This window comes from Cardiocondyla obscurior, linkage group LG02 (genome assembly GCF_019399895.1).
Source record: "Cardiocondyla obscurior isolate alpha-2009 linkage group LG02, Cobs3.1, whole genome shotgun sequence".
NCBI classification, from domain to species: Eukaryota; Metazoa; Arthropoda; class Insecta; order Hymenoptera; family Formicidae; genus Cardiocondyla; species Cardiocondyla obscurior.
Window position 1 is genome coordinate 5,260,960 of NC_091865.1, and position 144,179 is coordinate 5,405,138.

A 144,179-nucleotide genomic window follows, 5' to 3' on the forward strand; every position below is an offset into this window, starting at 1 on the left:
AGGTCTACGTTTGAATGATAACATATGGTATCGTATGGTATGGTATCGTTACGGGGCGAACCTAGATTTACGTTTATACGGTTCCACATGGGTTTGTATTGTTTAAATTTTTCTAGTTTCTTTAGGTTCTTGGCGCAATTATTTGATCTCAATTTTTTTATAGAGAGTATTTTATATTAAAATACACATTTTATGTTTTATTTTGGAGAGAGAGAAGAGGATGTGGAAGAAGACATAGATAGAGAAGAATTTGAGAACGTAATAAGAAAATTGAAAAAAAAAAAAAGCAGCAGGGAGTGATGGAATTGAAAATGAGATCTGGAAATGGGGAGGGGGAGAAGTACAAGAAAAGTTATGGGAAATGTGCAAAAGGGTATAGAGGGGGGAGGGGATGCCGGAGGAATGGAGAGAAGGAGTGGTGATCCCGGTGTTAAAAAAAGGGATGGGGAAAAGGTAGAATAACAACAAAGTATAGAGGAATAACACTGACACAGACAGCGTACAAGGTGTACGCATCTGTGCTAGCAGAAAGACTAAGGAAGGATATAGAAGAGAAAGGAATATTACCACGGAATCAGGCCGGTTTTAGAAGAGACATGGGGACAGTGGACCAGATATATGTGTTAAACTATTTGATAAACAAGAAGATAGAAGAAAAGGAAGGGAAAATGGTGATTACATTCATTGATATGAGAGCGGCCTTTGACTCAGTGGATAGAAAAAAATTGGTGGAAGCAATGAAGAAAAAAGGAGTAAGGGAAGGTTTGATAAGAAGGTGTGAAGAAGTTTTGGAGGAAACAGTGAATAAAGTCAAAGTAAAGGAAAAAAAAGGAAAAAGGTTTTGGACGAAAAAGGGAGTAAGACAGGGTTGTCCGCTTAGCCCTAGCTTGTTTACTCTCTTATTGGCAGATATAGATGAAGAATTAGAAAAGGGAGGATGGGGAGAGATAAGGATAAAGGATAAGAGATTCTACTCGCTGGCGTACGCGGATGACATTGCTCTGTTGGCAGAAAATGAGGTAGGAATGAAAGGAATGATTAAAAATATGGAAGAATATGTAAAGGAAAAGGGATTGCAAGTGAATGTAAAGAAAACAAAGATAATGAGGTGTAGAAAGGGGGGAGGGAGATGGAAGAAGGTAAAGTGGGTTTAAAAAGGAGAGGAAATAGAGGAAGTAAAAAGTTTTAAATATTTGAGATATATGATCAAAAAAACGGGAAACAGAGGGAGCATGTAAAAGACAGGGTGGAAAGAGTGGCAAGAATAATGGGGCAGGTATGGAGTATAGGCAAAAGAAGGTTCGGAAAAGATTGAAGTAGAAGACTGGCTATTTGACAAACTGATATGGTAGGTTGTTAATTTTAATGTGAAAATATAGGGGTGGGAAGAAAGGGAGAAGGTAGAGATACTGCAGGAAAGATATCTGAGATGGGTGCTGGGGGTGAAAAGATACGTACCAGGATATATGGTGAGAGAGGAGTTACAGAGGGATATACTGAAGGGAAGAGCAGGGATGAGAGCATGGAAGTATGAAAAACGGCTAGAAGAAGGGAAAGGCGGAGAACTAGCTAAATGGAGCTGGGAAGAGATGAAGGAAAGAGCGAAGGAGGAAAAAAGTAAAGGAAAGTGGGAAAAAGAGAGAGAGGAATTCTTCGAAAAATTTGGATGGTCCGGAAAAGAAGTGGAAGATTTAAGAGAAAAAGGGGAAATAAAGGGAGAGTATTTGATAAAAAAAGACAAAGAATGGCAAAGAGAAGAAAGATGGGAAAAAAATAAGAGGGTCAAGATTCAATAAACATTATAAAAAAGTGAAAGAGGAAGGGATACCAGGATACTTGAAATTGGGATGGAAGGAAGAAAAATGGCAAAGAATGGCAAAATTTAGATTAGGGGAGGAAATGAGAGGAAATAAATATTGGAAGGGGGAGGAAACAAGAAAATGTAGAATATGTATAGAGAAGTGTTATATCTCGAGCCCTTAGCAACAGAGGCTCGGGAATAACGTCGGAATGTCGCACGCGCGCGACCATTTAGCTTGATCGGCAGAATACCGCCGATCAAGGTAACCCGGCATTTCCGGCCGGGACGCGAAGTCCGAGGACAGTCGCGGTTGCCACCCGCGATTCCGCTGATTGCTATGATTTTTGGCATAGCAACAGTAGGAGATATATAGGGGCAGCCGCGGCCCGGACAGGCAGTCGCTAACTAGTATCTCGCGTGGAATCTTTAATTGAACGACAAGTGTAAAAAGGAAGAAAGAAATAAAGAAGTGAACAAGGATAAACGAAGAGGCGACTTTATTTCCCAAATATTACAAGTCTCCCCGGAGAACGAATCCCACGGCACCCTTGCGGTGCAACAGAAGGAAGAAACGTGGGAACATATATGGGAGGAATGTATAGACTGGGGAAACGAGGATAGTTGGGAGGAGATGGTGAAGGAAATTCTGGAAGGGGAAGGAAGGGGGGTTGACTGGTTAGAAACTTTAGAAAGAACAAGGGTAAAAAATAGGAGTGAATGAAAGTATGCAAGAGGTTAAAAAAAAAAAAATAGAGAAATAAAATAAAGAGCGTCGGAAGCGGGGGTCCAAAGATAGAATTTAAGGTAAAATAAGGCGGAATAAGTGAAGGTATGAATGAAAGTGTGATCTCTCTTTCTCTCGGCGCGTAAGCAATAGGGTAGAGGCGTAAAATGGCGTAAAATATAAGTTTTATTTTCAGGAATTGGATGTAAGCATACAGAAGATTATAAAAGTAGAAATAAGACATGTTGTAGCACGATGATATGTAAGGGGATAATGGTTGCGAGAAGGAAAAATGTAAAAGAAAAGGAGGAATTTGTTAAAGAGAAGGAAAAGGATATAGAAAGGAAAGAAAAAGTGGCGGAAAGTGTTTTGTTATAAAATGTATTAAGTTTGTAGATATTGTTTATGAAAAAATGTAATGTAAATTTGTGGGATGCGGAAGTCCCGGTGTACCTCTAAGGAGACAAATAAACACCTTATATATGTTTTATTTTGGGAGAGTCTAATTTTTTGGATTTTTTTTTTGAGAATTTTTTTTGATGGAGTCTTGGTTTTACTTAAAAACTTTTTAAAGAACGCTTAACACGCACCTGTACTTGGCGCTTTTTTATACCTTTTATTAAAAAGGTAATTTTGGGTTTTATAATTACCTGCGTGACTTCCAAGTGGGTTATTAACTTCCAAATCATCAAAATTTAGAATTAACGGTAAAATTACCTTATTAATATTTTTGATTTTATGCATTGCCACAAAGAGTCTTGTGCCATATTTGTATAATGTGAATGATTTATCTCCACACTTTTTTCATACTCCAAAATAGTTTGTAAAATATTAGGAAGTTCTAAAAACTCCTGCAACTGTTTTTTAATGGAAACATACGAGCAAGTTCTGTTTTTAATTGTAAGCGAAACTTTATTTTGTCATCTCGATTCATCAGCTGAAGTGCCAACAACAATCTGTGATGGCCTAATATAATATTTCGACTTTTCAAAAAATGATTCTCTTTTATATTCTGTATTGAAATTATTAAAGTACTCTGAAATTACTTTAAAAGAACTTTGTTTTTCGAGGACTGTTCTCTGCCTCAGCGTGTCGTCGCACTGTGCTATTAGTGGCAGAGTAATACGCACTGTGATATTTGTTATACGGCAAAATGAAGTATACAAATTCCGAATACCTCGATATGATTATTTGTTACGGTATCGCGGGGGAATCTGCAGATCGTGCGGTGCGAGTATATTCCCAACGATTTCCTAATCGTAATCGACCCACGGCAAATGTGATTTTAAGGTGCATCCAACGTGCGAGACGATCGGGATGTTTAGGTCGGGATCGTCTAAATAGATTAAATTATGATTGTGGAGTGCGTCGCAACGTAAGACGGGAAGAAGCAGTTTTACGCGCGTTTGAAAACAATGCATCAACCAGTATACGCAGAGTTGCAAACGCTGTTGGTATCCCGAGAAGCACAGTGCAAAAAATTCTCAAACAAGATGGGTTGCACGGCTATCATTTGCAACGCGTGCAACAACTTTTACCGCGTGACAAAATTCAGCGTACAATTTTCTGCCAAGGTACGTATTTTCCATTCTGTTATTTCTTTAAAATAAAAAATTTACTTTAAGTAATTATTATTAAAACACCCATAGGCTTTCTCGCGCAATGTCGGCGAGATAATACATTTCCCGACCACATATTATGGACCGACGAAGCGATCTTTACGCCAAATGGCGTATTTAATTCTAAGAATTTTATACTTTGGAAGCACAATAACCCGCGAGCAGTTCGAACTTGTGCGTTTCAGTACAGGTGGAAAATAAATGTGTGGGCCGGAATTGTCGGAAACTTAATAGCAAGTATTCTTATTACATAATAACTCATTTCATAAGAAGCAAAATAAAATTTGTAATATCATTATTGTTAAATTTCAGATAGGACCGTACTTTCTCCCTCCGAATTTAAACGGAGAAATTTATACAAATTTTTTAGAAAATGAGTTGCCCGTCTTGTTGGAAGATGTTCCGCTTAACATTCGTCAAGCCTTAATTTTCCAACAAGACGGTGCACCGCCACATTTTTCTCGGCGCGCGCGGGATACTTTAAATAATTTATTTGTAGATAGATGGATGGGGCGGGGGGGTCCGATTGAGTGGCCAGCACGTTCCCCGGATATGAACGTGCTGGATTATTTTGTTTGGGGCCACATTAAAGCCCACATAGAAAATGTGCGAGATCGTACCGTTGAGGAGGTTCGCGACGCAATCATAGCGGCCTTTGGCACGATTACGCCCGATATGGCATACAGGGCAACGCAACAAATTGTTCGAAGAGCCGAACTTTGTTTACAACAACAAGGACGGCACTTCGAACAATTGTTGCATTGAACTGATGCCGGTGGATTAGGCCTACTGGGGATACCACGTTAAAAAAAACGCACCAAGCAATCTACCTCAAAGGTGGTGCGGAAATGATTGCATTTTACACATAATAATTTTACATTTGGAACTTAGCCTCACTCGCGCGTTGTCGCATCGTTTCGCTCGCGCGTCGTCGCATCGTCTCGCTCGCGTGTTGTCGATCGCCTCTTCGCGCGCGTTGTCGCATCGTTTCGCTCGCGCGTCGTCGCATCGTCTCGCTCGCGCGTCATCGGTCGCCTCTTCGCGCGCATTGTCGCATCGTTTCGCTCGCGCGTCGTCGCATCGTCTCGCTCGCGCGTTATCGGCCGCCTCTCCGCACGCGTTGTCGCATCGTTTCGCTCGCGCGTTGTCGCATTGTCTCGCTCGTACATTGCCCAATCCTTGAGTCGAGTGGGAAGGACTTATACTTTTGAGGCGAAGCCGCTTCTGACCGTGCGCTCCTATTTGCCCTACAAGTTTAATTTTTAAAAATTCCTATCTCCGTCATTCGTGCAAATAATGCAAAATTACATGGGACTTTTATACTTGTCTTTAGGAGATCTACCCACCCACCAAGTATCCTTCGTTATGTCAGGGACACCCTGTATAGGGGCAGCCGCGGCCCGGACAGTCAGTCGCTATTAGAAGATGTAATTAAGTGAATCGCGTGAAGTGGCCGGCTGTAAATTACAAAAAAGGAATAAAAGAAAATAAAACAGTTTGTAACACGGTAATTTCGCGTTCGGAGAGCTCGTCGGAAGCCAGAGTGCGAGTGTAAAGAACCGAGACTTGGTTAATCGTAACATAAAAGATTTATTAAGAAAAGAAATAATGTAGAGTCAAAATAATACACTTAATCTAAGAATAAATGAAACAAAGGAATAAACAATGTAATAATCTAAAGATGAATTGAACAAAACGGCCATCCGCCGTGAGCTGGATTCCAGGTGAACGCTAGTTCGGGTCGCTTTGGGACGTATCCTATGTAACGGGCCGTATCGGTCGTACAGGCTCCGCGGTTGCGAGTCGGCGACGCGAGTTACCGGACGGGCCGCTCGGGCCGTGTCGGTCGTACAGGCTCCGCGGTCGCGAGTCGGCGGCGCGGATTACAAGCCAGGCCGTTCGGGCCGTATCGGTCGTACAGGCTTCGCGTTCGCGAGTCGGCGGCGCGGATTACAAACCAGGCCGTTCGGGCCGTATCAGTCGTACAGGCGTCGCGTTCGCGAGTCGGCGGCGCGGATTACAAGCCAGGCCGTTCGGGCCGTATCGGTCGTACAGGCTCCGCGTTCGCGAGCCGGCGGCGCGAGTTACAGGATGGGCCGCTCGGACCGGGTCGGTCGTACAGGCTCCGCGGTCGCGAGTCGGCGGTGCGGACTACAAGCCAGGCCGTTCGGGCCGTATCGGTCGTACAGGCTTCGCGTTCGCGAGTCGGCGGCGCCGCGACTTAATTTGCCTATGAGACGGAATGCTAGGGCCGTGTCGGCGAGAGAGAGAGAGAGTCGGGAGCGCCCGAGTCTCGGGGATGTCGGTGTCGAGGACGGCCGGGAGCGCCCGGTCGAAGGAAGGCTCGGGAGCGCCCGAGTCTCGGAGATGTCGGTGTCGAGGATGGCCGGGAGCGCCCGAACGAAGGAAGGCTCGGAAGCGCCCGAGTCTCGGAGATGTCGGTGTCGAGGACGGCCGGGAGCGCCCGGACGAAGGAAGGCTCGGGAGAGCGAAATCGGTTTCGGAGGCCGGGTGAGCCCGGTCGAGGAAGACTTGGGAGCGCCCAAGTCCTGGAGGATCGGATGCTGGGGTGCTCCCCAGCGCGGAAAAGGTGCCTCGTCTGCGCTCGAGGCGGCTTATATACCCGTGGGCCCGGGAGTGGGGGCCCCCACTCCCGAGCGGTCGGGTGGCGGTGCGCGGTGTGGGCGGTTGGGCGGCCCATGTTCCCTGTTGCGTAGATCCGCGCTACTCGCCGCGGGCGGCTGGTCGGCCTGCGCGTAACTTAAAATATGTTCGGGGCCGCGCGATTGTTTCGGGCGAACGGTGGTGGTCGCGGCGCGGGGTCTGAAAGTTCCCGTAGTGGCTTTTAGCCACAAGTTTAACAAAAAGGGTCTTTATTTCGAGCCCGGTTCCTGACCCATGATACTCTCATCTTTCCGGAGAACGGACCCCACGGCACCTTCCCGGTGCAACAGCGTCCATGACTTAAAATATGTTTTTTGAAACTGTCCTTTCTATAAAATGTTCTCAAACATTTATCAATATGACAAATAAAACTATTTGTTTTATGAATGTACTTTAAATAAAAAATATATTTATCAATATCTTTAAAATAATTATTACAAAGAAAACAGTTTATTTTGTAAATCTTAAAATTTTTTGGCTGTTAATTACGTTTTTATAATGTTAAATTTTATATCTTATCTTATACCTATATTTAATATATATACATATATATATTTAAATAAATAAACTTAATGTATATAAACTTAAAATCTTTTAATAATCTTGTAATGAATTAATCAATCTTAATTTTATTTATAATATCTTGGACATGAGAATAATTCTTTAATCTTAGTTTTTTACTTTTAAAAATCGCGACTTCTATCATTTCATAAATATGTTCGTTTTGTGGAGAATATTTAATATTCATAACATGAATTTTGATCGGAAAAATTTACACGTAGATAAAAAACCAATCGAAAAATCTACGTACAATTGTTTTAATCAAGAATCGTGATAACAAAATTTTCTAAAGCAGTTACTAGTCATTCAGTATTCGCGGTGTGACAATCTGTTAAAATGGCAAGTTATACTCCACAAGAATATACAGATATGATAATAGCTTATGGGCTAGCCGGTGAAAACGCCACTCGTGCTGCCGAACTGTACATAGAACGGTTTCCCGGGCGAGCACACTATCCGTGCAACCGGACAATTTTCCGCGTAGTGCAGAGATTACGCGAGACGGAATGTCTCGTGCATAATCAAAATAATGCACCTGCGCGACATCAAGTGCAAAATGAAGAACGAGTGCTCGATTTATTTTCTGATCAGTCGAGAATGAGTTTACGTCGTGCGGCACATCATCTTAATTTATTAACATACGCGGTGCACAATACTCTCTAAGAAAATATGCTACACCTGTACCACGACCAACGAGTACAGCAGCTTTTACCGAGGGATTTTGGATCGCGGCTCCGGTTTTGCAAAGGTATTTTTATTAATAATTTATATTCGTTTTAGTTTTAAAGAGAATAATAATTGTTAAAAAAATCATTTATTTTACAGAGTTCTTTGCAAAATGTCGGCGAAACAAATCGTTTCCCGATATTTTTTTATGGACCGACGAGTCTACATTTACACCGAACGGTGTTTTTAATTCGAGAAACCATTTGTATTGGTCGGACGAAAATCCGCATATGGTACGACAAGGAGCATTTCAGTATCAATGGACCGTGAATGTATGGGCGGGAGTCATCGGTAATCAAGTGGTAAGTATAAACAGATAACAAATTATTTCATTAAACATTTTGTAACGCATATTTTCTTTTATTCAATTCAGATCGGTCTACATTTCCTTCCTCCACGATTAACCGGAGAAAGTTACCAACATTTTAAAAAAAATGTGCTACCGGGGTTATTAGAAGACGTGCCTCTGGGAACAAGGAGGCGAATAATTTATCAGCACGACGGAGAACCGGCTCATTCCTGCCTGGCAGTGCGCGAAGTTTTGAATGCGCATTTCGGCGATAGATGGATGGGTCGTGGTGGCCCAATGTCCTGGCCGGCACGGTCACCAGATTTGACCGTACTAGATTTTTTTTTATGGGGTCATATTAAAAATCTAGTCGAGCCCAGCGAAATAGGACTGCAAATGACGTACGCGAAGCTATCGTTGCGGCGTTTGCAACTATTTTGCCAGAAATGGTGCACCGTGCGACGCGCGATGTTGTTCGAAGGGCCGAACTCTGCTTACAGCAGAGGGGAGGGCACTTCGAACAACTTTTACATTAAGCGCTAAAAGTGGAATAGGCCTACCGGGGATACCACTATAAAAAAAACGCACCATGCTATCTACCGCAAGGTGGTGAGGAAATGATAGCACATTATTTCCTTCTCATTAAGAGTGCGTTAGGCTTAACGTCGTTTGCAATATTTTTATTTTACGTTTAATTACTGAGAACGTTGTGAACAATAAATAAAATGCGACCTTAAAGTATCGGTGTGAATGATATCGATCATGCGAACGCGTTTGTTTGTCTTCGTCGCGAAGACTCGCCGCGACTCTCTTATTGCCGCTCGGTTTACTATCATTCTTAAAAATACTAGCCGTCGTCTGTCGCGCTCAATCCGCGTGTTCTCTTTGTCACTCTTACGCTAACATATTTTAGTTTTTTTCTCAAAAACGATAAAGAATTTTAAAAAATTGTACAGGACTTTTTTTCTTAAAATTTAATTCTCTATCTAAATTTTTCGGGCGTGACACCTCGAATCAAACACCCTGTATGTAATTAAAACGTCGCAATAAATATTTTATTTAAATAAATTAATTTGTAGTATTTAATAAAAAAATAATTATTATATACATATATGTTTAATCATACTTTTAATTCATGAAAAATAAAATACTTTATATTACAATATATTATATTTTATTAAAATAATATATATGTGGGTGCAGATTTGCCTGCACCCCGGCAGATGACGGGACCGGTATCACCTGTGACCGGCCGTCGTCGCAAGCAATTGTTAGTGCCGCGCACTGTCTTCCCCATTGTCTCCTTTGCCTAGCAACAGCCCGGCTTGGCAACGGGAGCTCTTTCGTCAGCTTCCGCTGACGCAGCGTTGCATCATCTCCTGGATGATGCACCGAGAAGTCCCGTTTTAAAGACAAAGGGCTGATAAGCCACAAAGGAATTTTCTTCGTACTTCTCTGCTGGCGATGCGTCGAAGCGTCAGTCCAGCACCAGAAGTCGTACCTCGCGCACACGACTAGTTTTATATCGAATCTTACCGTTCTTTGTTACCTTGTAATTTTCTTTTATCGAGTTTAGAATTATATTTCATTAATTTTTATTCTTGGGTATTTTACTGTGTTCCCTGCGCGCTTCCTAACCCGCGAACCTGTGAGATCCCAAATATATATTAATCGCTGTGTGTGTGTGTGTGTGTGTCGACTATTTCAGTACATGTATCGCTCAGTGTACATACTTGTGGGTGATATATATCGTAAAAACATTTAAAACATAAAACAATATTACACCACGAACATTTTATAAATGCTGCTTCTTTGCACGCACATGGTTTATTTAACGAGGCTACAAAAAAGCAATCTTCATGTATGTTTAAAAATATACATGTTATATGAGTTATTATTATATGATAGACCGTTGTAAGTAATCCGAGCTCGGATGTATCAGAGATGTTATGCGTCATTTATTCGAAAAAAGAAAACATGTAGCAAAGAATCTTGTAATAAAGTCAGTCAGCAGTCACTAACCAGAAACCTCTCTGTGTTCAATTCATTATTATTTCCTCTCCTTACGCATACCTAACACAAAGGGAAATTTTTTCCTGCAGACCGGTTTTCAACAATAGATTGCCAGACCGTTGGTAGAACCCTATTTTAAAATTGTAACCGTTAGTTTACTTGGGACAAATTTTTACCATTATTGTCAGTCTAGTGACGACTGCCGTGTAGAAAGAAAGTTTTTAAAAGTGAAAATGGAGTATGCAACGAGTTCCAGTGCAGAGGAAGATGTTCCTCAATCGTCGGAATCAGATGTGGAACAATCAAAAAATAAAAAAAATCTGGCGCATGCATTAATTTATTGTAAAAAATTATTGCAAGAGGCAGATTTAATTAGTGATTCTTCACCAAAAGAAATATCAGCAGCTTCTATTGCACTTGGAGAAGAATTTTTTAAAACAATAATTGACATGTTAGCGGATAGAAAAATTATTATTGATGAAGATTTAATTGCATTCAATGAAACTGATGAAGAACAAGAATATAAAGAGGCATGTTTTATTCCGTTTCTATCAATATTTTTGCTATTTTTATTATTGATGCTAGTTTTTTTTAACAATTTATTTTCTTATTAATTAATAGTACACAAATGAGAGTGATGACAGTTCGGAATATTCGGAATATGAGCCAGAGGAGCCATCAACGTCATTTGAATATATTCCATTATCTTATAAACAAAAAACAGTTGCTTTGGCAGCAGCACATCCAAAATGGAATTTGAAAACTCTTCAACGACATGGTTGTGCTCGCTTGCAAAGTATGAAGAGGCTTCGGGAATGAGAAGATGACGTAAAAAAAGGAGGAACATCTTTCGACAAATAGAAACATATTGAATCCGAAACATTTAACCATTTTATTGAAGCAAGAGAATTTTAGAACAAGTAAGCAAATAAATAAATAAGTAACATATAAATAGAAATAGAAACGTAATATTTTAATTATTTAAATATTTCTATATAACAATGTACAGGTAACAACAAGAACTGTACAACAATGGGCGATGGCTGCTGCAATTTCAATGTTATCGCAAGATTTCAACTTTAAAGCAAGCATGCCTTGGATAAGCAGGTTCAAGAGCAAACATAGAATCAAACAACGTTCAATAACACGCTTTGTTAGTTCCAAAGATTGTGCGACATTGGAGGAAACGATGCAAGCAGTACAAAAATTTCAACATCAAATAAATGTAATCATTCCCGATTTTGATCCAAGTTACATTATAAATACCAACTAAACGGGATGTCAATATCAAATGGTGTACAATAGAACGCTAGCGGAAAAAGGAGTAAAGAATATTTTGGTCAAAAAAAGTCATTTTAATCGAATGACACATTCATATACGGCGCAATACTCATTAACAGCATCCGGAAAACTTTTACCGCAAGTATTTTTATGTATGCAAGAACCCACAGGGAAATTTGGTCCATCGAATTTAAAAATATATATGTAACTTGCTCAAAATCGGGAAAGCTTACAAAAGAAATTTATAAAGAAGATTTTTTAACACATGTTTATCTACCATATGTTGAACATAATAAATTTCTCTTTATTATTGATTCTTGGGGAGGGCAAACAGATATGACGGTTTATAATGAAATTTTTGTTGACGAAATGGGAAAAACAACTTGTACATCGAAAACAATTCCGCCGAAATGTACTCCTATTTGTCAACCGTGCGACGTATATTTTTATCGTCAAGTAAAAAATATTATTAAACGTTTTGTTGTAACCCGACAGCGCACGCTGGTCATTGACCACCACGCGCGACACATTTTTATACACAACTCAGCAGATTGCCAAACTGTTGGAATCTGCTGAGCTCAAGAATCCGTCTTGTCAGCCTTTCGACATCGCGCGCTATCAGCAGAAGGCAGTAGGGCACGCGGCCACTTCCTTCTGCTATTTCGCTGACAAGACCAAAAAATAATAATATATAATGCACGAGCTCCGAAGCTCGTGCAAGTCAGTTCGGGAGTTCGAGGTAGCGACTCGTAACTCTATCACCGAAACATCAAGGAGAAATAAACTCAAATATATACTTTATACGACTAAAAATATATTTATTTGTATAAAACTCCGTGACACCTCCTACACTAGAAAGTGTAATATTCGGAGAACAGACTCCGTGCACCGCTTTGGTGCAACAAATTGGTGGCAACGGTGGGATCCGCCCCCCCGAAGAAAAAGCAAAAAAAAAAAAAAAAATTTTTCGCCCTTACACCGCCCGGTGTTGCTGGTAGTACACGGCTGAAACAAAAAGATAAAACAAGGTGAGGACAACGTCAACGAGAAAGACAGCCAAGCAGCTCACGTTACGGTACCCGCCAAATACACAAGCATAAGCAAAAGGAGAGAACCAGCAGAAGACAGCATGCGTTCTATACTACTACTGTAAGTTAACGAAAAAATCTTTCTTACAAAAAACCAAACGACTGACTTCCTGTTTTGGCAGACGCTATAAACAAACGCAACCGCGAAATTTGCAGAGACGAAAATTCAAAAAGTAAAATGTCGCGAAAGCACGCTGCGAAACCTACTGCCACATGGCATACGGACGTTTTTAATGATTCGAGTGACGAATTTAACCACGATCCGACAGCAACGTACGAAAACATTGAGAGACCCTACAGACAAATGCGCCCCTCCGCACAAACGACTATCCGCACAGCCAACGGAAAAAATTTCATGCTGACAATCACTGACGAAGGACATGAAACTGAAATTCCGGGACCTTCGGGAAGTGAAAATCCGCCTAAAGAAAATACAGAGGAAGAAGAGCAATCCGAGCACGCTCATTCCTCTCCTATTACGAACTCGAAACCCGAGATCTCACAAAACGACACCACTCTCATGCTACTAGAAGCAATGCAAGAGATAAACAAGAGGATGGATCGAATGGAAGCCGGGCTTAACGCGGTAAAACCCGAGTTACAGCTCACGCGAATGATAGATCAAATACCAGAAGAGAACGACGACGAGGACGCGAGACTTACACTCGATCAGTCGGATGAATTTATATCATTAAAAGAGGCAGTAAAGATAGTCCCGACTTTTTACGGAGACGCAAGAGAGGTCCGCGACTTCACACGATCCTGCGAATTCGCCGCGCGCAGAATCAAACCAACGCAAGTAAAGTTATTACTAGCCGAGGTATTATATACAAAATTAAGGGGACGCGCCCTAATGCGATTTGAAACAAAGAAAATAACTAATTTCCGGCAATTTATAAAGGCCATAGAAGAAGCATATTTACAAAAGGAAGGAGTCGTACACCTACAAATCGATTTCCTTAAATTAAAACAGCGAGCAGGCGAAAGCGCTCAAGCATTCGGAGCAAGAGCAGACCGACTAACGACGGATTTATACGACGCATTGAGTGACGATGCCGCATACTCGCACGAACAAAAATTAGGTATTTGGAACGCTCTACAAAAACAAGTACTGGTCGTATATCAAAACGGATTGCACAAGCATCTCCAAATGATTAACCGTTCCCGCAATTACACGACCCTCTCTGAGGTAGTCACAGGAGCCACAATTGAAGAACGACAACAGGGAACCCCCGCGCGGGTTTACTCGGAAAACGAAAAATCATACCCGCCAGTAATTTCACGGAGCAGCATAAATTGCCAAAAATGCGGAAAACAAGGACATACGGGACGCGACTGTAAAAATAGCCGTCACGCAAAACGATTCTCGTTATCGCGAGCCGACGCAAACGAAAAAGTAAATGCGACCTCGAAGTATTGCACGCATTGCAATATCAACGGGTATATACGCGAAGAGTGCTGGAAGATCCACGGGCGACCAACAACCTCGCGTAACCCGACCCGCGCCACGCGCGAAGCGTCAAATAACCGTAGAAAACGCGAGGTGAATACCACGACACGAGCGTACGCACAAGACGCCGATAGCAGCGACGAAGAAAGACACTCGACAACGTGGGCCACGCAAACGGTAAGGAAGCATCAAGTATCGCAAATGATGACACAGGAAAAAGCACGCAGGCTAAAATTAATCACCCTGCCAGTAAAGGAAGCGAAGCAAGGGAAAATAACTTTCCTGTTAGACTCAGGTGCAACTATAACTATAATAAAAGTGGGAAAATTGAAGGGACGCACTCCCTTAAATGACCACAAATTAACATTAACAGGCGTAACCGGACATAAGGCAATCACGCTAGGACGAATCAAAGCCACAATTAATCTAGGCCGCACAGAAATAATACATAAAGCACACATAGTAAAAGATAATTTCCCCGTGGACTATGAGGGAATACTAGGAATGGACTTCCTGGAAAAACAAGGAGCAGTATGCGATTTAAAAAGAAGCACCCTTACAATGGATAACACCGTATTTAAATTAATGCCGTACGAACAGATCCTTTTGCCACCTCGCAGCGAGACAATCTGCCGAGCCATCACCAATACCGACCACATCGGGATCATTCAGGCGAAAGTATGCAAACCCGGAGTATTTATGGGAAGCTGCCTGGTTGAACCCATAAATAATATCTGTCCGGTAAGTATATTAAATATTTCGGACAACGAAATTGTCCTTAGCACGCCGAACGTCGATATAAAAAGAATTAAAACCGCTGACGCAGAAGAAATACTCGTGTTGCGCGGAACGCGTGACTCGGAGCCCGTACAGTCACGACAAAAAAGATTGAGAGACACCTTACGCACCGAACATTTAAACGAGGAAGAAAAGAAGTCCCTATTAGAAATGTGTGACAACTTTTGTGACACATTCTACTTAGACGGAGATACCTTAACATGTACTAACGCGGTAGCACATGAAATCTCCATGGATGAAAAAGCAAAACCAATAAATAGTAGACCATACAGACTGCCTGAACGATATAAAACGGAAATAAACAATCAAATACAAAAAATGCTACAAGAAAAAATAATACGGGAAAGTACCAGCCAATGGAATGCACCCATTCTGGTAGTACCGAAAAAAGCTGACGAAAATGGAAATCCCAGAGTTCGGATTGTGGTGGATTTTCGGAAATTAAATGAGATCACAATTGGAGACTCATTTCCGATTCCTAACATCAACTAAGACAAGCAAAGTACTTTTCCACGTTAGATTTAGCATCAGGATATCATCAGATCCCGATGCATGAGATGGATCGGAACAAAACCGCCTTCTCAACAACCCTGAGGCATTACGAATTTCATCTTATGCCGTTCGGACTAAAAAATGCACCAGCCACGTTTCAACGGCTGATGAATGCAGTCTTATCTAGTTTACAAGGCATCAAGTGTCTGGTATACCTTGATGATATAGTAATATACGGCCCTACTCTCCACGAGCATAATGAACGACTAAAAGAAGTTTTTAAAAGGTTAAGAAAACACAATTTAAAATTACAACCAGGGAAATGCGAATTTCTACGAAAAGAAGTCCTATACTTGGGACATATAATAGCAGAAGACGGATAACGGCCCGACCCGTCTAAAATATCTGTCGTAAGAAATTATTCGACTCCGAAAAGAATCAAGGATATTCAATCTTTTATCGGATTGTCCGGATACTACAGAAAATTCATCGCTAACTTCTCAAAAATAGCAAAACCATTAACGAATCTAACTAGAAAAGGCCAAGAATTTAAGTGGGAGATAGAGCAGCAGCAAGCATTTGAAATGCTCAAGGAAAAATTAACTACCGCGCCGGTATTAAATTACCCAGATTTTGCGAAAAAATTTTTAATTACAACGGACGCCTCCGACCAAGCAATCGGAGCCATACTTTCGCAAGGTGAAATCGGAGAAGACAGGCCGATCTCTTATGCAAGCCGCATATTGAATAAAGCGGAGAAGAATTACACAACAACTGAAAAATAATTACTAGCCATAGTCTGGGCCGTCAAACATTTTAGGCCATACATCTACGGAACAAAATTCACCATCATTACGGATCATAAACCACTAACCTGGCTTTTTAATGTAAATGACCCAGGGTCGCGATTAATCCGATGGCGATTAAAATTAGAAGAATATACATACGAAATTCTACACAAGGCAGGAAAGAAAAATACGAACGCAGACGCGCTCAGTAGAAACCCGCCGCTCAAAAAAACTGTCAGCATAAATACGACCGCTGAAACGCGAGACTATACGACGGAAGAAAAAGAAAAAATTTTAAAAGAATATCACGACTCTCCACTGGGAGGACACCAGGGAGTATGACGAACAATAAATCGATTGAGATTAAAACATAACTGGCACGGACTAACAAAGGATGTCGAAAAATACATAAAGAGATGTGAAACATTCTAGAAAAATAAATTAAGTAGGCAAACAAAAATGCCACTAACGATCACGGATACGCCTAAACGACCTTTTGAGAAATGCGCCCTGGATATTGTCGGGCCACTCCCTGTGTCAAACGAAGGGAACAAATATATATTAACGTTCCAAGACGCCTTAACGAAATTTAGTAAGGCGATATCGATTACCAACCAAGAAGCGCTGACAGTGGCAAAAGCATTTATAACGAAGATCGTATTCGAGCATGGAATACCAGAGAAACTACTCACGGATCAAGGAACGAATTTTACAAGCAAAATGTTTAAACAAATCTGCAAGCTACTAAAAATTGAAAAAATACAAACAACCGCCTACCACTCTGAAACAAATGGCGCATTGGAAAGATCGCACAGAACACTCGCCGAATATCTAAGACATTATCTAAACGAGGAACAAACAGATTGGGACGAATGGTTACCGTATGCTATGTTCACGTATAATACCACGCCACACACAGCTACGGGTTTCACACCATTCGAGCTCATCTATGGACACCAAGCTTTGCTGCCTACAGCAGTGTCAGGCACACCAAAGCAAACGTATTCGTACGGAGATTACGTACAAGAACTCCGAGAACGGCTACGAGCATCGAATTTCTTAGCGCGAGAACACGCTAAGGAGGAAAAATTAAAAGCAAAAATAAACTTCGACATACGAACAAACCCTAAATCATTCAAAGTCGGAGATTCCGTACTATTACACGACGAAGCAGTACGGCGAGGGCGATCAAAGATACTCGACGCGCAATGGGTGGGACCATACGTAATAATAGAAAAACACGGCGAAATAAATTATACGATAAAAAAGGGAAGGAAAACCATTCGCGTTCACGCTAACCGGTTAAAACTATTTATCGAACATTAAAAGGAAAAGGAGATGGTGAGTCGGTAAAACAGAAAGAGAGAGAAGAAGCAAAAGAAGAGTCATGCCACAGAGCAAACAGAAAATTGATACCCAGGAGCATTGGATGAGGGGACTGGACGACGGATCAACAGCAGGAAGGAACAGAGTTCAAAGCCCAAAAGCGGCAAATAAAAAAAAATCACTCACCAGATTGCAGGACATCGACGGTGCGAGACCCATTCTCGGCGAGCCGCATACACAGGTCCCGGTCCTCCACCCGGGTGATGACTTCCCGCAGACCATAAGGAGACGCCGGCGATGACCCTGGGTCCGGGGCCGCAGACACCCCCGAACGATAGGCCACCAAAGAATACGGTGGCGGCGGCGATTCGGGGGGCAGCGACCGATAAGGAGGATCCAGGGCCGGAGGATCAGTATCCGGCGTCCTCGGCTCCACCGGTGACGACATCCGCGAAGATGCCTCCGATGGCAGGGGGCTTAATGGTTGATCCTCCGGAGAGAAGGGGGGAAGATGAGAAAACTCAGGTATCTTCTCCACCACGATCCCCCCGGTAGTAAGCTCACTGCAGACCATCGGAGGGAATCCACCGATGGGCGGCATGTACAAAGGGGGCGGCAGCCCCACGGGTGCCCCCCCGGTCAAAGTCGACGAGCCTGCCGAGTGCTCCGGCACCGTTGTCGCCGTAGAACTAGGCGACGAAGCAGCCACGGAGCACTCCTCGCAGTACCGAGGAGCATAGGTGCTCCGGCACCGCGGGCAAAAATGGAGGCAAGCCCGCGACATACTATGCCCCAAACACAGGGGGGCAAATCGGGGCTCATCACACCGACAGCATTCAGACGACACGTTCTCACTCACTGGAAACAAGAGGAAGTTATAAAAAACCGACCACCACACATCACATATATGTATATATATCAAAAAAAAAAAAAAAAAAAAAACACAATAAATAAAAAATTTTTACTTTTTTTTTTGAAAAAAGAACACGCAAAAACGGACTCGTTAACGATAGACTGCTCAAGACAGACTAAAGAGTCTCTGAAATTAGAAGGCAGCAGTGAAGGAAAAAAGAACTTGAGCCGTGCAAAAAATAAAAAGTTTAGATAAGTGAAATTTTAATCGTAATATGCACTCACCTCATCAAAAAGACGTTCCCACTGTAGACGTTGGACACCACGACACTGACAGACACTTCCACATAAAAATATAAAATCAAAACTAACACACAGTAAGAAAGGCTACTCATTTTTCAGACTTGCGTTCACGATAACGCAAGCCAGGAACTTAGAAGAAAACACGGATACACGCTCACCACCGTATTCTCTCGCCCGGTTTACACACACCCCCGGATTATATTATGAGAGCTAGGGATTTCTGCAAATGGCAACGTCTACATGGAAGTTCGTAATTATGACAGATGTCTCAACCATCTAAGAGCGATACAAGAAAATACAAAATTACACGGAAAAAGCAGAAAAACTGCAATTACTTCCATGAGGCACATGAAGAAAACATAGGTGGCAAGTGCAACGAGCTATTATATACAACGCTTGCCGAATACGACAAACTAACAACCGCAATAAACCGGCTGCAAGTTATATATGGGTCCGCAACACAAAAGAGAAGTCTAATTGATTTCGTCGGGAAAGCGGGAGAAGCATTATTTGGCCTAATGGACGTAGACGACGAGAAACAAATTGCGGAACAACTAGAAATACTACACTCGCAACAACAAACTTTGCAACATATCGCAAAAAATCAGATAAAAATTCTGAACACAACGATAGGTCACATCCAAAAAACAGAAAGTAAGATGGACCAACATATTAAAAATCTAGCTAACGCGATAGCGGCAGTGAGCTGGAAACTCGACCAGATAACACGCCGACTGTACGCATTAGATTTCGTGTCTATCGTAAGAACATTGATCACAGACACATTAAATGATGTGCACGACATTACGGATTTCTTGACACATTCAAAATCCGACATGCTGAATCTGCGGTTATTTCCGTTAGAAAAAATACTAGCGAAGCTAAAAAAAGCCGCAGGAAAATTAAGAAGGGGAAATCACTTCCCATTTTGTATCAACGAACAAAGTTGGTACAATATCCATGATTACGCAGAGATCAGCGCGTATTACAAAGGAAATGCAATAATAACAATTATAAAAATCCCGATAGTGGGATATGAAAATTTTGAAGTAATGCGAGTCACGGCAATTCCCGTGTATAGTGGTGAAAACATATTCAACGTCATAAATAACGACAATGAAATAATCGCTTTTGACAAAGAAAATAATAACTACCTAAAATTAACCGCGACCGAGTTAGAAAAATGCAAACGCAGCGACAAACAGTACGTGTGCACTCAGAGCCATCCAATATACCACGCGAAGGCAAATGCCCCGTGCGAAATACAAGCACTCACGAGACCGGATCGACAACCGACGCAGTGCAAAACCCGACACCTCCTATCAAGAGCGACCATATGGATCTCCCTACACGAAGCTCAATCATGGATATTCTCAACTACGGAAGAACAGGAGATCCAGATATTTTGCTTAAACCACCCGAGGAATATTATTAACATCAAGAACACCGGTAAACTTACTATTTTCGGCGAATGTCAGGTAATAACAGCTGACATATCAATACGAACCAAAAGCGTGCATGAATCACATATCATGGCACGTTTACTTGCATACAACCTGACACTCGACCGAAAAAACATTATATTAAGAAATCTCAAATTAAAGCAGAATGAGTTACAAGGCGAAACAATTATATCTAACCCGCGAGAACTACAACAATTAACAAATAGCCTCGACGAGTTAGACGACGAAGTAGACAAGGCAAACGAGATACCTATACATAAAATACTTGTGTACTCTACCAGCGGCGGTACATTCCTCATAACAATAACCATCATTGTAATTATAACCATCACAATAGTTAAAAAATGTAATAGAAATAAAACTCCTGCCCTTCCGCCGCGAACGCTAAAACCAAAGGTAAAATACTCCGCTGCGACGGAGAACGAAGAAGCATAAAAATATATAATATAATAATTATGAATTGTAAAAAGAAAAAGATTGAGATACTCAGTCTTTTTCTTTTCCTCTAGGGGGGAGGGATGCTGTAACCCGACAGCGCACGTTGGTCTTTGACCACCACGCGCGACACATTTTTTATACACAACTCAGCAGATTGCCAAACTGTTGGAATCTGCTGAGCTCAAGAATCCGTCTTGTCAGCCTTTCGACATCGCGCGCTATCAGCAGAAGGCAGTAGAGCACGCGGCCACTTCTTTCTGCTATTTCGCTGACAAGATCAAAAAATAATAATATATAATGCACGAGCTCCGAAGCTCGTGCAAGTCAGTTCAAGAGTTCGAGGTAGCGACTCGTAACTCTATCACCGAAACATCAAGGAGAAATAAACTCAAATATATACTTTATACGACTAAAAATATATTTATTTGTATAAAACTCCATGACACCTCCTACACTAGAAAGTGTAATATTCGGAGGACGGACCCCGTGCACCACTCTGGTGCAACAGTTTACAGAATGCTACAATTTTGTTAAAAGAAAAGCGTGAAATTTCTACTAGAGAAGATGCACTAAAAATTTATTCTTTTGTGCATTATCTGTTAAGCGCACCAATATTTACTTCGATGATAAAATATGCGTGGTACGCATCAAAATTAATTTCACTACCAGAAAAACCGATCTTTTTAAATGTAAATGAAGTTTGCTTCTCCGTAGCCTCGTTAAATAAACCATGTGCGTGCAAAGAAGCAGCATTTATAAAATGTTCGTGGTGTAATATTGTTTTATGTTTTAAATGTTTTTACGATATATATCACCCACAAGTATGTACACCGAGCGATACATGTACTGAAATAGTCGACATACACATACACACACAGCGATTAATATATACAGGGTGTCCCAGTTGATATAAAAAAGTTCTTAGCTGTAGGTTGGGCTTCGAAAAATAAGTAGAAAAGTCCTATACGGTTTTGTAAGTTAGGCGTAAATAACCGAGAAAATAACATGTAAAGATTTGACGCCCCCCGTGCGAGTAAGAACGCGCCGCTGAAAGCTACCGAGACGCTGGAAGTACGGCCCATCCCACGCGACTTTACAAAAATCATAGATTAAGCGGTTCGGTTCTTAGGCGAGTCGGAGGACGGTGCGCGGGTAAGGGAAGCGACGACGCATGGTGAGGGAAGAGGTTTGGCCGTCCGAAATCACAGCTTACGCTATTATCGCGTTAATGTATATTATCTATTCAAGCATCGAGCAATGCGCGAAGGAAATTGTAGGGTTTATTTTCTATTCGTGTTCGCGATTATTTACTTGATTTAATGTCTTTATTATTATAACTTTAATAGATAAGCAACCTGATGAATAAAGTATTATTTTTTAATTGTTTTGACTATGGAAATTCTATTATTGCGGTATGAAAACGCTATCGTTTCCACACCACCTCGCGAGGTAGATAGCTTGGCGCGTTTTTTTAGTGGTGTCCCCAATAGGCCTAATCCACTGTTAAAAATTAGTGCATTAGCTGCTCAAAATGGTTGCCCTGTTGTTGAATGCATAATCGTGCTCTTTGAATAATTTGACGAGTAGCGCGATGTGCTACGTTCGGCGTAATTGTATTGAAGGCCGCTATGATGTTTTCGCGTACCTCTTCTACATTACGATCGCGCACATTCTCCACTCGATTTTATGTATCCCCACAAAATAATCGAGGACGTTAAGATCTGGAGATCTTGCTGGCCACGAAATTGGACCATTTTGGCCTATCCACCGATCCGGAAAGTGTCGATCCAAGACCATTCGCGCGCGACGTGAATAATGCGGTGGTGCTCCGTCGTGCTGGAAAATCATCGTTTGCCGCATTTGTAGAAAAAGCTCCTCTAACAAAATTGGAAGATGATTTTCCAAAAATTGCGCGTATCTTTCCCCATCGAGGCGCGGAGGCAAAAAGTACGGATCAATCTGCAAATTAATAATACAAGTATTTAAAATTTGGTTTTTTAATATAATTTTTATGTAAGAAAAATACTTACTACTCTATTGCCAATTATTCCTGCCCAGACGTTTAACTTCCATCTAAATTGGAAGGCACACTGACGAACGGCGTGTGGATTTTGATGTTGCCACATAATGAAATTTTTAGAATTAAAAATTCCATTTGAAGTAAAAATTGCCTCGTCGCTCCATAAAATATTGTCAGGAAACGTCTCATCTTGACGACATTGAGCTAAAAAGACTGTCAACATACATTATTAATTATTATTAATTGAGAAATTAAATTAATTATAAGTATCAGTTATAACAAAGTATACATACATATGTACACGTTAGACAAATGTATGTATACGCGTTCTCAACGTATTTAGAGTCAAGCAGGTCGACTAAATGTTGTCGCGTCGATTGTGTACGTACATAACGTTTACATCGACCTGCTTGTCTAACAAGATTAAATGTTTTTTTTCAAATTAAATGAAAACGATCAAATTGCTTGCAAGATTCACGATTCTGATAATAAAACAACGAATTGCTCGAATTAGATTTAACAAAAGAGTTTGCGCGTCGATCGTTTTATTTTCGCTTTTTCATGTATTTTGTCAAAACAATGAGTTTTAAGAAATGAAAAAATATAAATACCTTGACAAAAGATTGCGCGTTGCATCTGGTCCCGTGGGAGAAGATGTTGCACCCGTTGGTAGTGAAACGGATGCAATCCATCCTCTCGTATCACGCGGTGCACTAATTGTCTTGATACACCCACATTTTCAGCCACGCGCCGCACACTATTCGTCGGATCATTTTCGAACTCGTTTAGAATTGCTTCCTCACGATTAATGTTCCGACGAACACCGCGATCAAATTGCACTAACTGTTGTCTCTGCACACTGACAAAACCCGTATTTCGCGCACGCCGAACGCATCTTAAAATTGTCCCAACCGTTGGATGGGCTCGGTTGGAAAATCTTTCGCGATAAATACGGGCTGCTTCTAACGCGTTTTCGTGAGCCATCCCGTAACAGATTAACATATCTGTGTACTCACTAGCTGTATACCGCATTTTTCAATATAAAATTGAAAGCACTTAATGTCTCGCAACACGTTCGTACAAAGAAGCACTCGACTGTTAAAAGAAACAACAATTTAAAGTTATAAATATTGCTTGTGCTGCTTTTGTAACAAGGCGCCTAATATTATAACTAATAATTTTAATACCGGTCGGTAAATACATTCAATATCGAATATCTGGCGATATGTGAAGCACTTGAGATCGCAGTTATACCGTGGCTCCGAAGTATAAGCAAACAAAGGGCGCGAAAGTCTTGCGGTCGTTAGAATATGACATGCGACAGGATCCCATAAACAAACGCGACCCGGTGATAACGAAAATGAGCCCTTAAGAATTTTCTCCCAACTGTCAATGACAATATTCTGGAAAGTGGGAAGGAGAAGCCATGCGGGCGGAGATTAGTACGAACGAATCTTTTCTCTCGGGCTAATAGATATCGGGAACTTCTCACCACTAATTAAAAACTTAAGTGCGAAAACGAGAGCTTAAGAGAATCAGAGAAGGGATGAGATCTGAGTAACCAATAATTAAGAAAAAGGAAAAGTGGAGGGACACGGCTGGCAAATAAGAACACTGAATTTTTCAAAAATGAAAACCCGGCGCTAGTCCTCCCCTTTTCCGAGGTTATAAAACCGCGTGTTTCGGCGGGACTCGCTCTCATTCAGTCTCTAAATCATCTCCACTCGATTAATCGCTCGTATAGTTAAAAAAGTGACTTGTGACACCATTGTGAACGCTCAGCTAATAAAGAGATTGTCAAGGACTCGTCTAAGAACAACCAAAGACAACAAGAAGTAAGTCTCATCATTTGTTTAACCTTTATTTCCTCCTCCCCTTTGAAACGGTTTCACTAAAATTCTAAAATTTATAAACATATATCTCCAAAATGAATGACGTGGGTATTGCCAGGGTGCCGTTCGCGTTTTCCAAATTCGGCATCTCTCTAGAGTCCTTTGAATTCTCCGCTAACTCGACTCGGTTAATGGGCTTCCTCCTGTCAGAGGTCGTGATATGCCGCCAGTAAATGGTGACTATCAAAACCTTAGCTTGAGTGAGGGTCCATCCGGTCAAAGAAACCGGAAGAATCTCTAAGGCAATGTATAGAGAGACCCGGAAGGAGGAATGCGGCGTGATGCCCTGACATTTTCCCTCTACAATTATTTCGTTAAATCAAATTCAAATTGATACCTTTTAGTGGAATCAAGAAACCCTCGGTCGATTAAGAAAAAGCCGTGCCCGGAGGAACCGGAAGATCCGGGAATTACAAGAATTAGTTCGAAGGTTCTTTGTTCAATTCTTATTCGCGGCGGCGCCAAGTGAGGTCACACCCGAACCTCTGAAACCAAGATCGGAGCGGCCATGGTCGCCTCTACCTTCCGTACCTCCCAACTCGCCGTTTATCGGTGAAGATTCAGAAACAGGGGAGAACACTCCGCCTCGAACACCGTCACCATCGCGATCAAAGTCTACTTCGTCGTCCGAACCTGAGTCGGAGCTGTTCCGCACTACTTCTCCATCCTATACTCCCGATATTTCCCTGTATTCCTCCGAACCTTTTCCTAGAGCTGCTCCTAGAGCATGCTCCTCGCCTATCCCGTCACCGATTCCTTATCCTGGGGAACCCGAGGAGGTCGGTTCCTTTGCTGAGGACGAGACCGTTTCTTGGCAAGAGCCTGACAGCCCGGATCATTCCCCTTCCCTCGCCCCAAGTGTAGAGTTCCTCGAGGAGCAAGAGGAACCGAGAGCGGTCATAGACCCTCTCCTCGAGCTCCTCCGGAGGACCTGCACTTCGTGGACGGATCCTGTCCCGGAAAGGGCCTTTACTATAGGTCCTGACTACTTTAATCCTGAAGAGATCAGGAGAGAGACCAGGAGGGCGACTCCTGATCAAAATATCCTGATCTATTATCCCGGGGTGGAACACCCCTTTTTAGCTCCGATCAGGTTCGGTCGATGAGCTCTGTCGACCTCGGAAATACTCGGTCGATCCCGGATCTCGGAAATAATAGAGATTGACCTTAAGTAACTCTACAAAATTCATACACTTCATACCATGATGTACATACGCATACACTCATATTTTTTAACATTTAATTCTTTTTCTTTACGTTCAAAGTAATTATCACGTTTTTTTTTTTCTTAAAATATGTTTAGAATGTATCTTTTGTTAAAGCCTATTCCTCTTTCTTTTTATATAATTATTTCTCTAAACTCATTTAATTTGTTTTTATACTCTAAAATTGTATTTAATTAATATTAAATTCATCGGCTGCATTACTGAGAACTCAGAATTACTTATTTCAATTTTATCCAAATATCCTTTGTTGCAAAAAATCACCTCCGGTTCTGTCCCAGGGAATAAGAATTAAATTTTTTTCCCTAAAAAGAACCAAGATAACGCGCTAGTTCCTCCTCGTAACCGTCTCGAACCCATTCCTAGCGCGTTTACGCGTGGCACTTCTAAACACGTGCCACGCAAGGATCGGCTGTTACGTCACTCTCCAAATCTTCCTAAGCACCCGAGAAGCGGTTAATGAACTCCTTAAAAATACTCACATCCCTGACATAACAGTACGTTTATACGATTAAATGCAATAATGTTCGACTAATTGGCAGCAAAATGCGTAGGTTGTCATTTCATATTGTTAACTAAATCATTAACTTCATATTTGTATGTATAGATAATGCTATCGATGAACAAAGCATTAAAAATCTAAATAAAGATTTAATAAAAGAACTATTTCCACAAGTAGGACTTCGCATAAATTTTTTAAATAAATGGGTGGCTACATATGGCCAATGTGATAAGCTTGTTAGTATAAATATTGTATTTTATTTTTTATTATAATATTGGTTTGTACAACCAAACCTTATTTTTAATGTTTTGTAATTCTGCAGGATTTTAATGAAGAGAGTGATGATAAGGAAACCATTGGTGATTGTACTAAAAGAAAAGAAGAGGTTACATTACAAACACAAAATTTTTTAGGCAAAAATGTCTCTTATTTAAGATTGGAAGTGTTGCACTGGAGCGGTGCACGGGATTCGTCCTCCGAATATACACGTTCCGAATGGAGTTGGTGTAAAATAAATTGTAGTAGTTTGTTATATTCGTTGAAGTATTTATTCTTCTTTGACTCTCGGCGTTGGAGTTACGGGACGCTACCTCGTATACTCTGACTGACTTGCACGAGCTTCGGAGCTCGTGCATTATATATTATTATTTTTGGTCTTGTCAGCGAAATAACAGAAGGAAGTGGCCGCGTGCCCTACTGCCTTCTGCTGATAGCGCGCGATGTTGAAAGGCTGACAAGACGGATTCTTAGTCTCAGCAGATTCCAACAGTTTGGCAATCTGCTGAGTTGTGTATAAAAATGTGGCGCATGCGGTGGTCAATGACCAGCGTGCGCTGTCGGGTTACAACAGAGGATATTAATATAAAATCAATATTAAATAATAGAGTACATGGTCAAGCCATTCTCCAATCATACAAAAGAACTAAAATAATTTCTAGAAAATGTCGTAACCTTATTGTCGACTTGATTTTGTCGAACGTCCTTTTAAAGACAAATCGGTAAATTTTTTTCTGATTATTAATATTATATTGAATTTATTGATTTATTACATATTTTTATGATTTTTATAGTCAAAAATACAAATTATTAAAATATATTTTGTAACAAAATTTATAGAGTGACGAATGAGGATTTGAAAAATTTGGCTGAAGCCATTGTGAAAGTCTTTCCAACAGAGTCTTCATATACCTATTACATTCCTCCTATTCCGAAAAGATATTCACGGAGTCAGAAATCCATTATATCTCGAGGAAAATTAGTAGATAAATACCGAAATCGCATTCGCGACTTAAAAAAATTATCAGGATCCGACACGTCAGTAGACAAACCCACGAGTTCGACAAACCCATCTTCTGATGAAGAAAGTATATTGGTTTATCTTGTTTTCACATTTTATATTCAATAACAATAACGTAGCATGTATGTATTTTTAACAAAATATCTAGTATACATGTAAAGTTTTGTATTATTTGAAGGTGATCGAACTATCACGGAAGCAATAACGTGGTTGCAAAAATACACTGAACCGTGGGTAATTGTTTTGTCAAAATGGAAATTAACAGTAGAATGTCGTCACAAAGACGATGAACAAAGAGACCTTTTAAAAATGTGCGACATTTTGGAACATTGGCCGATTTTAAAGCATCCAAAGGGATATGAACTTATCGAAATCGATTACAGTTTTTTGAAAGTTTCATGTGTAGAAGAGGTCAACGAAGAAAGATGGTTTTCTTTTTACACAAATTTGTTGAATGTTTGCCCGGTCAAAAGTGACGACGATCTCGCTGTATCATACAAAAAATTACTCAGTTTGGATAATATAACAAATGGTAAAAAAGATTTACTATCAGTCGCAAATCGCTATAGACGCGCGTAACGGTACACTAATTTTTAATTTTATAGATAGCAAAATTTGTGTCCAATTATTCTTACTATCGCATATAATACCCCCCAAAGGGCGAGTAAGAGGAAAGAGACGTCAATGGAAACCGTCCATTACGGAGTGTAAGGATAGTTTTATTATACATACTGTGGTAAGTTTTTTTCAAAATGTATAAAAATAAATTTATTGAAAAGTATTAAGTTTATACTCATATGTGATATTTATCTTTTTATTTCAGCTGCCGGCTGACACAGTTGTCATTCAAGAGAGACGAAAAAAAGTAATAAAAGATCTAGGTTTAACCTTACAACCTTTCATTATAGTTGTTGGTCCACAAATTTCTGACATCGATAGTGCCTACGTTTGTGTCGACAAAATACTGTATAAGGTACCGTCAGTTCTTACAGCCTTGAATATATGTTTTAAAACTTTTCATGTTTTCAATGCAATATATCCACCGGAAAGTGAACATTTGTGGCTTCTGTTACAACGTATATTATTTATGTTCTCCACGAAATGGGACAAAATGGCCCCTTACGTTATGGAGATTATCACAGACATGTCTAATACTGATAAAGAAAATAGTGTATAGAAGACAAGTGTTAATTGCGTAGTTGCAAATATTATATATGGTATTTTCAAGTAAAAAAATTCACAAAATTATTTAATTTTAATTATATTTTGAATTTTCTTTTAAATTTCAGTATTATTTGTTATTTTAAGATGTTTATTTGTGCTTTTTGTAATTTACAAATAATCTCGGAAACCATGTTTATTAGTCACATGAAGCTTAGACACAAAACACTCATGAGAACGACATGTTACTGTCCTTATAAAAATTGTTCTCGTAGTTTTCATGACTGTTATACATATAAAAAACATGTTAATTTAAAACATATCACGAATGTTGAAAAAACAGTTGCTCAAAGTGAATCTATAACAGAAAATGTTACTACAGAAAATGAATCTATAACAGAAAAAGATAATTATTTATGTAATACAAGTATCCAAGATAATATAGATATAACTTGTACTAGTAAACCTTGCACGAATGAAACATTAGTTCAACCTTCCAACGCGATAAGCGTTGAAAATTTTTCACATTTGGTAGATCAACGAATTTCGGTATTTGTCGCTAAGCTTTATGCAGACCCGGGTATTCCGAGATCATTTGTATCAAATTTAATTGAAAAATTAAACACTTTGTATAGTGCCACTTTTATAGAAATGTTAAAACAGAAATACAACTCTGAGAGATGTAGTGGTTTACAGTCTGACCTTGGCTTAATGTTTAGTATAGTACAAAACGCGTTTAATAATTTTTTAACGGAAAATAAAATGTTAAAATATTTCGAAAATTTAAATGTCTTAATAAAACCTAAATCCATTGTAGTTAATGCATCTCTAAAATCTCGTTTGGTTAATGGACGGCGTCAAATTATTGCTTGTAATATAGAAATAGAAATCATATCCATAAAATCTGTTTTGCAAAGGTTTCTAGAACTACCAAATGTATTAAATTCTATTTGTCACATTTAGATAACTGTAACAAAAGTGAGCCTATTATTTCTATAATTTAAGGTGAAATGTGGAAAAAAGTAAAACTAAATTTCAGTAACAAAATAGTATTACCGATTATATTGTATTTTGATGATTTTGAGATAAATAATTCTCTCGGATCTCACAGAAATATACACAAACTTGGTGCACTTTACTTTACAATTGCTTGTCTACCATTTGAATATAGTAGTATGTTGGAAAACATTTTTTTATCTCAATTACATAATTCAATTGATCATAAGAACATTGGTAATAAAAAAATATTTTTTAACGTAATTTATCAAATAAATGAATTAAAAAAAGATGGATTAATATTGAACATAGATAATAAAGAACGTACTATATATTTCGCATTAGGAGCAATAATTGGCGACAATTTAGGTATCAATAATATTACAGATTTTTCAACGTCTTTTAATTCGACACATTGGTGTCGAATTTGTTTATCTGATAAAGTTGAAATACAAAGACAAATCAAAGAACATCCTGAAATGTTACGTACACTTGAAAATTATCGCGTGGACTCTACAACATGTTCGAGAGGAGTAAAGGCTAAATGTGTATTAAACGAAATCTCGAGTTTTTACGTAGTAGATAATGCAAGTCCTGATATTAAGCATGACATCTTTGAAGGCGTATGTCGCTATGAATTAGCAAAAATTTTTTTAATCCTTATAATTGACGAGAAACTATTTTTCCTAGAAACCTTAAATTCTCGCATTGAACATTTTGATTATGGCGTTGGAAAAAATTTACCTCCTTCTATAACATGTAACATATTTACAACACAAACACTTATAATTTCATCTTCAGAGATGTCACTTTTAGTTGCGAATCTTGGATTGCTCATCGGGGACCTTATTCCTTTAGACAATAAAGTTTGGGAACTGTACATAAGTTTGCGCGAAATCATTAATATTACTTTATCTCCATCATTTAACATTTCAACTATTGAATTACTAAAAATTTTGATCTCTGAACATCATTTATTATATTTAGAATTATTTTCTGAGCCACTATAACCTAAGCATTACTTTTTAGTATACTATCCTCAAATGATGAAAAAATTTGGCCCTCTAAAATATCTCTCTTGTATTTGCTATGAGGCCAAGCACAAACAATTAAAAGACATTGCCAAAGTGATAACATCGCGTAAAAAACCGGCTTTTACACTTGCACTGAAACATCAACTCAATATGTGCTATCGATTTCTTATTAAAGATGGATTATCAAATCGCTTGTGCTGGGGACCCATACTAGATGAAAAGTTAACTTCCCTTTGCGATTATAATTATTTAAAAAATATTCTCCCTTTAATTCTCCCACATTGTAAATGAATATATGTCTACACCTTGAGTAAAAGTTAATGGTATTACTTACAATGTTAATGCCGTTATAACACTAGACTCTAGTATACACCCTTCAACAGCCTACATTTGGCCAGATTAAATATATAGTAATTAATAATTCACAAAATATATTTTTTTTTATATTTAACATTAAAAACATTGTAACACGGTAATTTCGGGGGTGGAAAGCTCGTCGGGAACCGGGGTACGAGTTAGAGAAACCGAGACGTGATCAATTGTACAAAATAACGTAGTTTATTGCAAAGCCCCCAAAATAATGGGGACAAGATAATACAAAGTAATAAAGAAAACAAAAGAAAATAACGTAGGCAATTTGTACAAATGCTTAGAAAAGACTAAAACGTTAATGAGAGTAGTACGCTAAGAGCGGGATTACGCAAAGAGCCCGTCTTTCTACGAGTCCTAAAACTATTTACAGGCGGGTGGCCGCCCAAGCCGTTCCGGCGGGTCGAATTCCTAAACGCAGTGTACAAAATAGGTCGGTCGGGCCGTACTGATCAGACAGGGTGTCGCGGTCGCGGTTATTCGGCGCAGTGAACAAGCTCAGCCGTCCAGGCCGTGTCGATCGGACAGAGTGTCGCGGTCGTGGATATTCGGCGCAGTGTACAAACTCGGCCGTCCAGGCCGTGTCGATCGGACAGAGTGTCGCGGTCGCGGATATTCGGCGCAGTGTGTAATTCGCCCACGAAGCCGAATGTCACGGTAGAAACGGTCTGGAGGAGATCCGGGAGCGCCCGGTCGAAGGTAAAAGCTCGGGAGCGCCCGAGTCGTGGACTCAACGGTATCGAGGAAGGCCGGGTGCGCCCGGTCGAAGGAAGGCTTGGGAGCGCCCGAGTCTTGCGGAGCGAAGTCGGTTTCGAGAGCCGGGTGAGCCCGGTCGAGGAAAACTTGGGAACGCCCAAGTCCTGGAGGATCGGTTGCTGGGGTGCTTCCCAACGCGGAAAAGGTGCCTTGCTCGCGTTTGAGGCGGTTTATATACCCGTTGGCGCGAGAGTGGGGAAAACCCCACTCCCGAGCGGTCTGTGGCGGTGCGCGGTACGGGCGGTTGGGCGGCCCATGTTACCCGCTACGGCGGTCCGCGCTACGCGCCGCGGGCGGATGGTCGGCCTGCGTAGATTAAATGAATGGACGGGACCGCGCTAAAGTCGTGGGCGATCGGTGGTGGTCGCGGCGCGGGGTCTGAGAATATTCGTGGCCTTTTGGCCACAACATTATGTTTACATAGGCATTATCAGACATTTGAAGTGGCCAAAACAAGTATATGGGGATATATGTAAGTTTTAAAGATATTTGTCAATATTTTCCAACTAAACTTCACCAAATGGCGGACAGTAAATACTACATTTTATACGTGTAGACATATGTACAAAGGTTGTTATTAAAACTATTAAAATATATTTAATATTTATCATAATAAATGATATATATAATAATAAAAAGTGTTGCTATAGGTATAAACTGTATGTATAAACTGTAAAATATAATATAATAAACTGGAAAAATAAAAAAATTATATTTTTTATTAATAATCTAAAGGAACAAAATAATTCTCGAGAATGAAACCCACGATACCGCGTTATCTGCTCAAAGGCTACAAAATAATATTTATTTGTGCACGGAGGCTATCAAAATAAAAATTCAAAGAATGTGCAAAAGAAAGACTGTTAGCCTCGACTCAACTGAAAAGTAAACTCGCGATATATACAACGGAGAGAGAAACCAAAAAGCTATTTACATTTGCACGGAAAATTCCGCTCTCTAGGTTTGCACGCAGTAACGCGAACAGCGCAATTCGACGCTAAGTACGATCCCGCGTGATACATATTCACACTCCTAAATAATAGTAACAGGCTAGCGCTATATACAATTACCTGATACACACGCAAATACTTTAACATTCCCGGCAACGGCCGACGCTTCTTACATACACGTGATTCGCACGTTCCTGCTCCTTGGGTCTCAAAACGACACGGCATACATATTTTATACGACACAAGCGAAACGACATAACGAAACCACGACAAGTGCTAACGGTACTACAACGACACGCGCTAATCTTACTACAAAAGCTCGCACTGTTTATCACAACGCCAATACTCTAATATCCACGGCAACGGGCTGACGCTTCTTTCAATCACGTGATTCGCACGCTCACACTCGCATTCCAGTACACGGCAACGGGCCGACGCCAAGTCTTTGATTACGTGACGCTCACGTGATATCCTCGAGTCCAACGGCGGCGAAGCTTCCCTACGTTGAAAGGGATACAGGATGATGAACTCTGCCATTGTGCTGGAATCCTGGGACTTGAACCTCGTACGATAGCAAAAATTTGTTCCTTTGGAACACGTAGACTCTGATGAGAGGCCGGGAACACGGCACGCCGGCAGAATCCGACGAGAGGCCGGGAACACGGCACGCCAGCCGAATCCAACGAGAAGCCGAGAACACAGCACGCCGGCTGTTTCCTGGTGTAAAAGCCGGGAACACGGCACACCCAAAAATTTTGGTCCCGTACTCGAACTGTTGAACAAATTACTATTAACCTGGGGGCCTCAATTGCACGAGGACCCAGGAGTTCTCGCCGACCTACCGATACGTCACGATACGTCGCTCGTCGTAGCTCGTCCCGTTGCTCGTTCCGTCGCTCGTCCCGTCGCTCGTCACAATCCTTCCGCACTCACAGTTCTTAAACAATACCGACGTTCTTAAACAATAACGTCCTGCTCAACGGCTCAATCTCGAAAGAGCACATCGGCATGCTTCTTCCCGAGCAACGTTCACGATTCACCTCTGCGCCGACGCAAGAAATCGTCGGTAACGCGTTTGCCCTACTGCGCTCTAATCGGTAATTCGTTACCCGCTTGTCGGTAACCTGCATCGCGATTATCATACGTTACAGTTTATTTTATTTCCGTACTTTACAACATATCCGGAAAACGGACCTTACCCGAGTGGAAATTTAACCTAGCCGTCATCTAGTGACTAGCTAGCCAATCCAAGATTTATCTCGTGGCTGTCTAGCCAAACTGACCAGTCCTGAGCTAGGAATGTAACGCTCAAAACGACTAGCTACTAGATAATTATTACTTGCTAGTAACGAGCTAAAGAAGATAATTAGTTTTTCTAGCTTGATACTAGCCAGTAATAATTGTCTAGTAGCTAGTCGTTTTAAGCGTTACATTTCTAGCTCATTGCTGATCAATTTGGCTAGACAGTCACGAGATGAATCTTGGATTGTCTAGCTAGTCACTTGATGACGGCTAGGCTCAATTTTCACTAAAAGAAAATTCAAACTCGCCCCTGTCTAGCCACCAGCTAGCCTGGGCTAGATTTTAAATAAAATTTTTTTTTTTTTTTTTCTTAGTGTTTCAAGATCTTATATTATTATCATATATTTAAGTATTCTAATTTATATATTATATTATATTTTATATTATTTTATATAGAGCTTTAAATATTTTTAATTTTTACTTACCGCAGCGGGATTTGAACTTGTGATACCGTAATTGAACAACTTCATAAACTTGCACTTTAACCACTACACCACTTAAGTGTTCGTTAAAAAAAATGTTCAATTGTGTTACAACACACTATATGTTACAACACACTAATAATAGTATCACAAGTTCAAATCCCGTTACGGTAAGTGAAAATAAAACATATTTGAAGTTCTATATACAATAATTTAAAAAAATTGTTAATTACTTTAAAAAAATTCTAAAAAATAGAAAAATAAAAATTATACAAAAATAAATACATTAATTAATCATTTTTATATAAATCATAGAAAAATCATATAAAAAATAATATAAAAATTCTAAAAAAATTTTTTTAATAAAAGAAGTAATAAAAAAATAAAAATAAATAGACAGGTTAATACAATAAAATGAACACGCTAATAATTATTATTGGTTTATTTTATGTAACAGTGGTATTGCAAATTTTTTTTTATAAGTACAATTTTTTTTTCATATGTAACTATTAATTTAACCATTTTGCAAGAGATGTCTCTTAATTGAAGTTTAATAATATTTGTTGTAGGTTTTTTTTGTAATTGCCACATATTTAAATCTCTAGAGTTAGTCGGATATTTAAATATTGGTTTTTTTGTTAACCACTGGAGTCCTGAAATTTTTATGTTTTTTATATTTTTACAATTATGTTTAAAAGATATAATTTTAACTATAATACCATTATTAAGCATAATTAAATTATTGGGTTTTGTATTCGCTAGACAAAAATTTTGACACTGAACTTTACGGATATTTTTATTTTTTTCTTTTAAAATATAAGTTGCAGGAGAATTTGTTTGTTTATTTAAAATTAAATTTTTTTCATGCAATCGACGACAAATTTGTGCTAGCGGTTTGTTGCTAGTCCGTATTAATTTTGATATTTTTCCTAAATAGCTTTCGAATGAAAATGCCGAAAATTCATTAATGGTACAATTATTTAATTCAATGTCGTCAGCGATGTGTAAAAGATAGTGGGCGTTTAAAATTTGAGAAGTCTCTCCGTAAAGTTCTGGCAGCTGTATAAAAAATGTTTTTAAATATGAACGGGCATTGTCGTTATATTTTTGTACAAACTCTTCCGAAGATAAAATTCTGAACGCAACGTGAAACAACAAAAAATGATAATATTTTTTAGAACTTAAAATTTTTTTAAATACTATTGGACCGGCATATAATGCTAAAAATCTAAGTCCCGATGCTTTTAAATTAGGTACCAAAGTTCGACACTTTCGTTGAAATTCTTCCGGAATATAAGATGCTAAATCTGTCATACGTTGGTTTAATTCACGTCGAAGATTAAGCCTTAATTTTGCATTTGTTTTGTTATATAATAGATCTAATACGTAAAACTTTTTCGTAATTCCAAGGCAAAACAGATGCATATAATCTGTTACGTCTCCGACTCCGCGTCTCTTTTTTTCGACGTATATTAAAATTTTAGTTAAGGGGAAGGTAGACCGTAGTCCATTGTAATATAAAAAAAAGGAATTTCAGAGTCTTTCAGAAAATAAATTCAATAGACGTCCACATATTCCGGGACAATTTGTTGCGTGGAAGCATAAAAAACATGCAACAAATTGCGAACGGGCGCCAACAGGATGTCAGACAAAGAATTTGTCTAGACATAACACAAAAAATCAAAATTTAAGAGCTCATAAATATTTCAACTTTGATAACCTGTCTGTCATAGGAAAAGAAAAATAACTTTTTCTTAAAATTGTAATTGCGTACCGATCCCGAGCTTTAGAAAAACCAAGGGCGCGAGAGACCCGAAATTACCGGAGTATGTGACGCAGGCAAAGGCAATAAAGCCAGGTAACCATATGTCATATGGAAAGTAAGAGTTACCTAACCATCTCTCGATGGAAATGATAGAAAAATTCTGGAAGGCTCGGAAGGGGTAACTCGTTGAAGCGGGGGTGCTTCGTAGGCACATTACTTCCTTAAAACCAATGGATTTCGGGAACTCCTCACCAAAATCTAGAAACTAAGGGCGAAAACTTAAAATAGAGAAGGGATGAAGTGCGAGTGCCCAATAATTTTGAGATAGGAAAAGTGGAGGAATAAGCTCTGCAAATGAGAGATTAGAATCTCAGAAAAATGAAAATTCGGGAAGAGTCCTCCCCTTTTCCGAGCTTATAAAATCTTGTGCTCAGGCTGAGCACGCTCTCTTGCATCTTAGCTACAACCGAATAAGTTTTACTAAAACCTCACGTGAGTGTCTTGAGTGTGCAAGTCAATCCGAAGAAGCAGTTTGAAGATCTCCTAAAAGTAAGTCCCAACGATTTAATATGTATCTGGGCGAAAAACACGATTCCACTAAATGTATTTATCTTAATTAATAGTTTTCAAGTGTTGTCTGAGAGAAAGAAATGTCCGAGTCGAGGCTCCGCGGTTTTGATTTTGTTCTGATTGTTCCTGTGATCTGTTAAATGTGTGAGAATATCTGCTCCCGAACACCGGTTGAGACATGCTGTCGAAAAACTAGCGATTTTCTGTGGTTAACGCCGCGAAATATCGCTGGAACTTTGGCGACTGTTCTCGGCTAAAGAATCGGCAAGCGGTTCTCGCCAAAGATAGATTATGCGGAATCTTTCATGGGCGGATCGAGACCTTCGGAATTCGTCGGTGACGAATCTCCTTCCCTCCATTGTTATTAAACATTCCAAAAATTCAATTCAGATTTAATTAAAATCAATTAATAATTTTAGTGGAATCTCTCAATAAGAAAACGTTGAAGAAGAGTCGGGCGCGGCGGAATAAGCAGATCAAAAATCTGAGGGAGTTAGTCCGCCGCTTCTTCATACAATACCTTCTCGCGGCGGCACCAAGTGAAGAGGTTTTTGTGTCTCCCGCGCGCCACGAGGAGAGACCTTGGTCTCCTCGTCCAGGCCCACCGCCACCATCTTCTATCCGCGGCGATCCGGAGCCGTTATTCGGCTATTTCCCGGAAGAAGAGGAGTCTGTTACAAATCCTTCCGACGACCGAAATCTTTCGTCTCAGTCCACGGAGCCTGGATCGGAATTATTCCGCCCCACGACTCCTTCTTATACTCCGAATTCTTCCCTCGTCTCCGAGCCACGGTTTCCCGGAGATGAGCCAAGAGCCTGCTCCTCTCCTCTTTCACCACCTCCTTTTCCCTTCGAACCTGAGGAAGCCGACTCTCTGGGTGAGGATGACTCAATCTCTCTCCCAGGAGTAGACTTCCCCGATCAACCTCCATCTCCGGTCCCGAGTATAGAGATCCTCGAGGAGCATCCAGAGCCGAGAGAGGTTATAGATCCTCTCCTGGAGCTCCTCCGCAGGGCCTGTACTCCGTGGACAGATCCTGTCCCGGAAAGGGCCTTCTCCATCGGCCCTGACCACTTTGAGCCAGAGCAGATCAGGATTCAGGCAGCTCGGTCTGATCCTGATTCTCATTTTTTCATTTATTATCCTGGGGTGGAATTTCCTTTCCTGGCTCCGATGCGATTAATTGACCTTGTTTTCCCGAGATCCACGGCGAGGGTGGTGGAAATCGAGGAGGTCACTATAGATTAATAATCACACATACACACACACGCACACCCTTACACTCATGTAAATATTGTAAAGTACTCAACACCGCCATGTTAAAATTATATCTATTCATTCGTATATTACCGTTTTCTTATTATTTGATTTGTAAAGTAAAAACTTTTACTTTATTTTTATATTTTAAACGAGCTGTATGAGTTTTCTGAATTGCTCATTTGTCATCTATGGATTATTTTCGATTTTTGTAATTAGAGTCATTTGTTTTTAATTAAATTGTTAATTTAGTGTTATTAAAATCGTGGGTTAATTATTTAATTATTACCCTAAATTATCCTGTCTAAGCGATCAATCACGCCCGGTTCTATCCCAGAGAATAAGGATTCATTTCCTTTCTCTAAAAAGAACCACTTACGCGCTCAATTGAAATCCGAAAAATAATCTGCGCGTAAAACGTGTAGATTCGAATTTCGAATCTCACATAAATTCGGTGGTACGTCACCTCCCTACCCTACCGGCAAAGACCATTCCGAGGAATTCCTTCCAATTAATTAATTAAATAAAATTAATCCTCCTGACGTAACAAATCCAATGGGAAACTACTAATCATGTCGATCGGTGGTTCGATACGTAGTAATGGCGTGAAACCAGTGCGGTGCTCTTTTTGTTCTTGTTTCCTAAAGGATTCGTCTGATCGTTTGCAGCAATTAAATTCAGAATAGATTACACGTTTTTGAAATCCTGCACATTTTCCATATACATTACAACGTTCACAGGCTGCGTAACCTCCGTGTCCTTTAATTCCTTTTAAAAATTTTCTTGCAGGAATGTCACAAATAAAATGTTTCAATCTAATAATAAAATTTTTGTTAAACAATGTAATTCCGTATTTCTGTAATTTATTGATTTCTTCAATTAAATCTTGCAAGAACTCATCCACAAATGCTGGTTTTGTCTCTCCATAATAAAATGCCACAGAAAATGGAGCATATATATTATTTTTGTAAAAAATTTTACATAAAATAGGCCACAATTGTTTGATGCTTGTTTTAAATGGCGAGGCTCCATCAACAAATATTTGTAAATCAATGATTCCATTTTCATGCAAATTTGGATTTAAACAATTAATTATCCCGTTCTCTAATCCTAAATATACATATTCTCCAATGGAATCGTTTAATGCTCTCATTGGTTTCAATGCGTACTTGGCTTGTGATGTTTGTAAAAACGTTTTGCTGCAAATAGGAAGCTCAGGCAATCTTTTTTGTAAAATTTTCAAAAGTTTGTCTAAATGTGCCAATGGTATGTTACACGTAACTGCCCACTTTCTGATCTCTTCAAATTCTTTATCTTGAACAGAAACGGAAGTTTCTAGAAAGGTCTCTGTACTATCCTCATTACATATATTAATATTGTTGCATTCGTAGCTTTCTGGAATATCTGAATTGTTTTCTTTTTCTTCTTCATTATTTTTTTTTTCTTCATTATTCTTTATTTTTTGGTTAAATGCGCAACTTTCTGTAATATTTGAATTATTTTCTTGTTCTTCATTATTCTGAATATTGCCATTTTGATTTTTATTAATAAATATATTGTCAGCAATATTACTGCTGATGTTATCTATCACAAAAAATATAGTATACATTTATAAAGCAAAAATTTTTCCAGACAAACGAATTTGTTAACAAATATCATAAAAAATTTATGACTAACCTGAAGAATGGCCAAGTTTTAAAATATTTTTTAATGCTGATTTTATAAATCAATGTTTTCGAACACGTTCACGAATTTTCTCTCTTCTATTCATTATGCATTAAGCAATTGTATATTAATACACAATTAATATGTTATAACAAGGTTATAATCCTTCTTTTTTTTTCCTTTAAAAAAAATTGTATAGTATCCGTCTAGCCACTGTCTAGCCATGGGCTAGATATTGGCTAGACAGCTATTGTAATCTTTTTTTTTTTAAATTTATTAACTATAATATATTAATTTTGATACGTCAATATGTAATGAGTATAGTACATAAACCTTTCCTGAAACTTCGGTTTCTGTTTAAGATATAAAAAAAAATTATAAACAAAATCAAAAAAATTTTTAATAAAAATAAATCAAAAATAAATCAAAAAGAATAAATCCAAAAATTAAATACTTACAAAACTTTCTCGAAAACTATTATCTTGAAAGAGTAGTGTATTAAATTTATCAAATGTATCTTTATTTTCCAGAGGAAATTTAATTTTATGTTGCGTCATCAAATTTGGAACATCATTGTTCTTGTCTATACTATTAATAATATTTTGTTCTACATGTTTTTTTAAATTTTTTAAGTCATTTTTTATCGTTTCTTGATTATATTTTATTTCTTAAATTTCTGTTACAATTTGTTTTAAATCTGAAAAATAAAAGTTACTCTGATGATTGTACAGTTTCTATTTATACATGTAGAAAATGTAGAAATATTATTGATAAATTTACAATTAATGATTACAACTGAATCGTGAGTTGCAATCGGCTTGTTCAAAATAATGTCCTCAATAATGACCGGTTTGTTAATTTGTTTAGAACTTTTTGTAGGACTTTTTTCTATCAATTTTATTTTATTTTTCGATGCATCGTATGGCTCTTTGTCGCTCATTGAATCTACATTGAATATATTAAAAAAATATTTATTGGAAATCTTTTGCAAAATACACGGTTAATTATATCATATTATATAATTATATTAAATATTAATTTTTTTTATATTATTTATATTATTTATACTATTTTATTTTTATGTTATATTATATTATTATATTATATTAATAAATTTAATTTAATTTTACCAGAATCTTTTGATGAAGAATGCACATATGTGACCACTCCATTTAATCCGCATACCGCCTCCTTTTTTTTTTTTTTTATAATGTCAATAATTACTGATTTGTTAATTTGTTTAGAAGTTGTAGAACTTTTTTCAACCAGTTTTATTTTATTTTTGGATGCATTGTATAGCTCATTGTCACTCGTTGAATCTACATTGAATATATTAAAAAAATATTTAGTTGAAATCTTTTTCAAAATACGCAGTTAATTATATCATATTATTTTATAATTATATTAAATATTATTTTATTTTTATGTTATTTATATTTTATCTTTATATTATATTATATTATTATATTAATAAATTTAATTTAATTTTACCAGAATCTTCTGATGAAGAATGCACATATGTGACTTTTCCATCTAATCCGCATACCGCCAAACATTTTGCTTCTTCTAAATTATTTTCATTTTTAATATTTTTTTTTTTTTAATACTATTTGATCTTCTGAAATATCTGTTCCGTTGGAATCAGTAACAGCTGTGATGTATCCTTCATTTAAAAAAGTATTAACTTTTGCTACACCCTCTGCGTAAGTTTCTGTAATTTAGTATTTTAATTTATATCATAGCTAGGGCATAAATATTGTAATTATTTATTATTTAACATATTTTACCAGCTGATGCAAGAATTCTTATTGGATATTGTGACCACTTCTGAATCGGACTACTTTTTGACTTTATTAATTCTTGCAAAACTTTATATTTTTTTGCACTGTATGGAGGAGGCATGTATTGACAAACTAGTTCTTGCTGTTCTCCATCAAATAAAATCCAAGTCGATGGAACACAGTCAATCGACGTGTTATTGTCCCATTTTATAAAATTTATAATATTGTACATATTTTTTTTTCTCAGCGTTGACATCTAGAAAAATCACATATTGTGTATGCATAAATACAAAGTTATATTGATTTGGGACACTCTATAAACTAAAAAAATTGATATGAGATACTTACCGTGTATAAAGACAGGATAATAGGAAAAACTGGATAAAAACGCGAATTTCACAAAATTTACAAAGAAAAATTTGACTTCGCGATTTTCTCGTACTGATTAATTTTATTTATTATCAACTCTATAGCAACGGAAAATGAGCAGCGACAGATCGTCGTTACGAAATCACTGCGCGAAAAAATTAAACAAAAAAGAAACTCGAGCTTTTATCCAGTTTTTCCTATTATACATATATTCTTGTCTTGGTACAAGATAAGTATCTCATATCATTTTTTCAATTTATAAAACTTTATATTTATGCATACATATAATGAGAAAATTTTCTAGATGTCAACGCTTACAAATAAAAAAAAAATATGTATAATATTGTAAATATATAAAAAGTGATTTAAAAAAAAGTGATTCTATGCAGAAGTGACCACAATACTCAATAAAAATTATTGTAATAACTAGTAAAATATCTTACAATAATAAATTCTTAAAATACATATATATGCCTTAGTAGTTGAGATATAAATTAAAAAGATACACCTGTACTACAAATTTTTATTTTCTACATATATAAATAGAAAGTGTACAATTTAAACATCAGAGTAATTTTTATTTTTCAAATTTAAAGCGAAATTGGATGACGAAACATAAATATTAAACTTTCCCCTGGAAAGTAATGACATGATAAATTTAATACAATGTAAAAAAAAGTAGTAAAAATAAATAAAAAAAAAAAAATAAAATGTAGTAAAAAAACATATATATATAAACATATATTAGTATACATATATGATTAACTTAATACATTATATTTAATTTAATACATTTCTTAAATAAAAAAAAATGAATTAAAATATTAATATAAATATAAATATATTTTTTAAAAATGAAGTTAACATTAAAAAAAAATCTGTTTAGTATCTATTTCGTATTCTTCTAGCCACTTTCTAGCCGTTACTCGATAAGATTAAAGAAGTAAAGTTTAATAAATATGTCTAGTATCCGTCTAGCCACTGTCTAGTCATTTATAGTTATTAACAATAATTGGTTAGACAGTGGTTAGATGGAATCTAGACGGATTTTTTTGGAAATTGATACAACCTCACTTTTGGAATCCTAAGCAGTAACGCCTAGACAGAGGCTAGACAGATACTAGACAGATTTTTTTTTAAATGACACAACCTCACTTTTGATTTCTACACAGTAATGACTAGATAATAGCTAGCTAGTCACTAAATAACAAATGTGTCTTCACAAATTATAGCTAGTATCAAGCTAGTCACTAACTAAGAAATATTCTAGCCTGCGCTATCTAGTCACTAGCTGCTAAATCAGAATGGCTAGACGAATTTCCACTCGGGTACAGTACCATTGCGGTACAACAGCGCGTCGTAATCAACGTACGTCACGTTTGAGAATTAATTCTCATACGAGCGCGCAACAACAACAATTGTCTGTTAGACAGTTCCGAGACCGAGCCCAAAGTTTATTTGTTGAAGATACAATGGCGTATGCCTTACGTACTTTTGAACGAGGTAAAGAAATTGGCAATGTTGTGCACCTTAGAGAGCGGTCAATTCGTCAGTATGGGTTTTTGCTCGTGGGATCTGTAAGAGTTTCCGCTACTGCAGCTCACGACCAAGCACTCGTGAGTCATTAAGATCGCCACGCAACTCGAGAAGCTTCGATATGTCGTCTTCGCTCTGCAGACGGGTCGAAAAAACGTCATGTCCGAGGATAACAGTCGTTTCGACGACTGCAAACTGACTAACGTGAAGCTCTATCTCAACTCCGGATCGGCATGTGTAATCCGCGCCGGTCGATTAGTTGTCGGATGGGTCCAGCGTTGACGGCTGTGCTCGAGGGAAACTAGCGGTGACATCGCGTGCAAAAAATTCGCAAAACTTTTTATAGAATGAGGGAAGTCGGGCCTCCTGTCGAAATCGATCGCGATCCTCGCTCTTTTCCGTATTAGCAAGCGCCAGCGAGAGATCTAGCGAGCGAGTGAGACAAAAACGACCAAAAGCCGAGAAAGAGAAAAAGCAGTGTTTGGGAACGAGGATCGAGGCGATGACGAGGCCACGGGGAGGCGAATGGATTCAATGAGGTTGATTACCGTAATTACGAGTTAATTATTGTAAAGCCTTCTGCTTCTCGGGAAGGTGGCCGTGTGTCTGATCGTGCCGAACCCTCTCGTTGCGAGACCATCCGAGGCTTTCAATGTCAGCAGTGTTATTGCATTAAAATCTCGCCATTAGATTTTTTGATGTGGCCTCTCGAGACGCGTTCGGGCGAGGCTGACGAACCCACATAATACTTCAGCGAGATATTCGTGTTGTAATCAATTGGACCTCTAGGAATCGCGTTCGTGAACGCGTACGGAAAGCCCTCAGCAACGGCCGAGATTGGCGGCGATTTGCTGCGAGAATCTTGAGACGACAGGTGACATTTCGTATTGTTGCTCTCACACAGACGCGCCGCGTGGTCTGTACTAAAACAATCAAAAACCGCTCGCACGTAAAAAGGAGCCCCGCTGAATGAAAAATTGTTTTTGTGAGATTCAAGTTTGGCCTCCCAATTTCGTTAACGGGAGCGTGTTATTTATTAGTTACTTATTCTTTTTGTTCCGGATCAATTTTTTCTACAATATATTTTGTTTTCTGCAATAAATCGTTAATGTCTTGTTATTTTGTTAAATTTTGTAAGTATTATTTTGATATACCGATTCTCTTTAAGACAAGTTCTTTCGACCCAAATCTACTCCTCTCTGTTTGGGTAAGCTAGCCCTCGCGCTTAGCGAAAGTGGAATTCTGAATTTCTTACGATTTTGGGGACGTGTTTTTGGTTTGTGTAGCCATAACAAGCCGGAGGATCTTCCATCCTTCTCTTCTCACTAACCTTCGTATACTCGGTCAAACAATATACTCGACGTTTCGCAAGGCTCGACTCAGCTAGAATTGTCAACAAAGTCGATCACACGCTTTCACCGGTGTTGTCGTTTCGCGAGTCTGCCGGCGTGAGTAACCGTTCGGCTTGACCTGTTTACCAACACTGTTTTTATACCTGTTTGTTAACCGACAATTACTTTCAGAACCTTCCTCGATGACGCACTTTCTGTGCTCGAAGCGCCGAGATGGTTCTGAAAGCGTAAAACAGTATAAAAAGACCCAAGATTCCCGACTTCTTTCCATTCGCCTAGTTTTCACGACACGCAGTATGTACATCATCCGGGCACGTGTGTATCCATATCTTAGCAATTCCAAGCCGTTCTGGGAAACCGGAGTTCTTTTGGTCTCGGAAGTTTGAAAAAAAGGGATTTGAGTTCTTTAACCGAACGCGAGCGCTTAATCGACCGAACAATATTAACATTTCTTGCCGTGAAGCATCACGATTTGTATTGTATCTAACGAAATGGTATATGTGACTTTTTCAAAAGTTTGCCGTGTAATTATGTATCTACAATTTTATTAACTTGTACATGAACAGCTACTATGTTAAGAAAAACTGATTAAGAAACTATTATACTCAAACACTTAGTTTTGAGGTGATATAATGTATTTAAATAAAAAAAAGTTTCTAAAAAGTTCTCATTTTTACTTCAACTTTGTAAATTTCACAAGCAATGCTAATTACAATTACGCGTAAATACAAATTTATATTTTCTCAACGATTTGCAAATAAGATTAACTTACAAGTAAAAACTTACTTTAATTTACTAAGACCATCATATTACTTTAATTTTTTCTTTGGTTTATTAAAGTGATTAAAGCGTTAAATTCATAAATAACGCAAGTGTTCGTCAGCATTGGTAAAACGTTTTCTTAGGTTTCCATTTTTCTGACGAGATCCATCCTGTGTATGTTCACGTATTATACATAATATTTAATGAATGAACTAAATGTAGAACTTGTTAGTTCAACGTTGCTAATTATATCTTGAGTACTTCTACATATAACCTGTTATTATGTTACCCTATCATTAATTTTGCACATGGATGCTATGTAACACATTATAAAAGTATTATTACACAGTACATAACTAGAAACGTGGCTTATTGACGAGTTTGCTTTTATAAGCTCTATTGAAAACAGAACAGAATATACTACAACTAACATTTATGTAAGTCTATTTTTGTATTAATAAATAATTAAAAAAAAAATTTATTTAATAAAATACATAACTTTTATCTGTGTAAAAAAATTAAGAATTAACATGAAATAGTCAACACGTTAATGATAATAAATAATAAATTTTTAATTAAAAAATAAAATGTGTTTATATAAATTTAATTGTTTGTCATTATTAATTTTTGTTCAATTTGATTCTTTTTGTTTTTACAATATACATATATAAAATGTTATTAACAAAAATTACTGATAAATTACTGTTAGTAAAAGACAAAATAAATTTTTTTGCAGAATAAACATTTAGAATACATTTTCTACAATAATAATGTGTATAATAATCGTATTATAACAATGATATCAAAAGTTACACTAGTTAAAGTTATATTTTTTACAAAACTCAGTGTAGCGTTGACATGTGCCTGGCCACCATCACCAAATACAAAAAAATATAATATTACTTTATTTCAAATTTTGTGGGGCATGTGTTACTTAAGTAGTACTTTATTATTGCTTCCGTTATTAAATTCAATTTACATGTATCGTGATGATCCAGTAATTTTAGCGAAATCAGTTTGTCTCTCTTGTGCAGTTCTTCAAGTCACGCTTAAAATGATGGTATGTCGTATCAAATATAATCATTTTCAGGTATGTATCACAAAATTGTTAAGCTTTATATAAAAATTTGACATTTTTTTTTCAGTAAAAATAAAAATTAATTTTTATAAAAATTGAATTTACATGATAATAATTTGTCATATGTTCAATCATTAGAGACTTCTAACAAGGAAACCAATCCAACTGTTCCTCACTGATTTTGATGAGCTTTAGATATGCTGTAAAATATTACAAAATATTAAACCAATATTTTTTTTATTTGCTTATCTTAACGTTTAAGGGTTGAAACAACTCCTCAAAAATAATGGATATTTTTATTTTTAATTATTATTGTTGCACCGTGGCCGGTGCACGGGGTCCGTCCTTCGGTGCCGACGGGAGCGCGTAGGTTAAGGAAATATTATAATAGTCTTTTTCCGAAGTAAAAATATATTACTTTTATTTGTACACCTTATTCTTTTTCCGTCACTTATTCGCGTTCCTCTTCGCTGTGTAGTCGCGGGGTCTCGTCTCAGCGAGGCGTTTTGTTGTTACCGGCACGCAACAGATCTCACGTTATGCACGTGAGGTGATTAGCAACTGTCCGTCGCTGCCGGTCCGCGGATATTTAAATGTGGCACTTTTTCAGTGTCAGCAGATTGCATTTTTGTAAATTGGTTACTGGGTAATGCAATCTGCTGTTCTCGGTATTAAGATCTCGCAACCCTTTATTCTCGTAATCTGTATTTATTTAGTCTTTTCAAATAAGTGGGTTGCTGATGTAGGTTTCTTTTAATTCTGTTGCGAGATCTTATGCCGTGTTATTTACTTATTCAATCCTTACTTAATTCTTACTTAATTCTATTGTTGTATCGGGTTACAACATCTCTCCCTCCTAGGGAGAAGAAAAGGTTGAGTGTGTTGTTACACCTCAATCTTTTCTTCCTTACACATTTAATTCTTATCTTTATTATAATTGTATCACTGTTGGTCGTGGTATTTTTACATTCGGTATTTCCTTCTTTTTGTTTTTCTTTATTCTTATTTTGCTGGGTAAGGTTGTTGTTCGTTCGATTACTTTATTCTTTCTTTTGTATAATTTTACGATAAATATTGATATTACTACAATTATTATAATTATTATTATTGTGGCGCTTGTGCTTGTTGTATACATTATTTTATTAGTTAGTACATTTCCATCTAGGTGCTTATCCATTTTGTTTATTTCTATTCCTAATCTATTTAATTCGTTCGGGTTTTTTATTACTTTGTCGCGATTGTGTTCTTCTATTTTCTTTATTATCGGGTCGGTCGTTTCACCCTGTTTTATTTCTATGTTAGTTAAGTTATATGTCGGTACATGTTGTTTTATTTTGCTTTCACCTATAGTGTTTCTTGTCTTTATTGTCATATCTGTTGTTGTTACTTTACATGCTATTCTTAATTTTATTATTCCTGTTCTTTTTACTTCTAGTTTTTTACTTGGCCTATGTTTACATTGAATTTCTATCGTTTTTTTTTTGCCGTGGAATATATCCACGTTTGCGGTTTGTTTAATGCTATCCAGAATGTTGCTCGCGATACAACTTCTCGGGTTACACACGTATCCGGCCGTCTCGCTGGTTCGGTGATCGCTCTTACTTCGCACGGTGCGCTCGCCGTGATATGATATACTGGATAGCTTTGTTCGCATACATATATTTTATTATTGCTCGCGCATTGTTTAATTTCTTCGCTACTCAGTGTTATATAATTGCTATTTTCTTTATCTAATGCTACATATTCGTGTTCTGTTTTTATTATTTTGAATACATTCTTGTTCGATTTGTCTAATACAGGAAACGATGTTACTCTTTTCAATTCGTAACTTGCGTCATCTACTATTGGGAATTTCATTATTGTTCGTCGCTATATGCGCTTATTTCCGCGTATTTCTCTATCGCGTTCCAATTTTTTATATTAATTTTGAAGGGGAAGTACGTCCCTTCTTCTAAGTGTGCAGTTGCTTCTTTTAGTTCTTCGATTATTTTATTAATCGGTAACATTCGCGTGTTTTTTATTCCCTTTTTTGTTTGTGCTATAAACTCCATCGTGTCTTACACGTTTATTAATAAATCCGTTATTAACATTCTTAACATATAGAAATGTTCCGTCATTTCCATTTGTCCCGTTATTCCGTCTACTTTTTTACTTAATAATTCCGTCGCGTTTGTTATTACTTTTTTATGGTATTGTATTGTTTCCTCTAATTTCTGTATGTGACCAATTGAACTATTTATTACTTTTAACTCATTTCTTGCTACATGCTGCAGCGTTTGTTGTTTTTTCGTTAACATTTCTAACTGTTCGCTTATTACTTTTTCGTCGTCCGCGTCCACTGTTCCAAATAATTTTTAACTTATTGTTCCTATTACGTCTATTAATCCTCGCTTCATTTGATGTACTTCGTGTGTCATTAATAATTCTATCGCGGTTATTAATTTCTCGTTTTGTGATTGTACTGTCGCCGCTAAGTATTTACATTTATCTTTAAGTAATTCTCCGCTATACGTTTCGCACGTTCTTTCTCCGTCTCTTACCCGTTCTTGTAACTTTTCGTATTGCGTTTTTAGGTCTTTTATTTTTGTTATCACTACTAGCTTCCACAACGCGTCTGATAGTTGCAGTTGTCCCACGTTTTCGTAGTAGAGTCCGGGCTCATGTACGAACTGCGTTACCGTGTACGGTGAGCTTATCTCCGGCGGTTTTTCGCTTGTGCTCAATGTCACGGTGATTATAATTCTGAAAGACGATGTTCTTTCGATTTAATTCTTTTGCTATGTTTGCGTTTTTTATACCTTGGTAGTGTTTTGTGCGCGTGTGTGTGTTGTGGGAATGAAGTGTATTTCGATCCAAGGTAAGTATCTTATTTTATTATCTCTGCTGTCTTTGCTCGGTTCCTCGTCGCGATTCTCGAAATTTTGTTATGCATTTTTTCTTTCGCCTCGGTTTGTTCGTCAGACCTGTCAGTTTGTCGTATGTCTTCTATTCGGTTGTACTTAGTTTGCTCTGTTTATTTCATTATGTCGTAAGTGTCTGTCTTTTGTTTCTTGTGAAAGAGAAAAAAAAAAAAAAAAAAATTTTTTGTTTTAATAATGTTTCTTATTATAGTTCTGTTGACGTGTTATTTGATGACGCCGAATCTCGCCGCCGATGGGTCGAGTGCGTCACTTGCCGGCAGGGCTTCATGGCTCTGCGGTGTCATGCGTATCATGCCGCTGACATTCCGCCCGCGCGTAGCCGCACTTTTCGTTTGTTGCGGGTGCCGAACTTACTTGTGGTTTTTTAGATGGAGGAGAAGGATTATCGTCATGTTTATTCTCTGACAAGTGGTAAGTAAGAAATTTTTTTTTGTGCTTAATTTTCTATGAATAGCTTTAGTCTGTTTGCATGGACTTTTATGCTTCTTCTTCTTTTCCTTATAATATATTTAACTTCTCCGCTCTTTTCTAGTTCTGTGTAGGGTCCTATCCATTGTGCTTCCAGTTTCTTTGATCTGTCTCTTCTTACTGTTTCGTCGTGCATTAGCACCAGGTCGCTTATTCTAAATTTTCTTTTGCGAGTATTTTTGTCGAAACACGTTTTTGATTTCTTTTTTCTTCTTTTAAATGTTCCCTCGTGAGTAAATTCGATGCGCGTATTTTTTTTCGTAGCTCCTGCGCGTAATCATCGTACGTGTATGTATTTCTCGGTGCTGTTGTCAGTGTCGTAGGTAGGGCTGCCTGGTGTCCGTACACCAGCTCGAACAGTGTGTATCCTGTTGCCGTATGCGGTATAGTATTATATGCGAACATCGCATACGGTACCCACTCGTCCCAATCTGTTTGATCGCTATTTATATAATGTCTGAGGTATTCCGCTAACGTTCTATGCGATCTTTCCAGTGCGCCGTTGCTCTCTGGATGATATGCCGTAGTTTGTATCTTTTCGATTTTTAATAATTTGCATATGTTTTTAAACATTTTGCTCATGAAGTTTATCCCCTGGTCTGTTAGTATTTTTTCTAGTATGCCATTTTCGAAGATAATTTTTGTCGCAAATGCCTTGGCTATCGTAGCTGCTTCTTGGTTCGGGATAGGAATCGCTTTACTGAATTTCGTAAGGTTATCTTGGAACGTTAAAATATATTTATTGTTATTATTAGTTATTGGCAGCGGTCCTACTACAATATATCTAAGGCGCATTTTTCAAATGGTTTAGTCGGCGTATCAGTAATAATTAACGGCATTTTAGTTTTCTTTGATAATTTATTCTTCTGGCACTGTTCGCATTTCTTTATATATTCTTCTATGTCTCTTCTTATGCCTGGCTACTCGTGCTGTAATCTGATGCGGTGTAGCGTACGTGTGATGCCTTGATGTCCGCTTATTGGTGTGTTATTATATTCGTGTATGAGCTTAGCCTTTTCTTCTGCTGAATATGTGCTTTTTTTTTTTAATATGTGTATCGAATAATTTTCTTCTTGCTGCGGGGGGTTTCTGCTGAGTGCGTCCGCGTTCGTGTTCTTCTTCCCGTCTTTAGAAACAATTTCGTAGTTATATTCTTCGAGTTTCAATCTCCACCTTATCAGGCGCGAACTGGGATCGTTTACATTAAACACCCAGATCAATGGTTTGTGGTCTGTTACAATCGTAAATGTTGTTCCGTAGATATAGGGTCGAAAATGTTTCACTGCCCATACTATCACGAGTAGCTCCTTCTTTGTTGTACTATAGTTTTTTTCGGCCTTGTTTAATATACGGCTTGCATATGCAATCGGATGATCCCTTCCTATCTCTCCTTGAGAGAGGATGGCTCCGATTGCATGATCCGAGGCGTTCGTGATAACGATAAACGAGCGCGTAAAATCGGGGTAACTAAGTATTGGCGCGGTGGTTAAATTTTCTTATAATATTTTGAACTCGTTTTGTTTTCCATTTCCCAGCAAAATTTTTCGTCCTTTTTTGTAAACGTTGTTAAAGGTTTTGCGATTTTTGAAAAATCTTGTATAAATTTTCGGTAATACCCGGCAAGTCCGATAAACGATTGAACATCTTTTAATTTTTTTGGTACCAAAAAATTTTTTGCTGCAAAAATTTTTGAAGGATTGGGTCGTATTCCGTTTTCCGTAATTAGATGTCCGAGATAAAGTACTTACTTCCGTAAAAATTCGCATTTGTTCGGTTGCAACTTTAAATTATTTTCACGCAAATGTTTAAATACAGCTTCGAGTCTCTTGTTATGCTCCTTAAGCGTCGGTCTGTAAATGACTATGTCGTCTAGATATACGAGACATTTAATACCGTGTAGGCCCGATAAGACGGAGTTCATCATACGCTGAAATGTAGCCGGTGCATTTTTAAGACCGAAAGGCATCCTATTAAATTCGTAGTGTCCCTCGGGTGTAGAAAACGCGGTTTTTTGTTTGTGCTCTTCTTTCATCTGGATTTAATGGTATCCCGAAGCCAGATCCAGGGTCGTAAAATATTTCGCGTGTCCGAGTTGATCGAGGATATCAGTCATGTTCGGAATAGGGAAGGAGTCGCCTATCGTGATGTCATTTAGTTTTCTAAAGTCGACGACTATTCTTAATATCGGTTTTCCGGATGCGTCGGCTTTTTTGGAAACGACTAATATCGGTGCGTTCCATTGACTCGCGCTGGTTCTTATGATTCCTTAGTCAAGCATCTTCTTTACCTGCTCTGTTACCTCTGCTTTATGTTTTTCGGGCAGTCGGTAAGGGCGGCAGTTAATTAGCCTACTTTCCTTTTCTGTAATTATTTCGTGCGCGACGGATTCGGTAAAAGAAAGTGGATCGTCTTGCAAGTAAAAGATATCGCAAAAGCTTTCGCAAAGTTTTATTAATTCGCTTTTTTCTTCTTTATTTAAATAATTAATTCTAAGCTGTTCTTTAACGCATTCTTTTCGTTGCTGTACTGCGGCTATTCCTGGCTTATTTTGTAACGTGAGCGCGCTGACTATGCATATTTGCGGCTCTGCTTCTATGTGTAATACGGGTGTGAAAAATGGCACGGCTGTCTTTCGTGTATTTAATACGCTTATGGTACAGATATTATTTTCGGGAGCAACCAAACAATTGCCGATAAACACTCTGGGTTTAGGTTCATCGGCATATATTATTCCAATTTGGTTGCTATCGGTCACAGCCCGTACTATCGTTTTGCTTCTCGGTGGTAGCGTCGTGCGAACATACGGTTGTAACGGGATCGCGGCGCGATTAATTATCAAGAGACCGTTTTCGACGTCGTATACAGTACGTTGCGCTTTAAGGAAGTCCATCCCGAGTATTCCGTCGTACGCAATGGTAAATTCGTCGGGTACTAAGTGCATCGTGTGCGAAATCGTGCTATCTCACAAATAAATTAGTACACGCGTTGTTCCTATAGTCTGCGCCTTATGCCCTGTCACGCCGGTTAGAGCCATCGATTCAGTGTAAATCGGTGTATCGCCCTTTAATTTCCCAACCTTAACGAGGGTGACAGCAGCACCAGTGTCTAGTAAGAACGTCATTTTTCCGCCTATGGCCTGTAATACGGGCAGGGTGACCAGGTCTAGATGACGATTTTTGTTGTCGTCTGATATGTGCGACACCTGATAGTCATGCATAGGCCGTGTCTCGTAGCGGCGTGTCTCGTTGCTTCCGCGCGTGTTCTCGAGCATTGCTTGTCTCATCGGTGTTCTCGCTCCTTCTTCCGGTACGGTTGAATGCATCTCGGTCGTATGTCGGTTTCGCGGGGAGACTCGGTTATCGCGCCGTGTGCCTTGAGATGATTCGCTGTCTCTTTTCAATCTGCGACATTCTTCGCGCGTATGATACAGTTTGTTGCAGTAATTGCAGAATTTATCCGTGGTGCTTATTCGCGGTGTATTTTCGGCCCTCGGCAAGCCGTACCTGGGCGCGTATCTGCCAGTGCGACACAAAAATCCAGAGTGCCCCTGTTTACCGCACCTATTGCATGTTGGCACGATGGGCGGGGTGCCGGGGTGCACGGGAAATTTCGCTGTACGTACGCTCGCTCGTTGTATGTTCATATGGGTGTGCTACGCTGTTTTTCTTCTGCTGCCGCTGCTGCTATCGCTTCTTGTAATGTCTTGTAATTTCGCGACCAAACGATTGTTTGTAAATGTGGCAACAGGCCTGTTTGGAAGTTGTTCAGTACTTGTTTCTGAAGCGAATTCCAGATTCCGCGCTTCTCATCTGGAAAGTAGTTTGGGTCTTTGCTTAACGCGTCGTATAATTCGGTTGCTAGCGAGTCGGCTCCAGATCAGTACGTTTGCGCGCTTTTCCCCGTGCGTTGACGCAGCTGGTTGAATTCTAACTGGAGGTGCGCTGTGCCGCGTCGTTGAGTGTAGCTGTCTTCGATTTCTCGTATGAATTGCGCGAAATTAACGATTCGCTTTGTCTTGAATCGCGAGAGAGCTCGTCCCGTGAACTTCGTGTATAGTATAGCCGCCAGTAATTCGTCTCCGTCTTCCGGGTCTACTTTTCGCGCTGCGTATTCGCACGCCTTAATAAACTTTTTTACATTGTTTTCGTTCCCGTCACACGTCGGTCTAAGGCTAATGGCGTTTTGCAACGTTAAATATTTCCGCGGATTATTATGAGAGTAATGAACGTCTTTTTGTAGTCGTCGCGGTTGTGGCACCGGCTGCTTCAGCGATTCCATCGTTCTATTGCTCCTGTTGCCGTACCTTTGCGCGAGGTATTCTTTTTCTAATCTTTCTACTCGCGTTGCGGTGAGTGATATTGCGTCCAGTATCGTCAGCATCGCGTCTTCGCGCGGAATAGTGGTGCTTTGTCGACGGATCGGCGAGGAGTGTCGGTATCGTGGTTGGGTTACATTTACGCTCACGTTAGATTCCGCTTTGCCGGTTGAGTTTTCGCCCTGCGTAGTTTGCGCTCTCGCGCCTTCCCCGTTTGCAAGCGGGGGCTCGTTTCTTTCGCCGTTATCGGTCATCATGAAAACGTACTGCTGGTCCTCGGGCGCGAATATTTCGCTCACTATTGATCCTATTGACGATCAGCGACTTTGACTAGCGGGTTCCTCTACTTCGCGGTAATTCACGAAACTCGCGTTGTCAAAATACATGGGTACAGGGAGAGAGATTCCGTTTGTAAAATCGTATAGTTCGCTATCGCGGTCCAAGATTTCGTTGTTTAATGTTATTTCGCGGATAAAACTTCGCGTTTGATTCGTCGATTTGTGCGGAATTTGCTTGAAAATTGGTTGCAGGTTTTCGGGCTCAGTAACGCCGTTTAACCAAGCTAGGCGCGATATGCGACAACGCAAGAAAAATTCGCCGTGATTCATATAATTATTCGCTTTTTTGCCTTAAACGTATGTATACAGGGTGTCCCGCGAAATGCGGAAAATCTGTCGGGTGTAGGTAGACATTAGAAATATATTTAGAAAAGTTTAGCACCAATTTGTCAAATTCGCGATCTTAACATTTATACGAATTTTTATAACCGAGTGAATAAGAGCGCGGTCTTTTAGAAGCTGTCCACGCCTAATAGCATTGACTCTGCCCCAGCTTATCGATTGGCTGATCTCTTTTTCGGCGGGTCTAGTGACAATCGGAGACACGTATGGGGGGGAAGGGAGGATCGGACAATCGCTAAGCGACGAAAAAGCTGAGGCAGAGTCAATGCTATTAGGCGTGGATCGCGGATGGTTAGGAATGGCGTTGTCGCCTGTCGCGCTCACTCACGCGCAGCTTCCTTGTCGTTCTTGCGCTAGACAAATTAATTTTTTTTTCAATAATGGTTACGAATTTTACAAATTTGTAAAGGACTTTTCGTCTCCAAATCTGATTTTCTACCCACAGTTTTAATATTGCTAATAATATTTCGGACACCCTGTATTTATTATACGCCTGATCTTTTTGGCGTTCTCGTCGTATTGCCCGTCGCTTCCCAACGTTTATAAACCCTTTGATTTTTATTTCCTCAGGGTTTATCAAACTCTAAAAAAATAAAGTGTTATATTTTTTATTTTATTCAATAAAAAATTATTATTTTATATATGGGTAACTTACAGGCTGCATGTGAGGTATCTGCAACTTAAACATGTTTTTAATATCCACCTCATATGTGGGCTCACCATCAACAAATATGCGCTGTAAAAAATAACATTTTTTAATTTCTACATTTTCCATTAAGGGTGGTTTCTAGTTTAGAACACGAATTTTGACCTTATTTTTACGATTTTTTTTCTCCGAAAGTATTAAAGATATCGGTATGAAATTTTAAATGTATATTAATCTGAATCTTAACTATACTTTAGAATTTTTTATATTCACAAATCTTAATAAACATTTCCTTAATTAATTAATTTATAATTGTAAAAAAAAACGGCGCTTCATAGTTGCCATGATTCCGGCCTTTCTGTTAATCTAAAACAAAAAAATAAAAAAGATTATTAATTAGTATGCTTGTGGTTATAGTCCGTACCAGAATTACTAAAAAATATTCATACAAAAAAAATTGACAGCATTTTGAAAATTAAGTTTCGATTTTTACGATTTTTTTTTCAATTCAAAAGGTTGTAAATAATATTATTTTAATAGATATTAACTTGATCGTAGTAGGGACGATAGCCACAAATGTGCTGAATATGTATGTAAAATTTCAGATCGATCGATCAAGCGGTTTTCGAGAAATCATGGCAACCAGTTCGGAAAACATGGTTTCGAGAAAAATGCGTTTAAAGTTTTACGGACTAAATTCATAGACAAAAATGCTACTTACCATCAATCAGCTATTTTCGGGCCGTACAAATAACCTTCCTCCTGCTCGTAAAAGCTGTTAAAAGTCAATTTTTCTTCTCTGCGATGAATTTTTCTTTCAAATTCTGCCAATCGTTGCTCCGCGCGAGTTATGCGATGTCGGTTTCTGAGCGTTGCGTAAGTTTCAGCGTGGTGTCCGACTTTTACGCCCATCACATTAAATATTTTTAAAATTGGCATACACCCAAAATTCAAAATTGACACCCAAAAGTCGAAAAATTAAAACAATTCGGCGGTTTATTTCAATTGTCAATTAACGGCAATGAATCAATGTTTTGATCGATAGTACACACATAAAGAACCTTGTTCTACCAGTTGCTTACATAAGTATAAAACTAAACCGAAATATAATACAACAATAAGCGGCGGGTACGTCACGCATTACAAGGGTCACGGAGATGTGTGCTCCGGGCGCTTCGTTTTGCGCCGCGCCGCAAGGCCAGACGAGGGAATGTTTCGGCGTGCATAGAAGAGCCCCCAAGCTTCGGATCGATAAATCCTTTTGCGTATATATTCTCTAAACTATATACTTGCAAAATATGCAAAAAAAATTGATTTTTTTGACCCGCTAAACTAGAAACCCCCCTTAAATTAGTTTACTTTAATATATTTTATAATTGTACTTAACCAAATAGCTGGGTATGTCAGGTTAATATAATTTTCAACGCGATCCTCGTATAAATTTTGTCTTGATATCTTGGTACTGTTATATCCCGAGCCCTTGGCAACAGAAACTCGGGAATAACGTTGGAATGTCGCACGCGCGCGATTATTTAGCTTGATCGGCAGAATACCGCCGATCAAGGTAACCCGGCATTTCCGGCCGGGGCGCGACAATTCGAGGACAGTCGCAGTTGCCACCCGCATTTCTGCTGATTGCTATGATTTTTGACATAGCAACAGCAGGGCATATATAGGGGCAGCCGCGGCTCGGACGGCAGTCGCTATTAGAAGTCGTAATTAAGTTGTAACACGGTAATTTCCGGTTCGGAGAGCTCGTCGGAAGCCAGGGCACGAGTATAAAGAAAACCGAGACTTGGGTTAATCGAAAAATAAAGAATTTATTAACTAAAGAAGGAAAGAAATATTTAGTTGAAATCATACACTTAATCTATGAAAAGAAAGATATTTACAGAAATGAACTTAAGAATAAACTGTCACGAAAACGGCTATCTGCCGTGAGCTGGATTCCCAGAGATTGTTAGTGCGGGTCGCTTTTGGTCTTATCCTAGGTAACAGACCGCGTCGGTTATACAGGACTCCGAGGATTACAGGGCGGGCCGCTCGGGCCGTGTCGGGCGCACGGGCTTCGCGTTCGCGAGCCGGCGGCGCGGAATACAAACCAGGCCGTGAGGGCCGTGTCGGACGCACAGGTTTCGCGTTCGCAAGTCGGCGGCGCGGATTACAAACCAGGCCGTGAGGGCCGTGTCGGACGCACAGGTTTCGCGTTCGCGAGTCGGCGGCGCGGATCACAAACCAGGCCGTGAGGGCCGTGTCGGACGCACAGGTTTCGCGTTCGCGAGTCGGCGGCGCGGATTACAAACCAGGCCGTGAGGGCCGTGTCGGACGCACAGGTTTCGCGTTCGCAAGTCGGCGGCGCCGCGACTTAATTCGATCGTGCGTCGGAATACCAGGGCCGTGTTGGCGCGGGGATGCGAGAGAGAGTCGGGAGCGCCCGACTCTCGGAGATGTCGGTGTCGAGGATGGCCGGGAGCGCCCGGTCAAAGGAAGGCTCGGGAGCGCCCGAGTCTCGGAGATGTCGGTGTCGAGGACGGCCGGGAGCGCCCGGTCGAAGGAAGGCTCGGGAGCGCCCGAGTCTCGGAGATGTCGGTGTCGAGGACGGCCGGGAGCGCCCGGTCGAAGGAAGGCTCGGGAGCACCCGAGTCTCGGAGATGTCGGTGTCGAGGACGGCCGGGAGCGCCCGGTCGGAGGAAGGCTCGGGAGCGCCCGAGTCTCGGAGATGTCGGTGTCGAGGATGGCCGGGAGCGCCCGGTCAAAGGAAGGCTCGGGAGCGCCCGAGTCTCGGAGATGTCGGTGTCGAGGATGGCCGGGAGCGCCCGGTCAAAGGAAGGCTCGGGAGCGCCCGAGTCTCGGAGATGTCGGTGTCGAGGATGGCCGGGAGCGCCTGGTCGAAGGAAGGCTCGGGAGCGCCCGAGTCTCGGAGGTGCCGGTGTCGAGGACGGCCGGGAGCGCCCGGTCGAAGGAAGGCTCGGGAGCGCCCGAGTCGTCAAGAGCGAAGTCGGTTTCAGAGGCCGGGTGAGCCCGGTCGAGGAAGTCTTGGGAGCGCCCAAGACCTGGAGGATCGGATGCTGGGGTGCTCCCCAGCGCGGAATAAGGTGCCTCGTCTGCGCTCGAGGCAGCTTATATACCCGTGTGCCCGGGAGTGGGGGCCCCCACTCCCGAACGGTCGGGTGGCGGTGCGCGGTGTGGGCGGTTGGGCGGCCCATGTTGATCGTTGCGAAGGGTCCGTGCTACTCGCCGCGGGCGGCTGGTCGGCCCGTGCTTAATTTAATTTACTTATGGACGGGACCGCGCGATTACTAGGGCGAACAGTGGTGGTCGCGGCGCGGGGTCTGAAGTGTTCGTCGTGGCTTTCAGCCACAAAGTGAATCGCGTGAAGTTGCCGGCTGTAAGTTACAAGAAGGGAATAAAAGGAAGTAAAACAGTTTAATAAAAAGGGGTCTTTATTTCGGCTCCCTGTTCCTGCCCAGTATACATACATCTTTCCGGAGAACGGACCCCACAGCACCTTCACGGTGCAACAGTACGAACGTTCCACAGTTTTATATATTATGTATCCTTACAGCCTCGCTGCTTTTATACTTACATCTTTTGCATAGTTTGCATTTTTTTAACACGTGCCAACCAAACACTTGTATTCTTTTATAAGACAATCTTATTAATGATATCTTTAACTTTGTGATATACATTTAAACTCGTGGCTGGTGATTTTTGTATAATTTGTGCTTTTGACACGTGTTAACTATACACTTGAGTTTTTTTTATAAATGATGCAATAACCTTGTTACTGATATCTCTAACTTTCGTGATATGTATACATTTCAACGCGTAACTGGTGATCACATTGCAAAAGTTTTGCATTCTTTTAAATTTTATATGGTTACTTGATATACGTTTAAAAAACATACGGCGAGATGACCATATCACAAGTTCGCATCTTTAATTTTTATAATAAAGTATCTCATGACAAAAGATATGTATAACTTTCATAAAAATGCTTGATATACATTTCTACACGTGTTTTGTCGATTTAGTCATGTTCGCAAGTAATGCATCATTGTGTTGAAAATGCATTCGTTTTCGCATGAGCATTTTTATGAATCGTGATTATGCAACGAGCTCGTAGCTGCCAGTTGTGAACAAAACGAGTCGCGCGATGGATAAGTGCAATTCGTGTTATATCCCGAGCCCTTAGCAACAGAGGCTCGGGAATAACGTTGGAATGTCGCACGCGCGCGACCGTTTAGCTTGATCGGCAGAATACCGCCGATCAAGGTAACCCGGCATTTCCGGCCGGGACGCGACGTTCGAGGACGGTCGCGGTTGCCACCCGCGATTCCGCTGATTACTATGAATTTTAGCATAGCAACAGTAGGAGATATATAGGGGCAGCCGCGGCCCAGACAGTCAGTCGCAGCCAAGATTTACGCGTAGAATTTATAATAAAATAGTTAGTGCGAAGTGGCCATCTGTAAGAAAAAGGAAAATAAAAGAAAACTCAAGATATCATAGGACGACTTTTATTCACGACATTAACCAAGTTCCTCCGGAGAACGAACCCCACGGCACCCTCACGGTGCAACATTCGGTTATCCGCCATATCTTTAATTGTGAAATAGACGCGAAAAACGCATTTAGTACGGATGGTTTTTGGTGCAACGCGCATAAAAAGAACAATATTGCACTGTTAAACGTTTACCAGGGTGACCGTTTGCACGATTACGTGCGAAAAAAAATAGACGAGGTGGTGATTGATAGGACCCCGAGAGTTGGCGACGACGGGGCCTACATCATCGACAAACGCCTACATCTGTGCGGTCACACGAGACGTTTCGCATTTATTGACGACGACCTGCCATCCGTTAAAAGAAAGCGGCCTAATTAATTGGTAAATAAATTTTTATAAGAATTGTAAGTATTTATACAATCATTTATTATTATTATTTTTATTTTTTTTCAGCGTATTTTGACAGACCATGGGACGTATGAGATGAACACATCCCACCAAGTTCGGGTTCGAATTCCGAGACATGGAATAAAAGTACATATTTTTTATATTTTTAACATTTGTATAACAAACAAAATTTTTTTATAATAATACCATTTTTTTCTTTCTTAGAGCGCAGTCGTATTCGTGATTCCGCACGATGGTCGGGCTGCTTACGTGCGACAATCGGCAAGCAGTTTGGACACACTGATAGCTGAGACAGCAGCGGATATTGCTGCGATATCCGAAGAAGACGACGGAAGTTTATAATTTAGTGGTGTGCATGCGTGTGTATGGATTAAAAAATTTTTTTTTTCAATTTTTGTATGTTTTTTTAAAAAATGTTATGTGTATGATTTTTTATTTAATTTTTTTCAGTTTTTTTAAATTTTCTGTATGTATGTATGTCTTTTATTTTAAGTTTTTAGATTAAAAAAAATTTTTATTTTAATTTTTGCGTTTCTAAAAATTGTATTATGTATTATGCATTTTTTTATTTTAAGTTTTTTATGTTTTTTTAATTATGCATATGATTTTTTATTTTAATAATATATGTTTTTTTTTATTTTAAGTTATGTATGTATGTGTGATTTTTCGCATTAAAAAAAATTTTAATAAATAAATTTTTTATTTTTTTTTTTCGTCTCTCCCTTAGAAAAATTCCCTCTCTCACGCTCCTCTTATTATAAGTTAGTGACGATGGTATTGATACCATTAATAAAAAACTATATTTTTCACACCTGCGAACAATGATCGGTATATATGTATATAATGCGTAAAAAAATGATTGATACATACGATGCGTAAAGATAGTCGATAAGAGAAATTTTTTGCTGACACGTAAGTTCTAATTCTTGGTGGCAATGAGCGAAGCGCGGGGACGTGGGAAGGATCTACGGTGAGAGAGCTTGTAACGACCCTGCTTTCGCGTATACCGAATCGTCGGCTCGATGCGGGACGCGCCCGTGCGCTCGTCGGTATTCCGGGATTCGAATAGATAGGGTCCGTAAATGCAGCGAGACTGGTATTTTACATGTAAAAACAAAGGTTTATTAACTGAATAAGAATATAACGCGTATTTACAATATGTACACGGAGCGTGAAACGGCCGCGCGAGCGGCGATCGAGGTTCGACAATAGCGAGCGAAGCACGCGGTGTCGGCGTGTCCGCGACGCGCGAACGGTTCCTACGGCCACGTGCCGTTCGGCGGCACGTGCGAATGCGGTATGCTGACGCGGGAATAGATCGCGGATGTATGCGTATTTTCGCCGAAACCCGTAGGTCTTTCGCGGTATCGCTTGGCGGTTTCGCGGAGACAGGAGGTGAAGCACCGGCTTGGTGTCGCGTACTCGAGAGCACTCGAGCGAGACAGAGATCTCTCTACCCCGTGGTCGGCGACGGTGCGATAGGAACTGTTAATTCGTGTTCGGCGATTCCACGCGCCCGGTGGTCGAGGTCCGAGATGACTCGGAGGAGACAGAGTTCGCTCTACCCCTCGAGCTGACCGTGCCGGTGCGTTGGAAGTCGTGAGCACAAGGTTAGGAACGAGCCCCAGGATCACCTGGTGGAGACAGAGAGCGCTCAACCCCTGGATCGGCTCTAGGATGTCGGAGATGCTGCTCGCAAGCGAGCGGATCGAGGACGGTCCCGCTGAGCTCCGGCATCGCGGTTTTATACAAAAAAACGAGGGCGCCGGGCTTGCGGGGTTCAGCGGGGTTACGGATGATCCTGCCGTGGCGCCGAGGATCTTGTTACGGCGCGATCGCGAAACGGTGGTCCTCGCCGTCGTTGGCGCGTTCGGTGGCGTTCGGCGGAATTCGGCTAAGCCCGTGCGGGGACTTAGCCGCGAGACGATAGCGTAGCGCGTGCTATCGCCTATTCAACGTATATATAATATAAGTTTGGGGCGCACCGCGCCCCGGGTCCCCGCCAGCGGAGTTTTGCCGACGGCCGGCCGTTGTTCTGGCCGGAACGGTGCGTGTCCTGGGTGCACCGTTACAAGCTGCATGGAGAGGAAAGTCATTGACGTGGCGACATAAAAGAGAAAAAAAAGGAGAGAGGTGAATTAATCATATTCACAATCCCTCGTCTCTACGCTATTGAAATTTCCCCTTCCCGCGCTCCTCTCGTCGTAGATTCTTCTTCCGTTTCCGCGCCCCGCTCATTGCCCCATGGATTAGAACCCGTGTTTATTCCCTACTGGAGCGAGGTGACAGAGACGATTTGCGATGAAGCTTGCTCTTCCAGCTTCGATGTTGAGGGTGAGGGTGAATTAGCTAGGCGTGGTTGTTGAACCTTGGAGAAAAGTTTTATGCACGGTTGAGTGATGCCGGCGTCCACAAGAGATGCAGTTTCTTTTGGAGGGGCACTGATTGACGACATGTTTGCCGAAGCAGTAATGCATAACCTGTTTTAAGTGGCATAATCCCGACAAGCTGCGGGGCTCTTTCTGGAGAATTCACTCCATGCCAAGATATAATGGTCTCTCTTGCATAGAAAGCATGAGGAGGGCTTACTTCCAGGATTAATTGTTGCAGCTTGCGTGACCAAAGCTCGCGTTTGCTCTGACGTAGTTGACGCCTTTGCAGTGGCCTCACGCCCGGTAAGATACAATGCTTCAAGGGCCCGCAGACGATTTTCAAGGAATGATTTTAATTCTTTGAAGGTGGGCGGATCTGAAGAACCGCCTATTGCAGTTTCCCACTCGCGGTGTGAACGGAAATCCAGAAATTCGATTATCAAGTGTATAAAGAGGTTGTTTTCGGTTATAGAGCGACGAATTCTCTCCATTGTTCCGGCAGTTTGTAGCACGTTGTGAAAGAGTCGTCTCAAATCTTGGACGGACTCCGTCCGCATTTTAGGCAGTGAGGTGAAGGTCGTAAAACAAGAGCGTACTAGCAAACGCTAATTAGCGTAATATTCCTTTAGCATTGTCCACACCCGATCGTAATTGTCAGCCGTAGTAGGAATATTTTTTACGAGTTATTCGGCTTCACCCTTGAAGCAGCAGCGTAGTTAATGGAGCTTTTCAACTTCCATTAGTGTAGGATCGCGGGCAATCATTGACTGGAAAAGATCCTTAAAGGCCGGCCTTCAAATTTTGCCGAACAAGTTGGCAGCTGTATGCGTGGCAGTTGATGTCGGGAACTTGTATCGCTCTTGCGCAGAGAGAGCTTGGATTTTTCCTCGGTTTTACGAAGCTCGTTGGCGAGGTCCATTAAAATTGCCCGTTGCGAGACATAAGAGTACTCGACTGTGCTGTAAGCATCAGCCTTGACATAATCATGCTCAACAAGCTCAGACCAAAAATTGGTTCGAAAGGCTTCATGACCCGCTTCAAACTTACTCCAGTAGTTGTCAAGAAGTGTTAAGCGAGTCTCGATAGCGCCGGGGGTAATTTTAGCGGCCCCCCATTTTTTCAAGTTTTCTACTGAGCGTGAAATACGCCCGTATAATTCCGTTTGGCTAAGGATGAGAGCGTCCTTATTTATTTTTATGTGAAAGATGCACAACACTGTAGAATACACAAGCTTGTGAAAGCAGATGACGCGTATCCGGCTCGAAGGACCAAAAAATGATTGCGAGAAAGTGCAGATTCAGAAAAAAAGAGTTCACAGGTTGCACACAACAATCACATACTTTATTTAATTGATTATTCTGTATAATTGCCACTGCTGGGCGCGAAAATTATGCTAAAACTTAATTGAAATGAAACAAAGGGCACTGCAGGCCGCGGTTTTTAAAGGCAAGAGATGCGCTTCTGGGCAAGTATGCAAGCATCTGACTCGAGAGACATTGTCTCAAAAGAAGCAAGCCTATTTTTCCGTTGGAATTAACAAAGAAGGTTTTTAGTTTTATTCGGGACTGGCCCATTGCGATCGAGATAAGGCACGAAGAATAAACGGAAGATTTTCAAGTGGCGTCATGTGGTAACTAAGAGAGTTTAAATATAACAATTGTAGACGCTTTGTCGATTTAGAGCGCAGGAGGATCGGTCGCTGGCGAAGTTCTAGAATTAATTTAACGGCTCTTCGTGATATTAGTTTGTAATTTATTTACACTATTTACAATTAATTTTAGAGTTTTCTTATGCGCCTTGCGGCGCCGGGTTTCTTCCATACAAAAGAGGTGTTACAGTCTTTCACGATACGTTATGTGGGGAGCCGTCAGGGTGACGCGAATCGGCCCCCACTTTTCATCGCCGAAATACTTTATCGGTTCTTCGTCTTCTTCTTCCGCGGAGGACTCCAAAGTAGCCCAGGAATCGGTTTGCACCTCTTTTTCGTTTATCCCCGGAGCGTGGTCGAAGAGATGCTTCTCTGTTTGCGTAGCCACGCTCTCGCTCAGGCTCGTTATGTACTTCGGCGGAAGTTTTGGCCAACTCGGTGAGGTATCTCGCCAAATCCTTTGGTCCTGCGGTCCTTTTAAGTATGTCTTCGGCGGCCTCGTTAGTCTCGGCGGATCCATATCTATCTTATGTAGTACCCACGGTCTTAATACAAAGCCGGTGATATACTTCGGTTTAGGCGACGATGTTGGTTATGTGGTAACTCCTCGTAGAATCCCTGTAGTTCCCGGCGGAAAAACTATTTCCTTTTGGATCGTCGGCAGGTTATTGTTCACGTCCAAGTCCGGCTTTTCGCTTCCCTCTGAGCTTGGTGGTACGAACTTAGGCGTCTTTGGTGAACGACGGCCTCGGCGAATCCGTTTAGGTGCCATCCGACTCTAGAATTCTCTCATCTTACTTTTTCTTCGCTAATGTGCGTCTAGGCAGTCACCAAAAGCGTACGTTATCAAAAGGTGACAAATTCGCTTTTTCGTGCTTTTCCTGCCGATCCTGGGCCTTTTTATATTCCTCTTTGTTCTTTTTTGTTCACGAGTTATTAATTATTTATATGCGGCGTCTAGTGGTTGTTTATATCACTATTATACTGTCGCGTTACCGCGGCATACACAGCTGTATGCCGGGATGCGTTTTCCGTTCGCCGCGTTGCCGTTCTCCTGGCGCTTGCTTATGCGTTATTTTTTGTGCCGGCTTTTTGGCCGCCACAACAATCTTCAATTGAGACAAAACCTTTCAAATTGCTGGACCGGCGTCGTCCAGGCGGCATAGGATATGCATATTGCCATGCCAGAGTAGCGTTATTCTGACAATTTTATACAGTAGTTGTATAAAAAATGAGTAATTACAAAATTATGTATTACGCCGCGGGGATGTTGACGCGGTCGTGGCTGGTTAAAATAGAACGAAAAGGCGGATGGTAGTTCCTTCGTACGAACCGATCACGCAAAGACACACGAGAAGCACGTGGCCGGTAAATGAGATTCGCACTGAGTTCTTTGATGAGTTTTTGCAAGAGTTTTACTAAAGTTGAGATCTGTCCGTCTGATTATATTTAAGAGTCCGCAATGAGTTTAAACTGAACGCACAATTATATTAATTATGAGGCCAAAACGCTGCAAAGTCTGGTTAGCTACTGAGCACGAGGTTCAACACGCCTTTTTTTTTTTTTTTTTTAACGTCTGGAAAATTCACTTACGAACACCCTTCCTTGGGTTGAAGGGTGATGCCGGACTCAGGCTCTTGCCTCTACCGACTAAAAACCAGACGACAGTCAACATTGTGTAACTAATCCTAACACGGGTGGCATAAATACATTTCAAAGCCGCGAGTAGGGACTACGTTAGATTAGGTTCCTTGTTAGCTATAAGCTGTCGAATTCTGATTGACATAATGTCTCCTCCTTTTGCAGATTTGTTGAGAGCCTACATCCCAAGAGTCCTCAATGCAGTTCCTAGAAGCTCAGCAGCATATAACCCGGAAATCCTTACCTAAAAGGAGTTATTGGAGATCCAGGCAACATGCAACTAAAGCAGGTAAGATCCTCTTTGTAGCTCTGACAAGAGCTTTTCTTTCATTGTGTTTCTGCAAATTGCAGATTAGTCTTCTATTGTAAATATATGTATTGCCATACTATATTTTCTCTGTGGTAAGTTACCCATTCCTGAGCATACTCCTATTAAGGGGGTATTCTAGTGTAGAATTTTGAAAAAATCAAAAATTTTTTTTTTGATATTTCGAAAGTGTAGACATTCAAGAATATGCCATTAAAAGGATTTTTCAAAATTCCTATTATTTAATAAGTTATAGCTGTTTTTGTGACGTTGCATCGGTTCCGGTCTTATTTGCATTAGTGAACAAAAGACGGTAAGCGTTTCCGGATCGTTACGGATTAATAACTCTCTTAAAATCTTTATTGTATAGTATTTCTCTAAAATTTATATTTAATTGAAAGCCATAGAAACGAGTTTTGCTGGAATATTCTCCTTTTAGTTTTATTTTAAGTTAGTTTTGAGCCAACCTTCGTACTAAGTGGACGTGCTAAACCTTGACAACGTGTTCAAAATTTTTCAAGCGAAAATTATTTCGTAAATTGTGAATTGTGAATTTATTTATAGTGTCATGGATAAGAAATTTTCAAAATTTAGTTCTTCACGGCCATGCAGATCAAAAAAGAGAAAATTTTCCGGTAATCAATTTACTGCAGAAACAGAAACCAGTTTCACTAGTGCATCTGCAGCAAAATTCAAACATTTGCAGGATGAGGAAGTTATTATTAATAACAATTACGGTTATTGTATTTTAGAATTTTCTTCTGTTTTTACCACGCTTTCAACATTGATCTTGTGTTCAACATGTAAGAAAGAAATAAAATTTAGTCGTGCAGCTGCTCGTGGATTAGGGTTCAAAATTGTTTTACAATGTGAGTGTGAGCAAGATATATTCAATCATCGCCCTTTATAAATAAAGCATTCGAAGTAAATCGTAGAATTGTAGCAGCTATGAGATTGCTAGGAGTTGGAAGAGAAGGTATAAACATATTTTGTAGTATAATGGACATTTGTCAAGGCTTGACCATTGGTACATATTACAGTTGCCTTGACAATTTATATACGGCCGCTTCAGCGGTTTACGATCTAGTTATTTCAAAAGCCGTAAGAGAAGAAAAGGAATTAATAGAAGAGTCTGATCCTCACGCTAATCCTAATCATTTGACTGTTTCGGGCGATGGCACGTGGAAAAAACGAGGCTTCAATTCTCTCTTTGGTGTTACTACGCTCGTCGGCAAGTACAGTAAAAAAGTTGTTGATACGGTAGTAAAATCAAGTTTTTGTCAAGGGTGTAATCTATGGAAACACAAAAAAAATAATGACATCGAAACTTATCAAGATTGGTACGAAGATGAAAAAGTCTGTACTATAAATCATAAAGGAAGCGCCGGAAAAATGGAGGTTGACGCGGTTATTGAAATGTTTAGGAGGTCAGAAATCAAGCATAATGCCAAATATGTCCGATATATCGGAGATGGTGATTCAAAAACTTTCAAAGGCATTCTTGATATAAACCCCTACGATGATAACCCAATAGTAGAAAAAAAGGAGTGTGTTGGGCATGTTCAAAAACGCATGGGTTCACGGTTACGTAAAGCAAAAAAAGAGAATAAAGGTATTGGTGGCAGAGGCGCTGATAAACTCACTGATAAGCTAATCAATGAATTGTCTTTATATTATGGTTTGGCCATTCGTCGCAATCCAAATTCTGTTGAAGACATGAAGAGAGATGTGTGGGCAACTTATTATCATAAAATTTCAACCAACGAAAATCCTCAACACATGAATTGTTCGCCTAGTTGGTGCAAGTATCTAAAGGCAATAAAAGACGGCACTATTGATGAATTTGATCACGAAAATCCTCCTCTAAGTGACAACGTTTTACAAGTAATAAAATCAATCTACGAAAGTTTATCAGCTGATAGTTTATTGGAACGATGTTTGGGTTCTGAAACCCAAAATAATAACGAATCTTTAAACTCGTTAATATGGACGTTTACTCCGAAGCACATTCACGCTGAACCAAAGACAGTTGAAATTGCCATTTTCTTCGCAGTTAGTATTTTTAATGAAGGTTTTATACCCATATTAAAAATGTTAGAAGTTATGGGAATCACGATTGGCCCAGATGCTAATGCTTTTGTAGCGCAATGAAACGATGCGCGTATCGAGCGCTCGGAACTCCGGACTTCAGAAGCTTCAAAAGAGGGTAGAACTACTCGTCTTCACCAGAGAACATCAGAAAATGAGGATTTTGAAGTAGAGGAAGGTTTCCTATATGAAGCAGGTATTGCCGATTAAGAATATATAAGGATTCTGTACCATTATATAAAGAAAATTGCCGAAAACTTGTCTCAAAACTTCGAACGCGTTTTTCTCGAAACTACTTTTTTTGAGCTGGCGATAACGATATCTCGAGTTCTAATTAACCGATTTACTTCAAATTTGGAGAGGATGTTCTTTATACATCCCTTTCTAACTTGGACCTTGCCCAAAGCTATAACTTTTCATTTTATATTTTTAAAAAATTCGAAAGTGTTAAAAAAATATTAAAAAAAAAAATTTTTTTTTCAAACAGCTGCTATTTTATGAAAGAAATTTTTTTTTACTTGTTCAAAGGTCATGTGATAGCGACATCTATAATAATGAAAAATCCGTCTGTTTTTTATTTTTCAGATTACCAGAAGGGTTGAAATCATTTACGCCAAAGCACCCTCTTTTTTTTAGACCCCTCACTTTGACTGTTTATAATTTTGTGAATTTTAATTTTTTTTTTGGTTAATTTTTTTATGTAATAATAAAACATCAATAAACAAAAGATAAAAAAATGGATAGTAAAAATATTTTTTGTTTCCTTTGTACAGCGCTTCAAAAACCGAGCAAAATTCATGCCTCTACACTAGAATACTCCCTTAAAGAGACTAGTCTAGTCTTTGCGCCAATGCGCTAGAGTTCGCCTCTTTTTGGGAGCCTTTCCTGACCGGAATGTTCTTTGGTCCTCTCTGTTTTTTTCGTGTTCCTCTTTGGTTTTCATGGTAGTTCTGCAGAACTCATAAAAGATTCTACGTGTTTCGTCGTTGTTGATGATAGCAGAAATAATTTCGTTAAGACAGAAATTATGTCCAACTTTGTTCCTAAGCTCGTTTCTGTTAGAGGCAAACGCTCTACATTCTTGAAAAGTATGGTCTGCGGTATCCCTTGCAGCCCCACACTCCTAGCATCAGGGAGTATCCTCCTTACCGATTCTGTTTAAGAATTCTCCGAACACTCCGTGTCTCGACAAAATTTGAGATGTATAGAAATCTGGAGATCCTTCTTCCTCCAGTAGTTCCAACCAATCCTCAAAATGTGGTAAAATAGCCGATACAATCCTATGACCTCCACCAGACACAGAGCAGGCCCTTAATTGATGCTTCCACTTCTCTTTTGCTGAACCTAGTTCTTGTTTTTTTATCCTGGTCATAGTTGCAGGATCAGGGATTGTTCCTCTGTTAATCAAATTTTTTCTTAATTCATATCGCCGTGCGAGTGATCTTGCTTCGATCGGTATTGGAGTCAGTCCTGCCAGTAGCGATACTGCATCCGTTGCCGTGGTTCGGTATAGCCTTTCAACCCTAACTGCGATTCTTCTTTCAAAGTTTCTCAATAAGATTACCGCCTTTTTATTTTTATGAAGATCTGCCGCTTAGATAGGGGCTCCGTAAAAAACAATAAATCGTACCGCGTTGGTGTAAAGTTTGCGAATATTCCACTTAGGGCCTTCCAGATTGGGCATTAGGTGTCCAAGAGTAATGGTCGCTTTAATGGCTCTCGGTACCACATTGTTAAAGTAGTTTGTGAAAGACCAGGTTTCATCAATAATCAATCCTAGGTATTTGATACAGAATTTTGTTTGTATAAACACATTTCCTATCCTTATATTCATTATAGGTGCTGGACCGGCCCTTTTAATCCTAAAGAACATCGCCTCTGTTTTTTGCGCAGCAACCTTGAGGCCGATTTTCGCAATGTTATTAAGAACTGCGTAGATGGCTAATTTTTCTCTACCTTTAACTTCTTGGTACGAGTTTCCTCGTGACAAGATAAGAGTGTATCTGCATAGCAGATAATTTTACTGCCTGCAGGTATTGCCGTTCTGAGAATACTATCAAATGCTAGAATCCAAAGTGTTGGTCCTAGAACCGATCATTGTGGCACTCCGCACTCCACTGTTTGTGTTACAATTTTATTCTGCCTGTCTGGGTAATGTAGTAGCCTGTTTTTAAAGTAATCTGTAATTATATAACGAATATATTCCGAAACACTGAAAACCTCCAGCGCCCTCAAAATGACCGCCCAAGGTAGTGTGTTGAAGGCATTAAAAATGTCCAAAGATGTTGCCATTGCTATTTTGTTCTCCTGAGTAGCTTCGTCCGTATATGCTTTCACAGCTGCGATTGCATCTATTGTGGAATAATTCTGCAGAAATCTGAATTGATTCTTATGTAAACCACGGTCTAGTAATTTTCCTATCTCATTAATGAGGCAGATTGGCCTGTACGACGAAGGCTCACCCGGTGGTTTATTTGGTTTTAAGATGAGTACCAAATTTACAAGCTGGTCCTCCAAGTTTATGTCTATAAAGTTTCTTGGCATCCTTACATACAGGGCAACAAAATACATTAGTACAGTTGACTGCCCTATGGCCCTCCTTTCTGCACCGGAAGCAACAACGACTTCGGTCAGTCGTTGCGGAGAATTTTTCTCGTACGTGGCCTTTTTGCAAGCATCAAAAACATTGAAGTGATCTCTCAGGTAAGATTTCGATCCTAGCCGAGATCCAGTTGACTCGAAGAGTTTTGTTTTCAACAAGCTTTCTTGCCACTGCAAGAGGACATTTAACCACTGTTATGAATAAACCATTGTAGGACATCCTCAGTTTTCCAACTGTGAATCGGTCTCTTTGGGTGCCTGTGCTTTTTTCAATAGCTTTAATGATATCCTCAGCTGTTGCTGCGTCATCAAGATCCCTGATCCTAAGGTTGGTTACCTTGGTTGGGCAGCTAATTCTCACTTGTGGTTTGTCCTTCAATGCCACCGCCATTTCCCTGGCAAGTTTTTGTGCCTTGTATTCATTGTTTTCGCCAGTAATTTCATAGATTACGGATCCCGTTAATCCTCTTTTTGAACGTATTTGGGTGATCCCCAATTTGTCAATATCTATTTTTTCTTTCGCAATCTTAAGTATCTCTTGATACTTATTGTCTCCGCAGGTAATTGTTACCGCCGCAGTTTTAGGGGGTTTCTTTATGGTCAGCTTTTTAGGTGCAACCGTATTTTGGTTGCTGTTCACTTTGGTTGCTACCGCTTTTATTATGGCAGTAGTGTCGCTTCTTGTGTTTTCGGAGTCCTTCTTTTTCTTGGCCTTTCTTTCTAATACTTTCGTCAATTTTTGTGAAGTCACTTCTGCTTGTCTTAATTAGATTAGGAGCCGTATTATTCTCAGCTCCTTGTGATTTTCCTTTCTATGGTTTACAAGGGGATTATCAAGCCGCGCCCCACGGGATTTTGTTAAAAAAAATATATGTTGTTTGGCATCCTTCCCCGATATACGCGGTACAATAAGTCTTGCCAATGCCCATTAGTTTACAAGAAAAAAATTATTAAAATATTGCGCGTGTGTAATCTACCGAGACGATAAACCTAATTTCCAACTGTTAACGTGGTCGTGCGTTGAAGGCGCGTGGCTAGAACGCTGGAGGTCTCGAGTTCGAGACCAGCTTTTTTGGATTTTTTTTTTTTTTTTTTTTTTTAATATATGTAATTAAAACGTCGCAACAAATATTTTATTTAAATAAATTAATTTGTAGTATTTAATAAAAAAAAAATTATTATATACTTATATGTTTAATCATACTTTTAATTCATGAAAAATAAAATACTTTATATTACAATATATTATACTTTATTAAAATAATATGTATATAAATATTAATCGCTGTGTGTGTGTGTGTGTGTGTCGACTATTTCAGTACATGTATCGCTTGGTGTACATACTTGTGGGTGATATATATCGTAAAAACATTTAAAACATAAAACAATATTACACCACGAACATTTTATAAATACTGCTTTTTTGCACGCACATGGTTTATTTAACGAGACTACGGAGAAGCAAACTTCATTTACATTTAAAAAGATCGGTTTTTCTGGTAGTGAAATTAATTTTGATGCGTACCACGCATATTTTATCATCGAAGTAAATATTGGTGCGCTTAACAGATAATGCACAAAAGAATAAATTTTTAGTGCATCTTCTCTAGTAGAAATTTCACGCTTTTCTTTTAACAAAATTGTAGCATTCTGTAAACGTTTAATAATATTCTTTACTTGACGATAAAAATGTACGTCGCACGGTTGACAAATAGGAGTACATTTCAGCGGAATTATTTTCGATGTACAAGTTGTTTTTCCCATTTCGTCAACAAAAATTTCATTATAAACCGTCATATCTGTTTGCCCTCCCCAAAAATCAATAATAAAGAGAAATTTATTATGTTCAACATATGGTAGATAAACATGTTTTAAAAAATCTTCTGTATAAATTTCTTTTGTAAGCTTTCCCGATTTTGAGCAATTTTCATATATATTTTTAAATTTAATGGACCAAATTTCCCTGTGGGTTCTTGCATACATAAAAATACTTGCGGTAAAAGTTTCCCGGATGCTGTTAATGAGTATTGCGCCGTATATGAATGTGTCATTCGATTAAAATGACTTCTTTTGACCAAAATAGTCTTTCTTCTTCCTCCATTTTGTCAGATTTCTCCTGCACCCTAGATGACATGGGAAATGCTGAATCAAGTAGGCGACTTTTCTCGTCCTCAATTAGCATTGCCTTTTCCAGTTCTGATAGATTTGAGTTTAAAGCAATTCTTGCCGTCCTTTTACGTTTTCTTTTCACACTACCCTCCTCCCCGGATTGGGTTGTGCCATCGGATTGTGTGTCCCCTGGTGTGTTTAATCCAGGGGATTCCTTTTCGATTGGTGTTAACTTGAGCACAAGTTTCTTGCCTCCATGTTTTTTAGTTAATTTATTATCCTGTTTCTTCGCAGATGCTACTTCATCAGATGCCCCTGCGGAGCAGACACCTGACGGCCCGGCGTTGGATGACGACAAAGAGAGAGCCGGGACCGTACCCTTTCCCCGCCGGTCACTGGGTGTCCAAACACTCTGCGGCAGTATGTTTTCTTCTAGCATCTGTTCTTCCATATTTGTTTTTTTAGTTGGTTTGTTCGGGTTTTCCTTCCCTAGGCCAGTTGGGGTCTTATCTTTATTGAGCCCGGCCCGCCCGTAAAGCCAAATGCTGTTTCCCGAAAATATAAAACCTCTTAAGTCTTCCTGTTTTTATATCAGTAGGGAATAAACACGGGTTCTAACCCAGGAGCGTTGAGGGAGGCGAGGGGACGGGGGAAAAAATCCGCGATGAGAAGAGCGCGGGTAGAGGTAGCCGTAGGTGGAAGAGACCGGGGGTATCTGTCACCCATTCATACCCCCTCCCCCAGGTCTCTTCCCACCTACGGCTACCTCTACCCGCGCTCCTCTCATCGCGGATTTTTTTCGCCGTTCCCTCGCCTCCCTCAACGCTCCTGAGTTAGAATCCGTGTTTATTCCCCCTCACAACATCCCGCGCTAGCAACAACCGTTAATATATTACAAATACAATAAAAACTTACGCAATTCGCTGTCCGCCAAAGCGAATTGTTTCACGTGGATGCACAAATTCATCCGCTTATCAAGTACATATCTGCACTCGTCACCCACGGGATTTTCAGGAACTGAACAAGGAGTTCTGTCAAATATTAATATTTCACCACGGCCGATTTTATCACATAAGAGATTGTTTAAATATAAGCTAAATTGAGCTATACAGTTATTTTGGTGTGTACCACACCACACACCGCCTGCACTGAATGGGGTACGATCCCCCAACTCGCGACGCGCGAGAATGTGTACTAACGACGAGCACTTTTTATCCATTTAATTTTTTAATATATGTGTTGCACTTGAAAAAATCAGGATACGACTGACAGGCTACAGCTACGAGCTCACTGCAGACAGTCAGAAAGTAAAAACGAAAGCATTTTTTTATCAACAGCAGTCCCGAAGGTGTGACATATACTCATGCGAATCTTTTTACAGCGTTTAGCACGTTTAAAACTTAAGATGCATTCTTGCACATGATGTAAAATTATGAAATTATTTTATATTAATAATATAAATTTGCAAATATTTTTTTCTTATAAGCAATATATTTAATATAAACATTTTGAAATATAATATAAACATTTTAAAACATATACTCATGCGAATCTTTCTTTGAAAATAAGAGCATTACAGACTGTCAGAAAGAAAACGAAAGCATTTTTTTATCATCTACTATTTTAAGGTGTGTGACATATACCCGTGCGAATCACTTTAGAAAAAAATGCTGTCAAATCGACACGTGTTAAAAAATGCATCAATATGCAAAAATGTATATATAAAGAGAGGCTGTGAGATGAAAATCTATTCAGTTGTAAAACATTGTAGTTTTGGGAATCATTAACCGTAAAATTTTTTGTTAAAAAGAAAATGAGTGATTCATTTTACAGTGATTATCTAGAAAATCACATTAATGTAATATATCCAGCCATTGGGGTAAGTATTATCACGTAAAAATACAAATTATTTTAATGAAAAAAAAATTTATCTTAATACTTTTTCAGCGCATATACGTAGACAGCGAGCCATTTGATGAGGTACAAATTAGACACGTTCTAAAAATAAAAATTCCGCACATACATCCCGTAAGTCATCTTTACACAAAAATATATTTGAATAATAAAAGAATATAGAAATAAAAATAATTTAATTTTTTTAATTTTTAGGAATGGATTGATCCAGAAGAAATTTACATAAAAGGGTTTATAAATATTAAAAAAAAAAAATCAATTAGAAACGAACGCCATCGAGATAGAGAATACAATATATATATATGGATGGGCCCACATGAAGGTGGTGATGTCTTCGGGCTGCGCCACATGTTTAATATGGAGGAAGACATCGCCTTTGCGCCGGAAAGTTGGAATTAGGTAAAAATAAATATATATATTCTTAATATATATTATAATTGTATTTTTTTAATTTATAATTATATATTTCAGCCCCAAAACTTGATTTAAATTAAATTAAGATTAAGATTAAGATTAAGATTAAGATTAAGATTAAGATTAAGATTAAGATTAAGATTAAAAGTATATATGTTTTAAATATTTTAATTATTATATATATTTTATATATTTTATATATTTGTTAAAAATAAAAAACATAATTTTTTTACATAAAAAATAATTTTTATTTTAATCTTCACAACTCTTCCTGATGCTACGACCACTAATTGAATATTTTAAGGTGCTACACTTCGTCACCATCCGCTAACATAAATTTGTTTATTAAAATTTTTACAACTCCTTTTGATGTTCCAGTTAAATATTTTTAAATACATTTTTGTAAAGCGCAATGCGTAAGATGATTATTAATAGGATCTAAAATATTTTGTAAGATTCGGCATCTTCATTATCTGCGTCTAAGGTTTCAATGATGCGGTCTTCTCTAACATCACCGTCGAGCATATCAGCCATGTACGTTTCTCATATCCTTTGATATAAGATGCCACACTTCATCGCCATCCCCGTTAACATAAATTTTTTTAAATCTTTATAATTTCTTTTGACGCTGCGACCACCAGTTGAATATTTTAAATACATTCTGTAAAGCGCAATGCGTAAGATGATTTCCACATCGCACAGTATTAATAGTATCTAAAATATTTAAAGATTCAATATCTTCATAATCAGCGTCTAAGGTTTCAATGATGTAATCTTCTCTAACATCGTCGTCGAGCATATCAGACAACCATGCACATTTCTCATATCCTTTGACATATATAAGACGTGACACTTCATCACCGTCTACACCTGTTACAGCTGTTGTAATTAATTGTTTCGCCATGTTGTATGGCACGGTTCCTTCTTCCCACGACAATGTATGATGATATTTTATTGTCCAAGAAATGCATGACTTTTCAGATTGCGCCAAAAAATTCCATGGCACTGGATTTTTAAAGATGTAATGAGTTAGAACAGTACCCTTTCTTAGCACTGCAACTTCTTTTACAATAAATCGCCGTCCAATATTAAAACCTTGAAGATCAACAAACGTTGGCACAATCATGATGAACGCGTGTTCGAAACAATAATGATGTGTAGATAAAATTGTTTCTTTATATATGATAAAAACTGCTGATATAGCAATTTTTATAAGACCTTGCGCACAACGTGAGACAGTGGACTACATTCAACTATGCGATCGTGTAAAATAAGACAATATGCGGTTGTATTTGCAGGAACATTTTCCTTGCAATCAAATTCTAATCGCACGTCTACAGTGGCGCTTTTGATTGACTTGTTCTGTCGAGAGCAATCGATAACAACAAATGGTCCATATGATAGAAATGCTGCTACATTGCAAAAAGCCTCATAAGAACTGTTGCTATAATAAGCTTTACGAAAACGTATATACATATCATAAAGAATGGCGTATCTTTTTTTGTCAAAATCTAAATTCAGATCATCATATGGATAATATTCAGAGTTGAGAAAAAGTTTCACATTCGTTAATTTACAATTATCAAAAATGGTTGATTTTTTAGACATAACGTTCTTGCGATCGGTTTGCAGAGCAAAGATAACGTATTGAGGCTTTTCAAGTTGCGTTGCAGCCTTGACGACCCAAGAATGTTTTGTAGTACTCTGCAAAAGAGGATATTCATACAAATCCCACGAGCGAAAAGTCATGCTTAAATATCGCCCGCTATCCAAAGTTCGCAGCATGGATAATTTATTGACCTCATTTAATATGACATGAGACATTCGCCACTGTATTTTATGCAATTCAATTTCTGGCTCTAATTTCGAATTTCCTATAATGGAATTATTATCATTGCGAGCGCGTATTAAAATTAATTCATGGCGAGCGTTGACAACCACTCGTTTATAATCTTCACAGAAACCTAACAATATACTGAGGGGTACACAAAAATTAAAGAATCTTTCTGACGTAGTTGATGTTTCACTCCATCCAGCATTTTGCAGCATCACAGCATTATCAGATGTTAGCGATATATAATTTTTAAGAGTGCTAGTTATTCCAACGTTTCTGTTGCGATCAATTTCTACACCATTGAGTTCATAACGGATTTCATCGAACATAAACGCCACACAATTATTTTCTAGCGCAGCTGTTAACTTATCGTCAGGTTTTTTTATTTTTATTTTTCTCACAATATAGAGAAAACTGTCACATGGCAAAGTATACAAATCCTGTTGTTGTATTGGTATCCGTATTTCATCACTATATCCAAACGTTGTGTTAGCATATGGGTTGTACGTATGAGTTTCAATTTTAACAATACTATTGTCAAAGATCGGCTTATCATCAATAATCAATATATCAGCCATTTTTAGATGTTGCACACACAATGAAACCCAATGATTTTAAAAATTCTACGTTTGATGTAGTAAGTTTTTTCTTCAATAATTGAACCCCTTTGGTGGAAGCTGTGTATTTAGTTTGTCTCACGTTCGACGTTTTATTCAAAACGAGCATCTCACACTAAAGTCGTCTCCGCACATGCAGTCTCACGGTAATTTCTTCGCCACGAAAATCAAGCAATCGTCCGTTCTGATCTACAATGCGAATCGTCAAATCAGTAACGCTTCGTACGACGACTGGAAGGTAAATGATCTGTGTTGGAGTTTCAGATATCTTATATCCGGGTGGAACCTTAGGTGAAAATTCATGTATTGTATGTACACGTTTTCCATTACTGTATGCACCCCCCGTTACACTGCATTCAATGCGAATAACATTTACATTGATAATTTGTATCGGTGCGTCCGATTCATGCCAACGTAACGGCTCGAGTATGCGATCTGATGAAAATCCTAACAACGATCCAATGTTGCATGGTTTGGTGAAATTTATTTGATAAATACACTTAATCTCGCTTTTCATCGTATTGTTATTAGCTTTAATCGTTAAAGGATAATCTTTTTCATCATTACCATATGAAATCGCGTTCTTTGCAACATCATTGATATGAAGCTCGTCGAGCGTACGTTTTAGATATTCGGCAATATCGCACAGTTCATACGAGCCGTCGGGAATGGTAATACTTTCTCCATCATTATCATCATCAGCATTATCGAAATAGAATGTATTATTTGATGAGTTTACATTAGGAATTGTAAAATACGTTTCAAAATCAGCCAGCCCGAGTTCATATTCTCCATCGCTTAAATCTATAGCGGGAAAGTAGCTCACCGCGAGGATACAACTTTTGCCCGATAACGTGAGCGTCAGCGACATGTTTGATACTGAGTTTACAGCGCATAATGTTTGTTCTTAAATTGTGCATCAATCGTCTGTAGAAACTGTAGACACAATTGCCCACAGTTGTTTTGATTATATCGTTGATATGGTAAGCGATTATACTCAATTTGTGTTGCGTCATTCCCCAGATATCGAGCAAGTTCTTGTGGCGGTCGAAGATTACCAAAACTATCAAAATACATAGCGCGATTTCCTCTTTTCGCATATGCCACCCAGTGGGTACCTAATCCTTCAACTTTATCTAAATTCACAATACCGCTCTCGTTTTGATGTATCCCCCTGTAATGTTCTACCATTAACGGATGATACAAATAATAACTCAAAGGACTCGTAAGTAATAAACAAAGAAATATATTTATTTCGGAATACAGATGTGACCGGGTCGGAGACGCTACCCATGAGCGACTGACTCCCCGAGAGGAATCAGGCCCCATGGCTCTCGGAGCATCCTTATCATTGTTGTGCCATTCAGCACAGACACTAAATACGATACATCGCGTCTTAATATGATACTTCACACCCCCAATCAGTAAAGTGTCACGCATAAAAACGCCTCTAAAATATGGAATGCGCATGTGTTTCGCTAATTGTCGCAACTGTATATCGGTAGTAGCACCTTTGGGAAGTTTTAACGTCTCATCGGCGTTTTTTTTTTCCTTTCTTATTTCCATTATTTTTTCGAACTTCGCCACCACGTTTGTATGGAGCGAGATAAACACCGCGACCTTCCATGGCGTAATTGTGACGTTTTATTTCTTCAAGTTGGCGTTGTGAGGCTTTTTTATCATTTACAGCTTTTGCGATTCCTGCGGCTCCACCGGCGAGCGAACCGATAGCACCCAGTAAGGGCAGAAGCGGTATAACGCCACCACGTTTTGCTATCGGAAGTGTTCGTTTCTTCACCGTTTTCTTCACCGTTTTCTTCAGTGTATTCTTCCTCGCTACACATAAGCCCTACCAAGTTTCGTTTTTGCTTTCATAGCTGCCCATACGGTCGTGGCTGCGGCCTTTTCACCAAAACTTAAATCTTCTGCGTTAATACGTTGCAGCGCTTTATTGACAAGAATATTGTCAGCCACGTGGCGCTCTGCGAGATTGTTGCTACGTAAGTAGGCTATATCGTGATCGCGACAAGCCGCATCTAACGGATTAATTCCACGATCTCCTCTGGCAAATCGTTCGTTTAATCGACTTCCAGGGCCACAAAACTGGTACCCGGGTATGTGCAATTCAAACGGAAGTGCGTTTATCGCTCTGTTTAACAACCCTCGCCCAATTTTCTTTGACATTCGACACAGTTTTTTATTAATGGCGCAGGACCGTTAACATGCGTTTCATAACTCAATAAATTATAATGTTTTAAACATCGACGGTATTGCTGAACATCTAAATCAACTTTTAAGTGTTCAGGAAGCTTATTCCACAAATAGTCAATATGTTGTGAAAATCGTTGCAATAAGAATATTTTCGGAATATGTTGTAGTTGTTCAACGGTTAAATTGCAAATATTACAATCGTCCGACAGCAGCAAAAACATATTGAATACTGAGCGTTTAATTTTTGTGCGCACAACTATAAATATATCAGCATGGATAATATTGATCTCATTTAGAAGGTAGAATGCGGTTCATACAGCAAGCGCCACCAATCAAGGTGGTGAATTTCGATGACAAGTTATTATCTGAGTGTGTGTTACGTAGACATGGAAATATGTTACCGAGTTCTATTCGCGCTATCATTTGTGGTCCATCAAATTACGGCAAAACTAATGTATTAATAAGTCTGTTAGAAAGTCCGCATGGTGTACGATTTGAAAACGTTTATGTATACTCGAAATCGTTGCAACAACCAAAATATCAGTATTTAAAAGAGATATTGGCACCAATAGAAATAATTAATTATTTCACATTTTCAAATAATATTGATGTTGTTCCACCGAGCGAAGCTCTTCCGAATTCTATATTTATTTTTGATGACATAGCATGTGATAAGCAGAACGTGGTAAGAGAATACTTTGCAATGAGGCGACACGCGAACATTGACAGTTTTTATCTTTGTCAAACGTATGCAAAAATACCAAAGCATCTTATACGTGACAATACGAATTCATTAATTCTATTTAAACAGGATGGTACAAATATGAAACATATATATAATGATCATGTTAACACTGATATGTCATTCGAAGATTTTAGTAAATTGTGTCGAATATGTTGGCAACAAAAGTATGGATTTGTGGTAATTGATAAGGACAGCGCTATTTCAAACGGTCGCTATAGAAAGGGATTTAACGACTTTGTGGTATCCTAATGTGATCAGTCGTTGTCGATACACCGATTGATAACTGTCAAGCTCGATATGAATAACAGCAGTGAACTTAAAAATCGAGAGATAATTGTGAAGAAAATTGCTCAAACGAGCGATTCGATTCGCAAAAAGTATCATGCTATGAAGACGGGAAAAATGGAAGAAGATATTGCGTTGGAGCGACATTTTAAACCCATTGCTATGTCAAGAGGTTCGAAAATAAATGGAAATAGCAGTTATGTCAATGAAAATGATATTAAATGTATTTTATATGTTCTTGCTATTATAAATATCTCAAATTGGTATTTCACCTGTGGAAGGAAAATAATTATTGATTATGGTCAATGCTTTGACCTGTTGACAATGAATATGCGGGTTTCAAAAGATATGCGGTTCTCTCAGCGGTTATCTAGGCGGTTCTCTAAGCGGTTATCTAGGCGGTTCTCTAAGCGGTTCTCTGGTGTAATGCGGTTAATTTCTTTGCGTGGTAACTGAGAGAGAGAGAGAGAGAGAGTGGACGAAAGACCATCTCCTTTTCGACTCTTAGTATGCGGTGTACAAAAACAGAAAGAGAGAGAGAGAAAACAAAGAAATAGATAAAACTCAGCCTCTTTCTTTCTATCAGAACCTTGTCTTGATTCAACTCAGAAGAATTGAATCTCCGCTGCAGGAAATGTAGAAATAGAAACATACCTTTTATCAGATTATAATTTATTGCAGCTCAATACAATTAAATGTGCACATGCAGGTAAGGGATTCCCCTTTTTTAAGTGTGTAATACTTGACGAGATCGCTCTCTTTTCAATCTGCGCAGTAATGTTAATAACACGGATGAGAACAATCCAACAATTGTATATATACTTCCTCTTTCGCACAAGATTATTTCCTCGTGTGTCTATCCGAAAAGCTGATTCTCTCTTCCACGTCAAGAAAACAATACGACGATCGCTTTTCGTCGTTGCAGGCTCAGACCTCCGTGTCGCCGAGAGGAGGCTTGGCCAATAATACTCCGCTAGTGACTTCTGAGGCAGCGCGTAACTCAAATTGTTAGATTGTTGACGCAACACTCATCGTTGAGCCTCTTAAACAGATTGTAGAAAACACCGTTAGACACAGCGAAGTTGAATCAACCACATCAAAGAACGAATCATATTTTCCAGGAAAAAAAGATGTGTTAACACCAAAACAAAAACGATTAATTACCGTGTCTCCAATATCATTACCTGAAGAAAAAGAAGAAAGTAGATCAACACCAAAACAGAATCGATTAATAAATACATCGTTGATATCTTTATTGGGGGAAGAAAAAGATGAAAGTAGATTTACACCAAAACGGAAACGATTAAGTACAACGTCATCAATAACAGCATCGACTCCAATTAAATCGACTCCGATTAAATCGGCGCTAAAACGATCGCACACCATACCGTCTACATTAAACGTGACGCCTAAGTTCACGCAACAGCAAAATTTTTTATCAAGGGAACGTTCATACTCTCATTCCATTGAAGACGTTTTCGATACCGCGGACGAACCGCTGGTAACATCTATTCGACAAAAGTTGCAAACATCAGAAGGTTTGAAGACTCTTCAAACTCATTATGGACCGTTGGGGCAAAAGTATCTAGGCGCTGTTTTGAGCGGAAAAAAATCCATTAACATTGATAGCGTTTACGGAGTTTATTTCAACGACAATAGAACAATGATTGGCAACAAGCGTGTTGATTTAGATAAAAACGATAATATATTGATAGATGGTAAAAAGTATCCGGGAACAGTGGGACTTTACGAATTGATTTTTATGAGATTTCCCGATGAGAGCAGTTATACTGATACCGATAAAGAAAATTATAAAAGTATACTCATGGCAACGAATGCACATAAACGTGACTACAATTCTCAAAATCAAGTAAAGAGTAACAAGGGTCATAAATATAAGAATATAATCGCTCCTGTGCTGAGTAAAAAAATTGGACAAGATATACCATACGCTGTAACATTAAACAATAATAAAATCGATTATGTTCATTGGGATGATCCAAACGAGCTCGTAGATCGTCTTCGATTGCTCGAAGCCTCACGTTACGCGGGTCATAACGCTCACGACAATGAGATTTTATCAATTATTGAGGAACTTCGCGAAGTGGGGCTTATTATAAATTGAAATATGCATACACAAATTAATCATTTGATATCGAAATGCCGATTAACAAATTTGGAATATTGCTTAAAGATGGTGGAGGAAGTAATACTAATCAACATTATCGATATAATGCGTTAGTTAGAAATTACGTGCGCGATAACGCTCTTCGTGTAACATCCACCGATTACGACGCGCGATCACGCAAAATTAAGCATGTAGCTGAACCTTTGGACGATGATGATGCTGTCAACAAACAATATGTTCAACAAAATTTACAGATTTTAAAGAATGGAATTGTGGAACTTAATAATAATGTTCAACAGAATGTGCAGAATTTAAAAGATCAACTAAATGAACTAAATAAGAAAATAGAAATACTACAGAGTAATCTACAGGTTGTAGTAAACACGCTTCGCAATAAATTTATTCGCGGTGAACAGAATTAAACAGCTGCCGTTGCCGTTTGCTGTTCCCGTTGCCGTTGCCGTTGCCGTTGCCGTTGCCGTTGCCGTTGCCATTGCCATTGCCGTTTCTATTGCTGTTTCTATTGTCGTTTCTATTGTTAATACCGTTTTTGTTATCGTTTTCGGTGTTGCTATTGTTCATATTTATGAAAAAAATTTTTTAATAGTGCAGTAAATCTCATAGCTTTAAAAATGTCAAAGAAAATAAGCTCAGAAAAACTACAATTGGTAAACGAATTGCATACACCGGCGAGAAGAAATTTTTCTCGAAGACGTGTCATAGTGCGCGGGTATGATGACTTGTGGCAAGTTGATGTAGTCGAGATGCGCCCATACACACGTGTCAACCAAGGTTACCACTACATATTTACCGTTATCGATGTGCTGAGCAAGCATGCATGGGCTGTACCATTAAAGACAAAAAGCGGTATCGAAGTTGCAACAGCGATTGCAAAGATCTTTCGCAATAATAAAAGATGTTCGAATAATCTTCAAACTAATAAAGGAAAAGAATTTTACAACGCAAACGTACAAAAACTCTTGAAAAAACATAATATTAATCATTATTCTACATACACTGTAATGAAAGCGTCAGTTGTCGAACGGTTTAATCGAACGCTTAAAAACGCTATGTGGAAAATGTTTACACTCAATGGAAATTATAAATGGCTTGATTCACTGCAGCAGCTCGTTTTGGATTATAATATGCGAAAACATCGAACTATTGGTATGCGACCTGTCGATGTTACCCCTGCAAACGCAGGCAAATTCTTGGCAACGGCCTACAGCCGCCTAAAGATTGCTGCTCCAGCACGGTTTAAAACTGGTGATTCAGTACGTGTTAGCAAATTCAAAACAATATTTGAAAAAGGCTATACATCAAATTGGACTACGAAAGTATTTACAATCGTCAAAGTGCAAAAAACTAATCCTGTGACGTACTTGTTGGAGGATTCTTGTGGAAAACCTATCGCTGGAGGATTCTATGAACAGGAATTGCTTCACGTAAATAATGATGTATATCTTGTTGAAAAAGTGTTACGAAAACGAGGAAATAATGTTTATGTAAAGTGGCTGGGATTTAATAATTCACATAACTCATGGATATGCAAGAATAACGTTTTATAAGTATTTGATACAATTAAAAAAAATTTTTTTTATTTACAATGTATAATATATAATGTATAATGTATAATGTATAATATATAAAAATTTTTTACAACGGTATTTTATAATTTATATTGACTTGTGAAATACCATACATATTGTCACAAGCGTAATCACTTGTATCAAATCTATTAATGTCACGTTTCATAATCTCATAAACGTCTTCGCACTCTATATGATATATAAGACTGTCTGTGTCAGTATACATAATTTTACATTTATTTTGATAAAGAGGTTGCATGTACTCATGATGAAATTTATATAAAGATGTTTTAGATATGTCCAGAATGCACATTCCAACATAGATCGGTTTATTAAATTTTACTTCAAGTTTACGCATTTCAATCGCTACCAGATTTTCGGCGAAAATGCTACGACTATGAAAATTCGGTTTCGAGATCAATGCCTCAGCACCAAATCTGCCCTCCCAATGTGTTACGAGCCTTACATCAACATGATTACGCACGTTCTCCATAGTTTTTCCAAATACTGCATTATTCATTAATTTATACAAGTTTTTTTCAAAATCATTTTTTGCAAGCGTTCTAAATTTAGTATTAAATTCTATATAAACACGTAGCCATGGGGATTGTTTAAATTGTAATATGCGATGTATTTTTGTAAGATGCAGTCCATGATTAATACATTCCTGTAAATTGCGATAATGAATGATGTAACGCTTCTTATCATATAAAGTTGCGAGAAGCTTGTCCTGCCGCTTACCGGGTGGCTTATCGCGCGTTGGACAGAATGGCAGGTCGGCATGCGCATCATGTAAACGTTGTGAATACTCTAAATCAACCTCGAAAATATAACCATTGGGTGAGTCTAGCGGCACACTCATCACATCGAAATTAGAAACATTGTCAACCCATTGAAAATCGGCATATGGTAGCGGTTGACACATCGCCCATCCATACAAATTATTAACATCAAAATACATTAAATATGTTGATGATTTTGATGAATCGTATGACTGCATATACTTATTATTGGCACATGCATATCTGCTTGAGCATTGACTTAAACCGCCGCTTATACCACGTTCAATAAACATAATCATATCAATGTCAGTAAGAAGTTCAAATTTTACACCCGTGTGTTTTAACATCGCGTCCCACGTAAAACCTGGTAAAGTGTAATAATACGCGGGATCAAGTTTGTAACTCGCTATACAGCTGTCTCTAAAGTTTTCAAATATGTCAGCTAATAACAAGACATCAGTTTTTAAATACAGATTACTGTATTCTCCGAGCGTTTGAATTGAGAATCGTTGCCAGATATCTATAGCGTGTTGTATAAAAATCAAACTTATAATATGAGTTTTACAAATGAGAATTACAATTAACGCCGCGGGGATGTTACGCGGTCGTGGCCGGTTTATTTAACGCGAAAAGGCGGGTGTTAGTCCTTCGAATATGCGAGTTACGCGGAGACACGCGTTGAGCACGTGGCCGGTAGATGAGATCCGCACAGAATCTATAAATGAGTTTCACGCTTGAGTTAGTCTTTAAATTGATATCTGTCTGTTTAACTGTTCTTGAGAACTTGCACTGAGTTTAAACAATGAGTCACAATTATATTAACCGTGAGTTCACACGCTGCGAGATGTGATGAGCTACTGAGCACGAGGTTCAACACGCCTCGTGCTGCAGGGTGATGTCTTCCAGACGATTCTTGGCGTGTTGCACACTGTGAAGATGATCTGGATGAGTTGTACTGGAGACAAGGCGATGAGTTGAACGATGAGTTGAACGATGAGTAAGAATTCTGAGAGAGGCACACTGCACGTTGCTGCACACGAGATGATGCTTGGCACGGCTGAGTTAATACTGATAAGCCTCGAGCCGGTAACGCCTTCGAGAATCGGAGGCAATTATCGAACGACGGATCGATATCGATTTGTCGCCGGCGATCGTGTGGGGACGATCCTCTTGCCCCTGGTGGATCGTTCACCGAGATGCTGGTAATCGGTAATGAGCGGGCAATTAAATAGAGTTTGAATTGTTACTAACACTTTAATTAACTTGTTTAATTAACTTGTTGGGATTATACCGCTCGCCGATTAATACGTTTTCTACCGCACGCACGTTGCCTCTCTAAAACTTGTCAGAACAAGAGTGGGCTAAGAGACCGCTTGAGAAATATCTGAGGCGTTGGAGGAGAGATCATCGCTCGCGTGGTCTATGCCATGCGCGTAAGGGGAAACAGCGCAGGGACGCTGAAGCGCAGGACCGAGCGCAGGTCCGTACCTAAGTGCAGGCCTACATACTCCCCCCCAAAATAAAAATGTGGCACACATTTTAATTAATATAAAATTTGAGAGAATACGTACTACGGAACGCAAACAATTATAAAATTAACGCAATGGCGAAGTATTACAAATAGCGCGAGAACGCAGAAATATGAATTTAAGTGATTAAGTAGGTGCAACGACGCAAAGAAAAATAACACATAAATAAGTTATAAATTTGATATAACGGCGCAATATAATCGTAAATATTATGACCCAGACTTAGCCGGTGGGTAACATTTAAGTATCGAACGCAAGGAAGATTGCAAATTAGATGAGATAGACTTAGGCAATGGTTCATCGTTAAATGTAACGGAACACTTAGTAGGATTAGACATAGTTGTATCAGAGATTTGCAAAGTCTCATGCGTAGCAATGTTATCAGGGATAAAGTACGCGGGTTTGAGATTCTCTATCGAGACACTACGGGGAACCTTGTTGATTTCAATTGTATACACACGGTCGGAATTGCGCTCGAGGATTTTATACGGGCCGGAGTACGGTCGTTCCAGCGACTTTTTGACTTTAACGAGCATAAACGCATGCAAACAAGAAGCAAGGTCTATAAAGAAAAATGCTCGAGATTTGTAATTGTGTGCGACGGGCACAGGTTTGACAGAGCGCATGTATTCTCTAAAATCTTCGAGAAAGATTTTAGGATCCGGTTTGAAATCGGGAGTAGAGAGAAATTCGCCGGAAATTCGCAAGGACGTTCCATGAAAGAAATCTGCTGGCGAAGCTTCTGTGTCTAAGCGCAAATGAGAACGTAGCCCTAATAATACGGTTGAGAGTGTGCGCGTCCACTGAGAGTTGGCATGACACATAATCGCAGCTTTGAGGCAGCGATGCCAACGCTCAATCATGCCGTTGGACGCCGGGTGGTACGCGGTAGTTCGGATGCGTTGTGAACTGATTAACGAAAGTAAAGAGGTAAATAACTGAGACTCAAACTGAGATCCCTGATCGGTAGTTATCACCTGTGGAGAACCAAAGCGTGAAACCCAGTTATCATAAAAGGCACGCGCGACAACAGACGCGGATGTGTCCTGAAGAGGAACGGCTTCAGGCCAGCGTGAGAATCGATTTACCATAGTTAATAGGTAACGGTAGCCTTTGCTAGGCGGTAGCGGACCGACCAAATCAAGGTGAACATGGGAAAAACGCCCATCTGGAGCAACAAATTTGTTTGGATCGAATCTCACATGGCGCGAGATCTTAGATTGCTGACAGGCAATACAAGATTTACAGTATGTTACAACGTCGCGATGCAAATTAGGCCATATGTAGCGCTGGCGGATAAGGCGATCCATGACTTTCGCACTCGGATGTGATTGCAAATGGTAAACAGACAATAAGTCCTCGCGAAGCGTAGCAGGAACGTACGGACGAATATATTCGCTGGTGAGGTCGCAATATATAAGAGTGCGCTCTGGTCCCCAGGTCAACTTCTTAAGTGACAAGGAGCATTTCGGAGATTCAAGTAAAGCAGCTAGCTCAGCATCATGATTTTGAGCATTTGAAAGAGTTTGAGGCTGAATTTGGTCTGGGAAGCAGAGAGCGTCAATACGAGAAAGCGAGTCGGCGACAACGTTATGACGGCCAGAGATATGTTTAATGCTAGTAGTGAACTGAGCAATAAAAGATAGATAACGCGTTTGCCGCGGGGAAGCTTTCTCAGATTTTTGAGAGAACGCGTGGGTCAACGGCTTATGATCCGTATAAATCACAAATTCGCGGCCTTTGATAAGATGCTTAAAATATCGAACGGATTCGTATATTGCGGTAAGCTCACGATCGTATTCGCTGTATTTCACCTGCGTGGGTAAGAATTTACGAGAGAAGAAAGCAGTAGATGTATATAGGCCGGTTCTGGACCAATTCGTATTAGAGTGTGTCCGTGTGACCTAGGGCAAGGGGTAATGACGTCACGCGGGGAGGGGTGTTTTTCCAGGAATCGCTCCTTTGTCTGCGATTCTCGGAACAGATTGTTTATAAATATAACAATAACATAAAAGTTATGAAATTTGATATTTTAATTACGTAATTTGATATTTTTAAAAATAGATAAGTGCGTTATCGCGCCGCGGTATTTTTCTGCGGCATCGCGAATTTCAAAGGGTTGGAATTTTTTCAAAAGGGGAAGGGGGTGTCTTATTTTTACAGGAGGTAAAGGGGGTGTTGGGGTGATCACGCGAGTCTTAGTCATGGCGTCGGCGGCGGCGAGCGGCGGGGCGGCGGCGGATCGCAAAGGATCGCGCGCCCATCGTTCCGTCTCGCTCGCACCCGTTCGCGCCGCCTATCGTTCCCTCTCGCTCTCGTTCACGCGTTCGTCACCATCGACTACGACTCGCTCGCACCCGTTCGCGCCGCCTATTGTTTATCAACAATTTAGTACACGCTCATACGATTCGAATGCGGGTGACGCTGCACGTACACCCCCGGCTAATCGCTCCTCCTTATTATCTTATTTCTCTCTCACTCAGATACGTATGTTGCATACGAACGAGGCAGACTCACAATTATAATAAAATGAAGGATGGAATAGAAGCGATTAAAAATGATACGTGCCGATTACAAAAGTATATATTTATTTTATGAATATGCGTTACAATATATTACACATTTTTATACATTTATTACAAGCGCAAGTAGTTCGCAATCTACAATTTGTTGTTCGTCGAAGGAATCGCTGCTGCGTATAGCGCTCACTGCCTCGGTGCGATTCCTCGATGCGGAAGCGATTTTGCAAAATCGCTCGTATTTGTCGTCGATCTTCGGTAGGACTTTGTTAAGTACGTTGTACGTCAAAGAGACGCAATCATCGAAATCCAGCATTCGCGTGAACGTAGTTTCGGTCATGGCCATACGTGTGTCGATCGATTCGAGTCGTACAAGTTTCATTTCGTTCATGCGGCAAATTCGTACTGTGAGCGAACCTATGTTCGCAACGTCGTACGGTTGCTTCGGTCGATCGTGAAGCATATTCAGAATTGTCCATCGATGCTCGCACAGTTCTTTCCAGGTGTCGAGCGACATGGTTAATTCATCTCCTCGATTATCACCTATGATGATTTCCGCAAAACAACGCGTACCAACGTTCACGCCGATCTCGAGATATTTGTATCCCGTTTGAGTCAGTGGGTATCGCCGGCAGAGTAAGCGCGTCACGTATCGTTTTGGCGAGATGCTGGAAATTAAATAAACGCAATTATGAATATAAGTATATTAATTGGAAGTAATTAATTTAATAAGAATGAAAAACTTACTCGTTAAATTTTTCTCGCTAGATGAGGCTTCAGCACCGCAATCATTTCGACGCACTTCGTAACAGTTTCTCTCGTTGTAATACATCGTCGTATTCGCAGTCGTAGTCGTAGAGGAAGTCGTTGTGCGTTGTGTGTAGTCGTTGCTGCGGCCAAAGCGAAGAATGTACTGATCGCACGATCTGAGGGTACCTCGAGTCGAGGACGGTTGCGAAAAATCCCCTCTTTCATTAATTAAAATTTGCATAGAGTGGGGAAATATAAAACGCAGTTAGAAAAATTTTTGGAGAGGGTAATTAAAAGAGGGGGTGATTGGGGAGAGGGTAAAATAATCGAAAGACGTACATGTATAGGTATGTGATACAAAAAAAGTTTTATTCAAAATTATACGTCATCATTTTGATGGTTACGCCACCAATTGTACAGTTTAAATACATTTTGTACGGCGCAATTTTTGCAATGTCTTCTACAGCGGAAAGTATTCGAATCGTCCAAATCGTTGAGCGATTCAATGTTTTCAAAATTCTCTTCGATGTTCCTGACGATCAGATTGTCTGTGTAGAATTTGATATCATCATAGTCGTCGCCGTAGTAATCCTCTTCGAGCATATCTTGTAGCCAATCGCGTTTTTCTAGTCCTTTAACGTATACGATGGCGTGATCGTAGCAGTCCTCCTCATTCTGTAGGGCTCTGATGATCAGGCGTTTAACCCGACTGTATGGAACGTCCCCATCTTTCCACGCTATACCGTGATGATTTCGTACCAGCCAGGTAACGAGACGTCTGTCATCTCGCGATACTGCACCCCACGACATAGGAGTCGTAAAGACGTAATGCGCGAGAACGGCACCACCTCGCAGCACCGCCGCTTCCTTCACGACGAAACGTCGTCCAATGGGATAACCTTGCAGATCGACGAACGTTGGTGTGGACATGATGATGATGATGACGTTTGACGATGCGACTCAATCGAAGGAAGTTACAATACTGAATACGCGCGAGCAAATTCATTGGTCTTGTTAATTTCCCCCTCCTTTCCAAATCGCATTACTTTTTTAAATGCTTCGAGACAAAATCCGTCACGCGTTCCTGAAGTCGTTCGGTTCGCGACTTTTTATCCGTTTGCGTGAATGCATCAACCACTGTGTTTCCCGAGGGTGTCACTCGATACGTCATTCCTCTGTTCAATAAGTGATCCGTCGATCTAGGATCCGTTTGCGTAGCTTTATCTTCCTTCATGCGACTCGCGTTCTCGCACCAACAAGACGGTTGATACTTTGATGGTTTCATGACGACGATGACAATCTCTCTCTCTCTATCGACGTTACGCATACGACGGAATGGAAGTGAATACGCAACGTTCGTCGATTCACCGCTTTACATACACACGTCGAAGATCATTTCTACGTGATCTTACGTACAACGTTGGTCAACGGATTGTATTGAACCAAACGATCGTGTATGATGAGACAGTAAGCCGTGGTATTTGGCGCTACATTGTCCTTGCATTCAAACTCCAATCTCACGTCCACGGTAGCGGTTTTAACCGACTCGTTTTGACGCGAGCAGTCGATGATGACGAACGGACCGTTGAGCAGAAACGACGTGACGGTGAGATTCGGTTCGAGATACTCGTAGCCGTAATACTCTTTGCAGAAACGCGCGTACGCGTCGTAGAGAATCGCGTATCTACGTTTGCTAAAGTCGAGGTTCATATCGTCGTACGGGTAGCACTCGGAGTTGAGATAGAGCTTCACGTTGGTCAGTTTGCAGTCGTCGAAACGACTGTTGTCCTCGGACATGATGTTCTTTCGACCCGTCTGCAGAGCGAAGATGACGTATCGAGGTTTCTCGAGTTGCGTGGCGGTCTTGATGGCCCACGAGTGCTTGGTCGTGAGTTGCAGTAGCGGAAACTCATACAGATCCCATGAGCGAAATCCCATACTGACGAATCGACCGCTCTCCAAGGTGCGCAACATCGCCAATTTCTTTACCTCGTTTAAAAGTACGTGAGGCATACGCCATTGTATTTTCAGCAAGTCAACCTTAGGCTCGACCGCGGAACTGCCCACCAGACAATTGTTGTCGTTGCGCGCTCGTATGAGAATCAATTCGTGACGAGCGTTGATCACGACGCGTCTATAGTCCTCGCAAAATCCCAGCAGCATGTTGAGCGGTACGCAGAAATTGAAGTAACCGTTTGCATTGATCGTGGGACTGAGCCATCCCGCGTTCCGCAGAATCACGCTCCTGTTGGACGAAACAGTCGCGTAATTTTTCAGCGTGCTGGTTATGCCGACATTTCGGTTACGATCGATCTCCACACCGTCGAGCTCGTATCGTATCTCGTCGAACATGAAGGCGATGCAGTTGTCTCCGAGAGTCACGTCAGCTCCCGCAACCACCTTGCCCTTCGTTAATTTTCCCTCGACGTAGAGAAAACTCTCGTGCGGTAGCGTGTACAGATCTTGCTGCTGTATCGGTATTCTTATCTCATCGCTGTGTTCGAACGTCGTATTGGCGAACGGATTGTAAGCGTGAGTCTCGATCTTGACGATTCGATCGTCGAAGACCGGTTCGTCTCGGATATTCAAAATGTCGGACATCGTTCAGATAAAGTTATTTTGCACAGCGAATCCGAGCGATCTCAGAAATTCAACGTTTGTTTCGGTTAGTCTTTTTTTTCTTTTTCTTATCCTTTCGACGCTATTTACAGCGAAATGTTGTTGTTGCGGTTCAGGCTGTTGGATCGTCCCAGCACCGAAACTGATCGTTGTAACGCGACTCGTTTTGTTCGGTATTAACATACCACGTTATCGTTGTGGCCGTCGTTGTTGTTGTCGCACGTGCAATTTGACAGTGATCTCCTCTCCGCGAAAGTCGAGCGGTCGACCGTTCTGGTTGGTGACGCGTATCGTGAGATCCGTAACGTATCGCACGATGATCGGCAGGTAAATGACTTGCGTGGGCGTTTCCGTGATCTTATATCCTGGTGGCACTTTCGGTGAAAACTCGTGAATCGTGTGCACGCGTTCGCCGTTGCAGTACGCTCCCGCGGTTACGTTACATTCGATGCGGATAATATTCAGGTTGATTATATTGATCGGTAAGTCGGACTCGTGCCATTTTCGCGGCTGCAGTACGCGGTGTGGCGAGAATCCGAGAAGCGGCCCCAACGAGTTTGGTTTCGAAAAGTTTACCGTGTACGCTGATTTGATCTCGCTTCTCATAGTGTTGAAGTTTGCGCGAATCGTTATCGAGAAATCATCGTTCTTCTCGCTCTTCTCATTACGATTACCATCGACGGTGTCGCGTTGTCGCGGCATCGCATGTTTCAAAAATTTGTCTATTGCCTGTATCTCATACGATCTCTCGGGAATCGTAATTTCCTTGCCGTCCGTGCCGTAGTAAAATTTATTGTTTGTAGAATCGACGTTCGGTATGGTGTTGTAAGTCGCAAAGTCCGTGAGACCGAGCTCGTAATCACCGTCGCTGAAATCCAACGCCGGTGAGTAGCTCGAATGGAGAACGCTGCTTTTACCGGTTAACGTGAGCGTGATCGACATGTTTGAAGCGATACTGAGGCGAAGTATGTCGCGACGTCAGTTTTTAAACGTAATCGCGTCGATCGTACTTAAAAATCGCAGACACAGCTGTCCACAGATACTCTGATCGTACGTTTGATAGGATCGTCGATTGTATTCTATCGACGAGACGTCGACTCCGAGATATCTCACCAATTCTATGGGCGGTCGGAGATTACCGAAGCCGTCAAAGTACGCGACGCGATCTCCTCTTTTGGCGTACGCTACCCAGTGAGTCCCCGGACCCGTCACGTTGTCCAGGTTCACGATACCGCTCTCGTTTGTACGCGCACCACTCATAGGTAGGGTGTCGCGCATAAAGACGCCTCTGAAATAAGGAACGCGCATACGTCTGGCCAGATGATTCAACTGCACGTTTGTAGTCGCACCCAAAGGCATTTTTAACGTCTGCTCGACGTTTTTTTTTTCTTCTTCTCTTCGCAACAGTCGTACCTCTGCCGTACCTGTACGGCTTGAGAGAGAGACCCCGTCCACCGTTGTACGGGGCCAGATGTACGCCGGATCCACCGGCTGCCGCGCGCGCAGCTTTTCTCTCGTTTACGGCTCTCGCTATACTCGCGGCTCCACCGACAAGTGATCCGACTGCGCCGAGAATCGGAATGATCAGCAGCATGCCACCGCGCTTTGCTGTTGGAAGCATGCGTTTTTTGCGAATCGTACTTTTTCTCCTCTTCGTAATCGTTCTGTTTCTCACAGTCCTCAACCTGTTCTTTCTAGTCGACATACCCATCCCAATTTTCGTTTTAGCTTTCATCGCAGCCCACACGGCTGCTGCGGCGGCTCTCTCGCGTAAGCCTGAATTTTTCGCTATAACGCGTTTTCCCGCTCTCTTGGCGAGTTCTTTGTCCGCTGCGTGTCTATCTGTGAGATCGTTGCTTCGCGCGTACGCCAAGTCGTGCTCGCGACACGCTTCGTCCAACGGATTAACGCCTCGATCGCCTCTCGCTATGCGTTCCTTCAGTCGAGTTCCCGGCCCGCAAAATTGATAACCGGGGATGTGCAGTTCGAAGGGGAGGGCGTTTATCGCGCGATTCAACAAACCTTTGCCGCAGCACTTTACTTCCGATAAAGCGGTAGACGACGTTGACACTCGCCGCACTCTCGGATTAACGGAGCAGGTCCGTCGATGTGCGTTTCTTGCCAGGGTTGATTGTAATGCTCGAGGCACCTGCGGTAGGTTCGAACCTTCGGATCTTCCGTCAAGTGCATGGGAAGTTTATCCCACACGTGATGAACGTAATCGCCGCAGACGTGCAGCAAAACGGCTTTTGGTACGATGCTCAACTGTTCCGCGGTCAAATTCAACACGTCAAAGGGATGTTTTAGCGCGAGATACATGTCGATTAATGAGCTATTCGCGGGGTCGCGCGACTATAAATAGGCGCGCGAGTGATCGTCTCCGTACAGCGGGTACGAGATGCGGTTCGTGCGACAACCGCAGACGATACGCGTCGCGAATTGCGACGACAGATTACGACTGATGGACAGTCTCGAGAGGGAGAAAAAACGCAGACATGGTGAGATGCTGCCAAACACCGTGCGCGCGATCGTGTGCGGCCCATCGAACTGCGGCAAAACGAACGTTCTGATCAGTCTGTTGGAGAGTCCGCACGGTTTGCGTTTCGAGAACGTGTACGTGTACTCGAAGTCGCTGCAGCAGCCCAAGTATCAGTACTTGGAAAGTCTGCTGACGCCGATCGACGAGATCGGCTATTTCACGTTCTCCAACAACAGCGACGTCGTTCCGCCGAGCGAGGCGCTTCCGCATTCGATCTTCGTCTTTGACGATATCGCGTGCGACAAGCAAGACGCCGTGAGAGAATACTTCGCGATGGGTCGTCACTCGAACGTAGACTGCTTCTATCTGTGTCAGTCGTACGCGAGGATACCGAAGCATCTGATACGCGACAACGCGAATCTGCTGATCCTGTTCAAACAGGACGGAACCAATCTGAAACACGTGTACAACGATCACGTCAACACCGACATGTCGTACGACGAGTTCAGTGCGTTGTGTCGCGAATGCTGGAAACGTGATCACGGTTTCGCGGTAATCGACAAGGACAGTCCGCTCGACAACGGGCGATACAGGCGAGGATTCGACGTGTTTGCGGTACCGTCGAGTTGATTTTTTAACAGATTGATGATATCGCGTGACGATCAGTCGTCGAAGACGCTTCGTCGAAAACGGATCGCGCGATACGATCGATATGACGGGGAGAAACGACAACCATGACGCGCGCGAGCATGAAAAGATTACGCGGGAGATCGAGAAGACGAGCGAGGCGATCGGAGAAGCGCCTCAAGCCCATCGTCGAACCTCTAAAGCGGATGGTCGAGACCGTCGAGGAATCCGGTATCGCGGTACCGAAGTTGGAGTCGAAATCGGAGCGTTTGACACCGAAACTGGAGCGACGATTGTGGTCGACACCAAAACCCGAACGGCGTTTAAACGTCACGTTTGACGATTCGTTGTCATCGGCAACGTTGGGTGATACGATTGTAGTTAATCCGTCATTTGGTGATACGACCGTCGATTCATACGTTACGACCAAAAACGCCGAACCTCCGTCGACGCCACGGCCCCGGGCATCAACACCGCGGTCCGGCATATCGACGCCGCGATCTGGCGTATCGACGCCGCGGCCCAGCGTATCGATGACGTTTTCGGTATATACTTTGACACGAACAAAGTAATGCTCGAGAACAAGCATGTCGAATTCGACCATAAAAACGACGATATAATCGTCGCTGATAAGAGATATTTCGGTACGGAAGGTCTGTACGAGTTGATTTTCAAGAAAGTACCCGACGAAACCGCTTACACCGAGGCGGATAAACGTCACTACAAGAGCATACTCGAAGCGACGAACGCGCATAAGAAAGATTTCAGCGACAGCGGTCGCGTCATGGGTAACAGAGGCTCAAAGTACGTGAAGGTGATCGCACCGCTGCTGTCAGGCGATTCGGCCAGGAAATCGAGAAGAAAAAGCTCCGGTAAAGGATTACCTCGCCTCATGACGTTAAACGATCACGCGATCGACTACGTGCACTGGGACGATCCTAACGAGCTCGTGGATCGTCTTCGATTGCTGGATGCTTCGCGTCGAGCCGGTCACAACGCTCACGACAACGAAATTCTGTCGATCGTCGAGGAACTGCGCGAGGCGGGTTTGATTATAAATTGATCGACCGGGAGGAATCGAGCGACAGAATCGATCATGTCTAGATCGCGCAAGTCGAGCGACGCAGGTCCCGAGAGGAGGCGACTCGTTGACGAGTTGCACGCCCCGGCGAGAAGAAACTTTCCGCGAAGACGCGTCGTGGTCAAGGGATATGACGATCTGTGGCAGGCTGATATCGTCGAGATGCAACCGTACGCGCGTTTCAACCGAGGCTACCGCTATATTCTTACCGTCATCGACGTACTCGGCAAGTACGCGTGGGCGATACCGCTCAAGAACAAAGGCGGCAGCGAGACGGCTGACGCTTTAGCGGAGTTGATGCGAAAGAGCGGGCGATGCCCGAAAAATCTGCAAACCGACATGGGAAAGGAGTTTTACAACGCCGACGTGCAACGACTTTTCGCGAAACGCGGCGTCAATCATTACTCGACATACTCGGTAATGAAGGCGTCGATAGTCGAACGATTCAATCGCACGCTCAAAAACGCCATGTGGAAGATGTTTACACTCAACGGTAATTATGAGTGGTTCGACGCGCTACCGCGTCTCGTAGACGAGTACAATAGGCGCAAGCATCGAACGATCGGCATGCGGCCCGTTGACGTGACACCTGATATCGCCAAAAACCTCCTCGACACCGTGTACAGCGCTATAAAGATAGCCGCTCCGGCCAAATTCAGGGTCGGTGATAAAGTACGCGTGAGCAAGTTTAAAATGATTTTTGAAAAGGGATACACTCCGAATTGGACCACCGAGGTTTTCACGATCGTTAAGGTGCAGCAAACTAATCCAGCTACCTATCTACTGGAGGATTATCGCGGTGAGGCGATATCCGGAGCGTTCTACGAGTACGAGTTGCACCGCGCGACGCATCCGGACGTGTATCTGGTGGAGAAGGTTCTGCGCAAAAAGGGTGACAAGGTCTACGTAAAATGGTTGGGATTCGACGGATCGCACAATTCGTGGATCGACAAAAACAGCATCGTTTAATAAATTTTTTTATTTCACACATGTGTATGTGTGATTCGATACAAAAATGTATAAAAATGAGAAAAATATATAACGTACGCATTGTACAATGTTTTACTTCATTTGTATAATTACGTCTATAATACATACTACATACTGCTTACTGCTTTACTGCGTACATGTGTACTGCATACTGTGTACATGTGTACTGCGTACATGTGTACTGCGTACTGCGTACTGCGTACTGCGTACTGCGTACATGTGTACTGCGTACATGTGTACTGCATACTGCGTACTGCGTACTGCGTACATGTGTACTGCGTACATGTGTACTACGTACATGTGTACTACGTAAGGACATGCTAGCGACTACTAACTCAAACCTGTACATCATCGCATAATAATATAAAACATGACCGTTTCGTCGGTCGTTTCGAGATTTCCGCAAAAATACTGCTTAAATTTGAAAAAAACAGGCAACCATGAACGCCTCAATCAACGCATCAAACACCACAAACACCACAAAATAAATTCAAACTAAGTTTAAACGACATAAGCAACCAAGAACATCACATACACCGCATACACCGCAAAATAAAATATGCGAATGTTAACCCATACATTATATCGCAATTAACCGGTAAAACCAAAAAAGAAAAGAAATACCAACTATTGTACCGTCAGTAAAAAATAAAGGGGTAAAGGGTTAAAGGGGTAAAGGGTAAAGATATATAAACCGGTAACAACAAAAAAAAAGAAAAAAGAAAAGAAATACCAACTATTGTACCGTCAGTAATAAAATAAAGGGGTAAAGATACGAGTATAGTTGGAGAATATGACAGCGCTAGGAATAAATTTTGAAAAAGATGCAATCATGAACGCTTCAATCAACGCATCAAACGGCACAAAGTGAAAATCAGATTAAATTTGAAAAAAACATTAGCAAACAAGAACACCTCATACACCGCAAAATAAAAATTATTTTGTGCAATCCAGCCCATTTGCTAGCTGCAAAAATCTGACATTTGCAGAACTCTATTACAAGTAATACAATAAAATATGCGAATGTTAACCCATACATTATATCGCAATTAACCGGTAAAACCAAAAAAAGAAAAGAAATACCAACTATTGTACCGTCAGTAAAAAATAAAGGGGTAAAGATATATAAGCCGGTAAAAACAAAAAGAAAAAAAAAAAAAAAAAAGAAAAGAAATACCAACTATTGTACCGTCAGTAATAAAATAAAGGGGTAAAGATACGAGTATAGTTGGAGAATATGACAGCGCTAGGAATAATACATATAATGTATGTTATTCCACGCATGCTTCATATAACGAGCTCGAGACTTTTATAAAATATTTTAAAACCAGATAAAATTGAAAAAGAGGCAATCATGAACGCCTCAATCAACGCATCAAACACCACAAAGTGAAAATCAGACTAAATTTGATAAAAAACCAAAGCAACCAAGAACATCTCATACTCCACATACACCACAAAATAAAAATTATTTTGTGCAATCCAAAAAAAAAAACAGGCAATCATGAACGCCTCAATCAACACATCACTCTCCACAAAATGCAAAATATGCGAATGTTAACAATCACTCGAGAGACCTTGCATCAATCGGAAGTATAATACATCTATAATACATACTGCATACATGTATACCGCATACATGTATACCGCATACATGTATACCGCGTACATGTGTACTGCGTTTTTATCGAGGTATGCGATAATGACCCCACGGCAAGGTCTCAGTCGAGTTCGGCACGAGATATCGCTTGTCGTCGTACGGACTCAAAGCGATCTTTGTCTCGGACACGGTGTACACCTCATGCAATTTCGACCTGATGCACGATTGGTCGCGAGTCATAGCGATCTCGTCCTCGAGACACCTCACGTAATCGTCGAACGTTATAGTTCGCGCCACGACTCCGCTCTTTACACCCTTTGCTTTTTTGGTGTCTTTTCTACCGTCTACCCTGATCGCATACATCTTAGCTCTGAGTCCGACAAACTCTGTGACGATCGCACCGTTACACTCATCCTTCATTAAGCCGGGTATTTTTTTGTTCGCGAGAGGTATACCATACACGTTATCGGGCGGATAGTCGCTCGTGTCGAACCTCGCGATATCGCGTTTCATCATCTCGTATACGTCGTCGCACTCGACGCTGTACACAAGACTGTCCGTGTCGGTATACATGACGCTACATTTGTCTCCGAAAGTCGGTATCATATACTCGTGATGAAACTCGTACAAGCATACTTTAGATATGTCGAGTATAGACATACCGACGTATATCGGCTTGGCGAATTTCACCTCGAGTTTACGTAATTCCACAGCTACTAAATTTTCCGCAAATACGCTTCTGCTGTGAAAATTCGGTTTGGCGATCATCGCCTCCACACCGCACCGTCCGTCCCACTGCGAGAGCAAGCGAACGTCGACGCGATTTCGTACGTTCTCCATCGTTTTACCGAACACCGCGTTGTTCATCAGTTTAAACAAATTTTTCTCAAAATCGTTGGTCGCGCGAGTTCGATGTCGCGTGTTGAGCTCGATGTAATCGCGCAACCATGCCGATTGAATGAATCGCAGCACGCGGTAAACCTTGGTGACGCGAAGACCGTGACGCGTGCACAGCTGCAGATTACGATAGTGGATGACGTATCGCTTCTTATCACACAGCGTAGCCAAAAGTTTTACATCGTGTTTTGCCCCCGGTGGTTTCTCTCGCATGGGACAGAACGGCAGATCGGAGTGCTCGTCGTGCACGCTCGCGGGATACTCGAGATCCACCTCGAGAATATAACCCGTGAGCGAGTCCGCGGCGATCACGTCTACGTCGAGGTTCGCGAGGTCGTTGTCGTCGACCCATTCGAAGTCCGCGTACGGTAACGGCTGACACATGGCCCATCCGTACAAGTTATTTACATCGTAATACACAATGTACGACGAAGGTTTCGACGAGTCGTAACCCGACCGAATGTATCTGTTATTGGCTCGCGCGTATCTGTTGGAGCATTGACTTAGACCGCCGCGTATACCGCGTTCGACGAACATCACCATGTCGATGTCGGTCAACAATTTGAAATTTATGCGCGTATGCTTGAGCATCGCATCCCACGTGAAACCGGGTAAGGTGTAGTAATGCGCGGGATCGAGTCCGTAACTCTCGACGCATCTGTCGCGAAAATTTTCAAATACGTCAGCCAATAACAGTACATCGGTCTTGAGGTACAGATCGCTGTACTCGCCCAGAGTTCGAACGGAGAACCGCTGCCATACGGTCTCGGCGTGCGCGTAATCTGTCGGTCACCGTGTCACCGGTCAGCGAACTGAAGAATGAGTCGCGCGACGGTAAGCTTGACTCATTCAATTTTTCGACGCTGTTGACGTACTCGTACGGAAATACACCTTTTTGCGTCAGAAGATTGAAATTTTCTTCTGAAAGTGTCGCAAATTCAGCGCGCAAGATTCGCAATTTGTCTTTGGCGAGTAGAGACGATAATTTGTCGAGGCTAGCGTTCAAAAATTTGTACGAGTCTATAAAGCGCAACTTTATCTCAGTTCGCGAGTCCTGTCCCTCAGCCGTATCGTTAACGTGTTTCGTAAAGGAGATATATTTCTCCTTCGTTATCGGCAATAGATTAATTTTACCCTCGTACGCTGTGGCGATCTCCTTTATAACAAAGTGTGCATCGTAACCCGACAGATTATGAAATACGACGGGGATGTAACGCGTGTCGCGGTATTGCAGGTTACATTTTGAGTGCGCGGGACCTCTATACCGACCGGTCAAATGATAATGATCGCGCACACGCTTCTCGTCCGCCGCAAACGGATTTTCGCATACGTGGCACAGCTTCGCGTTCTCGTGCACCTCGAGCTGCGCATTCGACAACGTCTTCATCGGGACAACGTTTGAGATTACGGTTTTTACGCGATGAGCTAATCTCACTAGCCGCTCGACGAACCACTGGACGCAATCAGGTTCGCGACGATATTCGTATCTCGAGAGCGACTCGTCGTACGAGCATCGGACGTAGTATCCCACGCTGAATACTTCGTGATGTTGATAATTAAACGTCGTTTGTTCGGGCGATGATGGTGGATCGATATTTCGCAGCACGCACTCCAGATCGGCGTAAACGATGAACGGCACGCGCTCCTTGTTGTCATGATTGGAAAAACTGAGCCATTTGTCGTCCTCGCTGGGTAGTCGTATAGCGCAGTCGTTTAATATTCCGCAATCCATGACGTGAGCCTCGAGCTTCTCGCTCGAACTAAAGTAATAAAGACACCTAAAAATAAAATATTTTTTTTTAAATAATAATTTAAAAATAATATTTAAAAAAATCAATTATATATTTAAAACCATACGTACCGATCACAAATGTGTTTACGATGCTCGCGTCCGCTTAGTTGCGAACTGACGAGGCGTGATAGATTACTGATACACGCAAAGTGTCCCACTTCCTGGTTATCGTTGTCATCGTTGTTATCGCGTTGCACGTACAATAAATTTACGTGTCTCTTTTTCTTTCCATTGCTGAGGCGTATAGGTAGAACGTTTATTTCTTTTCCACGTGTCTTTGTGACGTACACGTTGATCGAGATATCATTCAATCGTTCGAATTTCGCAACGTCTTTAAGAGTCGCGGGAAACTCCACACCCTTGACGTTCAGCACCGTTGCGTAATGCGGGTACGACGATTCCCGATCCACGTGCTGCTTTACGGGATACAGAGCCGCCACCACCGACCACGCGAGACACTTGTCATCCATCGATTTTACGCATATCACTGCTTTTTTAGCGACTACTTTCCGCGACAATGTAACGTGACATCCCGCACGCATCGGATTGTACTTGTTTACGTTGATCAACAAGTTCAAAATTCGCGACAACGCCCATCCGCTGTCGCGCTCCTGAAACTCCTCGAGAGAAGCCAGCGTGGGTTCGATAACATGTAATCGGTACCACTCGCGTACATCAGTATCTTGAAAGATCTCACAGTTTTTCGTGGTTATACTTTTGTTGGCGCGTTTGTCCCCGGCCGTGAATTCACCGTTGAACGCGGTGTTCACTTTCACGCAATTAGTTTTACGCACGATGTTCTGTACGCGCTCGCACACCGCGTTACCGGCGTCCTCCAGGAATCGCAGCGGCTCGATGTAGTTTGTGTTTATTACCACACCCGTTGCGATACGACTTTTGAACGCGGTCTCGATCTCGCGCCACTCGAGTTCACCAGCTGCGTTGTCACCATCACCGTCGGCAGCACTGGTGCTCGCATACTCGCCACCCTGGTGCACGTAACGTCCGTACAAATGTTTCCTGACACCCAAAAGTCGCGCGATACTCGCCACCGTGGATTGCGCGCACCCGACGGATACGCGCGTTCGCTTGGCGCGACTGCGTTCCTCGAGTCGATTCACTAGGTCGTCACATCTTTCAAGCCACACGAAAAATTCTCCCAGGGTGGTCACGGCGTCAGCCTGCACCAGGAGTTCGCGCTCTTCCTCGAGAAAACTTTGATCCATTTTTAAATGATTCTCACACCGATGCTTGCACGTTAATGTTGAAAAAAAACAACATTAGCAATAAATACAACAAAACAACGACATTAGCAATAAATACAACAAAACAACGACATTGGCAATAAATACAACAAAACAACGACATTAGCAATAAATACAACAAAACAACGACATTAGCAATAAATACAACAAAACAACGACATTGGCAATAAATACAACATTAGCGATAAATACAACAAAACAACAACATTAGCGATAAAAACGACATTAGCAACGTGAGTATGGAATCGAAGTACATTGCTCACGCATTCGTGCATACCGGGCACATATCGCACGAAATTACAACGAATGTTGCGGCTCTACAGTTCAAACACCACGTATCGCTCAGACTATCGTACGATCCTACGACATGTTTACGAATCTTGAAGACGGAATCGTTGAAATCGTTTCGCATCAATACCAAACAAGAAGCGCACACGTTGTATCCTCGCCCGTCACAATAATAAAAATATATGGCACAAAATTTCGTACGCAGATTAATCGCGCTTAAATTCCGTAAATTGATCGTTTTGCGCGTAGTACTTTCAACCGTTTCATCGTTGTCATCGTCGGTTTCGCAAGCACTATCCTCCGACAGGGGATAAACCTCTTCGATTTCCTCACCGATTTCTATTTCTATTTCTTCACCGATTTCTTCACCGATTTCTATTCTCACGTCAACGTTCATTATCGTCGATCGCTCGTCCACTAATGAGATTCGCGCGCGTGGTTACAAGAGAGGCTGTTTAAAATCGTTAGATTATGCTATTCTAACTTTTTAAATGCTAGACTATCGAATGCCGTCAGAGCGACGCCAGTCTGGTTATATGAGAGGCTTTGTTTCAAATGATATTATTTTTCTATCATCATAAGAATCTACTCGAAAGAAACTATTCTAAATTTTTCGTGCCTTATCTCGCTAAAGACGGGACAGTCCCGAACGAAACCTAAGATGCTCTTTGTTATAATAGAAAACTGCTCTGCTTCCTTTGAAGCAATGCCTCTCAAGTCAGTTGCCTTCTTATACGCATTAAGAACGCATCTCTCGCTAATACTATCGCGGCCAGCAGAGCCATTCATTGTTAAATTAAAGACATTATAATACTTTCTATCTTTTCGTGCCCAGCAGCGGCTAAGTGTTAATTCTTGCAAAAATAAAATTTATATAGTGCAACCTGTAATCAAGTTTTTTCGTTCGAACCTTCATCTTGACGCAAACATTTTTTGGTCCTTCGAGCCGGATACGCATATCCTTGCCCATTCGAAAAATTTGTTACAGTGCAGTGTTGTGTAAGAGACTTAATCGACATGAGTCAAAGCATGGATTCAATAATCCGTAGCCAGACGGATTTATACGGGCGTATTTCACGCTCAGTGGAAAATTTAAAAAAGGGAGGTGCGGCTAAAATCACTCCCGGCTCCATCGAGACTCGCTTGAGACTTCTCGATAATTATTGGAGCAAATTCGAAAAGGGTCATGAAACTCTTCATACTAGTTTTTGGACGGAACTTGCCGAGCATGATTATGTTAAGGCCGATGCCTATAGCATGGTCGAAGAAGCTTATGTCTCGCAGCGGGCAATCTTGATGGATCTTGCAGAAGAACATCGCAAAACAGAGGAAAAACCCGAGCTCTCTCTGCGCAAGGGCGAAGTTTCCTCTCGACGCCAGCTTCCCCGCATTCAACAGCCTACCTTTTCTGGAAAATTTGAGGACTGGCCTGCGTTCTAGGATCTTTTTCAATCTATGATAGCACGAGATTCGTCATTAATGGAGGTAGAAAAACTCCATTATTTACGCTGCTGTCTCAAGGGTGAGGCAGAGCAGCTAGTAAAAAATATTCCCACTACCGCCGACAACTACGAACGAGTATGGACTATGTTAAAAGAATATTACGCTAATAAGCGTATGCTTGTGCGATCCTGCTTTTCAACGTTTACTTCATTGTCTAAAATGCGGACTGAGTCTGTCCAAGAACTAAGACGACTCTTCCATAATGTGCTTCAGACTGCCGGAACAATGGAAGGAATTCGCCGTCCTATTACTGATAACGATCTCTTTATCCATTTAGTGATCGAGCTATTGGATTCTCGTTCACGCCGCGAGTGGGAAACTGCGATCGGTGGCACTACCGAACCACCTACCTTTGAAGAGTTAAAAAATTTTTTGGAAAATCGGTTGCGGGCTCTAGAAGCTCTATACCCTGCGGGACATGACACCTCGACAAAAACATCAACTGTTTCTAAGCCAGCCCGAGCTTTGGTTACGCACACCGCGCCATTTAGCACGGGAGGTAAGCCCTCCTCATGCTTTTTATGCAAGGGAGATCATTATATCCTTGCATGTAGTGAGTTCTCCAGGAAAGGGCCTGCAGCGCGCCGAGACTATGCCGCAGAAAATAGTTTGTGCATCAATTGCTTCGGAAAGCATGCCGTTAGCCAGTGTCCTTCAAAAAAAAGTTGTGTCTCCTGCGGAAGACGGCACCACTCAACCATTCACGAAACATTCCTTCGAAGCCCAGCGATCATGCACAGAACAACTCAACCAGCAGGTTCATTGCCAGCAGGTTCAGCTTCAACAGGTCCATCAACCATCTCGTCGCAAAAGCCGGAAGAGCGTCCCGCCACGCAAGACGCCTCAGTCACGTCTCTCCATTTGCGTAATTATGTAACTGGACGAGTCTCAGTTTTATTGGCCACAGCAAGGGTTATAATTACCGATAAGTACAACAAAAAATTAATAGTGCGAGCGCTCATAGATCCGGGTTCGGAAGTTTCAATTATTTCGGAAGTTCTCGTAGAAAAACTACATTTACCCCGAAAAGCAGACACCACCACAATTTTCGGCATTGGTGGTGATAAAACTTGTTACGCGCGCGGTCGTGTCAATTTCAATTTAAAATCTTGTGTGAATCAGGAATTTTGCGTAAAGATTTCGGCGTTAATTTTACCTCGTGTTACCGTTAATACACAGCGTGTTATTAACAACAATGAGTCATGGCCACATTTGCAAAGCCTAGTGTTTGCTGATCCCGATTTTTCCTCTAACGATCCTATCGATTTAATTTTAGGAGCAGAAGTTCACGCCATTATAATAGAAAATGGCTTGCGAAAGGGCACAGCTAAAATGCCCGTAGCTTTAAAAACAGCATTAGGATGGATTTTATCCGGATCTACGGGTGAAATTCAGTCTGCCACTTTTGTCTCCATAAATCATTGCCAAACTCAAGAAAATATAGTAGAACTGGTATCGCGTTTCTGGCAACAGGAAGAATTACCACTAAAATCAATCCCTCTTACCGACGCAGATCGAAAGTGCGAGGAATATTTTACTGAAACTACTCAACGATTGCCGTCAGGCCGTTATATGGTTAGACTGCCGTTCGCTAAGCAAGGCCCGGAGTTTGCAAACTCTCGACCGTCGTCAATTAATATCTTTTCAAAGCTAGAAAAACGCCTTAGCTCACAACCTCATTTACGTTTTCAATACAACCAATTCTTACACGAATACGAAATGTTAGGACACATGTCCAAAACAACGCTTCCAACATCTGACAAACATTATTACCTGCCTCATCATGGGGTATTCAAGGGCAACGACCCTAATTCAAAATTACGAGTAGTTTTCAATGCCTCTGCACGCTTTAAAAATTCAGAGTCTCTCAATGATGTATTGCTTAACGGACCTAATCTACTTCCTGCACTTTCTGATATAATTTCTAATTGGCGACGGTATCAGATAGCTATAACCACAGATATAGAAAAAGTGTATCGGCAGATTAAAATTCACCCAGAGGATCGAGACTACCAGCGAATAATTTGGCGTCCGAGTTCTATTTATGAATATTTTGATTATACACTAAATACTGTTACTTATGGATTATGTTCTGCGTCATATTTAGCTAACCGAGTAATTAAACAATTAGCCCTCGACGAAGCGAACAATTTTCCTTTAGGCGCATCGGTTCTCCGTCATGAAACATACATGGACGATATATTGACTGGCGCAGATTCAGTATCATCCGCAAAAATCTTAATTACGCAGTTAATTAATATTTGCACGGCGGGCGGTTTCCCTTTAGCCAAATGGTCGTTCAATAGCAGTAAACTAAACAAAATAATACCGACATCTGAGCCAAGCAAGGGTCCAGTAGATTTTCACAGTGATATTACGCACACTATTTTAGGCCTTCGCTGGAATCCTGCAGAGGATTTCTTTTATTTTCATGTAACACCATTAGAGAATCAAATACCTACGAAAAGAATAGTACTCTCCGAAACAGCCCGGTTTTTCGATCCTCTCGGTTGGCTTGCACCGGTCATTGTTAAAGCAAAAATCTTAATCCAAACGCTCTGGCTTAAGGGAAATGATTGGGATCATCCATTAGATAAAGACGATTTCAATTTATGGTATCAATTTCGCAAGGAATTATTAAGGCTGTCGGAAATTAAAATACCACGGTGGCTTAAGACCACGAAAACAACATCTTTAATAGAATTGCATGGTTTCACAGATGCCTCCGAGCGAGCTTACGCCGCAGTAATTTTTGTTAAAATTAGCCAGAACAATGAATCTAAAATATCATTATTACAAGCCAAAACTCGCGTAGCACCGCTAAAAAAAATATCCTTACCTCGATTAGAATTGTGCGCCGCCACTCTTTTAACTCGATCAGTTATACACGTTCAAGCTACTATAAAGTTAAAGTTTAATAGCATTAATCTTTGGTCTGATTCTACCGTAACTCTTGCTTGGCTCAAGGGTCACCCTTCAAAATGGACCACCTACGTAGCAAACCGCGTATCGGAAATCCAGCAAGCATTACCACCTGCTTACTGGAACCATATTCCAGGCCCTGAAAATCCTGCCGACTGCGCTTCTCGCGGTCTCTTGCCAAGCGAACTGCTAAATCACCCACTCTGGTGGTCAGGCCCGGAATGGCTCAAGCAAAATAATAATGAACAACCAAAACAAAATAATTTTGATATTAATTCTGAAGAATTAAGTGCTATTAAAAACGAGCAAAAGTCTCAAGTGCTTACTATAACCACATTACCGAAAGAAAATGAGCTATTATTAAAATTTTCGACATTACTTAAGTTATTAAGAATCACTGCATTATGCCGACGCTGGCTAAAGGGAAGCTCAAAGGGACCATTATCTTGGTCTGAAATAAATAAATCGCTTAATTTCTGGATCATAACAACACAACGACTTTGGTTCTCGGAAGAAATTAAATTATTAACTGATGGAAAATCGCTTCCTCGAAATAATGCTTTATCTCCTCTGTCTCCTATTATAAGCGAGATCGGAATTTTAAGAGTCGGCGGTCGGTTACGAAATGCGTCGTTGTCGCGGGATCAGCAGCACCCGATAATATTACCTAAGCGCTCAAATTTAACCTTTTTAATCATAGATCATTATCATAAAAGAACCCTGCATGGTGGACCGCAACTAACATTGTCAACCATAAGGCAACGCTACTGGCTTATGGGAGGCAGAGCGTCAGTAAAAGAACACATTAAAAATTGCGTACCATGCGTTCGTTGGATAGGCACATCTCCGCATCCTCAAATGAGCGATTTGCCGCAAGCTCGGGTTACGGCAAATCGTCCATTTTTAAATACCGGAATAGACTACGCTGGACCTTTAATAATCAAAACAAGCAAGGGTCGAGGGCAAAGAGCCCATAAAGCATTTTTGGCCATTTTTATATGTTTTTCCACGCGCGCAATACACATTGAATTGGTCTCAGATTATACAACCGCAGCCTTTTTAGCAGCCCTCCGGCGTTTTATTTCTAGAAGAGGAATTTGTTCCACTATTTCAAGCGATTGAGGAACTAATTTTGTCGGAGCAGACAAAGAATTAAGAAAATTTTTTGCTGAAAGTATAAAAAGTAAGGAATTTACTCAAACCATTGCAAATCAAGCAATTAAATGGAAATTTAATCCTCCATCTGCACCTCATTTTGGCGGAATTTGGGAGGCTGCTGTTAAAGCTACAAAACATCATATCCGACGGGTTATCGGAGAGGCTACTCTAACATTTGAGGAAATGTATACTTTACTAACACAAATTGAAGCGTGTTTAAATTCTAGACCCTTGATACCACTCTCCGCTGATCCCGAGGACCTAGAAGCACTTACACCAGGGCACTTCCTTATAGAAAATGCATTAAATGCTGTGCCCGAGCCATGCTTGACTAATATATCCGACAATAGACTTTCCCGCTGGGAACTCGTGCAAAAAATGCGTGACCATTTCTGGCGGCGTTGGTCAGCCGAATACTTGCCTACGCTTAATATACGCTCTAAATGGCGAACAACTCAGCCAAATCTGCAAGTAGGCATGCTCTGCTTAATAAAAGGTGAAACAACGTCGCCAGGTAAATGGCCTCTTGCACGAATTATAGGAACTCATCCGGGCTCTGATCGGCAAGTTAGGGTGATAACAGTACGCACTGCATCATCCACATTTACGCGACCCGCCGTTAAAATTGTTCCTTTGCCTGTACAAGATACTTCTTTTGCAAAAAATTCGTCAGCTCCTGACGAGGCGGGCGGAAATGTTTAAAATCGTTAGATTATGCTATTCTAACTTTTTAAATGCTAGACTATCGAATGCCGTCAGAGCGACGCCAGTCTGGTTATATGAGAGGCTTTGTTTCAAATGATATTATTTTTCTATCATCATAAGAATCTACTCGAAAGAAACTATTCTAAATTTTTCGTGCCTTATCTCGCTAAAGACGGGGCAGTCCCGAACGAAACCTAAGATGCTCTTTGTTATAATAGAAAACTGCTCTGCTTCCTTTGAAGCAATGCCTCTCAAGTCAGTTGCCTTCTTATACGCATTAAGAACGCATCTCTCGCTAATACTATCGCGGCCAGCAGAGCCATTCATTGTTAAATTAAAGACATTATAATACTTTCTATCTTTTCGTGCCCAGCAGCGGCTAAGTGTTAATTCTTGCAAAAATAAAATTTATATAGTGCAACCTGTAATCAAGTTTTTTTGTTCGAACCTTTATCTTGACGCAAACAGAGGCCTAAGGAATGCTTTATATTCTACCCCTACTCCTGATTAATCATGTGACACATTTTTTACCCTCTCTCAAATTATAATGAGTCATTTCATAAGTTTCACTTTGCAGTATTTAAAAATTGCTATCTTATCTCTGTCCGATAAAAGAAATGTACACCCGCTAAATAGCAACTACCCCGTTTGCAGAGTTTGAGTTTAGCCGCATAGTTTTTGTTATCTGAGCAGTCTATTTTTCAAAGATGTGGGGGAATTAAAATCGTTACCTTATCTCTTTCCGAGAAAAGAAATGCACACCTGCTAAATAACAACTACCTCCGTTTGCAGCCTTTGAATTTAGCCGCATAGTCTTTTGTTCTCTTAGCAGTCTATTTTTCAATGATGTGGGGAAATTAATATCTTTACCTTATCTCTTTCCGAGAAAAGAAATGCATACCTGCTAAATAGCAACTACCTCCGTTTGCAGTCTTTGAATTTAGCCGCATAGTCTTTTGTTCTCTTAGCAGTCTATTTTTCATTGATGTGGGGTAACGTGAGTGGCAACGTGAGTGGCAACGTAAGTGGCAACGTGAGTGACAACGCGAGTGAGAGCGATAATTTTTTTATCAGTATAAAACAATTTGGATCGAAATGAGTTCTTCAACCGTCGAGCGATCAGTTCCTTGCAACCAGGCATCGGTAACTGATCGTCGCCAATTAACAAGTAACAAAAAATGTAAGTATCTTTTCTGATATTATTTTTAATATCTTTTTTTAAAATTTCCGCTTAATATAAAATATTTTTTTCAGATGATTTCCGACATCAATATAAGACAACTTACCCGCTGGCCGTACGAAGTACGCGTGATACGCGTACAATCACCCACGCTATTTTGGGTAAAGTTAATAAACGGAGAGAAGGCTCATTTGGAGATGCTTGAACAATTGACTGCATTTATGAGGATTGCAGTAGCCAACCTCATGCTGTTACCACATGAAGTTACAGTGGGAACCCTTGTTGCTATCCGAGAAGGTTTAAAGTGGCAAAGAGGAATCATCGATGATGTTAGTGCTACATAGATTACGGTACATCTTCGCGACTGGGCTCGCAAAACCTGTAGACTACCTTATGAGTGTTTCCGACTGGACGAACGATTCTGTGAATTAAAGTGGCAAGCGATACCGTGTGTTCTAGACGGAATCTTGCCTCGGCGAGCCCAGATGTGGACGGAGCAAGACATAACGCTTGCTAGAATTATCATGGAAAAAGCGCGGCGGTGGATTACCATAAATGATATTCTCTCTGGCGATGCGGCTCTTGTTTCGTTAATCAGAGTCGGGCAAACAGAAAATGTGCACCCGGTAGATATGTCAACCTTATTCATACACCTGGGTATTGCAAAAAGTTTTATCATGTGGATCGATACGCCGGCTGAATGAATTACACCGAAAGGGCCTTAAGTCCGTTTGTATATCCGCTTCTTTAAGCATCATTCATTGTGCATTTACGAACACACATATGGAAGCGGATAGAAACGCAGCACGTGATTTTCAGTCGGTCGCTCGTCAGTCAGTCGCTCGCCAGTCGAGGAGTGCACATGTCAAAATTGCTTCTATTGTTTTTTATTGCTTCTGTTGTTTTTATTATTGCTTGTGTTGTTTTTTATTATTGCTGTTGTCGTTTTTATTATTGCTGTTGTCGTTTTTTGCTTATATTGTTTTTTTTTGGCTTTTGTTGTTTTTTGGCAAGATCTAATCAAAATTATATAGAAAAAAATTTTCGGCAAGATCTCATTTACAATGAGTTGCAGAGATTATTTGATGAAGGTGTGCGCCAGAAGTGACTGCAGAATGTTCCACGAGGTCCGGCAGTGTACGAAGTCGGTGTGCCTATCAGGAACCACATGCAAATTCGTCCACCTCAACCAGGATGAGGTGGATGAAATTAACCACCATGTGCGGCCGATGTCAAAAACGGCGTTTGGAGAATTAAAACGCCTAGCGTACCTGCTACGCGAAACGTACCCGCCGGATCAGAGGCCTCACACATGCACGAAAAATTTACTGGGAGAGTGCATGTGGGAGTGCCTCTCTTGCGAGAATGGGACATTTCCCAGTAAGTTTTTTTTTTTTTTTTTTTTTAATTAATTAATATTAATTTTTAAATTACAGAGGATAACACGCCGAGATGCAATTTCTGTCGGGTGCAACACTTTAAGGGGATCCAGGCCCTAATTTGCGGACTCTCCTTTTGCACACCGTGCATAAAGGTGATACCATTCTCTATGCAAGGCCAAGTGCCCAAACATCTCTGCACGGTGTGCAAACAATGGAAGGTGCAGATCAATCTATGTAAGTATATTTGAAATAAATTTTAATTATTTAATACATTTTATTTTATATGTTTTTTAATAATTTCTTTTTTTTGTTTCAGACAATGACTAAGGACTCCAAAAAAATTAGTTTATAAGTTTAGGTTAAGTTTAAGTTAAGTTAAGTTTTATTTTTATTATTTTCATTTTTCATTTTTCATTTTTCATTTTTTATTAATACACTTTTAGTTTATAAGTTTAGGTTAAGTTTTATTTAAATTTAATATTTTATTTTTATTATTTTCTTTGTATTATTTCTTTGTATTATTTTCTTTTTATATTATATATTCATTTTTATATTATATTTTATTCTAAAGTAATTGTACACATATTTATTAGTTTGTAAGTTTTTAATAATTAAAATATATTTATACAAAAGTAATAAAATATGTTTCTAATATAATATTTTCAATCTTATTTAATACCATGTACCAAAAAAAAAACTTATCATACAACATAAAAATTCAATTAAATTACATTAAAAATTAAATTAAAAATAATACAAGTATAAAAAAACATAATCATGAAAATACATAAAATTACATTAAAAATTATATTAAAAATTACATTTAAAAATACATTAAAAAATACATTAAAAATTACATTAAAAATTATACAAATAAACAAAACATAAGCAAAAAAAAAAACGACACAAGCAAATACAATAAACGCAAAAAACGCAAAAAAACGACACAAGCAAATACAATAAACGCAAAAAACGCAAAAAAACGACACAAGCAAATACAATAAACGCAAAAAAACGACACAAGCAAAAACAATAAACGCAAAAAAACGACATAAGCTATAGCAATTGTTCGTAGCTAGCGACGGATCGGCATACCGGGCACACAACTGTAAGCATTGTGTACGGACGCGGGGGCCCTTGGCACTTCAGAGCACATGTATAGCAATACACGTGCCCGCAACTCGACGCCCCGAACGTGTCCATCACAATTTCGCTGCAGCACACAATACACTCCAGTTTTTCGTCATGCCCGATATGCCGACGTTGGCAGTCCGTCCTAGTACACCTGCCCGCCTTGTAATCCCCGCAGATGATGGAATTTTGCAGGGTGCGTCCGACTTCATACCGCAATTTCTCCGATGTTAACCCGGTAGCCTCGTAACGAGCCTGCTCCACGCTCGTTAAATGCAAAAATTTGCATTGCGCGTTTGTGCACTTTTTGTTTTGATAACTGTAGCAGTATCTGTAAGTGTGCACAAACGCGCAATAACTATTGGAGCAGGTTCCTCGCTGGAAGTCGCGGCAGAGCTGTTGTTTGGCTAAAAACATAAAAATACATATTATTATATGATTTAATAACAGATTAAATTATTTTTATAAATTGTATTATAAATTGTATTATAATACATACCTTGTTCCCCAAAATATGCCATTTTTTATTTTTTACAAAAAGTTTTTTCACTGTCTTCAAAAGAGATCCTGCACCTACGGATGTGAGACTGAAAATGAGGTATGGTCACATCGTCGTCGTCGTCGTCGTTCTCATCAATAAACAAAGAAAATAGACGCCGGGCCAACGAAAACGAAACGTGATACAAAAGATTCAAGACGCCAAAGATTTTTGTCGCATAGGCGTGTAGAAAGAATCGTCCATATCTAACGAAGGCATCTTGAAACGATTACTAGAAAAGCATGAACGACACTTGACCAAGAGAAAAACGCAAAAAGATTTTTTACAACGTTTGAAGCCCATAAAAAGCGCAAAAGATTTTTTGACCACACGGGTATATAGAAAAAAATCTAGCGATAGCATGTTACGCATCTGCAAACGATAACTAAAGAATGCGAGTGAGAGCGTGAAAGGGTGTGAGCGAGAGCGCGAATGACACTTGAACGCGATACCGAACGAGAAAATACAAAATAGGAGTGAGAGAGATATAATGCAAACGATACATGGTGTTCACAAGAAAATTTAAGTAATGGGGATTTTTTACTAATTATATATTTTAACGATATTATCTTATACAATCGATATAATGCGAGCAACGATGACGATGATGACGATGATGATTGCAATGAAGACGCCGGTGACGTTGGCTTTACGCAAAATTGTTCCTCTGTAATATTAAAATTTTACGGCTACTATTCGTACGAATAAAAATATTTTTTATTTTATTTATCTTTATACTTACCATTTACGGATTACATGAATCGCACAGCTCTTCGATGATTGTCTTGGGCAAAGAATCAATACCACATGAGCGACTGATAAACACGACATGAGCGATTGATAAACACGACATTAGCGATTGATTAAAAAAGATACCCTCTCGGTATAAAACTCCAACGCAACCTATTAAAATTTTTTCTTATCATAAGAATAATAAGAAGAGGAAAATACACTCAAGCCCTGGGCCGACAGTTGTGCATCCTCATAGTGTCAACTTTTGTTTAATATTATATTTCAAAGCGGCATACTACGCATGAAAACTACGAGTCGTAGTCGATGGTGACAAACGCGTGAACGAGAACGAGAGGGAACGATAGGCGGCGCAAACAAGTGCGAGCGAAAGGCAACAATGGGCGCGCGATCTTTTGCGATCCGCCGCCCCGCCGCTCGCCGCCGACGCCTTGACTAAGACTCGCGTGAAAAATATGTAATATATTGTAACGCATATTCATAAAATAAATATATACTTTTGTAATCGGAACGTATCATTTTTAATCGCCTCTATTCCATCCTTCATTTTATTATAATTGTGAGTCCGCCTCGTTCGTATGCAACATACGTATCTGAGTGAGAGAGAAATAAGATAATAAGAAGGAGCGATTAGCCGGGGGTGTACGTGCAGCGTCACCCGCATTCGAATCGTATGAGCGTGTGTTCGCACTAAGAAGAAGGTTCGAGCGAAAAAACTTAAATACAGGTTGCACTTTATAAATTTTATTTTTGCAAGGATTAACACTTAGCCACTGCTGGGCACGAAAAGATAGAAATTATTATAATGTTTTTAATTTAACAAAGAATGGCTCTGCTGGCCGCGATAGTATTAGCGAGAGATGCGTTCTTAATGCGTATAAGAAGGAGACTGACTTGAGAGGCATTGCTTCAAGGGAAGTAGAGCAGTTTTCTATTATAACAAAGGGCATCTTAGGTTTCGTTCGGGACTGCCCCGTCTTTAGCGAGATAAGGCACGAAAAATTTAGAATAGTTTCTTTCGAGTAGATTCTTATGATGACAGAAAAATAATATCATTTGAAACAAAGCCTCTCATATAACCAGACTGGCGTCGCTCTGACGGCATTCGATAGTCTAGCATTTAAAAAGTTAGAATAGCATAATCTAACGATTTTAAACAGCGTGTACTAAATTGTTGATAAACAATAGGCGGCGCGAACGGGTGCGAGCGAGTCGTAGTCGATGGTGACGAACGCGTGAACGAGAGCGAGAGGGAACGATAGGCGGCGCGAACGGGTGCGAGCGAGACGGAACGATGGGCGCGCGATTCTTTGCGATCCGCCGCCGCCCCGCCGCTCGTCGCCGCCGACGCCATGACTAAGACTCGCGTGGTCACCCCCAACACCCCCCCTTTACCTCCTGTAAAAAATAAGACACCCCCCCTTTCCCCTTTTGAAAAAATTCCAACCCTTTGAAATTCGCGATGCCGCAGGAAAATACCGCGGCGCGATAACGCACTTATCTATTTTTAAAAATATCAAATTACGTAATTAAAATATCAAATTTCATAACTTTTATGTTATTGTTATATTTATAAACAATCTGTTCCGAGAATCGCAGACAAAGGAGCGATTCCTGGAAAAACACCCCTCCCCGCGTGACGTCATTACCCCTCGCCCTAGGTCACACGGATACACTAATACGAATTGGTCCAGAACCGGCCTATATACATCTACTGAAAGCCAGTGGCTTCCACGAATCATCAGTAATTTGCTCCAAGACTGCGCCCATGGCGAAGTCGGAAGCATCAGTGACGAACCTGAGTCGGAGGGATACGCTAACAGAGCAGCGTTAGACAAATCGGTTTTGCACTGATTAAATGCTGTTTCGGCTTGGGGGGTCCAAGGAATTTCGCGTTTATCACGTTTTCGCGAATTAGTAATGTACGCATGGAGCGGTGCTTGTGTCGCGGCGGCGTTCGGCATACAGCGGCGATAAAAATTAATCATGCCAAGAAAACGACGCAACTGTTCGACAGTGCGTGGCTTGGGAAAATCCGCGATTGCTGCAACTTTATCGGCCGTGGGTTTAAAACCATGAGGAGTAATTAAATGACCGAGGAAAACGAGTTCAGGCACACCGAAAACACATTTGTCAGCGTTCACGCGAAGATAAAACTTATCAAGTCGTTGAAAAACAGTACGGAGATGTAATTTTAACGAGGTGGATGGGACTTGCCCAAGGGCTACTCGAAGGTCTGCAGAGTCCTTCCTCACAATCGCGTTGAAATTGAGCTTTAACGGTCTTGAGCTTATCTGGGGGTAAGCGACGAGCACGCTCAGCGACAGGGGAACCTGTGGTAATTATGTGGTGGTGCACACCACGAGACTTAAGCGGAGTTGCTTGCGCCGCACCAAAGACCCTGGGAAAATCAGTAATAATATGCGCGTATTTATGCGCTGGTTGAATTAAATGAGCCGAAACCGCGGAGGTGGATTTAAGTACACCCGAAGCAAATAGACCGGTGGTCTCATCTACAAGGCGTCGGCGTTTAAGATCAATTAGCAAATTATAATTTGAAATAAGATCTGCTCCGATTATAGCAAAAGGAACAGCGGCAACACAAAAATTCCAAACGATTGGACGACGGATACCAAGGTCCAGGGTGAGACGCACTATACCGTAGGTGTCTATGACGGTATTGTTGGCAGCAAACAATTTATTGCCGAAAGGGCGTAAATTTTTGCATTTAGAAGACGGGAATAGCGATATTTCTGCACCGGAATCAACGAAAAGGATGTTACCGGACTTGCGGTCGCGAACATGAAGGCGTTGAGAACTATCAGGGGCCTCGACCATTGCCTCAGTGGGCAAAGGCCCTGTTAGTTTAACGAGTGGTCAGCGGGTTGTTTCCACGAGCAAGGTTTAACGTAGTGTACTGCTTTAATGCCGTATTTTCTATGAATCCAACAGATTCCGGCTGCAGAACGGCTACGAGAACGAGAACGAGAGCGCGAAAGGTTATTATTAGGGCCATTACGATAACGGTTGCGAGTACGATCCTGAGTCGATAATCTTTGCATTTGCTTAAGCAACAGCTCCAGCGTTCTCTCAATGGAGCTAGAGGATGAAGAAAGTGCATTTTTATTAACATTTGCAAATTCAGAAGAACAAACTTTAGTAGATGACGCAACGGAATACTGTGGCGTAAGGCCATAAACATCCATGATAGTATTGGCAAGTTGCGCCAAATCTTGTAAATTATCGGTTTTACTAGTAACTAGTACAGCGCGACATGGTTTCGGAAGGGATTCAAGAAATATCGAACGCAATACAGAATCGCCACAAAACGATCCACACAGATTACGCATTTTCGCAAGGATTTGAGATGGCTTCCCTTCGAGGGTAACTTGCCCTTTTAGTAACTGGCGCAATTTAGCCGCAAAGGATACCGCAAACGTGGAAACAATTCGCTCTTTTATTAATTCGTACTGTTTAACCGGATCGGGGCTTTCAACCAAATCGTTGATTAAAGCAACGGCCTCGATGTCGAGGTGAGCGACTACGGTGTCCGCCATAGTAATTTGGCTTTTAATGCCCGCGTTTCCAAGTGAAGCTTCGACTTGGATAAACCAAAGAGCAGGATCAGTTTTATAAAATGCAGGCATTTTTGGGACTCGGTAGAAAGCCTCAACGTGCTGCGCGTGCGCTGAGGAACCGGATGAAGTCGCTTGAACATTGCTACTAGCATTTTGCGCCATCGTGGCTTAACTTAGTCTGAAGTATGCCGCAACTAACACAGTCTTAAAAATACGTCGCTGTATTTAGAAATTTAACGCACGCATAAAGTTTCGTCGCAAGTAAATAAATATCCAACGAGGACGGTCGCTGAGGGCGAAATTGTTTTGTGGCCCGACAAAAAAAAAACAAAAAAAAAAGGAAAACATACGCGGAACGTTTCGACGACTGTTGAGAATCGCGCGCAAAAAAGAGAAGCTAACAAAACGTTGCGGCAAGAGCGAGAGAGAGATTAAACAAACGAATGCTGCTGTGCGACGGCGCGGCAACAGAAAGCCAAAAATGAACGTTGGTTGCTACGCCACAAGAACGCGCAAAAAAACCAACCGTTTTTTTTTTTTTTTTTTTTTAACAAAGCAAGAATGCAGCAAAAAGATTCGCGTAATGAGAATATTAAAAAGAATATTAAAAAAAATTAACGCGGAAAACTAATGTTCATTATCAGAACATGAAACAAACACGATGCGCACTAAAAATTAAATACGCAATCGTAATTAGGGAACGCACGCATTGGCACTGGCACAGGGAAAGAAGGGCGATGCGATGACGATGATCCCGCAGGGTGAGAAACGGCTGTGATGGTCTCGATGAAGGCGCCGGTGTCGGTGGCTTCACGCAAGATATCCGGTCGCAATTTCGATGATTCCAAAAGCAGGAACAGCAGAAACAGCAGGAACAGCAGGAAAAGCAGGCACCAGCGTCACGGCAGGAGAAGCAGGAACAGGGCGAGGCTGCGTCCGGGGTGAGGTGCACCATGCACCCTTACAATAGACAAAATCGGGTGCCGTGCTAATGTAGCTTGCACGACAGTAACAGAAAACGAAGATCGTCTCAAAGTTCTGTGCATTTTCACGGTCAGGCACTGAGTTTCCAGAAATCGGTTGCCGAACTTATGCGCCCGTTAGATTTGAACGGCAAAGCTAAGCGAGAGTCGCTGCGCTCAATCAGCGATGGCCAGGAGTCACCAAGATGGAGAGGATTAGATCGTCCATCGGCAGCGAGGAACGGCTATAGCAGCGGTATAGAATTGTCTGTCCACAGAACTGCTTGCTGGACAGTGAAAGGGATTTCCACACCAGGAATTGATCAATCGGCAGCGTTTATTAAAAAAAACTTTCTTCGACCACCAAGAAGAATCACGTCGGGGTCACCACTGTGGGGACGATCCTCTTGCCCCTGGTGGATCGTCCACCGAGATGCTGGTAGTCGGTAATGAGCGGGCAATTAAATAGAGTTTGAATTGTTACTAACACTTTAATTAACTTGTTTAATTAACTTGTTGGGATTATACCGCTCGCCGATTAATACGTTTTCTACCGCACGCACGTTGCCTCTCTAAAACTTGTCAGAACAAGAGTGGGCTAAGAGACCGCTTGAGAAATATCTGAGGCGTTGGAGGAGAGATCATCGCTCGCGTGGTCTATGCCATGCGCGTAAGGGGAAACAGCGCAGCAACGCTGAAGCGCAGAACCGAGCGCAGGTCCGTACCTAAGTGCAGGCCTACAATCGGCCACGAGGTGCTGCCCCCGCGGCGGTGACATGATTAATTACTAAATTGAATTTTTTAACACATTTATATTTTTTATTTCAGATGCTTACATTACTTTAGTTCGAGTGAAAGATTAATGGTACACAGCGCAGATTGCGGAAAAATTAATGAGTGCGCAATTATATTACCATGTGATGAAAACAAAATATATCATTTACAAAAAATATTAAAAGCATTACTCATAATAGAAATAATTGTATAAAATTAAGGTTTATTGATTCATTTAAATTTCTAAATACAAGTCCTGAGAAGTTAGCATCATTTCTAAGTAAAGATAAATTGCGAGTGTCGCGATATGAATTTTCTAATCTAACTAATGAAAATTTTGATTTATTAACACGTAAAGGAGTCTTTCCATATGAATATGTTGACAGTATTGAAAAATTGGAAGATGTATGTTTGCCTCCACGTGAATCATTTTACAGCTCATTGACTGATGATACAGTATCTGAACATGATTATGCACACGTGTTAAAAGATTCAATTTAGTAATTAATCATGTCACCGCCGCGGGGGCAGCACCTCGGGGCCGATCGCCGGCGACGGATCGATATCGATCCGTCGTTCGATAATTGCCTCCGATTCTCGAAGGCGTTGCCGGCTCGAGGCTTATCAGTATTAACTCAGCCGTGCCAAGCATCATCTCGTGTGCAGCAACGTGCAGTGTGCCTCTCTCAGAATTCTTACTCATCGTTCAACTCATCGTTCAACTCATCGCCTTGTCTCCAGTACAACTCATCCAGATCATCTTCACAGTGTGCAACACGCCAAGAATCGTCTGGAAGACATCACCCTGCAGCACGAGGCGTGTTGAACCTCGTGCTCAGTAGCTCATCACATCTCGCAGCGTGTGAACTCACGGTTAATATAATTGTGACTCATTGTTTAAACTCAGTGCGAGTTCTCAAGAACAGTTAAACAGACAGATATCAATTTAAAGACTAACTCAAGCGTGAAACTCATTTATAGATTCTGTGCGGATCTCATCTACCGGCCACGTGCTCAACGCGTGTCTCCGCGTAACTCGCATATTCGAAGGACTAACACCCGCCTTTTCGCGTTAAATAAACCGGCCACGACCGCGTAACATCCCCGCGGCGTTAATTGTAATTCTCATTTGTAAAACTCATATTATAAGTTTGATTTTTATACAAAATGCATTAAAATTTTTTTTATTGTATAAAAGAAAAAAAACATTTTTATACTTACCGATCACAAAAATATTTCTTACTCTTTGTTTTACTCAGCTGTGAACTTATAAGACGTGATAAATTTTTTATTATTGAAAAATGTCCAACATCATTATCTCGTTGTGTGTACAACAAATGAATGTGTCTGTCTCGTACTTTATCTGTGAGTTGTATTGGTAGAATTTTTTTCTTCTCAATCGTATATATGTTGTTGGAAATATTGTTAAGATTTTCAAATTTTTTAACATGTTTCATAGTTATTGGAAACTCAATACCTTCAAGATTTAACACTGTTGCATAATGTGGATATGATATTATTCGATCCACATGTTTCTCGGCTGGGTATAGAGCGACTACCACTGACCATGCGAAACATGCATTGTCAGCAGATTGTATATTTATCACAGCTCTTTTCATTTTAATTTCCTGTGGTAATATCACATGGCACCCAGCATGTAATGGATTGTGTTTATTTACAATTATCATCAAATTATGTATACGCGACAGTGGCCACCCACTGTCACGTTCTTGAAATTCGTCCAAGGATGCGAGAATAGGCTCGATAATGCGTGACTCGTACCACTCTTGTAGATCACTTAAACGAAAGAGTTCACAGTTTTTTGTGCACACACTTTTATTTGCAGTTTTATTGTTAGCCACAAATTCACCATTAAATACAACGTTAATTTTTATATTGTTATGTTTATGCATAATATTTTGCACATGTTTCAATACAATGACTCGCGCATCTTCCAAAAATTTGTGAGGCTCGATATAGTTTGAATTAATTACCACACCAGTTAATATGCGGTTTTCAAAAGCTGTGTCGATTTCACGCCATCAAAGTCCTTTATTTTTTGCATTATGTCCAGCACCCACATGAATGAAACGTTGTTTTGTTAAATCTCTTAAACTTTCGATACGTGCAATACATGCAACTAGTGATTGCTTCGCACTGATTGATAATCTTGCACGTTTATTTTGCCCCTGGTCCTCCAATAATTCGATATATTCTTCACATTGCTGATTCCATGCATTAAATTCTTCTAAAGTCAATCGATCTGCTTGCGCCGTCAACTGTTGCTCTCGTCGATCCATTTTGTTCTTAAGATTTCAATACGTTAAATAATAAAATGTGATGTATGCTCCGCAGTTTTATATGCTCCACAGTTTTATATGCGGTATATGACAAACTGCTACGTTTACATTTTGAGTAAGTTCAATGAATTCATAGCGATTATGTCAGCATTTTAAGTAAGCACCTTCATAACGATGGAGAACAGATGAAACACTGGAAGCCGCCTGGTAATTTTATATTTTTTTTTTTTTTAATGTTAGCAGTTTTGCACGTGCATATTGTAATAAGTGACATACATGTGGCGTCTACAAATTTTTGCTTAGTATTTTTTTTTTCAGCACATGTGTATAGCGGCGCCTACAAATTTGCGCTTCTGATGCAATCTTCATAACATTATCACCTATATATATAAAATCACTGTTTTTTTTTTATTTAAGACTAAACGCTTGTAATCCACACCATTGCCTGAGATAATTGGCACGTGTGGCGTCTGCAAATCTTGCATTTCCAATGCAATGCAGTAGCACGTGTGGTGTTCGCAAAAATCTTGCAATCTTTATATGATATTATTTTTATTACATTGTAATAGCGGTGCCTACAAATTTGCGCTTCTGATGCAATCTTCATAACATTATCGCCTATATATAAAATCACTGTTTTTTTTTCATTTAAGACTAAACGCTTGTAATCTACACCATTGCCTGAGATAACTGGCACGTGTGGCGTCTGCAAATCTTGCAAATCTTGCATTTCTAATGCAATGCAGTAGCACGTGTGGTGCCCGCAAATCTTGCATTTCTGATGCAATCTTTATATATCATTTTTATTTTAAGACTAATGCTTGTGATCCCCACTATTACCTACAATGTGATCCATATAAATACCATCGGGCGACAGTTCACTGAATTTTATATATATTTTTGTGTTAAGAGAATATGGCTGATTTAAATGCTGTAAATGACAATGAAGAATTAATGGATTTATCTGATGAGGATGATATTGGATTGCCCAACGATAGTGATTATGTGAGTGATCAAAGTGAAGATCTCGAAGATTGTATTTCTCGAAAAATAGATTTACCACAACTTTTCGCGCTTAATGGACGTACTAAACATTGTATGTTGTCTTTTTATTATTGCACACCTAGTGAAGCTATTGCAGTATGTGCACCATGTATGATTAATTTAGCTGATGTGGGTGGGCCAATGATTGCCATTCGCAAACATGAAATTGATACTCAAAACGCATTATGCGGTAGATCATGTGGTAATTGCGGACTTCCAATGTATATAATAATTCCATGCAACATGTGTCCTGTGTGTGTTGCCTAGGAATAAAACTTACACAATTTGAAGATTTAATCCCCCCACTTAATTGATGCATTTCTTATTAGTGGTGGGGATATATATATAAAAAGAATCTCGGAACAATTATATCGCATTAAATGTAACACGCGCATCAAACTGATCTGTTATTACCGTTCTTAATGTGATGGATTTTTACGTGCCAACTGATGCAAATATGGAATTTAATGTGCCGGCTAATACATCATATGCGAGTAATATGAATTATTACACGCCAGCTAATGCATCTAGCACATCGTGTGCGAATAATGAGTGAGTATTAATTTTTTTTCTAACTAAAAAATTTTTTTATAAAAACTTTATATGGTCATTTTTTTGTTTTTACACTAGCTCATCTAAAGATCGTGCAATCCGTATTCTATGTAAGCGGTATGCATTGATGGCTGCGAGCTTTAAATATTTAGAAATTGGTGTTAATGTTGGAACACCAAGTTATGTGGAAATTATTATTGGCGATAATCGAGGATTGGAAATGTCGCTATCTTTCGAGGCTTGGAAATCACTGCGAGTATCGTGCAAACATTTTAAGTTTGCTCAAGACTTCGTGTACCTCGGTGCGTTGACAGCCAGACTTCGCAACTTTAATGGCATGGATGTCTTGCGGTTTGAATCAGCTGGCAAATACTTAATGATGATGGAGTCGACATTTCTTAAAATGATTGATCTTGATGAGTGTATTACATTAGCATTTAATAAGTTAACATCTTTTCTTAAAATAATTGATTCAAAATTTGTACGATTTGCTAGCATCGCTTCCACTGCTAAAACTCGTAACGAGGTTGTAAGCGCGATACATGCTAGCGATTGCTATGATGGGAATCAAATTGTTGATTGTGAGCTGCTAGCTCTAGTATTCGGAGCGCGAAAGTAATATTATATTATATTATATTAAAAAATTTTTTATTGCCATCAAAATATACAAATAATGTTATACTTTATAATAAATATATAATTTAAATGTTTATATTAAAAAAATTTTTTATTGTTGCATTATTCCCCCCAATATCCATGAACTACTGTTCCGGCAAATTCTAGGTTGCAAGAATGAGGTGAAGAAGTTGGGAAAGGATAATTTATCTTTAAAGCGTTCTCAAAATTATGCACTTTATTTTCAAAATTGTAGAATACAAATTTCACCAACGCGTGCCACGCGAATTTGAAAGCAAGCGCGAAACGCGAAAGTGAAAGTGCGAGCGCACAATTACTTTTAGAATAGAGTTGAATTTGTAATGATAAAATCGCATGAAGTGTCTTCGGGCAAGACTTAGGGGATACTGACGCTATTAGCAGATTGATGACAAGTGCTTAGCACAAGTTCTTTGTTTTAGTGGGGACGCAATCCCGGGGTTCCCGGCGATCTCAGAATTTGCAGGATCGTTTTGCGTTGCTAGCCGGATGTTATAGTTCTAATTTTACAATTGTTCGTGACGTTAGGCCGAAAATGGCACTGCGTATTGGCAGATCGTTATTAAGACTCAATACGTGCTTAATCTTTGTCTGATGAAACAAAGAAAGGGCTAGCAATAAGCGTTATTTATTTAAAGTGCGTATTGAGTGACGCGACGGCGCCGGGAAGGCTAGGAATTTGTTTCCGCTAATTATTAATTATTTAAAACTTATACAACTACTGATTGATCTCATACATATTTCTTTAAAAAACTCTGAATTAAATGTAAAAAAAATATTTGCGTAAGTATATGTCACATTTTCAAGATACATCTTTTAAATGAAATAATTTCTTAATCTCTCATTGCGTGATAGAATGCATCTTAAGTTTCAAACGTGCTAAACGCTGTAAAAAGATTCTCACGAGTGTATGTCACACCTTCGGGACTGCTGTTGATAAAAAAATGCTTTCGTTTTTACTTTCTGACTGTCTGCAGTGAGCTCGTAGCTGTTGCCTGTCAGTCGCATACTGATTTTTTCAAGTGCAACACGTATATTAAAAAAATTAGATAAATAAAAAGTGCTCGTCGTTGGTACACATTCTCGCGCGCCGCGAGTTGGAGCATCGTACCCCATTTAGTGCGGGTGGTGTGTGGTGTGGCGCACACCAAAAAAACAGTTTAGCGCAGTTAAATCTATATTATGATAACCGCATACGCGGTAAGTGTGAACGCGGGGAAACGTTAACTTTTGATAGAACCCTTCGTTCTATACCCAAAAATCCCGTGGGTGGTGAGTGCGGCTACGTCGTGGACAAAAGACTAAATCTGTGCACCCACAAGAAACGATTCGCTTTCGTCGACAGCGAATTGCCGCCGGTAAAAAAAATGCGGCAAAACTAAAAACGTAAGTTTTTAATATCAATTATCCATATTTTATATAAAAATTTGGGGAACGTGTGGGTGGGTTGGCGTGAACGATGGCTGCTAGTGCGGGGTGTTGTGAGGGGGAATAAACACGGGTTCTAACTCAGGAGCGTTGAGGGAGGGGACGGGGAAAATCCGCGATAGAGAGCGCGGGGAGGAAGAGACCGGGGGTATAAATAAGTGATGACAGTTACCCCCTCCCCCCCGGTTTCTTCCCACCTACGGCTACCTCTCCCCGCGCTCCTCTTATCGCGGATTTTTTTCCCCCGTCCCTTCGCCTCCCTCAACGCTCCTGGGTTAAAACCCGTGTTTATTCCCTACTTATATCTTATCCAAAAGTTTCTCAAATGATTAAGATCTTGAATAAATTTTTTCCTCTTTATACTTGTGTGTTTTGTTTCAGAAGGTGTTACCAGCCCTGCCTAGAAATATGTTCCAGCGGCCTGAGGGTAAGTTCTGTTTGTAGCCTGTGAATTCAAGTCCTATTGTCCTCTTAATATATATCCTCTTGACCCAGATGTTATCCAGTTTCTTGATGTTTTTCCTCCAGCTGATCTTCCATCTCACGCTGCGTCCGGGATCCTGGCACACTCTTAGACTGATCACAACTTGTGATCAGAGCTCCCCCACCACGTCAAGGTGGTGTGCTCTCGGGAGGGAGGTTCAACACGCCTCGTATAGGTCGAATGCTAGGTTATCGGCGCGAGTACCGATTGCTTGGGCGTTTTCGCCCGATCGCTGACGCAGCTTGTTGAATTCCAGCTGGAGGTACGCGGTTCCACGTCGATGCACGTAGCTGGCTTCTATTTCTTTAATAAATTACTCAAAGTCGGTGATTCTTTTAAACTCGAATCTCAAGAGCGCGCGTCCAGACAATTTGGTGTATAGAATGGCGGCTAGTAATTTGTCTTCTTCTTCGGGATCAATTTTTTTAGCCACGTATTCATAAGCCTTTACAAATGTCTTAACGTTGTTTTCGTATCCGTCGTACTGGGGAATGAAATTTATAGCGTATTGCAAAGTGAGGAAATGCCGAGGGTGATTTAACGAAAATCGGACGTCTTCTATTCGGTGATTCTTTGTTTCTCGGGCATGTAGGTCGCAAAATCTATTGGAACGGATGCCGAATTTATCCGCGAGTCCTTCGCTTTCAATCCGATCTAGTCGCGTAGCCATCAATTGCTTTGCGTCCAGTAAGGTCTCAATCGCCTCATCCCTCGGTGCAAGGCCTTGAGCCCGTGTACTCGGTGATGAATGGTCCCGGTTCGAAGGTCTGGGTTCACTGATGGTATCGTCGCGATAGACCGAAGGATCGGCTGGTCCGGTTGGCGACGCATCGGCTATTGGAGGTGGCGCGTCGGTGTTTTCCTTGCTATTTGTTAGGGTATATATAAAATGATTTTTCGGGTTCGCGAAGAAGTCACTTTCAAACGAATTGAAAGGGGAAGGATGACTGCGAAGAAAGAAATTCTTGTCTCGGTGGAAATTTGTCGCCTCATCCCGCAACCTATCTGATAGCGAAACTCCGTTTGAGAATTCGAGTTGTTCTTCGTCGCTAATGCCGCCGTTACCGTACGCGCGCTTCATTCTATTATGGTAGGTTTCTCTTGTGGTTTCTGCGGATTGCGAGGAGCGTGTAAATATCGGACGCAACGGTTCAGTCATTTCAGAATTGTAAAGCCACGCAAGTCGAGACAAAATTTGACTCGTATAAGTGTCTTCATCTGACATAGACGGATAATTTACATATAATTGGTAGTGCGGACTTACACTATCACAGGGAATCGCATGTCGCTCGTTTTCGCAAGGTCGGCTGCTATCTGTTTTCCTGGTGTCCTTGCTTGGGAGCTGCTTCGCCGCGTTGATTGAGCTAGTTGGTGATTGCTTTGTATATCTGCTGCAGATGAATTAACCTAGTTTCTTTTTGTTCTAGAAATTCCACACTTCCGGGTCGTCCAAGAGGGCTGCTGAGGGCGAGCCTGAGTTCCGGAGAACGGATCCCACCGTTGCCACTAAATTTGTTACAACGTGGTACCGCACCGGTTGTGGGTCCGTTCGCCGGAAACGTTGTTACAGGAGGAGCCGAATGTAATTAATAAAAGACTTCTACAGAATCGCTGTTCAACACTTGTTTATTCTTTTGCTTCCTTGATATTGTATTACAGATTACGAGCAAATACGCATCGCGTGACTTTGTGTTAGGAATGCCCGCGACGGCTTTCGCGCCGTCACTCATATACTTCGCCGAGCTGCAATCTTAGCGAGTTTCGGCCGCGATGGTTGACCGGAGAGGTTCATCAACCGTGCAGACTTATTTTAATTGTCACGTCAATTGATTATGGTACTTAAGTTCGTCGCCCTGTTTTGACATCGGGCGATAATCCCGAAATCCTTGTCTGATTGCGAAAGTACCAGGGCGATTTTAGAAATTGTTTGCAACCAGAGCGCATTTTTGTGCTGCTTAGGTTACAACACGATGTTTTACAACATATCCAAAGCTCATCAAAATTGGTCTTGTTTCAGACACTTTGTATATCAAAATTATATTAATGATTCAAATAATTTCAAACTTTATTAGTTTAATTGTCATGAAGATTTACTAAGTGAAAATTTAAGAATATTTTAATTTATTAAAATATACGATTAGTTTCATTACGTGTACGCTACTGTCCTTTATAAAAATAAATTATATCTGTATAGAAATACTCTTGGAAAAAAATTAAAAAATGTCAAGTATATGTGCTCTTTTAAAAAAAATTTTAATATAAAAAATAAGCGTTTTTTGTAATTGTATTTGTAAATATTAATAAAACAATAAAATAAATATAGACCAAACTGATATACAGGGTGTCCTAAACATACCGAAGGATACTGGGGGGATAGTTAGATCTTGTAAAGACGTATACAAAAGCCCTATGCCATTTTGCAAAATGTAGGCTAATAGCAGAGATATAAATTTTTGAAAGTTTAACGATTGCAGCAAATACGAGCGCGCGGCTAGAAGAGGCCTCTTCCTAGAGTACAAGCCCTTCCCACTCGACTTGCGGATTGGGCGATGTACGAGTGACACGAGACGACGACGCGCATGCGAGACGAGGCGACGACAACGCGCGAGCAAAACGAGATAACGACACGCGTGCGAGACAAGGCGACGACGACGCGCGAGCGAAATGAGACAACGACGTGCGTGCAAGACGAGGCGACGGCGACGAACGAACGAAACGAGATAACGACACGCGTGCGAGACGAAGCGACGACGACAGGCGAGCGAATAATTTTCAATTTTTTAAATTATTTTAGTGTGGCAATGCAATCATTTCCACACTACCTTTGCGGTAGATTGCTTGGTGCGTTTTTTTTATGATGGTGTTCCCAGGAGGTCTAATCCACCGGCACCAGTTCAACGCAACAATTGTTTGAAGTGCCGTTTTTGTTGTTGTAAATAAAGTACAGCTCTTTAAACAATTTGGTGCGATGCTCTTTGTGTCATGTCAGGCGTAACCGTACGAAAGGCCGCTATAATAACATCGCGAACCTCCTCGACGGTACGATCACACACATTTTTATCTGGGCTTTAATATGCCCCCAAATAAAATATTCCAGCACGTTCAGATCCGGGGAACGTGCTGGCCAAATCGCCCCCCGACTCATCCATCTATCCGGAAATAAATTATTTAGTACTCTCCGCACGCGATTAGAGAAGTGAGGTGGGGCACCATCTTGTTGGAAAACAACGCTAAGCGATTGTCAAGCGTAACATCTTCCAACAAGACGCCCAATTCATGTTCTAAAAAGTGTGAAAAAATTACTCCATTCAAATGTAGAGGCAAAAAAAATGGCCAAAACTAAAATTTAGCAATAATTATGTTACAAATTTTATTTCGAGTTTTATAAAAAAAGTTTTTACTTTAAAAGAATACTTACTACCACGTTTTCTATAATTTCAGCCCACACATTGATTTTCCATCAATATTAGTAGAAACACATGCAAACGGCTCGCCGATTTTCATGTGCTCAAATTAAAAAATTTTAGAATTAAACACTCTATTTGGAGTGAATATTGCTTCGTCCGATCATAATATTTTATTGGCAAATTTGTTGTCTCGCCGACACTGCGCTAAGAAGCCGACAGGCATTTTAATAATTATTATTTTTTACTTTAAAAAATGTTTTAAAAATGGAAAATACATATCTTGACAGAAAGTTACCCGTTGTATTTCATCGCGCGGTAACAGTTGCTGCACGCGTTGACAGTGATAAGTGTGTAATCCATCTTCTTTAATTATTCAATACACTAAAGTTCTTGGTGCACCAACGGCGTTTGCAGTCTAAAATACGTCCTACTTGATTTTTGTAATGACGCACACTACGGTCATAATTCAGTCTGCTGTACCGTATTATAGCATATTAACGTATTCTTGATTCGCATACATTTTTCTGTAAACGATTAAAATAATGTGTCGATATGATAAGGCAGAAAACGGTCTACAAAATGCAATTCAAGAATTCGAAATCACTTTTACGTAGTTATCGACCGGTATTAGAATGTTGTCTAGCTGTTAGTAACATAGAGCGCTTTCTAGCTAGCAGGGCAGCTCAGTATTTTTGATTTTTAATTGTTTTTCGTGGACTGTTTTCTGCCTCGTGTTGACGCATTATTCTAGTCGTTTGCAGCAAAATGTATACAACTCAAGAGTACGTTGATATGCTACCATGTTACGGCATCGCGGGTGAATCTGCGGAACGTGCGGTGTGGGTGTATGCACAAAGACATCCCAATCACATTCGTCCTACGGCGAACGTAATTTTACGTTGTATTCATCGTGTGAGACGAACGAGATGTGTTAATCGGGATCGTCGAAACAGACTGAATTATGACCGTGGTGTGCGTCGTAATGAAAATCGAGTTCAACGTATTTTAGACGCGTTTGAAGGAAATCCACATACAAGCATACGACGTGTGGCAAACGCCGTTTGTGCACCAAGAACTTTGGTGCATCGAATAATAAAAGGAAACGGATTATATCCATATTATCTTCAACGCGTGCAGCATTTGTTACCGCGCGACGAAATACAGCGGGTAATTTTTTGTCAAGGTACAAAATTTTCATTTTTTATTTTTTTATTTCTTTAAAGTAAAAAATAATTATTATTAACATGCCTGTAGGCTTCCTCGCGCAGTGTCGGCGAGATAACAGATTTGCCAACGAAATATTATGAACGGACGAAACACTTTTCACTCCAAATGGAGTATTTAATTCTAAGAATTTTTTGATATGGGCTCATGAAAATCCGCGAGCTGTTCGCACGTGTTTCTACCAATATCGATGGAAAATCAATGTGTGGGCTGGAATGATAGGAAACGTGATAGTAAGTATTCTTTTTAAGTAAAAACTTATTTTATAAAACTCGAAATAAAATTTGTAACATAATTATTGCTAAATTTTAGGTTGGGCCATTTTTTTTGCCTCCACATTTGAATGGAGTAGTTTATGCACACTTTTTAGAACATGAATTGGGCGTCTTGTTGGAAGATGTTACGCTTGACAATCGCTTAGCGTTAATTTTCCAACAAGACGGTGCCCCACCTCACTTCTCTAATCGCGCGCAGAGAGTACTAAATAATTTATTTCCGGATAGATGGATGGGTCGGAGGGGGGGGGGGTCCGACTTTGTGGCCAGCACGTTCCCCGGATCTGAACGTGCTGGATTATTTTATTTGGGGGCATATTAAAGCCCAAATAGAAAATGTGCGTGATCGTACCATCGAAGAAGTTCGCGATGCTATTATAGCGGCCTTTCGTACGATTACGCCTGACATGGCACAAAGAGCAACGCAACAAATTGTTTGAAGAGCTGGACTTTGTTTACAAGAACGGCACTTCGAACAATTTTTTGCGTTGAACTGGTGTCGATGGATTAGGCCTCCTGGGGACACCATCATAAAAAAAACGCACCAAGCAATCTACCGCAAAGGTGGTGTGGAAATTATTGCATTGCCACACTAAAATACATTTAAAAAATTGAAAATTCTTCGCTCGCTTGTCGTCGTTGCCTTGTCTCGCACGCGTGTCGTTATTTTGTTTCGTTCGTTTGTCATCGTCGCCTCGTCTCGCACGCACGTCGTTGTCTCGTTTCGCTCGCGCGTCGTCGTCGCCTCGTCTCACACGCACGTCGTTGTCTCGTTTCGCTCGCTTGTCATCGTCGCCTCGTCTTGCACGCACGTCGTTGTTTCATTTCGCTCGCGCGTCGTCGTAGCCTCGTCTCGCACGCACGTCATTGTCTCGTTTCGCTCGCGCGTTGTCGTCGCCGCGTCTCGTACGCGCGTCGTCGCCTCGTATCGCTCGTACATCGCCCAATCCGTAAGTCGAGTGGGATGGGCTTCTTATCTAGAGAGAGGCCTCTTCTAAACGCGTGCTCGTATTTGCTCTAATCGTTAAAATTTTCAAAAATTTATACTTCCGTAATTAGCCTGAATATTATAAAATGGTATGAGACTTTTGTGTATGTCTTTACAAGATCTAACTATCCCCCAAGTATCCTTCGGTATGTCTGGGACACCCTGTATAAAAACTTAAACCATGCAGAGTATACAGGGTGTCCCAAACATACGTAAACAAACTTTTAGGGTAGATAGAACGTCTAAAAAGTAAACGAAAAGTCCTATACCGTTTTTTGAAATTTTTACTTGTTTTCAATAAAAAAATTGATTTATATACGCGCGAAAGCGACAAGGAAGCGTGGACTGAGTGAGCACGCGATAACAGCGGCGAGTATCGCTTAAAGAGAATGGGCGAAACTTGCGCGTAGCGAGCGAGACAAGGAGATAACGTGCGAGCAAGGCGATGCGACGACACACGAGCGAAATGAAGCGACAACGCGCGTTGTCGCCTCGTCTCGCTCGTAGCGCGCTGACTCCGCCCATCGCTTTTAAGATATACTCGCCGCTGTCTATCGCGCGCTCACTCAGCCCACGCTTTCTTGTCGCTCTCGCATGTATATAAATTAATTTTTTTTTTTAAAAACGAGTAAGAATTTCAGAAAACGGTATAGGACTTTTCGTTTTCTTTTTAGACGTTCTATCTACCCTAAAAGTTTGTTTACGTATGTTTGGGACATCCTGTATTAATAATTTATATAGGGTGTCCCATACTAAAGTATCGTAATTTCAGAAACGGTAGGACTTGTCAAGACGAATAAAAAAGTCTTATACTATTTTGTAAAATTCTCAACCATTATTGAGAAAAAAATTAATTAGTCTAGCACAAGAGCGACAAGAAAGCTACGCGTGAGTGAGCGCGACAGACGACGGCACCATTCTCAGCTACTCGCCTGTCGCACTCACTCACGCGTGGCTTCCTTGTCGCTCTGGCGCTAAACAAATTAACTTTTCCAATAACCATTGAGAATTTTGCAAAACGGCAAAGGACTTTTCTATTCGTCTTGACAAGCCTTACTTACTCCTAAAATAACGATACTTTAGTATAGGACACCCTGCCGTATATTATAACTTTTTAAACAAATTTTATTTTCAATATTTTGTATACAGGGTGTCTCACCCCATGTGTCGAATCCGTTAGGAATAGATAGACCTCGGGTAGACAAATAAAAAAGTCCCACACCATTTTGCAAAATTCTCAATGGTTATTGAGAAAAAAATTAATTTGTTTAGCGCAAGAGCGATAAGGAAGCCACGCGTGAATGAGCGCGACAGGCGACGGCGCCATTCCTAGCCATTCGCCTGTCGCGCTCACTCGCCCGCAGCTTCCTTGTCGCTCTTGCGCTAGACAAATTAACTTTTTTCTCAATAACCATTGAGAATTTTGCAAAGGTAGGATTTTTTTATTTGTCTACCCTAGTTCTATCTATTCCTAACGGATTCGACACATGGGGTGATACACCCTGTATTTCTCATGCGTATAGGGTATGCCAAAATTGTGTATTTTAGTTTTTTATTAATTTATTTTATGGATAATTACAAATTAGCGTTAGAGCATGTAATTCACAATATTTGATGTATGTGTTTGGTAAAGATAATTTTTTTGTATTTTATTAAATAAAATAATTGTTTCAGATGCTTTATTATGAAATGGAAACATTTTGCAAACAAGCGGATGAAAAGACAAGTGTTATATTACAATATTATGTTAACAAGTACAAGTGTATTTATGGGATTTATACTTTGTGGTGTTATATAACTGCTATTGGCGTTATTTGTGGACCATTAGTTTTTCCACAAGAGTTTCCGACTCATGCAAAGTATCCATTTTCCATAACACAAGCAATCAAAATTCTTGTTTATTTACACCAATCATTAGTTGGTTTACAAGTTGCTGCTGGAATGTGTATTGATTGTAATATTGCAATTCTTTTATTTTATTCAGCAGTGAAATTAGAATTATTAGCTCAAGAATTCCGCAATGTTAAAAATGAAAGTGAATTAGATGCATGTATCAATCTTCATAATGAAATATTAAGGTAAGCGTTAATTTGATAAATTTCTTATTGTATAAGCATACTGTATAACGCTTTGACGAAACTAAAGCGATAGTTCGCAGATAGAATAAGTCGAGATTATGTAGACAATTTGTTGTAGTCCTTAATAACTATTTACATACAATATATACAATTAATTTTCTATTTATATCGGACTCTTTGCGGCGGTGGAAATCAAGTCCCGTTTAAAAAGAGGTTGATTAAAAAGTGCGATTCTCTTACCTTGAGCGGAAAATAAAATTCAAGTGGTTTTAGATCTCATACATTTAACATAATGTAAAAACCATAATGGGTTTTTTTTTTAATGCAGAAAACATTTAAATATTATTATATGTTCAGAGAAAATCATGTAAATTAAAGGCAATAATTTAAAGCTGCTTGATATTTCAGTCGAGTATGTTATAACGATGCCCCCGGAACACCAAGAATTGTTCCCGGATAACACCCACCAGGCGCCGGCACGACCATCTAACCGGCGAGGATGTAGGGGCACGGGGCGTCCCGGTACACCGATAGATTAGAATTCCGGTGACAAGTCGTTTGTTGTTTGCACGCTAAGTTCCGCGAGGCAAACTTATCCGAGCGGCTCCAAACTCGGCCGAACGAACACGCGGCATTCGGTACCGACGGTCACCATACCGAGCGCCACGTACCAGGCTATCTCCGGCGTTCGCCTTTTTGCGGTATAAAAAGACGAACCGTTCTCGATCCGTTCGCCTAATCGCGAACATCCGATCCAACCGCTTCCTAGTGCGAGCACAAAAACGGGGTAGGGTAAACTCTGCTTCGGTCAGGCATTCCTGACGCACGTTCCGTTCTACTCTTTAGATAGAAAACTAAGTTCGCACGACCGGTTCGTGGGGTGGAGCGCAATTCCTTATCATTTTTATAAAGAGTTCCATCCAATTAAGCGATAAAATCGTTAATTAAATAATGGGGGGGCTAACTTTACGTAGCCCCTCATTTTGCGATAAATTAATTTTGCTTTTTTTTTATCGATAGATTTTGAAAAGTTCTAGAGTTCCCTATATATTATATAAAGAGTTCTATGCAAATAACCCCTTAAAATATCAAAAAAGTATTCAAACATAAGACTGGAAATTTTTTCGCCATTTTCGCAGTTTTTAGTGGAGTTCTGCTGGCCCCCGCAAGAGTTCTGTTGAAAACTCACATGACTCGACGCGCTCCGACCAATCCCTGCCGAGATACAACTCTCCAAAGTTTAGAAATTTTTGGGAGTGAGTTTTTTTCGCGATTTTCGCAGTTCTCAGTGGAGTTTTGCTGGTCCCCACAAGAGTTCTGTCGAAAACTCTCATGACTTCACGCGCTCCGATCAAACTCTGCCGAGATACAGTCTTCCAAAGTTTTGAAATTTTAGGGGGTAAGTTTTTTTTGCGATTTTTGCAGCTCATATAATTTGGGTTAATAACACAAAATTAAATAGCAACTTAATAACCACATAATAAAATATATTATTTATTTATCTCTGTCTTAACATGTATTATATTAAAATGTCAAAATAAAAATACTTTTTTTATATTAACTAAAAAAAAAATAAACTTTTTTCTGGTGTTACATGTAAATTAATAATTTTCAAATAAAATTACATTTTTTTTTTAAATAAACAAAAACGTATCTCGATCAGTACATACATTAATCTCATAATTTTCAAATAAAAATACATTTTTTTTTTTAAATAAACAAAAAAAATAAAAGAAATACTTAATGTAAAGAAATAAAAGAAATTAATGTTTAAAATTAAAATAAAAATTGGGCATAATCTCTTCTTTCCCACCCTTTCCTCTTTGGTTCTTATTCCACCTGGACGGACCCCATGCGCATTACTTCCGCCCCAATTCTACTTTCTAAAATCTTTTTTTTCTTTTCCCCTTCCTCCTCTTCCACCGTTTTCCCTTTCTCCTCTTCCACTTCTTCCTCCACTTCGTCCTCTTGCTGTTCTCATTTGATAATGTCTGTAATACAAAAAGAAAAATAATTATAAATAAAAATAAAGAGATAAAAATAAATTTTTTTAAACTTTGTATGAGAAATACTATACATACATTTCATTCCGTATTTTAAAATTTTTTCCTTCTCTTTTCCTTTTCTTATTTTCTTTTTTACTGCTGTTGCTGTTGCTAATAATACTAATTGTACTAGTTGTACTGCTGTCTGTTTGTTGTCTTGTTCCTGATTTATCATTTGATACTAGAATCTCCTGTGATCTACAAATCATTTAAAAAGTAATAATATATATAAAGAAAATATAATTAATTTTAGTTTTATTAAAATACCTTTCTTTTCTTTCGTTTTCCGTCTCCTTTCCTGTTTTCTCGCTTGCTGTTTTATTTTCTCTTTGTTTGTGTCTTTCTTTGTGTGTTTCTCTTTTTCTTCTATCGTTATCTCTCTGTCTGTGTCTCTTCTCTCTTCTTTCGTGTTCTTTGTTTCTTTTTCTCTTCTCCTGCTCTCTTCTTTCGTATTCTCTATCTCTTTTTGTCTTCTGCCGCTCTCTTTTTCTTCCTCAGTCCTTTTTGTATTCTCTCTTCTTTTTCTTCTTATCTCCTCTTCTTTTTTCCTTTTCTCGCTATTTTTATTTCTATTTTCAATCATGCTTTGTTGCATTATCCTGAAAATGTAGAAATAATAGATTATTGCATTATTACGATGTTTACATCATACACAAAAAACTGTCATTTTTCTTATACTGCGACAAATATTTCTATATTAATCTTTGGTCAATTTGTTGTTTACAACTCGTTCGCGATTTGTGTATCAACACTCGCATTCAGTTACAACTCGCGATCATATATGCACATAAATGTTTCTTAATCTAACAATTTCACACGAACGTTGTTTCACCGACTAATTGACACGCATTGATTCAATGTCCGTTAGAGAAAATTAAAGCTGTAATTACTTATTTGATATATTTGCCATTACGACATCACGTGTGCACACGTTCTTCCCAGTAATCCCAGTAAAGAATATGAGCCTGGGGGGAGCGTAGGGGACACCTCGTGCTTCATCTATTAAATCCGTGGTACACGAAGCACTTTCTGTACTTTGAAACCCATGGCACACAAAGCGCACTGAGTACACGTTCGTATTTGTCCCGAAAAAGTCTCTAGACCAATCACGTATTGCGTGTAACGAATAAGTTAAGTAAACTTTTAGTGCAAGTACAGTTGTTGTAAAGTTTATATGTAACATGTGTTTTGTGAAGCAAATAATCTCAACAACAGCATTTTGTGAAGAGTTTAGAAAAAGAGTTCCAAAACACGAGTAAGTTATTATTTTAAAATTAATGTAGGGACAAATGTACTTATTTATTCTTACGGCAACGCGTACATATGTCAACATAACCTCTTTCCTGCATTTACAGAAAAAGCTGCATTATAGACAGATTGATTATTCTAGCTTGTATTTTAAACATTCCATATGAATTGTCTAGAGCTATTGTTGCATGTATCAATGAGGATACAATTGTACTATAGAGTGTACACATTTACTCGGTTCTTTAATATAATAAAAGTTGTAACTATTCATATATGTACTTGAAAACATAAACGTTATATATGTATATGGAAATATGCACATTGTACATATATTTCTTGTGGTATATGTTGTCACAATATTTTTCTCCTCGCGAAGAAAAGTCGAAAACAAAAGGCTGGGCGCGGATCTACGATCCATGCGCAGCGGTGACACGAGGGATAGCGGGAGAGGAGGGGTCTTAATTCCTCGGCCGTATCCCGGCGCGGGATGACGTGGTCTCACGAAACTAAATTTTGAGCGCTAGGCACGGACCCTGCCGTACCGATATTATTCATGAACTGAGAACCCACGTTCTAAAAATTATCGAAAACCCGAACAGCCGTCACGCGCGTGGGCTAGTTCAACCGAACAGAGAGGGGCAGAATTAGGCGGACGGAATTTGTGGGCAAATAGAAAAGTTGACGGCACAAAATAATTTTACACGGAACGAAAATACGAGTAACAATGAGACCATTTATTACAGTAAATAAAAGAGAACAATAAAGAAAAAAAAAAGTAAATGAGATCGATCGTCGCTCGATTGTTTCGATCATTGACCAGATTCCGTACGATTACTTGTTGGACAATTGTATTAGTTTGATCCTGGTTTTTCTCGAATCACGCGTCGGCCTTGAATGTTGTGGTGCCGGCCACGCGCCTTCCGAACACGCTGCTCGTCCTTGCGAAATGCCGTAAAACGATTTAGTCCGTGGAATGTCGTCTGTCGCTATCAAAATCGCGAGCTCAAATTCCCGACCTCGGCCGCTGCCAAGGGCTCTCCGTGTGAGCGCGGACGTCGAAATCTCTAAGGGGCGCAATACACAAAAATATTCCGTCTTATCACAGCCGGTACCCCGCAGGTCTCAGCCAGCAACGCTCAGACGCCCGTCAAAGCCACCCATTAAATTTTTGGACTTGCTCACCCCGTGGCGAGTCACACACAAAATCTACAGGGCCCGAGTGCTCGTTCACGTGGCCCGGAATCGTTCAAGCGCGTGGTCACCTCTCCGAGAAGCGGAAGTCTCTCCGTCTCTCTCTCAGCCTCGTGGTTGCCTCTCCTGTGTTCTAGTTCGCTCTCCTCTACCTAACGCTCGCTCCTGTGTTCTCGCTCGTTCTTTTCTACCTAACGCTTGTCACGTCCGCTTTTCACGCTCGCTACTACAAAAAAGGGCGAGGGCCGTGCAAAATTTTGGCAGGGGACCCGTCGTATCCCCACCCGCGGGTCTCGCGAATTTTTCCGAGCGCGATGCTGCCGCTAGATTTTCTTGGGCGCAGCTGCCCTCGCGGGATTTTATCTATAACTAATAAATCGGCGCGGGTTCGAATAAGCCTTTTTTTTTATTCTTTACCGCGTCAATTTTCCCGCAAACGATTCTCGGCGACGAGATGTGTTGGCATGACCTTCTCCTATTGAGTCTTCTCCGGTAATCTCGGGACGGATGGCCTCTTTTCCCAGGCACTTATTTTTCCGTTTCTCCATCAGAAAGTTTGTTCGCTCGCCCGGAGCCATGTCTTCATCTTTCCCGTATGATGATGACGTCCCGTCGGCTCGACGACATACGGTAGCAACAGAAATAAAGGAATTCTGTGACAATTAGGCTACGTTTCCTAAACACGAAGAGGACCCCCGGAGATTTCTCGATCTTTTTCCGCTCTCCTCACACGGCGGTCCATCCAGCGCCGCTGCGCCCAGTGACGACCGCGGAAAGCTGCGATAAAGCAGCACGAGCCGCTACGTCACAATGTACAGGTATGAAGTTACAGCTGTCATGATTAAAAAAGTAACATGTTTGATACATGACGCAGTAGCATTAGAACATTCACATTGGAATATGTGAAATATACAACTAGTATACTCAATCTTTTTATAATTTTGTAAGAAATTCTTTATGATCTTAAGCTTTTAATTTAATTTCGCTGCATCTTATTTCTAACGTATTTTTTGTTTTCCCATATCTATTCTCCATACTGTTAACCTTTATATTCATTTTTATTTTTTTTTAAACCACTCCTAAACTTTTTCTATATTTTTTTCCTTTTATCTTTTAGTTCTACTATTAATACGTTGATTTTAAAAATTAAGTTATTAGGTTTTTCTAATTTTACGGTATATGCAAATAAAAAAATTAATAAAAACATTTTTTAATTTAAAATATAAATTATTAAATATATAATTAAAATTAATTTTAAAAAATTACACATTGTGAGACAAAAAAAATGTATGACAAAGAAAAGCTGCACAATATTATAATTACGGAAGAACACAGACCCATTGATGATGGAAAAATATTTCCACCATCGCATGTCATATATAAATTAATATCTGAAAAAATGATAAATAGTGAGTCCAATATCATTCCAAAACACATTTATACACTTTTAAAAACTGACAAGAGTGGTACAGTGCTGTCTTAAAAGCATTTAATATTAATAAAGAAGAAATATGTAACGTATCAAACATATCAAAGAACAGCTCGTATAATGATGTAAATGTTAGCAACACTGTACAAAAGTCGATAAACAAATTTAAATTAATAATCTCCGAGAAAAAATAGACGCAAATGACGCCTATTAAAATACCGTATAATTGAAACCGACAAAAACAAAGAAATTACCTCTTATTACAAACAAGCAAATGGACTCACATTGTTGCTGCCATATATGGCAACAAACCAAAATACCATGCGCGTTTTCATTTAAGCATGCGAAAGTATTTCAAAGCAGTAATGCAAAGTGTTACGTTTAATTTAAAGAAATATGTAATGAATGTAATGCAAAACTAGTGGGAATTTTATACATTATACTCGTAAAAGAAAACGACGTAATTTTTGAATGCAGGCACATTGATTTTTCTCATAACGTTACACACAAAAAGAAAAGACCGTTAAGAAGTGAAATGCGGGAAAAAGTGGCAAGTGATTTGATTATTGGAAATAAAAGTGCCAATGTATGGCGCAATGAAGAAGCCAATAGATTAATGAATTTTGGCAATAATATCCCACCAATTTTGTATGACAATACTGTTTTATGCAAAGAAAAACAAGAAGAAATAGATAGACGAATATAACTAGAAAATTCTGATCTAATACAGAATTTAAACATAGCAAAGTGCATTACAATCAGTGGAATTATACATAATATTGGATTAAATCCATTTTATTGTATGTATTGGACGCAAGAACAACAAGTTATGAATGAAAAAGCTAATAGAAGTAAAGACAGCTTTTTAACAATAGATGCTACAAAAAGTATAGCGAAGAAATTACGCCTTCCTACCGGGGAACAGTCCTTGCAATTGTTTTTATACCAATGCCTTTGTGTTTCACAATATGGCAATTTTCCTGCTTTTCAAATGATATTCGCAAAGCACGATGCATCTATGATAAGTTATTTTTTATCTGAAATTGTAAGAAATAATGCTTCAAAACCTGGAATTGTTGTTACGGATTTCGGAAAGGCAATTTTAATTGCAGTGGCACGCGTGTTTGCAAATTGCACAGATTTGAGTAACTATTTGCAAATATGTTACAAAATCGTAAATAATAATTATAATAATGTTCTATTATATTACCTAAGACTTGATGTCAGCCATTTCATGGCAATGATTGCCAGATGAAACTGCTTAAGAAGAAAACCTTTAAAAGTACAGCAATGTTTTTTAAGATATCTTGGAAAATTATATCAGATGGATAATTTTAATGACATAAAGGAATTACTTAAATCTATATTAGTTGTAACATTGAGCGAGGAAACTGGCAATGACAACGAAACACTGGTTATGTTGTTAGCATCAGAGATACATGTCTTAAAAATTAATAATATTATTAAAGGAAATAATATTAAAAAACCAGAGGAACATATAAATGATAAATGTGCAGATGACGAAATGACTGCTGAAGCTAGCTGGGCTACTTGGGCCGAAAACGTATTTATTGAAGCAAAAAAACATGCTAAAGTTTCCTACAATAAGTTTGTCTTTAATGCATTTTACAACATTGAAGCCGCACAAAAAATAAAACATTTTATGTCCTATTTCCGTTATGGACAGGAATAATGAGACAGTATTTTAAGCGTGGTCTACAGATCGCCATATCATCTTTTGTCGAAGCAGAATTTACAGAATTAAAAACCAGAGTATTTCAAAATCAACTACCCATGCGCGTAGACAAATTTATATTTCAACATATTGAATATTTAAATAATAAATTGTCATGTGCGTTATCAAAAAAAATAGACTTAAATAAAGCAGAATTAAATTCATTAAAAAATTATAAAGAAGATAACGTATTATTGCATGTAAAAAATAATCAGATAAAAAAAAACAGAATTTAGTCTAGCACAAGGTACTGATGACGAAAGTTCTTTAAAAGATTTAAGTTCAAAAATAGCAGAAGAAGATAGTGTAATCCAAAACATCTTTAATAATAAAATAGATTTAAATAAAACAATTTTAAATTCACTAAAATCTGACAAAGAAAGTCTTTTAAAAACATTTTCAGAAAATGTGTTATATCCCGAGCCCCTGGTAACAGAAGGCTCGAGAATAACGACGAAACCTCGCACGCGCGCGACAATTTAGCAGGATCGGCAGAATATCGCCGATCAAGGTAATCCGGCATTTCCGGCCAGAACGCGACGCTTCGAGAATATTCGCGGTTGCCACCCGCGAATCTGCTGAATGTTAAGATTTTCGACCTAGCAACAGCAAGGCATATATATGGGCAACCGCAGCCCGAACGGGAAGTCGCAATTAAGAACTAAATCGCGTGGCGTCGATTGCTGTAAGAAATCATTAAAGAAAAATAAAAAGGTGCCTCAAGATAAAAAAGGTTCTTTATTTCACCCCGCAAACTACAATAATCCGGAGAACGGACCCCACGGCACCCCCGTGGTGCAACAAATGATAATATTAGTGAAAGTGACAAAATATCGTCAATATCGTCAGACATATCAAATTTAAGCAGTTCTACAAAATTAAGAAACAAAGATAGTAATAATGGGGAACAAACGCCATTAAACGAAATAGAAAATTGGCGATGTAAAATAAAAAGAGAAGCATCAGAAAAACATGAAACATATGTTTTGAAACGATCAAAATTAAATTATTTGACGCCATGCGCTGATTGGGATTTTAGTAATACAAATAGAACTGTTGGTCTTCCTGTTTTAAAAAATGATTCTCGAACATGTCTTCTGCAGCAAAATTGT

The 144,179-nt window shown here is 40.1% G+C and overlaps 10 protein-coding genes and 1 pseudogene across 10 annotated transcripts; 7 read left to right on the forward strand and 4 right to left on the reverse strand.

The window, feature by feature from the left end:
- Positions 1-23,398: 23,398 nt before the first annotated feature.
- LOC139109970 (uncharacterized) lies at positions 23,399-28,814 on the forward strand. Its single transcript, XM_070669430.1, has 3 exons — positions 23,399-28,185; positions 28,270-28,274; positions 28,390-28,814. Exons 1-3 carry the CDS (start codon positions 27,920-27,922, stop codon positions 28,785-28,787), a joined length of 669 nt encoding a protein of 222 aa, XP_070525531.1. The 5' UTR covers positions 23,399-27,919; the 3' UTR covers positions 28,788-28,814.
- Positions 28,815-29,781: 967 nt separating this feature from the next.
- Positions 29,782-30,777, forward strand: LOC139109979 (uncharacterized). The gene has a single exon (XM_070669442.1). The coding sequence runs from the start codon at positions 29,782-29,784 to the stop codon at positions 30,775-30,777; it is 996 nt and encodes a 331-aa protein (XP_070525543.1).
- Positions 30,778-64,647: 33,870 nt separating this feature from the next.
- Positions 64,648-68,975, forward strand: LOC139112750 (uncharacterized; annotated as a pseudogene).
- Positions 68,976-69,572: 597 nt separating this feature from the next.
- LOC139110139 (uncharacterized) lies at positions 69,573-70,109 on the reverse strand. Its single transcript, XM_070669729.1, has 2 exons — positions 69,887-70,109; positions 69,573-69,817 (listed from the first exon to the last, which is right to left on the reverse strand). Exons 1-2 carry the CDS (start codon positions 70,107-70,109, stop codon positions 69,573-69,575), a joined length of 468 nt encoding a protein of 155 aa, XP_070525830.1.
- A 6,875-nt stretch (positions 70,110-76,984) lies between these two features.
- On the reverse strand, positions 76,985-78,187 carry LOC139110146 (uncharacterized). The gene is made up of 3 exons (XM_070669742.1): positions 77,752-78,187; positions 77,353-77,649; positions 76,985-77,229 (listed from the first exon to the last, which is right to left on the reverse strand). The coding sequence occupies exons 1-3, from the start codon at positions 78,185-78,187 to the stop codon at positions 76,985-76,987; spliced, it is 978 nt and encodes a 325-aa protein (XP_070525843.1).
- A 3,292-nt stretch (positions 78,188-81,479) lies between these two features.
- On the forward strand, positions 81,480-83,592 carry LOC139110153 (uncharacterized). The gene is made up of 3 exons (XM_070669754.1): positions 81,480-81,730; positions 82,149-82,176; positions 82,480-83,592. Exons 1-3 carry the CDS (start codon positions 81,480-81,482, stop codon positions 83,590-83,592), a joined length of 1,392 nt encoding a protein of 463 aa, XP_070525855.1.
- Positions 83,593-83,627: 35 nt separating this feature from the next.
- Positions 83,628-85,163, forward strand: LOC139110157 (uncharacterized). Its single transcript, XM_070669768.1, has 3 exons — positions 83,628-83,966; positions 84,203-84,325; positions 84,720-85,163. Exons 1-3 carry the CDS (start codon positions 83,628-83,630, stop codon positions 85,161-85,163), a joined length of 906 nt encoding a protein of 301 aa, XP_070525869.1.
- Positions 85,164-105,419: 20,256 nt separating this feature from the next.
- LOC139110165 (uncharacterized) lies at positions 105,420-112,214 on the forward strand. The gene is made up of 6 exons (XM_070669781.1): positions 105,420-105,764; positions 105,843-106,404; positions 106,460-106,756; positions 106,855-109,827; positions 109,972-110,567; positions 111,945-112,214. Exons 1-6 carry the CDS (start codon positions 105,420-105,422, stop codon positions 112,212-112,214), a joined length of 5,043 nt encoding a protein of 1,680 aa, XP_070525882.1.
- A 6,318-nt stretch (positions 112,215-118,532) lies between these two features.
- Positions 118,533-119,411, reverse strand: LOC139110174 (uncharacterized). Its single transcript, XM_070669793.1, has one exon. The coding sequence runs from the start codon at positions 119,409-119,411 to the stop codon at positions 118,533-118,535; it is 879 nt and encodes a 292-aa protein (XP_070525894.1).
- A 14,111-nt stretch (positions 119,412-133,522) lies between these two features.
- Positions 133,523-136,807, forward strand: LOC139110182 (uncharacterized). The gene is made up of 3 exons (XM_070669805.1): positions 133,523-133,570; positions 135,016-135,419; positions 136,702-136,807. The coding sequence occupies exons 1-3, from the start codon at positions 133,523-133,525 to the stop codon at positions 136,805-136,807; spliced, it is 558 nt and encodes a 185-aa protein (XP_070525906.1).
- Positions 136,808-137,396: 589 nt separating this feature from the next.
- LOC139110188 (splicing regulatory glutamine/lysine-rich protein 1-like) lies at positions 137,397-140,481 on the reverse strand. The gene is made up of 4 exons (XM_070669818.1): positions 140,321-140,481; positions 137,779-138,063; positions 137,562-137,662; positions 137,397-137,410 (listed from the first exon to the last, which is right to left on the reverse strand). Exons 1-4 carry the CDS (start codon positions 140,479-140,481, stop codon positions 137,397-137,399), a joined length of 561 nt encoding a protein of 186 aa, XP_070525919.1.
- Between the last annotated feature and the right edge of the window lie 3,698 nt (positions 140,482-144,179).

Bases quoted from the DNA above. Each gene is read 5' to 3' on its own strand.
- LOC139109970 (XM_070669430.1), top strand. From the start codon at position 27,920: ATGTGCGACATTTTGGAACATTGGCCGATTTTAAAGCATCCAAAGGGA.
- LOC139109979 (XM_070669442.1), top strand. From the start codon at position 29,782: ATGTGGAAAAAAGTAAAACTAAATTTCAGTAACAAAATAGTATTACCG.
- LOC139110139 (XM_070669729.1), bottom strand. From the start codon at position 70,109: ATGACCAGGATAAAAAAACAAGAACTAGGTTCAGCAAAAGAGAAGTGG. The intron at 69,818-69,886 runs GTAAGGAGGATA...ATACTTTTCAAG, and splicing joins AGAATTCTTAAACAGAATCG to AATGTAGAGCGTTTGCCTCT.
- LOC139110146 (XM_070669742.1), bottom strand. From the start codon at position 78,187: ATGGCTGATATATTGATTATTGATGATAAGCCGATCTTTGACAATAGT. The intron at 77,650-77,751 runs GTATATTGTTAG...ATTCCATTATAG, and splicing joins TAATTTTTGTGTACCCCTCA to GAAATTCGAAATTAGAGCCA. The intron at 77,230-77,352 runs GTAAATTAACGA...GTTTTCGTAAAG, and splicing joins ATCAACCATTTTTGATAATT to CTTATTATAGCAACAGTTCT.
- LOC139110153 (XM_070669754.1), top strand. From the start codon at position 81,480: ATGAATAACAGCAGTGAACTTAAAAATCGAGAGATAATTGTGAAGAAA. The intron at 81,731-82,148 runs GTATTTCACCTG...AATTTATTGCAG, and splicing joins ATTATAAATATCTCAAATTG to CTCAATACAATTAAATGTGC. The intron at 82,177-82,479 runs GTAAGGGATTCC...TCAAATTGTTAG, and splicing joins AATTAAATGTGCACATGCAG to ATTGTTGACGCAACACTCAT.
- LOC139110157 (XM_070669768.1), top strand. From the start codon at position 83,628: ATGCCGATTAACAAATTTGGAATATTGCTTAAAGATGGTGGAGGAAGT. The intron at 83,967-84,202 runs GTTGTAGTAAAC...ATTTTTTAATAG, and splicing joins TACTACAGAGTAATCTACAG to TGCAGTAAATCTCATAGCTT. The intron at 84,326-84,719 runs GTATGATGACTT...GATTCACTGCAG, and splicing joins AGACGTGTCATAGTGCGCGG to CAGCTCGTTTTGGATTATAA.
- LOC139110165 (XM_070669781.1), top strand. From the start codon at position 105,420: ATGAGTCAAAGCATGGATTCAATAATCCGTAGCCAGACGGATTTATAC. The intron at 106,405-106,459 runs GTAAGCCCTCCT...CCTTGCATGTAG, and splicing joins CGCGCCATTTAGCACGGGAG to TGAGTTCTCCAGGAAAGGGC. The intron at 106,757-106,854 runs GTCTCTCCATTT...AAAAATTAATAG, and splicing joins ACGCAAGACGCCTCAGTCAC to TGCGAGCGCTCATAGATCCG.
- LOC139110174 (XM_070669793.1), bottom strand. From the start codon at position 119,411: ATGGCGCAAAATGCTAGTAGCAATGTTCAAGCGACTTCATCCGGTTCC.
- LOC139110182 (XM_070669805.1), top strand. From the start codon at position 133,523: ATGCAGAGTATACAGGGTGTCCCAAACATACGTAAACAAACTTTTAGG. The intron at 133,571-135,015 runs GTAGATAGAACG...TAATTGTTTCAG, and splicing joins TACGTAAACAAACTTTTAGG to ATGCTTTATTATGAAATGGA. The intron at 135,420-136,701 runs GTAAGCGTTAAT...CGATTTTCGCAG, and splicing joins CTTCATAATGAAATATTAAG to TTCTCAGTGGAGTTTTGCTG.
- LOC139110188 (XM_070669818.1), bottom strand. From the start codon at position 140,481: ATGGCTCCGGGCGAGCGAACAAACTTTCTGATGGAGAAACGGAAAAAT. The intron at 138,064-140,320 runs GTAAAGAATAAA...CTACATTTTCAG, and splicing joins TTTGCGGGAAAATTGACGCG to GATAATGCAACAAAGCATGA. The intron at 137,663-137,778 runs GCAAGCGAGAAA...AATGATTTGTAG, and splicing joins AACAAAGAGAAAATAAAACA to ATCACAGGAGATTCTAGTAT.